Source organism: Panthera uncia, chromosome D1 (genome assembly GCF_023721935.1).
Source record: "Panthera uncia isolate 11264 chromosome D1, Puncia_PCG_1.0, whole genome shotgun sequence".
In the NCBI taxonomy this organism is placed as follows: domain Eukaryota; kingdom Metazoa; phylum Chordata; class Mammalia; order Carnivora; family Felidae; genus Panthera; species Panthera uncia.
In genome coordinates, this window is record NC_064808.1 from 58,564,812 (window position 1) to 58,708,167 (window position 143,356).

The following is a 143,356-nucleotide window of genomic DNA, read 5'->3' on the forward strand; positions in this document are numbered from 1 at the left end:
TATTTGCATTTCTGTCTTGTAAACTACCTCCATTTTATTTGCCTGCATTCGCCACAGTCTGCTACGTTCACAAATAGCTTGTGGAAGCAGCATTTGCAAAAATTAAGAAAAAGATAGGAGTGTTCAACCTGGGTGAGCATCGTCTAGAACAGCAACAACAAGCTGAAGACATCTAGATGATTCATGAATCCAGCAGAAGCAGAGAACCAGAACTGACCATAAGAAAACAAACCCTCCGGGAATATGCAGAAATCTTCAGGAGGACATTGACCTTTTCAGAATTCACAAAATTGAGATTTTAAGCAATCCTATTTAGTTCTTATGGAAAAGAGTATCTCCTGGGAATCTAATCTCATAAATGTAATTACTGACCAAAGAGTATAAACTTTTTTTTTCAGGTTCTTGATAAATAATGAAATGGTTCATGATAAAAAGTTCAAATATTCAGGATTTTTCCACTTAAAATTGTCAGCCATATTAAATACCAAAAGGAAAACATGGGGAAATTTTTGAAAATAAGAAAAAATGACCATTCTGAGCAATTATGTTTAAATTTAAACTCCCTGATAGTAGTAATTCCTTAAACCCTGAAAATTAACCTTGATCTTGAGGACAGATGGTCACCCTAGCAGGCAGGAAAAGGTTGAATGTCTACCCATGTCCTCCTTAGCGTTCCGTTACTGTCAGGTTGAGAAGCAGAGCCTGAAACAGAGACTCTGTGCAACTGCTATATTGAGGATGTGCTCTCAGGGGAAAGGGAGTGAGAGAAGTAGGATACAGCAGAAGAAGAATCCTAATTAAGAACGTGGCGTCAAGGGGCACCTGGGTGGCTCAGTCGGTTAAGCGTCTGTTAAGTGTCCTACTTCGGCTCAGGTCATGATCTCACGATTTGTGAGTTAGAGCCCCGCATCAGGCTCTGTGCTGACAGCTCAGAGCCTGGAGCCTGCTTCAGAGTCTGTGTCTCCCCTTCTCTCTGCCCCTCCCATGCTCATGCTCTGTCTGTTTCTCAATAATAAATAAATGTTAAAACAAACAAACAAACAAACAGAATGTGGCCTCAAATGAGGATTGACTTCACCTGATCCCACAAGGAGGCCCAGAACAGGAACTGCACCAGAATTGATTCCTCCTCTGAGGTAAGGGCTCAGTCTTCTCTATCTCTACACAAGCAAGATGGCAATTCTTTTCCAGAGCAGATCTCAAAATTAGGGTGCATCAGAATCACCTGGAGGGCTTATTAAAGCAGACTGTTGGGGGCGCCTGGGTAGCTCAGTCGGTTAAGCGTCCGACTTCGGCTCAGGTCATGATCTCATGGTCCGTGAGTTCGAGCCCCGCGTCAGGCTCTGTGCTGACAGCTCAGAGCCTGGAGCCTGTTTCAGATTCTGTGTCTCCCTCTCTCTCTGACCCTCCCCCGTTCATGCTCTGTCTCTCTCTGTCTTAAAAATAAATAAACGTTAAAAAAATTTTTTTAAATAAAAAAAAAAAAAAAAAAAAAAAAAGCAGACTGTTGGGCCAACTCTGTTTCTGATTCAGTAGGTCTGAGGTGGGGCCCAGAGAATTTGTATTTCTAAGAAGCTCCCAGGTATTGCTCATGCTGCTGGTCTAGGGACCACACTTTTGAGAATCACTGCTCTAGAGAAAACAGCTGTGAAGCTGCAGCAGTCAACACAGCATTTGGAAAAGGGAGATCTGAGTGGCGTCTACCATAGGTATGAACTTGGCATCTTCCTCGTGAAGGCACATAACAGGGCTAAAGGATTAGACCACAAGCTGAGGCTGAGTAGATTGTATTTTCAGATCATATTATCTAGGTCAGTGGTATCCTGTTATTTTCCTGTTATCATCCCACATCTCCAGCCAAAGCATTGTCGAAACATTCCAACTCACCTCAGCCTTGTTTTGGACTTGACGGGAAGCGTCTGGCAGGTAGGTGAGGCTTTAAAGAGGAAGCAGCTGCACCTCACGAGGCAAGCACAGTGGAGTCAGTTGCAGTGAGCACAAAATTCTCAGCAGGGGGATAGACAATTATTAGGGGGCAAGCCTCCTAGACCACCTTAGAAACTGTTTGATGTTTGTTTATGAAATTAAAGGAAGATGGCTTTTTAAAAACTTTTTTTAAATGTTTATTTATTTTTGAGAGAGAGAGCACCAGCAGGGGAGGGGCAAAAAGAGAGGGAGACACAGAATCTGAAGCAGGCGCCAGGCTCTGAGCTGTCAACACAGAGCCCAAAGGGGGGCTTGAAACTCATGGACTGTGAGATCATGACCTGAGCTCAAGTCCGACGCTTAGCGACCGTGCCACCGAGGCTCCCCTGGAAGCTGGCTTTTGAAGGCAACTTTCAATTGCGTAAGTCCCGCCAGGCCCATAACACACTGCCTCTGCCCCTGGCCCCTGCGGATCACCACCAGATGAAGAGGAATGTATAAAAGTAATTGAAATACTTGGCCCGTAATGTTCTCTCGGAGTAGTGTTCATAGTATACCTGGTACCCCTGGGCTGCAATGTCCATCTTCACGCAGTCCAGGAGGTCCTTGACCTGCGGGGCTGCCTTCCAAGGTCCAAACTTGACAACCGACTTCTTTTCAAACTCGAAGATGCGCAGGGCCTCTGCGCACTGGGCTGCCTCTTCTTCAGTGCGCACCACGCACACCAGCACTGTGGAGCTGCGTGCCGCCACGGCCTCGGCGCGTGCCAAGCGCACCATGAGCTCCAGGTTCTCGCTGTAGGCGGGCACCCGCAGCAGGAACTGCTTCCGAGCCACCTGCTCACCAAAAATCTGCGGCGTGTCCTCCAAGAGCTTGACCAAAGGCTTGATTTCGTAAAACTGCGCCTCACGGTACACCTCCGGGATGTGCTGTGTGGGCAGCTGCTCGCTGCGCAGGTAGTCCAGGACGGGTCCGAAATAGGTGCCGGGGCGATCGATGAAGAAGCGGCCTTCTGCATCCAGGCAGGCCTTCGTGGAGCTGGAGAACATCTCTGCCAGCTTTGAACCCGGGACTTTTCTCAGGGTGCTCACGGTGGTGGTGTACAACTCGCCTCCTACGTTAAGCTCCACGACGGGAGATACCTGAGGGCACGAGAGGCGGAGTGAAACCAACAGCGCCACCTCCAGGGAGCTCGTGGCTTATTTTCATCGACCGAATACTAAAGGATATTAGTCCAAGACGCTGCTAGGGAAGCAAGTCCCAGTGACAATGCTCACAAAGTCTGTGGCCTTTGGCAAGGCTTTTTTCCTCCCTGGGCCCATTTCCTCATTTCTAAAATGGGGATATGGAGGTGTTGTGAAGTCAGAAGTTCCCAAGGTTCCCAAGGCTCAGATCTAAGATTATAGCCTCAGAGAGGCTAAGAAACCATACATGTATTCATTGCATACAGGAAGCATTTCTTGGGTACTTACTACATGTCCACACCCCATGGTGGGCGTTGAGGATACAAATTCTTTCATTTATTTTTTATTTTAGAGAGAGAGAGTTCACGAGTGAGGGAGAGGGGCAGTGGGAGAGAAAGAGAATCCCAAGCAGGCTCCATGCTCAGCACAGAGCCCAACGCAGGGCTCATTCCCATGACCTGAGCTGAAATCAAGAGTCAACACTCAACAGACTGAGCCACCCAGGCGCTACCCAGGGAATAAAAAATCTTATTTAATGTAGGTCAGAAGTTCCTATTAGCGGTTGGCATGACTTTGATTAATTAAGGGAATTTGTTTGATAGATGTGTTTCAGAATGTGGGCCGGTGGGGGTTAAATAACAGGAATATTCTTGGTGCTGAAAAGGTCAGTAACACTGGATACAATAGGTATAAAATTGCCTCATAAACTGTAAAGTGTGGTGTCAATGGAAGTTAGGTTTAGCCGGTCAATGGAATTTTTAGAGGCCTCTTCTCAATGCCAAACCGTGAGATGAGCACTAAGGATGTGGTTAAGATGCCTCGGGATGCCCACAGGCAAGCACAGAGGGGGACATGGAAACAGACAGAGTCAGGATGCATTTAGGGAATACTAAGTGCTGCCAACAGACCTAACAAAAATACCAGATTATTATATGTGAGGTGATACACTAATTGTTATCCTTACAAACCAGCTTCCTGAATAACTCTGGTTATTTAAAATTCATTCAGGGGCGCCTGGGTGGCTCAGTCGGTTAAGCGTCTGACTTCAGCTCAGGTCACGATCTCCCGATCTCACGGTCCATGAGTTCGAGCCCCGAGTCGGGTTCTGGGCTGATGGCTCAGAGCCTGGAGCCTGCTTCCGATTCTGTGTCTCCCTCTCTCTCTGCTCCTCCCCCGTTCATGGTCTGTCTCTCTCTCTGTCTCAAAAATAAATAAACGTTAAAAAAAAATAATAATAAATAAAAAAATAAAATTCATTCACTCAGGGCACCTGGGTCGCTCAGTTGGTTAAGCCTCCAACTTCGGCTCAGGTCATGATCTCACGGTTCATGGGTTTAAGCCCCACATCGGGCTCTGTGCTCACAGCTCTGATCCTCTGTCCCCTCTCTCTGCCCCTCCCCCACTGGCGCATGCCCTCACGTGTACGCACACACATGTATGTGTGTTCTCTCTCTCAAAAATAAGTAAACATTAAAAATAATAATAAAAAAAAAATACAGGGCTCCTGGATGGCTCAGTCAGTTAAGCGTCCAACTCTTGATTTCGGCTCAGGTCATGATCTCACGGTTTGTGAGTCTGAGCCCTGAGTCTGGCTCTGCAATGATGGTGCTTGGGATTGTCTCTCTCTCCCTCTCTCTGCCCCTCCCTCATTCTCTCTCTCTCTCTCTCTCTCTCAAAATAAATAAACGTAAAAAAATAATAAAATTAAATTCACACACTTGGTCACTAAAATACGGATGTGCCAGATACCTGGTGCACAATGAGGAACAAGCAGGACAGTCTCTCCCCTCATAGTCTAGTGACTGTGCAAAGTGCTTTACATTCAATCCCTAACTCAGTCTTCACAGTGCTCCTGTGAAGAATGTATTAAATCCCCATTTTACAGATGAAGAAACTAAGAATTAAGGAGCTGAAGCAAACTGCCTAAATCAACTTGCTATTAAGTGATGATCTCAGAACTTAAACTCAGGGCCAATTTACCCCAAAGCATGTGCCCTTAGTCATTACATCAATTAGTGTTCAACCTTTAAATACCTCCACTCTTCACTCCCTTAATTACTCAGTCATTCGAAAAAGGTAGAGGGGGCCCTGGGTGGCTCAGTCTGTTGAGCAACCAAGTCTTGATTTCAGCTCTGGTTATGATCTCATGGTTCATGCGTTCGAGCCCCACATTGGGCTCTGCGTTGACGGTGCCCAGTCTGTTTGGGATTCTCTCTCTCACCCTCTCTCTGTTCCTCCCCTGCTTGTGCTGTCTCTCAAAAGAAATAAATAAACTTAAAAAAATAAAAAAGGTAGAGAGGACCTCTTACATTCAAGCCTCCTCCTGAGCAGATGAATAGGACACAGTCCCCGCCCTCGAGGAGTTCACAGAGGAGAGAGGGAAACAGACTGCTGAAATGTGCAGTGCTGAGAGGGGAGACTCAAAGGCTCTCCGCGTGGATGTGCGCTGGAGGTTGTCAGGGAAGGTTTCCTAGGCGGTGTGATGCCGCAGCCGCAGAAAAGATGGGTGCAGCGTCAGAGGGAAAGCTGCATTTCCACCCAGAGATTGTGCCACAGGTCTTTGCGGAGCCAGGAGTAGTGACAGGATTCAGGAATGTCCTTGGTTCTCATTTAGGTGTGACTTCATCCTCAACTTGTCTGTGGGCTCTACCCCTAAGATTAAAGTACTGGACTAAAGAGAGCCAGAGGCAGCCAAACTAATGGGGGAAGAACTGAGTTGCCATGGCAACAGCTCTTACCAGGGGACAGCTTTGCCGGCTGGAGTGGAGAAGGGAGACGGAGTGGATGCATTCTGACAGCAGCCAAACAATACAGCCAGGAGAAAAATAAACCCAGAACCTGTGACTTCCTCTTTCTCCCATAAACCTCAAGGCCCCTTGGCAAGGATGTTTGGTTAACCCTGAGGTGGCTCTGTGAAGCAGGCAGTTAAACGCAAAGTTGCAGACTTTAACCCTTGAATGGATCCATGTGCTTCATCATCACTCCTGTACCACTGAAAGCTCACAGGTGCTCTGGAGGTCCCCCTATGAGGTCAGAAAGATGGGTTACATAGCTGGGAAGTGAAGTCAGAGCTGCAATCAAACCCCTGTAAGTCTGACTCCAGTACAGAATGGGTGTCCTACTCCTCCAGACATCCAGTCCCACTGCTGCCAGTAATTAGCAATGTGCCTGGGGCAGCTCACTTTCTTCTGTGGGCCTAAGCCTAGTCATCTATGAAATAGGGAGGCAAAATGGACGAAGAGAACTCTAAGCCTCTCCAGCTCTGAAAGTCTAATGAGTCCAATCACTTCAAGTGTTGTTTCTGAAGCTCATTTCCAGATGCTTCACAAAACAGCTTCCTGCCCTGATATCCCCAGCCCCGTTTGTTTACCAAATAAGACCTCGGTCTTGTTCCCGAACTTCTTAGTTCTGTCCCTTGTTTCCCTCCTTTTTTCCCCCAAAATCTCCCAGTTTCTTTGGAAATCCAAGACCTCCTACCTCATCCACAAATACTACAGTATGTTTCTAGCAGATAAAGACTTCTTTTCCGCCCCTCTTCTGGACCATCTGCCCATTTTTGTGGCCCCTCTGCCCCACCTTTTCTACCAATCACCCTGAAGGAGCATTCCCGGGTAAGAAAGCCAGTCTCAGGCTCTGTGTGCATGGGCTGGGGAAACACAGTCTTTACGAGCCCTTGCTCCAGAGCTGGCCCTCCCTAAGGGCACTGGGACGAATCAGACAGACCTAGCTTTCACCCAGTTGTAGTCTAAAGGGCCCCTACACACCTGCAAAACCCCCTGTCAAACATTCATACATTTCCTAAGGTCACCCTTAGTAGAGTCAATGGAGGGACATCTCCATTCACATGTCCCCCAAGTCCCTCAAATCTCTCCCCACTCCACAACCTTTGTCCATTGTCCCCCATCTCAATCATCTGAGCCAGAAATCCAGGTTGTAATCTAGCAGTCTGCTCCAGTCCTTAACCTCTTCCCACACAAATAATCAGTAACCAAGTCCTGGTGATTCTAAATCCTGGTCAATTCCACGGCCCTCTGCCCCCTTGATTGCCCTCCCCCAATCCAATCTCTAGCACCAGAGCAATTTTTCTGAAATGCAAATCTGATCTGGTTAATCTGCATTAAACACTTGGGTGAGGGGCACCTGGGTGACTCAATCCGTTGAACATCAGAGTCTTGATTTAACCTCAGGTCATGATCCCAGGGTCCGTGGGATCCAGCTCTGAGACAGGTTCCATGCTCAGCGTGGAGCCTGCTTGACATTCTCTCTCTCTTTCTCTCTGCCCCTCTCCTCTGCTCTTTCTTTCTAATAAAAAATTAAAAAGTAAAAAATAAATAAAACAAACCCTTGGTTAACCTTGCATTCCCTTCCAGATAAACTCTAGACTCTTTCATGAGGTTTACAAGGCCCTTTGCAGCCCTGGCAATCAGCTACCAGAACCTCTCTCCCCCACCCATCCAGAACAGGCTGGTCCCCACGGCCCCCAAGACTTCACTCATTTGCCACCCACATTCCCTTTACTTAGCCCACTCATCCTTCAAGTTAATTGCTCCAGGAATCTTTCTAGATGGGTTGTCTCCTTGTGATCCTACAGGGCCCTGTACTTCTGTCGTCATGGTAGTTAACTCTTATAATTCCATTCGTTCATCTGTATTCCCAATTAAGCTGCAAGGTTCCTAAGAGCTGACTATCCCAGATTCATCTTTATGTCACCAGTACCTGTTACAGGGCTCAGCACACCAGGATGCTCGATAAATGGCTGTTCAATTGACTGGAGCCTACCTGCTGCACTGATTTATAAGAGTGCCTGGTATTCTGATAAAAGCCAATCTTTCCCTACCTGGCATCATGCCCCGTGCTGGCTCCCCCTCTTGCTCAGTAATTCATGCAGATATTTATTGAGCACCTAGGGCGGCCCTACCACTGAGCTGGTGACTGTGTCAACCACAGTGATGTCACCATTGCCCTATGGGAAAGAGCCACAGTCTCCCCACTGCTGGATCTGCTTTGTCTTCCTACAAGTTTTCAGGATGGCACCTAGCCACCGGAGATTAGAATGTTCTGCTCCTGAAGTGCGCTGGGCCTTTTCCTGATCCCACCCCCACCCCTTCTCCTCCCCAGCAAACTCCCCTCTACCAAGCCCTAGGAGGAGGCCGGCAAGCTGGAGGACTCAGGATCCAGCCAGTGGGCAGGGGCAGGCTGGAAAGGATGGGGATGTGGTGGGTAAGGCCGCCTTTAGTTGGGTCGTCTGCTCCCAAACACGGGAGAAGGAAGGGCAAAGGAAGAGGGGTGCACTAGGACGAGCCTGGAGACCAAGAGGAGACACGCAGAAACAACTAAAAACAAAGACTGAACACAGAAGACCAACAAAAGCACCCACTCAGGAAAGAGGTCAAAGAGGAGCGGCTGGACTGAGCCGGAAGGGGACGGGGCACCTTGCGCCTAAGGAGAGCGATCAAAACCAGAACCAGCTAGAAGAGAAGAGCGCGAGCCAGAAGCAAGGGAACTCAGACCCCGACAAAGGGGCGCACGGGGGGGGGGGGGGGGGTCACTGGAAGGAACGAAAGAAGGCAGAGGCGCGGGGACAGGGGAATAAGCCGCCCTCCCACCCGCCCCTGCTGCGCACTCACCACCGGCGGGCCCGCGGGGGGCGAGGCTCGGTGGAGCCGCAGGGAGCGGGGCCCCGAGGGAAGGCTCATCTTCCCGTTCCCGCAGGCGGCTGGGCGCCCAGCCCTGCCACGTGCCAGGTACTTGTGGCTGGCTGGCGGAAGTGCACCTTTGCTCCACGCCCCCCAGGTGGGGCAAAGTGCGTGCAGGGTGTGGTTAGAGCCCGGGGTTGACTTGGGCTCCGACAGGCTTGCCGTGAGTCCCTGGTCTGGTCACTGACCCTCGGTGGGAGGGGCTTCCCAGGCAGCCAAACAGGGGAGGCGGAGGGAACTGACATTGACAGCAGGAGACTTTCTACTCCCTACAATCCTACGGTGGTGAAGGATAAACAACACCTATTTTACAAACGAGGAAAGTGGGCTCCAAGAGATGCTGGTGGCCAGTGTGGGATATTTATCCACTTCAGATCAGCTGCTAAAAGTGCAAAGCTTGACCAACGATGAAAAGAGCTAAAATAACTGTTGTGTGGGTTATTTTGCTTGTTAAAACAAACCCCTAAGGAGCCGGGGCGTAACTCCTCACTCCTGAAGTATGGTCTGTGCATGCATAGTGACTTTCTTCCAAAGAGGATAGTGTGCAAAGGAAAAAAAGAGAAAACTGATAAACCCTATTTCAGCCAGGTAATCAAGGTCAACATCAAGACTCATATTTTGATGACAGTAAGTACCCTTGATGTGATGTGATGGAAATAGCACTTTATCTCTGTGATCGTCTGCTCAACCCCATAATCCCAATCTAATCATGAAACAAAACAAAACAAAACATCAAACAAATTCCAGGGCACCTGGGTAGCTCAGTCGGTTAAGCAACCGACTTAGGCTCAGGTCATGATCTCACAGCTGGTGGGTTCGAGCTTCACATCAGGCTCTGCACTAACAGTGCCTGGGATGGTCTCTCTCCCTCTCTCTGCCCCGCCCTGCTTGCTCTCTCTCTCTCTCAAAATAAATAAATAAACTTAAAAAAATTCCAATAGAGGGGCATCCCATGATATACCTGACCAATAATTCTCAAAACAAGAATTGTCATTAAAAACAAGGAAAATCTGAGAAATTTTCACAACCAAGAAACATGGCAACTAAATGTAATGTAATGTGGAATTCTAGATGGGATCCTGGAAAAGAAAATAGACATTAGGTAAAAACTGAGGAAATATGAATAAGCCATTGGCTTTAGTTAATAATAGTGTATCAGTGTTGGCTCATTAACAGTAACAGGTGTACCATACAAATGAAATATGTTAAGAATAGGGGAAGGGATGCCTGGCTGGCTCAGTCTGTAGAGCATGCAACAACTCTTGATCTTGGGCCTGTAGATTTGAGCCCCATGTTGGGTGTAGAGATTACTTAAAAATAGAAGCTTAAAAAAAAAATAGAGGAAACTGAGTGTGCTTCTTCTCAGTTTCTCTGCACATCTAAAACTGTTCTAAAAAATGAAGTAAAAAAGATTGACTCAGTAACATACAACCACTATGGAAAACAGTACAGAGTTCATAATCTTTGTGTTGGTGGAAGGTCTTGCCCCAATACTGATGGCTGCTGACTGGTCAGGGTTGTGGTTGCTGAAGCCTGATGTGGCTTTGGCAATGTCTTAAAATAAAATAACAGTGAAGTTGCCATAACCATTGACCCTTCCTTTCATGAATGATTTCTCTGTAGCATGCAATGCTGTTCGATAGCATTTTACCCTCAGAACTTTTTTCAGAATTGGAGTCAATCCTCTCAAACCCTGTAGCTGTTTTAACAACTATGTTTATGTCATTTTCTACATTTGTCGTTGTCATTTCAACAATCTTCACAGCATCTTCACCAGCAGTAGATTCCACCTCGAGAAACCAACTGCATTGCTCATCCACAAGAAGTAACTCCTCATCCATTCAAGTTTTATCCTGAGATTACAGCAAGTCGGGCACACCCTCAAGCTCTACTTCTAATTCTAGTTCTTTTGTTGTTTCCACCAGATCTGCAGTTACTTTCCTCCGTGGAGGTCTTGAATCCCTCAAATTTACCTACGAGGGCTGGAATCAACTTCTTTTTTTTCCCCCAAGTTTTATTTATTTTTGAGAGAGAGAGCATGAGTTGGGGAGAGGCAGAGAGAGAGGGAGACACAGAATCCGAAGCAGGCTCCAGGCTCTGAGCTATCAGCACACAGCCCGATGCGGGGCTCGAACTCACAGACCTTGAGATCATGACCTGAGCTGAAGTCAGACACCCAACCGACTGAGCCACCCAGGCGCCCCTGGAATCAACATCTAAACTCCTGTTCATGTTGAAATTGTGACCTCTTCCTATGAATCATGAATGTTCTTCATGGCATCTAGAATGGTGAATCCTTTCCAAAAGGTTTTCAAATGACTTTGCCCAGATCCATCAGAGGAATCACTCTCTATGGCAGCTATAGCCTTATGAAATGTATTTATTTCCTTTTTTTTTTTTTGAAAAATTTTTTAAAAGATTTTTTTTTAATTTTTAAGTAATCTCTACTCCTAACCTGGGGCTTGAGAACTTAAACCCCAGGAACCCGCCTCTGCTAGCTTCAAACTTTTCTTCCGCAGCTTCCTCACCTCTCTCGGCCTTTGTAGAATTGAAGAGAGTTAGGGCCTTGCTCTGGATTAGGCTTTGGTGTGAGGGAGTGTTGTGGCTGGTTTGATTTCTATCCAGACCACCCAAACTTTCCCCACCTTGCAATAAGTCTGTTTCCTTTCATACCATTCGTGTGTTCACTGGAGTAGCACTTTTAAGTTCCTTCAAGAAATTTTTCTTGGTATACACACCTTGGCTGTTGGGTGTAAGAAACCTAGCTTTTGGCCTGTCTCAGTTTTCAACAAGCTTTCTTCACAAAACTTAATCATTTCTAGCTTTGATTTAAAGTGAGAAATGTGTGGGGCACCTGGGTGGCTCAGTTGGTAAAGCAGCTGACTTCAGCTCAGGTCATGATCTCATGGTTCGTGAGTTCGAACCCTGCATCGGGCCCTTTGCTGACAGCTCAGAGCCTGGAGCCTGCTTCAGATTCTCTCTCTCTGACCCTCCCCTGCTCACACTCTGTCTCTGTCTCTCTCTCTCAAGAATAAATAAAAAACATTAAAAATAAATAAAGTGAGAAATGTGTAATTCTTCCTTTGACTTGAACAACTAGAGGCCAGTATAGGGTTATTCACTGGCCTAATTTCAATGCTGTTGTGTCTCAGGGAATCGGGAGGCCCAAGGAGAGGGAGAGAGAGGGGGGAATGGCTGGTCAGTGGAGCAGTCAGAACACACACAACATTTATTGATTAAATGTGCCATCTTCGATGGGCATGGTTCATGACACCCCAAGACAATTACAGTAGAAACATCAAAGATCACTGATCACAGACCACTATAGCAAATATAGTCATAGTGTAAAAGTGAAATATTGCAAGAATATGACAGAGAGACACAAAGTGAGTGAATGTTGTTGGAAAAATGGCGCTGACACACTTGCTTGAGGCAGGATTGCCACAAATGTTCATTTTGTAAAAAAACAAACAAAACACGCAGTATCTGTGAAGCACAATAAAGTGAAGTGCAATAAAAAAGAGGTATGTCTGTATTTTAAGGAGAGAAAGTAGGAGACAAAGACTGGGATACTCACAGGGTAGAATGTCAGATCAGAGACTATAAAAGTGTAAATTATAAAACAATTCTCCACTCAAAGAAGAATGCTGTACCTGCTTCATTCCCTGGTTCTGGGGAGAGAAAAGTCTTCCCCGAAAAGGTCTGATTATAGGCTAAAGCTCAAATGGATCTGGGGCCCAAATATTCACTTGTTTAATGGTCAAAAGCAGCAATAACAGCTAGGAATTTAATTTAAATGGACCTGGAATGGTAAAGCCCTCGGATGCCTGACAAAGAAAATGAAAACCCATCCTGGAGGAAAGTCCACAGTCACACCAAGCTTGAAAGAACCCACACAGTCCAACAAATACACACTCACAGTCTAAAGCCTCAAACTACAGAAGTAAATAAAGAGCCATGAGCAAGAGTCAACAGATCCACAAGCACCTCAGATATTGAGGTAATTGGATATAAAATATAAAATAAGTGTTTAGTGGGCTATGAGCCACCTGAGTGGCTCAGTTGGTTGGGCATCCAACTCTGTTTCAGCTCAGGTCATGACCTCATGGTCGTGAGTTCGAGCCCAGAATCAGGCTTTACACTGGGTGTGGAGTCTGCTTGGTATCCTCTCTCTCTCTCTCTCTCTCTCTCTCTCTCTCTCTCTCTCTCACACACACACACACACACACACAATAAAAAAATAAACTTAAAAAATACAATAAATGTTTAATGGACTTAAATAAATATAAGTGTTATCTAAAAGATGAGTGAAGAGCAAAAATTTATAATCAAAGGGGCACCTCGGTGCTGTCAAGAGTTGGTTAAGCGTCTGACTCTTGATTTCACCTCAGGTCGTGATCTCACAGTTCATAAGAGTTTGAGCCCCTCATGTCATGCTCTGCATTGACAGCATGGAGACTGCTTGAGATTATCTCTCTCCCTCTCTCCCTGCCTCTCTCTTTCTCTCAAAATAAATAAACTTAAAAAAAAGACATGATCAAGGCAGATTTGGGGGTACCTGGGTGTCCCAGTTGGTTGAGCATCCGAATCTCATGATCTCGGGGTCGTGGGATGAAGCCCGTGTCAGGGGCTCTGTGCTGAGCATGGGGCCTGCTTAAGATACTCTCTCTCTCTCTCTCTCTCGCTCCCTTCCCTCTGCCCCTACTGGCTCTCTGCCTCTATTTCTAAAATAAAAATTAAAAAATTACCCAAGCAGATTTGAGAAAAGCCAAATAGAACTTCTAAAAATTAAAAATAAAATAACTGAAGTTACCAAAATTTAGTAGGGGTTGAGAAAATGCAATCAAAGGAGAAATGCTGTGATATTTCTAATCTGTCATTTTGGCAAATATTAAGAAGAATAACAATATGCCAGAGGTGGTAAGGATACAGGGACAAAGTTCCTTAAGCTTTGCTGATTGGAAAGAGGTGCCCACCATTTGACCCAATAGTCCCACTTTTGAGAACCTATCCAATAGAAATACAAAACTGCTCTGTAAGAATATGAACAAATACGTGTATCACTGTTTTGTTTGTGGTGGCAACAATTAGAAATTTAGAGGTATGGTTGAATAAACCATGATTTTTTATTTGTCAATGTCTTGGAATACTATATACCTATTAAAAAGAATGAGGCAGATCTTGGAACCGAACAGAAAACTCAGAAACAAACCCACAATTATATGATCAATTAATCTTCAACAAAGGAAGAATGAATATAAAATGGGAAAAAGAGTCTCTTTAACAAATGGCGTTGGGAAAACTGGACAGCTACATGCAAAAGAATGAAACTCAACCACATTCTTACACCATAGGCAAAAAACTCAAAATGGATGGAAGACCAATGTGAGATCTAAAACCATAAAAATCAGGGCGCCTGGGTGGCTCAGTCGGTTAAGCGGCCGACTTCGGCTCAGGTCATGATCTCACGGTCTGTGAGTTCAAGCCCCGCGTCGGGCTCTGTGCTGCCAGCTCAGAGCCTGGAGCCTGTTTCAGATTCTGTGTCTCCCTCTCTCTGACCCTCCCCTGTTCATGCTCTGTCTCTCCCTGTCTCAAAAATAAATAAAATGTTAAAAAAAATAATTAAAAAAAAATAAATAAAACCATAAAAATCCTTAAAGGGGGGGCGCCTGGATGGCTCAGTCGGTTAAGTAGTTAAGCATCTGACTTCGGCTCAGGTCATGATCTCATGGTTCATGAGTTCGAGCCCCATGTTGGGCTCTATGCTGACAGCTCAGAACCTGGAGCCTGCTTCAGATTCTGTTTCTACCTCTCTCTCTGCCCCTCCCCCATTCATGCTCTGTCTCTCTCTGTCTCTCTCAACAATAAACATTAAAAAATAAATAAATTATAATAAAAATTAAAAAAATTAAAAAGACCCCCAGAGAGTCTTCCTTCTACCATTTGAGGACACAATGAGAAGACAGCTGTCTATGAACCAGGAAGTGAGCTCTCACCAGACACCAAATCTACCAGCACCATGATCTTGTACTTCCTAACCTTCAGAACTATGAAAAAGAAATGTTTGTTGTTTAACAGCCATGAAGTTTATGGCATTTTGGGTATAACAGCCCAAATGGACTAAGTCACTGGGCATAGTATATACCTTGAACATTAGGATTCTGCAAATGGGTTCGAGCACGGGGAGGCTGCTGTGATCTCCTCAAATCTGATAAAGAACCACACAAAGAAGCCAGCCCACTGCATCTGGCTAGAGAGCCTCCCACAGGCTCTGCATAGCCCCTGTGCCCACTCACCCTTGCATGGTCCAACTTGTCCCTGCAGGCTGATCAGACGCATGAGCCGGAGCGATTCCATGGGGAAGCTGAGTTCTGAAGGGTCATTACCCCAGAAAGGAGGGTTAGACACTCAGGGAGACAGTGGGCACTTCTCACATGACCAAGCAGCCTGGGCTTTTCACTTCATTTCCTGTTTCTTCCCCAGTCCAGGCTTCCCTGAAATACAACCAGCAAGTCAATGCCTTCCTGCCTTTATTTATGCTGCTCAGAATACCTTTCCCCATAGCTCTCTGGAAAACAATTTTCAAGTCCCAACTCAAATGGACCTCATCTTCTTTTTATATCCATTAGTACATTTGACCCTCACCATTCAAAATTGGAACTAGCACTCCCTACACTTTAAGTATGAGGACCCTGAGGATCTCAGAGACGAAGCGGCTCTTTCAGATTCCTCCATCCCTGGGAGACAAGAGATCAGGGCTCTAGTTCTGGCTCTGCCATTCGTGTGTCACCTTCGGCAAGTCTCTGCTTCCCTCTGGGCCTTAATTCTCCATTATAACGTGGTGGGTGTTGGGATGTTGCCTGAGATGCTCTTTGCAATCCTGTCTTGTTTGATGCTATAGCAACAAAAGAATTCAAACAGCCCCTTGGTGTAGCCTATGACTGGATCTTGTTTCCCTTTGGCCTGATTCCAAGAGCAAGCACTGCTTCCCTGTGCCCTCCTCCCACTCATCCCTCTCTTTGTTCTTCCTGAGACAAAGCTGCCAGCCCCTCTCCTCTCCAGGCATCCGGGCTTTGAGCCAGCCAGCCAAGTGGCAGCTGGGACTCAGATGAAAGGGTCCTTAGAGGGTTGCCTGTGGCCAAGTGCCCAGCCCAGCCCAGCCCAGGTCTGGCAGCCCTGGGCCCAGCTGTCCCACAAGGCATCCTGCCACCAGTTCCACACAAGGCGCCCTTTGTGGGCCCGGCAGCAGGGGGAGACCCCTGCCAACCCATGAGGACCCTCTTCCCTTCCCTCTGCTCCACACCCACTTGAGAAATATGCAGGTCCTTAGAGAATGGTCCAGGGCTGGGCCAGGCTGGCCCGATTTTGGGCCAGGCACCTTGGAGAGCTTTGTCCTATTTAATCTTCAGAACAACACTGGTAGCAGGTAGAGCTATTCCCTTTCAGAGAGGAAGGACACAGGTACCTGAGCCCCTACTGTGTGTTGATCATGGTGCCAGGCACTGGGAAAAGAGTAGTGAACCAGAGGACAAGAGCCAGCTGCAGGGGCTCACTGTCAGCAGGACATAGACTGATAAAGAACCACACAAAGAAGTATCTGATTACGCAGGGTGATCAGTGCTCTGAGGGGAAAGACCAAAGAATCATGAGAGCATACAGATCATAGGGAGCTTATTAGGGGGGAGCAAGGGCAGTGAAGTCTTCCTGGGGTGAGGTCGGAAGGGTGAGGGGAAGGACAGTGTGTAGTGAAGGGTTCACAGGTCCCTGAGCCCCTGGGGCAGGAGGGAGGTGCTGAGTTAGAGGAGGAACTAAAAGAAGGAGGTCTGACAGGAGTAAAGAGGGGTGTCCCTTTTTAATCACCTTTGGCTAAGACAGCCTGTCAATGCAAAGGCCACATTATAAACCCCAAAGTAGTGCCTCAATGAATTAACTACATAGTCAATCAACGTGTGATCCCATCCCCCTAGGAATCCCCCCCCCCCCAGCTCTGCCTGGGGAATTTTATTTAGAAGCAAGCCTCCTTGGGATGCCTGGGTGGTTCAGTCCGTTAAGTGTCTGACTCTTGATTTTGACTCAGGTCATGATCTCATGGTCGTGAGATGATCTCATGGTTCGGATCATGAGATCGAGCCCCAAGTTGGGCTCAGCGTGGAGCTTGGATCTGTTTCGGATTCTCTCTCTCTCCTTTCTCTCTGCCCCTCTCCTGCTCTCTCTCTCTCTCTCTCTCTCTCTCTCAAAATAAATAAATAGGTAAACTTAAAAAAAAAAAAAAAGAAGCAAGTCTCCTTAACTCTGGGAGTCTCACTTTCTTCACCTCAAAAATGGGCGTTGTGATGCCCCTACAGAGTTTCCAGGAGTCAATATACAGTCAATGCCAGGCACAGGGCAGGCACAGGTGCCCACCCCTGGAGACCAGTATAGGGAGGAAGCATAGCTGGGCTTCCATTTGAAGCCCTCCCTCTGACTTACCCCAGACCCAAGCTCCTCTCTGGAGGGAGGAGGCAGCCAGAGCTTCTGGGTAGATGTTAGAATTTGCTCAGCTTGGCCTTGACTGCAGGGACACGGAGCATGGCTGGAGGCCAAGTGTGCCCATAGTTCACCAATTCATGGGCCTTTTAACCCTTGCAATGATGCCCCTTGCAAGGGGCAGGCATCGAGATACCCAGAGTGGGGGATGGTAATAAAAGGTAAACTTTGTTTGATACGCATTATCTCAGTTATCTTCATGGCAACTCTGTAAGGAAGACTAAGGGAAGACTGAAATCATCTCCATTTTCCAAGTGAGGAAATTGAAATTTAGAAAGGCTGTTTTTCTACGTTCAGATCAAATCCAGAGCCTGGCTCCAGAGCCTGTTGTGTTGATCACTCCCTGCCCTGCCATGCCAGGGCACAGAGCCAGCGCTGCCTGACTCCCAACCCCTCCGTCTTTCCTCCATAGCCTCTTTTAGAACCCATAGTGGTCTAGCCTGAATTTACCAGCAGGTCCCTGTCATACCCAAGACTTCCGTTTCCTCATTCACATAATGCAAAGTGGACAACTAGGGTTGATGATGCTTAAGATCCCCTCCAGCATTATCACTCCTGGTTCCTTCTGGTGAAAGTGATGTCAGGATGGACTCTTTAAAGGGTGTCATTTCCACTCTTAAAGTCAGCCTCTAGAGCACAGGTGTTGACACTATGTGTGTACAAAGCTGTTCTTTGCAGCATTGTTTATAAAAATTTTTTAAATGTTTTTATTTATTTTTGAGACAGAGAGAGACAGAGCATGAGCAGGGGACAGTCAGAGAGAGGGAGACACAGAATCCGAAGCAGACTCCAGGCTCTGTGCTGACAGCTCAGAGCCCAACGCAGGGCTCGAACCCACGGACTGTGAGATCATGACCTGAGCTGAAGTCAGACGCTTAACCGACTGAGCCACCCAGGCACCCCTGCAGCATTGTTTATAGAAGAAAAAGACTAGAATAGAAACATCCTAAATGTCCATCACTTGGGGACTAGTTGAATAAATTAGAATACATCCATATTCTAGATTACATGCACTACAAAAAATGATGCACACCTCTATGCAGTAATATAGAAAGGTCTTCAAAATAGTAATACAATGATAATATATTATACGTATACACACTTCTGCATTTGCACTGATAATTTCCAGAAGGACATACAGGAGACTTGACCATCATTACCTCTGGAGAGAAGAGTAGGAGTCATCCATGGGAGGAAAATTACTTTTCATTGTATATTCTTTCATACTGTCTTAATTTCTTATAATATATATGTCTGTCTTCCGTCCCCTTTCACCTTCCTTCTTTCAATCTTTCCTTCCTTCCTTTCTCCAAACATTCTCTAGGGGTATTTCTTGATTCTTTTTTAAAGAACAAGTCTTGTAGGGGCACCTGGCTGGCTCAGTTGGTGGGGGGTGTGGACTCTTGATATTAGGGCTGTGAGTTTGAGCCCCAGGTTGGATGTAGAGATTACTTAAATAAATAAAATAAAACTTAAAAAACAAAACAAAACAGAAACAAGTCCTATAGAGGACAGATCATGTGATCTGGGTTTAAGTCCTGGTCTTGACATCACTTACATGGTCTTGTGCAATAATGCCCTTCTTCTCACTGGGACTCAGTTTTGCTACCTGTAAAATAAGGTCCCTGGGCTAGGCAATCTTCAGGTCCCTTCAATGCAGAGGTAGGACTGAAGGGCCCTGAGTGATCCACATTCCCCCAACTGGCCATAGTGAAGCATATAATACCAATCCCTGTCACCTGAGTTTATGGAAGGCAAGCACTCAGACATAAACTGTAGTGGAGACGTGTAACATTTCCACCTGGCTTCTACTCACCATCCTTTCTTGCAAAGGACTGGTTGTCCTCTGGGGACCAAACCCTCCTTTCCTGCCACCATATTGCCACTACACGTATCTTGAGAATGAAGTTGACATATGAAGGAAAGTAGAATTGAGAGATAACAAACTTGTTTCTAGCTATCATTTGAGCACTGATCAAACTATTCCTACGGCCCTATCCCTAGAATATCCAATTAGGTACCAAAGGTATTCCCTTTTAACTTAGGCCATTTTACATCGGATATATCTGTCACTTATATTCTAAAGATATATCTATCACTTATATCCACATATATATCCAGTGGATATGGACCCTGTGCTTTATCTTTGCCATTTGTTTCTACAGATCTATTTCACCCTTCCTCCGCTCTCTACCCTGGAGGCCGATCTTCAGGGGTTACATCTACACAGCCTCCCTGCCTCTGGCTTTCATCTTTGCTTGTCCCATGAGGGGCCTAGCAGGATATCAGAGGATAAGGGGAGGCTGAGGTCAGAGTGCTTATTCCCTCGGCTCCCTCCCTGCCCAGCTCCGATAAGTCAGCTACTCCCTTCTTCTGAAGGTCCCAGCTCCTGTCAGGTGCCAAGTCCACCCAGCTATTCTCTTGGGTTCTGGTAATTGTTCTCTCCCTCGCTCTCTGCAGGCCCTCCTCCTATTAATAGCCCTAGGGGATGCACTATTCCTTGATGCTGCCATGCCTTTTTATAAAGAGTGTCATTATTAAACTCTCCACAAATATGTAGCTTGAGTGAGCCTGGGTGTGTCCTGCCTGTAGGTGTTCTTGACTCTGTGTGTGTGTGTGTGTGTGTGTGTGCGTGTGTGTGCATTGTCTCTGCTATCACTTGACAATTAATCACCACCCGGGACAGGAAGGGAACTGACTTCACTGGGTATCCACCATGTGCCAGGCGCCATGCAGGGCACTTTCTATACACGATTGGGTCTCATCCTCACAATTCTGTGAGCTAGGCATTTTTAGCTACACTTGACTGAAGATAAAACAGAGACACTGATTGGTAAGGGGACTCTACCTAAAGTCTCACCAAGAATCTTCTCCATAGCACGCTGTGCTTTCCCTTCATGGTGTGTATTTGCTTGCTTGTTTATTTCATGTCTGTCCCACTCGTTGGATTCTAAGCTCCACGGGGGCGGCCAGTTTCCATATCTGTTTTGTTCACCACTCTCTGCCCAGTGCCTGGCACAGTTGTCTGCTACACACTAGGTCTCAAATGAATCTGTGCTAAATGACAAAGCGGCAAAGGAAAGGAACCTTTATTAAGTACCTGGCCCATGCAATTATGGGTGATCTCATTTTCTCTTCACAGCAATCTTAGGAGGTACATGTTGTCCCATTTTGCCGATGAGGAAACCTAGGTCAGAGAGGGAATGTGACTTTTCTAAAGTCACATGGCCTAGAGCAGGCTTCGAACACAGGTCTCCCTGATGTTACAGCGGTGCTTGTTCCATGGTGCCTCTCTGGGCCCTACTCAGCTACTCACAGTGCGAAAAGAGGAGGAAAAATTGATCAGTGGAACTCATGTGAATCATTCCTGGACAAACAGAAACTTCAGGGAGCAAATAGTGTCTATTTTGGCCACTCCTCTGGGACTGGCCATTCCCTGACCCTGTTGGGCACACACCCTGCCAGCCCAGCCGGGAATGATCATCTTCCCTGTTTGCCCTCATGCTTTCAGCCCAGCCCTGTCTGATCTGTGAGCCTCTACAAACACCCTGTTCTTTGCCTTTCTCTGCAGGGCTGCCTATGGCTACAAACCTGCTTACCAAGTTCTGAGGGCCGGTCCAAGACACCAAGTGTGTGGTGTGTCTGAGATCTGCACATAGGCCAGTTCGCTAGCTGGTGTGAACAAAGCAGGGGGCTCTCCTGCTGAGTCCTCAGGACCACACATCAGCCCAGACTGGAGGAGGATCTTTTCCTTCCTTTTTTCTTTGCTCTCAGACCCTGCTCACTTCCCTCTTGAAAATCATTGCCACCCTGGGGTGCCTGGGTGGCTCAGTTAAGCCTCCAATTCTTCATGTCAGCTCAGGTTGTAATCTTGTGGTTGTGATCTTGCTGTTGTGATCTTGAAGTTGTGAGATCAAGCCCCACATTGGGCTCTGTGCTGAGCGTGGATCCTGCTTGGGATTCTCTCTCGCTGCCCCTCTCCCCCACTTGCTTGTGCACTCTCTCTCTCTCTCTCAATAAATAAATATTTAAAAAATAATAAAATAAAAAAGAATCATTGCCACCCAAAGGTAGGGGAGCTTCTGAGATGCTGAGTAATGTTTTTGTTTTGTTTTGTTTTGTTTTGCGCTAGAAATGGTTACACTGGTTCAGTTGGTTAAGCGTCTGACTCTTGATTTCGGCTCAGGTCATGATCTCACGGTTCGTGAGTTTGAGCCCCATGTCAGGCTCTGCACTGACAGCAAGGAGCCTGCTTGGAATTCTCTCTCTCCCTCTCTCTTGTCCCTCTCCCTCCCCCATGCACGCTCTCTCTCTTTCTCTCTTTCAAAAATAAATAAATAAACAAAAATAATTTTAAAAAAATCATTGCTACCCACTCCTGCCCCAGGGTTCCCCAATACTCCCTTGATACTCCCCTAACACACCCAGAGACCCTTCTCATCTAAGAGTTTCTGACAGAAGCCTGAGAAGCAGAGACAGGGTAGAACAAAGTGAGCAGCAACATGGGCAGTGCCCCAAGTCTTGAGACCTCCTGAGTCCTCAGGTCCCTGCTCCTGGTGGGCAGCAACCACCACCCCTGCCCCTGCCCTGACATCTCTTGAAGCCCTGAAGACCTCTCCCTGGTGCAGTCTGAGCGAGAGCTTGGATATCCTCCCTACTCCTCCCCAGAACCCCCCATTTTAGGGCATGCTAGCAGTCTCTAGCCCAGATACAAGTGGGGGCTAGTTGACTACTGCCTTCTGTAGAAGAGCACCTCCCATGGCCTCTGCCCAGGACCTCTGTCTGCTCATCCTCCTTCGGTCCCTAGAGAGGAACAATCTGCATCCCATCCAGCTCCCCACTCACTGGTTGCCTGCTCTAGTGTGTACCCCCCGGCTGACGGACTCCTTCCCATGCAGCCCCAGGACACCTGAACCCAAGGGAAGGGGGGGGGCTGTGCAAACCTCGTGGGGAGTGGTAGCAGAAGACTTCCGGCAGCCGAACCCAGCAGGAGTGTCAGACAGGGCTTCCGGTGGCAAGTAACAGGGGAATTTCAGTGTTCACTGAGGCCAAGGACCGGGAGCTCAGGGGGTCCTGGCGGCATGAACCTAAGATTTCACTGCAGAAGTGATGGCTTCTGCCTCTAGGTTCATAGGCAGGCCCCTGGGTATACCAGGAGCAGGTAGACTACAAATGCAATCACTTGGCCTTCTTTAGTGAGAGCAGGGACTAGGAACCTTCCCTCCCACCCCCACAAGACTTTAATGGGAATTTCCCTTGGGGAAATTTCCCATGGGGCTAACAGGGAAGGGGTGGGGTCTGGACTTGAGATTGTCAAAAAAATAACTACGTCTTAGCACAGGTTGAACTGAATGGAATTTTGAGAAGCGTCTGAGTCAGGGCAGAGGTTTGCCACCCTCATTACACACATATCCACTAATAAAATTTGAATCATACCTTGCAAAGATTGATTTAAACATGAATGCACTTAGGGGCACCTGGGTGGCTCAGTCGGCTAAGCGTCCGACTTCGGCTCAGGTCATGATCTCACAGTTCGTGGGTTCACAGTTCAAGCCTGGTGTCGGGCTTGGTGCTGACAGGTCAGAGTCTGGAGCCCACTTCGGATTCTGTGTCCCCTCTCTCTCTGCCCCTGTCCTGCTCATGCTCTGTCTTCTCTCTCTAAATAAATATTTAAAAAAACTTAAACATGAATGCACTTCATTTTTTTTCATCTAGTATCATGAGGATATCCCCCAATTCGTTAAGGGCTGTGCAGTACCCTTTGTAATGACCTTGTAATGACTACACAGCTCTGTGTTGTATGAATGTATCACAAATCTGTTAAGTCACAATTCATTTCTTTCTTCTGTCTTTTTTCTCCTTTACTATAAATAGCACTGCAACGAGCATCCTTTACATCTAAGACACTGTGCAAGGGACGTGCACTTTTTTGAGGATCTTACTCCTTGTTGCCAAATGGCTTAGAAGTCTGTGCCCCCCATCCAGGCACATGCGGGGTGGCTGCGTCTGAGTATGTTTTTGCCCCAAGTTCAGAGTCGACTGAAAACTGGAGCTGGTTTACAGGCAGGGCCTGAGACTCAAAGCCAGGTCACTTCCCTCACCAGTGTCGACCTGGGATCTGAAGCAGGAGGATTTATTTTTTCTGGACTGATTCGAAACACCAGCTAAGGAACTCACCCACCTCCTGCTCCTCATTCTCTTTTCTTTTTCCTGTGTTCTCTTTATTTTCCCTTCTTCTTCATTTTCTCTTTCCTTTTGTTTTCTCCTTCTCCCTCCACTTCTCCTTTCTATGTCTCCCCTCTGACTCTGGTCTTCTTTCTCTCTGCCTCTTTTCTCTCTACTTTCTCTGCCTCTCTACTCTTTTCCTTCACCTTTTCATTTTCCTCAGACAGACTCAGCCTTGTTTCGGTCTCTTTTCTGTTTCTCTCCGTGGCTCTCTGTCCTCCACCCACCACTCCTGCCGTGAGTCATAATTTCCCCCAGGGAGATAAGGCAGGCTTTTCCTTGATAGGCCTTGATTTGAATGAGCTGTGAGTTTGCCTCCCACAAAGGGCAGAGCTAACCGATCACGGAATTGGGAGCCACCTGGTAAACGAGAGTGACTCAGGGCTTCCAGGTTGGGAGATGCACAATCCATCAATCCAGCTTCCCTTAGAGGCTTTGTCATCGTGGGGGCCAGCACACTGTGCCTCATGACTCACCAGGGCAGCCTTGGCAAGGTAGGGGCACTGGAGTTTAGGATGTTGCTCCTGGAAGGAAACCCCCTCTCTTTGGGCAGGCTCAGGGTTGGATGCTGGAGACCCAGGAATGCAGCAGATTCAGGCCCCACAGCTATGTGTGCCATTCAGGTTGCGGGGCCCTAATTCAGCTTTATTAGACCAGAATATCTGGGGATGGGAGTTAAGAACTTTCAGGTTCAAGATAATTTTGATGCAAAGAGTGGTAAGTATTTGTTAGACCTTTAAACACACATACCTTGGGGTGCCTGGGTGGTTCAGTCAGTTAAGTGTCTGACTTTGGCCGAGGTCATGATCTCACAGTTCATGAGTTTGAGCCCCGCTTCGGGTTCTGTGCTGACAGCTCAGAGCCTGGAGCTGCTTCAGATTCTTTGTTTCCTTCTCGGTCTGCCCCTCTCCCATTCGTGCTCTGTCTCTCTCAAAAATAAATAAACGTGAAAAAAAATTAAAAAAATAAACATGCATACCTTATGTTCCAGCAGCTCACTCCTGGGACTTTCTTCGAACAAAATATTCCCACATGTATTATGCGTGGGGATTTTTTTGCAGCATGGTTTGTATTATCAAAAAATTGGGAACACCTTGAACGTCCATTAGTAGAGAACGGTTAAATAAATGATGATGTCTCCTACTGTGGAATAATATTCAGCCATTAGAAAAGAATGCAGCATTCACAGAGACAGAAAGGAGATTAGAGGTTAGCAGGGGTCATGGTGGCAGAAGACAGTGAGTTATTGCTTAATGGGTACAGAGTTTCTGTTTGAAGTGTTGAAAAGTTTTGGGAATTGATAGTGGTTGATGGTTGCACAATACTGCGAATGTAATTGATGCGCCAAATTGCATACTTAAACATGGTTAGGGGCGCCTGTATGTGTCAGTCAGTTAATCGTCCAACTGGGGACTCCAGCTCACGTCATGATCTCACGGTTTGTGAGATCAAGCCCCGCATCAGGCTCTGCACTGGCAGCAGAGGCTGCTAGGGATTCTCTCTCTCCGTCTCTCTCTCTGCCCTTCTCCCCACTTCAAAATAAATAAATAAATTTTTAAAATGGTTAAAATGGCAAGTTTTATGTTGTATATATAAAAACACACACAATAAGAAGAAAAGAGAATGAGATAAAATCATACGCACTAACATGGAAAGATACCCATGATAGACTGTTACGTGAAAATGGAAATTGCAGACCAAGAAGTACAGTAAGAAGGATTCAATTGTGTGTATGTGTATGTGTGCGTGTGCACATGCCCACATGCCAGGAAAAGACAGTAAGGAATCCTACCACCCTCTTAAAAGTGGTTGTCAGTGGAGGTTAGGATTGGCAGGACAGGCAGGAGAAAGGAGACTCTTTGTCTTTTCTATGATATCAAAAGGAAGTGGTGAGATTATGGGTAATTTTGACTTTTTGGAAGCTATTTTTCATATAAAAATGTAAGTACACTCTGGGCATCACTCTGGGTGGCTCAGTCGCTTGAGCGTTGGACTCTTGATTTCTACTCAGGTCAAGATCTTATGGTTGGTGAGATCTAGCCCCATGTTGCTTGGGATTCTCCCTTGCCCTCTTTCACTGCCCCTTTTCCACTTGAACACACACATGCACTTTCTCTCTCTCTCTCAAAATAAATAAATGAACTTTAAAAAATGTAAACATACTTAACAAAACAAATATCATCTTTGCCTTCAAAGAGCTCAGAATCGAGTGAGGAGATAGGTATAGATTGAGATAATTACAACAAAACAGTATTTGTGACAAGACCAGTGGAAACATGATGGAGGGCATCACAGTCAGGGAAGCCTTCCTGGAGGAGGTGACATTTTGACTCTGGTCTTCAAAAACCACAGGAGTCAGCTAAGTGGAGAAGTGGAGCTAAAACTCCTCTAGTGGAAGGAAAGGCAAAGGTATGAGAGAAAGCATAAGGTTAGGGAAGTATCCGTAAAGCCTAGGAATTGAAATGCAGCATGCCTCCAGCAACAGCTGGAGGGTGAAGATTTTATGCAGGGGACTGACCATCAGATTTGTGTTTTGGGTAGATCTTCTGATGAGGTCTTTTCTGGGCTGTGATTAGAGACACAGCTCTATGGTAAATTCTGGAAATTAATAAGATGTAAACAGAGGCTTTCCCAGTCACCTCAGAATTTCAGGGGAGGCCCCAAAGGCTGAAACATTGGCAGAGTTGCTGATGCTAAACCGAGAGGCTGGACCACATATGCAGTACTCCGAAGGACGGAGGAACCCACGTCCTCACCTACTCCTGGCCACAGTAAGCAAGCTAAATCCCCCAGGACCGTGGGAAGACATGCTGTTTGGAGAATTGTCAGACCCTGCCTGCCCTCCAACCCACTGCTCACCAAAGAGCGGAAGAAGCTGTCCTCCCTTCCCCTCAAACTAGGAGACAGAGGCTTCAGGAGAACTATTTGAGGAATCTTGGAGGGGGAGATTCTGGGATCTGGAATCTGGTGAGAGCTGGCAAGTGGGGGGGCTCTTGGCAAGGGGCTGCACTTCAGCTGTGTTTCCTGCAACACCTGCAGACCCCACAGAAAGGAGCAGAATGTAGGCCTTATGGAAAAGGACCCCGCGGAAGAGGAGTTTCATTTAGGGGTAAGGGGAACCCAGCAGAATGAGAATGGAGGTGTAAGTAGGGATGCCGAAGCGAGGGGTTGTAATCAGCCTGAAGGAGGAGGCATCCGCTTTTCTTAGGGGTGTTGCTGTTAAACGGGGCGTGGGGTGGGTCTCCAAGGAGCCCATCAAAGTGCTCCTAAGAAAAAGTGTCAGCATATGGAATCTGCCACGCGCCAGTGACTTCCCAGGCTGTGCCTTCTCCTCCCCCACCCGGCCCTGACTAGCCAGAAGCAGCCTGGGGAGGAGCAGGAGTAGCTAACTGCGCGAGGCCGCCCAGCCCCCCCAAGCCACCAGGTGTCCCAGCCAGAGGTAGCCGGAACCGGGAGAGTTTTGCTGTAACTCAGGCCTGCACTTAAGACTACCCAGCAATAAACGAGAGACTCAGAAAAGCTAGGGGACTTAGCCGAGATTTCATCCGGGAACAGTGAAGCAAGAGGCCACAGAATCCGTTCGAAAGGGCAGTGGCAGGGGAAAAAAGAAATCGCTTTCGTGCTTTCACCTGCTGAGTCAAGCTCCTTTAATAAATAACTCCAAAACCTTAATGACGCCTATCTTGTGAGTGGGATCCTGGAACGCTGAGAAGATTTTCCTCCCACTCTCCCCCCTGTCGGCCAACACTTTTCTATTAAGACGAGGCGGACAATTATCGCCTGGAAACTCGCGTGTGTTTCCGCTGGCGACAAGTCCCGGCTGGCTGGCAGGCGGTCAGGATCCCTGCTGCGAAGCTGAGGTCCTCGCCTGCCCCGCAGCGCCCCCTGCTGGCGGGAGCCGCAGCGGCCGGCGCCCCGCCCAGCCTCTTCGGAGCCAGCATTCTTTGCATCAAGGCACAAGTCGGTAGAGGGAGGGGTCAGAGGACAGGCGTACACTCGCAGCGAGGATGAGGGCCTATCCGATAGAGGAGTGGGCTATCTGGTCAGAAAAGTCAGCCGCGGTAGGGGGAGCCCGGGCAAAAGGGGCGAGGCGGGAAGAGGAGGAGCAAGGCTTTGGAAGTTACGGCGGAGTTTAGGAGGGTGCGGGCGTGTCTTGAGGAATCATCGGTATTTTTGCTATTTTGAGTGTCTGGGCTTTTACTCAAGCTGGTACTTCTGCCTGAAAGACATTTCCCACTTTTCCTTTTTTTTTTTTTTTTTTTTTGGTTTTTGTTTTTAAGAACTTAATGAATTCAAATATATTAGAGAATGAATATGAAAATATTCGTGTACCCATGACTCAGCCTGAGAAATAAGACCTAATAAACATGAAGTACGCTTTCACCACCCCCACACGGCTCCTTAAATTCCTGTTTTCATTCCCATGTAAGTTTTTATTTACTGTTTATGTACGTATTCGTAAATAAAATATAGATGCAGCAAATCAGAAAAATTGGAATAGATATATCCTACTATATAGAATACATATGATATGTATGTATACTTAAATATATTCTATATATTCTTGGGTGGCTCAAGAGGTTGAGAGTCCAACTGTTGATTTCAGCTCAGGTCATGATCCCAGAGTCATAGGATCAAGCCCCAAGTCAGGCTCTGCGCTGAACTTGGAGCCTGTGATTCTCTCTCTCTTTCTCTCTCTCTCCCTCTCTCTCTCTCTCTCTCTCTCTCTCTCTCTGCGCCTGGGTGGCTCGGTCGGTTGAGCCTCGACTTCAGCTCAGGTCATGATCTCACTGTTCGTGAGTTCGAGCCCCGCGTTGGGCTCAGTGCTGACAACTCAGAGCCTGGAGCCTGCTTTGGATTCTGCGTCTCCCTCTCTCTCTACCCCTCCCCTGCTCATGCTCTGTCTCTCTCTGTCTCTCAAAAATGAATAAACCTTTAAAAAAAAATTTAAGATTGCTAATCAGTGGGCCTTGAGATAGGAAGATTATCCTGGATTATCCAGCTAGGCATAATGTGATGACAGCAGTTCTTGTAACTGGAAGAGGGGAAAACAGAGAGATGGCAGTCTGAGAATGCTTTGCTGGCTCTGGAGATGAAGGAAGGGGCCACGAACCCGGAAATGCAGGCAGCCCCTAGAATATGGAGAAGGCAAGAGAATAGATTCTCCCCCAGAGCCTCCAAAAAGAACACAGCCTGTTGACACCTTGATTTTAGGCCAGTGAGACCCATTTTGGACTTATGACTTCTGGGACTGTGGGATAGTAGGTTTGTGTTGCTTTAAGCCACTCAGTTTGTGGTGATTTGTGACAGCGGCCATAGAAAGCTAACACAAGGAATTACTGAAGGTATTTGAGTTAGAGAGGGGCTGGTATTTTGTGTACAGCAGGAAGATTGTACAGGGAAGAATCATGGAGAAGCCAGAGCAGGAATCACCATGGATCATAGGCTGGAAAGAGAAGGAGGCCCCAGGAGATGACTGGGGGTGGATTAAGGGCTGGGAGGTCTGAGAACCCTGAAAGAAGTGTGTTCATGGGCTGAGTTTTGTGTATGAGCTTATGGCCCTTGGTCAGCGTCTCCTCCTTTTCCAGCCAAGCCTCCTCCCAGCTCCTGTCCAGGGTGGGCAGGGGGTCCTTAGTCACCTCCTAGACTCTGGCCTGGGTCCCAGCCTGTGGGTCAGCTCTGAGGGCAGAGCGAAAGGTCCCCCCAGCAAGGGTGACTCATGGAGATCCTCTGTCAGAAACTGGCCATCTTGGAAGGAGGCAGCTGAGCCAAGGCCCCACCACTGCTGAGCTCTCTGGAGTCCGGGTGCTGCTGTTGGTAGGCTCTCCGCTGAGTGCCTCCCCTGGGGGGAGCTCAGTAAAAGTGTGTTGAAAGAAAAAAATGGAAAAAAGAGTGAGGAAATACCTGGGAAGCACACCCAAGTAGACAGATCCCCACAGTTTTCATTCATGCATCCTTTCAGTCAACAAACTAAGGAAACTTTCTTAAGCTCCTGGGGTCCTGGGGTCACAAGGAAGAGTTAGACCAGTTTCTTGCCCTCAGGGGCTCCCAGGTAGAAGAGAGACAGACAGGATTTCTGTTTGAGTGACTAGTCTTATCTAGTCACAGAATTAAAAGATTTTTTTTTAATGTTTATTTATTTTTGAGAGAGAGAGAGAGACAGACTGTGAGCAAGGGAGGGAGGGCAGAGAGAGAGAAAGAGACACAAAATCCAAAACAGGCTTCGGGCTGTGCGCTGACACAGGGCTTGAACTTACAAAGTGTGTGATCACAACCCAGCTGAAGTCAGATGCTTAACCAACTGAGCCACCCAGGTGCCCCTGGTCACAGAATTTTTAAATATAGCCCTATTGTAAGTGATACATATGGCCTTTCAGGGGAGTGAACAATACGTGATTAGAAATACAAGGTGAAGCCTCAGTTTTCTCATCAATAAAGGAGAGGTTGGGTGCATGATAGTTATCCTATGTCCAACTCTGACAATCCAGATTTTGAATCACTGGGGAGCACTTCTGCCTCTGCCTCTTACTCGGGGAGCCCAGAAGCCCTAGGCTGACCCCAAGCTGGTTGCATCAGCTAGAGGAAGGAGTAGGTCTTCCCAGAACTGAGGGAGGAGTGTGACAGGGGGGAAGTTGGGAGTGGAGGCTGGATGGGAAGACCTGCCAGTTTCCCGGGTCTACTCCGGGCAGCCATTCACAAGGAACATTTTTAACAGTGGAGTTTGTGATGGGTTCCTTGAACTGCAGACATGCCTGTATTCCCGAGTAACAGAAAAGGCCCGGGCCTCTTGGGGTGACCTGAGGACTCCAGAGAAGGGACCCTACTGTTCCCTCAAATAGCTCTTTTTTAGCCGGTCATTTGACTCTTGATGCCTTAAAACCCTTCATTCAAAAGATAGTGGTTTTGGTTTTTGTTTGTTTGTTTTTTTTTTTTGGTTGTTTGTTTTTGTTTTTTGCTTGAAAGAGTCTCTACTTAGCTCAGCTCCTCAGTTTTTCAGTTGGTAAACTGAGGCCCAGAGGGGTGGAGTGGCTTGCTTAAGGTTACCCAGTGAGTTAGTTGTGTCTTTAAGGAGAATATATTATGGTCAGTCACACTGACTGTTCCCTCTGCCTGGGAGATAGATCCTCCAGAAGCTGAGAATATTCAGGTCCCAGCATAGATATTTCTTCTTCCTCAGGGTAATAACCATGTTTGGAGTGAATGCTTGACTCCCTGGCCACACACATCCCTGGGGGATCTTGCTGAAATGCAGTTTCTCACCCAATAGGTCCTGGGGCGGCCCTGAGAATCTGCATTTCTGATGAACTCCCTTCCCTGGTGGTTAGATGCTGCTGGTCTGCAGACCACACTTGTACTAAGTAGCAAGGCTCTAGCTCATTATTTTAGTTATTTTATCTCTAGTACATGTCACAATGTAGTATTATATTTATCTGTGCATATGTTCTTTGTGGCTTTCTCCCCACTAGATATAAAGTGCCTGAGTGAGTGCTGTGTCTGCTTTGTGCCTTGCTATATCCCCAGGCCCAGCACAGTGCGAGCAGAATAAGCTCTCAATATATGAGGTCCCCTGGGTGACAGAGGGAGCCAGGTTCTGGAAAGCAGGAACCAACTGCTTTCTCCTGCCTCCCTGTGGCACCCCAGAGAATAGGAGCACACCAGAGGGGTTCAAGTACTGGGAGTAGGGGCGTATAAAAGTTCTTGACTTTTGACCCCATGTGTTCCCCCATAGGTCAGGACTGAAGTAACAGTGTAAAGAAAAGCAGCCTGAGGCCCATAGATATCAGATGATGATGATGATGATGATGAGCGTATAAAAGTCATTTTGGGGGTACCTGGGCGGCTTAGTCAGTTAAGCGTCCAACTCTTGGTTTTGGCTCAGGTCATGATCTCACAGTTCATGGGTTCGAGCTCCACGTCAGGCTCTGCGCTCAGTGCAGAGCCTGCTTGGAATTCTCTCTCTCTCTCTCTCTCTCTCTCTCTCTCTCTCTTTCTGCCCTTCCCCTTTGAGCGTGTTCTCTCTCAAAATAAATAAACTTACAAAAAAGAGTCATTTTTAAAACTAGAAAACTTGGGGGTGCCTGACTGGCTCAGTCAGAGGAGCATGCGACTCTTGGTCTCGGGGTCATGAGTTCAAGCCACACGTTGGGGGCAGAAATTACTCAATAAATAAATAAACTTTAAAAAACCATCAACCTAAGAAAAGTTGTCGCAACCATAGTCTGAGTCCATTCTGTAGCTGCGTGGGCTGAAGTCCAGCCAGGGTTACTTGGACACTGGCAGTCCCAGAGCACAACCTCATCATCTTACCCCTTGTACCACATTCACATGGTGTTCCTGGCCTGGCCCTTGGGGGCCTTGACCTGACCATCTGGGGCCATATTGGTTTATCCAACTTGGGGCATTCAGATACCTTGAGGATGAGGCCACTGTCAGCTTTGCAGAGGCCATGCCAGTGAAGTGCCTCACTCAGCCTCAGTTTCCCCACCTGAGAGCGGGGGAAGGCAGGGGGAGAAAGGAAGACTGAGGAAACTCAGTGACACTTGAGATCTAGTCCAGCTTCTGCTACCTTTGTCCTCTCCATGGCCAGGACCTCCTTACCTGCAGTGGCCCAGCTGGAACAGATAATCTCCCAGCCCTGGGATGTGGCGTCTTGAGAGCAAGGACACCTGAGTCCAGTGGACCTGGCTGAATCAGAACCACCTCTCCTGCCCTACTAAATCCCCTGAAAAGAGCCCACGTCCCTTCTTTCCTGTCTTCCTCCTTTCCCCTCCTCACTCCTAGAACTTGTCTGAGTTCAGCCTATCCCCTCAGATCCCGTCTCTCTGTCGTCTAATCGGAGACGCTGGGCAGCCGCTAATTCAGCAACATTTCATCCAGGGCCTTCCATCTGCCAGGCAGACCTGGAGGCAGCCTCAGTTTGTAGCCTGCTGGCTGGACACAGGCCGTGTCCTCCTTCCCAGGGCTCCTCGTATGGTCTGCACTTACTCACGTGGCCCTTTTATTCTCCTAATTACCAATTTTTTCACTTTCTCCCTTTTTCACTGACACCCATTTGCTCACTCACACACGTGGCACTCACTTGGTCCCTCTGGGCCAGGTCCAGGAACACATCTGGGAACAGACTGGCCCAAGATGGGATTGGGACACAAACGGCAGAGGAAGAATGACACAGAAGGGCACGGGGGCCCTGTGCTCAGGTGGACTCCCTCAAAGTCTGAGCTGGAGAGGCTCTAACAAAGATCGGCCTCCTCGTTGAATAGATGGGAGGAGGCCCTGGGAGGCCTTGGTCGGCCCCAGGCCACTTGCAGGGCACTTCTGGCCTGCCCACCATGCCAGGGTCAGCTCCCCCAGCCCTGTCCACATCATGTTTTCCAGGGCTAGGTTCAAAACACAAGAACTAAGGCAGGGTAATGCCCTTAGGGACCTGGACATGGGTTCAGAAGAAGTTACACAATTAGGGCTGAAAGGGCCTTCCCTTCAGAGACCTCCCATCCCTTCATTTTACAACCGTGGACCCCAGAGTTCAGGGTGCCTGCTTGCAAGTGGGCCTGGCAGCAGCCCCAAACCCGAACTACAGTGTCCAGGCTCGTGGTCTTTGGCTGTACCCACTGCTCAGCCATCTTGGATGTTCGATTACAAAGGAAGCCCATTTTTCTGAGGAGAAAACATTTAAAGAATGGTTTTCCCAACGAAGGTAAAAAAAACAAACAAACAACTTTTAGGGCTGGAAATGAGTTAATCAAATATTTACTTAAGTACCCTGTTAAAATTAAATTCTTTCACTTACTCTATTAATTTAGAAAACTTGCTTTTTTCTACTCATAGTGTAGGAAACAGTTTTATGCAAATTCTTTACCCCTCTGACTGGTGGAGGTAATTTTGGGCCCATGTGTCTTGCTAAGAGTTTAGTTTGCAGTAAAGTAGGGGGAGAGCAACCTGGACAATGAAGACTGTCAGAACAGGAGTATGTCACGTCCCTCCTTCCCTGAGGAGCAATTCTGGAAAAGAGTCTCAATGTTAGCACCAGCAGCAGCTGCGGATGCTCAGGCTCCCTCACCGGCCAGAGTCCTCACGACTGCCTCCTGCCAAGCCAGGGACGCTGTTTTTCAAGGCGACTGGACATTATGACCAAAGGCACTAGAATGTATCAAGAAGTGAACCTTTTATTTATTTATTTAATTTTACATTTATTTATTTATCTTTGAGAGAGAGCGTGCGCGCGCGCGCACACACACACACACACACACACACATACACACACACACACAAGCAGGGGGAGGCATAGAGAGAGAGAGAGAGAGAGAGAGAGAGAGAGAGGGAGACACAGAATCCAAAGCAGGTTCCAGGCTCTGAGCTGTCAGCACAGAGCCTGATGTGGAGCTCAAACTCACAAACTGTGAGATCATGACCTGAGCAAAAGTTAGACGCTTAACTGACTGAGCCATCCAGGCGCCCCGCAAGAAGTGAATCTAATGGTCATTAATCAGCTAGTATCTACCGAACATTTGCAGCACTGGGCCCTGGGACAGGTGCACAGTGAATGGAAATGTATGTAGCAAGTCCTAGAATGAGGGAATAAAAGAGGGGTTGGGAGGACAGAAGGAGGAAAACAGAAATGCCAGGAGGCAGTGCAAATTTATTGAGGTCGCGATATACCAGATATTTCGTAAATATCATCTGTAATCTCCATGGTGGGAGTTATTACTCATCTCAACTCCTCCTTGCTTAAGGACTAATAATGTGTATTCTTAGGCTGGTTACTTTACCCCCCTAGGCCTCAATTTCCTCAACTCCTGCCACATGTCATTGCTGGGAGGATTGAGTTCTGTTCTAAGCACTTTGCTTAGAAAAGCAAGCCCTCAATCAATGTCATCATGATTACACCATAGGAGGAAGCTGAGGCTCAGAAAGGAGCGGTGACTAGTCCGGGGCCACATAGCCATGGGGAGGAAGAGCTAGCTTATGTTCTCTGTTCCACTCCACAATCTGTGATACAGGAAAGGTTAAAGTGGAAGCTTTGCCCTTCACAGCAAGCCTGTGGCCTGGACTTGGCTGTCCTCTCTGCCCTGGAGAAGCAAGGCCACCTGTCTAATGCAGGATGACCCCAGGTTACCTGTGGCTATGTGCATGGCCAGCCCAGGAAGGGCACTTGGAGAGAGGGCCGACCTTGGTTTTCCTCTGAGGGCTGGAGAGCTGCGCCAAGCCTCATCTTGTCAGGTTTGAGCCCTTGGACAAGTACCTCCTCCTTTCAGCTGTTTCCTTGTCTGAAAAGAGGGCTGCCAGTGTTTTTCTGCCCCATAGGGATACAGTGGGGATTGAGAAAGTTAAAGACTGGGAAATGGTGTTTCACACAACCCTGTTGTGCTAACAGAAGCATAGTTAAGGTAGGCAACTTTGGGGTGGGATGGGGTGAATATTACAATTTAATTTAATGGGAGGGGCTAAAGGCAGGTAGAATTCATTTAGAAATAAAGATGAACTTTCTTGTATCTCTGGCCATAGGAGTGGTAGGGAATGGGCGAGTGGAGTCAAGAGAGTGAGTCAAGTGAATGCAGAGGGGACTCCCGCCCTGAGGTAGGGCTGAGAGTGGCTTAGGTGAGACAAGATCCCCTCCCTATGCTCTCCTCCTCTCTCCCCATTGCTGGGGCAGAAGCACCTAGCAGATCTTTCCACCCAAGGTGGTGTTGTGAGCAGGTGCCTGAACCAGAACTTGGAAGGACTTGTTCTCCACTTGACTCTGACACTTACTTGTTGCACAACTTTGAGCCACTCTCTGGGTCTCAGTTTTCCTAATTATCTCATAAATAATAGAGCAAATGCAGTGTGTCAACTGTGATAACGTGGTTTTGCAAAAGATTACTGTCTTCTAAGACTGCTGGTCAAAGGACTAGGTCGGTGGTGAAGAGGAAGCATCGTAACTGCTGGAATTGTAGGTTACAGTTGACAGTGACCTGCATTCATCTAGTATCTGCACAGATAATGCACCTGGGAACTGTGCTTTGTGGTTTACAGAGCATTTTCAATGGCTTTATCTTATTTAATCATCACAACACCTGAAATTTACAGATCAGGATACGGATGCATTTAACATGTACAACTTATGCAACCTCACACATAGGTCTAGAGCTCTGACTGGAGGTGGGAGTGAAGTGGTCCTGGGCTGCCATCCCAGCTCCAATGGGGCCATGGGCAAGTTACTTTAACTTAGTGCAGAACTTGATGTGAAGTAGGTTTTCAATAAGTGTTAGCCAGCAAACAACCAGAAAACGCAGCTGGGAAGTTGCAGAACTGGGCTTCTGGCTCCTATGTCAGTGCTCTTTGCCCCATAATGAGCTGTTTCATTTCATGACCCTCCTCCCTAGTTCATTTAGCAGCTGAGGCACCCCAGGCTAAAGAAGTGAACTTGTACATTAAGAGGCAGGCAGTGAAGGGGCGCCTGGGTGGCTCAGTCGGTTAAGCGTCCAGCTTCAGCTCAGGTCATGATCTCACGGTTCGTGGGTTTGAGCCTCATGTTGGGCTTTGTGCTGACAGCTCAGAGCCTGGAGCCTGCTTCAGATTCTGTGTCTCCTTTTCTCTCTGCCCCTCCCCTGCCCACTCTCTGTCTTTCTCTGTCTCTCAAAAATAAATAAACGTTAAGAAAAATTAAAAAAAAAAAAAAAAAAAAAGGAGGCAGTCAGTGAAGAGGCAGCTTGGTCTCAGATAACCCGAAAGAACTCATGACTGCCCTGGGGTCAAGCACACTGGTTGCCAAAGAGAAAAGCTTCCCTCTAACAAGCCAGTTGCGCTGGTGAAGGAGGAGGCGGGTGCTTGCTGAGGCGGTCACAGAGTGCTGAAATGACAGACAGAGGGCTGGCAGGTCTGTCTCTGGGCAGATGGATCGCCTGATATAGATGTTGGTGCCCAAGCCCTGGGATTGGCCTAAAACAGGTTTGTGTTGACCCACTGGCGGGCTTTGGCATCCTGTCAAACTGCTGTCACCTCCGGACATAAAAATGGTCTCGACGTAGTGCTGGGGCAGTCTGCTGGACTCGGCATGGAAGCAGCAGCCATCATGCGGGTGCAAACCAAGCACTACCCCAAGAACTGCCTGCTGACTGTCATGGACCGGTACTCGGCCGTGGTGCGTAACATGGAGCAGGTGGTGATGATCCCCAGCCTCCTGCGGGACATGCAGTTTAATGTGCACGGGCACCGGGCCCAGGATGGGGCCCCTGATCTCTACAACTACTTCACCATGCTCAAGGCCATCCGCGTGGATGTGGACCACGGGCTGCTGCCCCGAGAGGAGTGGAGGTCCAAGGTGGCAGATGGCAGGGCCAGTGAGGCTGAGAATGAAGCTGCAAAGACAGAGAAGGATGAGGAGGAGAGGATCTTGGGGCAGCTGGACCTGGAAGCCCAGTTCCACCTGCACTTTTCCAGCCTTCATCACATCCTCACCCACCTTACCCTGAAAGCTGAGGAGGTGACGAGGACATACCAGGAGATAATGGGACAGGCCAAGTAGGCCTCGGACTCTAGGGAAGGTAATGGTGGCTCATTGGTGGGTGTCAGAGTCCACTGAGGGATATTCCAGGGGAGGTGAGCTGGAGCAGTGCACAGCCCAGTGGGAGAGGGAGAGCCTGGGTCTCAGACAGGTACCCTCACCGCAGGGTATTGAGACCAGGACCTGGGAGGGCTCAAGGCCAGGCCTGTCTTACTCTCTGGACCCAGAACTGGTAAGTAATGGCCACGAACGGCATGGTGATAATAAGAAAGGTGGCCTGTGAATGCATACCTTATGTGCACATATATGTGTTTGTGCATGGGTGCATTTACTAGCAAGTGTGTGAATGCTTGGGTCAACAGCTCCGGTTCAAGTTCTGACTCTACCACTAAGGCCTTGGTTTCACTGGCTCACTTCCCCGGGTTGCTGTTTCTTCACTGAATCATAACAGTATTAGTAAAAACAACTACTGGCACTTCAATAGTTTTCTAATTTAAAAATCACTTGCATATGGGGCACCTGGCTGGCTCAGTGGGTTGAGCCTCTGACTCTTGATTTTGGCTCAGGTCGTGATCCCAGGGTCATGGGACCGAGCCCCATGTAGGGCTCCGCGGTGAGCGTGGAGCCTGCTTAGGATTCTCTCTCTCCCTCGCCCAGCCCCTCCCCCCAGTGGCACTCTCTCCCTCGTTCTCTCTCTCAAATTAAAAAAAAAAAAATCACTTGCATATCAATTTTCTAATGGAACTATCATTCCCTTTTACAGATGAAAAACTGGGGGCCTGAGAAGTAAAAAGAGTCCCAGGTTATTCAGGAAATGAATGCACCCTGGCTTAACTCAAATCCAGTTCCCTTTCTCTGTGCTAGTGGATTGCCCTAGAACCTTAGAACCCTGCAGCCTGGGCTGGAGAGAAACCCCCTCTATGTGTGTCAACTATACTTTAATTAAAAAAAAAAACAAAAAACGGGGCGCCTAGGTGGCTCAGTTGGTTAAGCCTCCAACTTTGGCTCCAACTCTCATGGTTCGTGGGTTCAAGCCCCGTGTCGGGCTCTGTGCTGACAGCTGAGAGCCTGGAGCCTGCTTCAGATTCTGTGTGTGTGTGTCTCTCTCTCTCTGCCCCTTCCCTGCTCTCACTCTGTCCCTCTCTGTCTCAAAAATAAATAAACATTAAAAAAAAAAAAACTAGAACAAAAATCCAATTTGTTAGTGTCAACTTTAGCAACAAAATAGAAAAGAAACTGCACCCAACTCCTTCAAAGACGACAGCAGCCATTCTGCACCGTTTGAGCACACCGTAACCTGATGTTCATGGAGGCTATCTGGTACAGCAGAAGTTAAAAAATCTGGGCTCTGGTCTTGGGTCTACCACTGACTCTGTACGACCCCAGACAACTTTACCTGTCTGCATTGCAGTTTCCTTGTGAGTGAAACGCGGAGGTGAAACTAGCTGTTACCGCAGCTCTGACACCCCAACTCTTACACTGCTAACTGCATTGCCAGATTTCCCTACAGCAATGAGCTGCTGCGTTGTTTTTCCTACCTAAATAGCCATGTTGTATGAATTTATACTGACTTGGTTTTTTAAATTTCGGCTCTCCACAGATCCCTTTAAGTGGCAGAGGGCAGACTCTGATGAGGACACGGAACAGTTCACTGGCTCTGACGCAGACCAGAAAGGCCTGGACCTGCCGCTGGAAGCAAACAAAGGCGACTTGGCTCTCTGGGATGCTTCTCTCACTCTGAGCACCAGCTTGTGGACTTGGCACCAGGTCACCTTTAGGATGCCTGCTGTTATTCACAGCTCCCCTCACCGTCTTAGCAGCTTGGGGTGGTGGCCAGTGCTTCATGAGGGGCTAGGTATTACCTGGCCAGTGTGGTATGCCAGAAAGGACGTAGGTTTTAGCACCCGGCCCAACTGAAATTCACATCCTTTCTCTGGGCAGTCATTTACCATGTGATCTTGGACATTATTCAACTCACCGGAGCCTAAATTTCCTCATCTATAAAATGGGATAGTATTACCTCACGAGATTGTTATGGAAATTAAAGAAGATGATGAATCAAAAGCACCTGGCATGTGAGTGCTATTATTATAGGTTGACTTTCTCCCACCCTTACCATGTATTTGCTCTAGCCCTTGCTTTTTACCCTCCAGAACTAAGGCATAGCAAAGTCCCTTGGGATGAATGGTTCACACTCATGTACCCGCCAACCACAAGCGAACTATAAACGTATTTATTGCAGTAGCAGTAAACAACCCAAAACTTTGTACTTATATATATCTTCATTAGTTTTAAAAAAATTTGTTTCATATTTGAGAGAGAAGAGAGCGAGTAGGGGAGGGGCAGAGAGACAGAGACAGAATCCAAAGCAGGTTCCAGGCTCTGAGCTGTCAGCAGAGCCCGATGTGGGGCTTGAGCTCACGAGCAGTGAGATCATGACCTGAGCCACCCAGGGGCCCCTATCTTCATTAGGTTCTAAAGTAATTTCTCAGACATAATTTCATTTTTAACAAGTGAGACCCAAGAGAATAGATGGAACTCATCTGATTTTGTCCAGAAACCACGTGCGTATACTCATTCTAATTTGATATAATGTATTGAGAAATAATTTTATTAATCTCCCCAAACTAATCTGATCATAAAATCTGAGCTTGCAAACAAACACATTTTGGGTAAACATTTGGATTTGGGAAGTGTTAAAGGGTAAATTTGTTCCAGTTAGGTGGGGTTTTTACCTTTAATCACACCAAGCTCTGCTGTAGACAGTGTTAGCTGCTGAGCCCATTTTCTCCTGGGTGATCCCTGGATCATAACCAAAGACCCTTTTGCAGTATCAGTTTTCTAACAGTTCTTCTGGTCTTGAGTCTCCTCCTAAACCACCCTTTATGTTGATTGTTGCAGAGAGCTCAGAAATACAAACCTGACTGCTATTCCACTAAAAAGCCTTTAGTGACTTCCCACCACCTATAGAATCAAGCCCAAATTATTCTGCAAATTCAGAAAACCCTCCATAATCTGGGTTACTTTATTTTGCTTTTACCAGCACTGGGAACAGGTAAGCTTTTTCTGTAATCGGCCATATATTAAATAGTTCAGCTTTTGCAGGCCATAACATCTGTCACAACTACTCAACTCTGTCAGTATGGCATGGAAACAACCATAGACAGGCAAACAAGCATGGCTATATTCCAATAAACCATTCTGGCAGCGGACAACATTTGGCCCACAGGCTGGTTTGCTAACTCAACTCAACTTCATTTTATTTTTTATTTATTTTGAGAGAGAAAGAGAGAATCTTAAGCAGGCCCCAAAATCAAAAGTCAGGAATGCTTGACTGAACCACCCAGGTGCCCCTAAACTCCATTTTATTTTATTAAAAAAATTTTTTTTAATGTTTATTTATTTTTGAGAGAGAGAGAGAGAGAGAGAGAGAGAGAGAAAGCAGGGGAAGGGGAAGGAGAGAGGGAGACACAGAATCTGAAGCAGGTTCCAGGCTCTGAACTGTCAGCACAGAGCCTGAAGCAGGGCTTGAACCCACAAACTGTGAGAACATGACATGAGCTGAAGTTGGAGGCTTAATCGACCGAGCCACCCAGGCCCCCCACCTAAACTCCACTGTAAATCTGCCAGATGTCTTCTTAAAATTGGGTGAATGGGGGCGCCTGGGTGGCTCAGTCGGCTAAGCGTCCGACTTTGGCTCAGGTCACGATCTCGCGGTCTGTGGGTTCGAGCCCCGCGTCGGGCTCTGTGCTGACAGCCTGGAGCCTGTTTCGGATTCTGTCTCCCTCTCTCTGACCCTCCCCCGTTCATGCTCTGTCTCTCTCTGTCTCAAAAATAAATAAACATTAAAAAAAAAAAATTAAAAAAAAAAATTGGGTGAATGGAAACGGACCATTCTCCAATGAATTATTTTCCTTATGACAAAAAGGAGTCAAGAGTGTTCATGATGACCATTTTAATCACAAAGTGTTAACATACAGATGAACATAAACTTCAGGTATCATGGAAACATGTTTCACAAAATTCAGACATAACTGGTATCAGTGAAACCAAAGTAAGCATTTTGGAGACTTCAGCGCACTGGATGGAATTCTTCAAGAAAGTCACCGTAAGTTTTCTTATCTATAAAAAGGAAAGATCACAAAAAAAATTATTTTATATGTTTATTTATTTTTGAGAGAGACAGAACACAAGTCGTGGAGGGTCAGAGAGAGAGGGAGACACAGAATCTGAGCACGTTCTGGGCTTAGAGCTGTCAGTACAGAGCCCAAATGTAGGGCTCAAACCCAGGAACCGTGAGATCATGACCTGAGCTGAAGTCAGATGCTAAACCAATTAAGCCACTCAGAAGCCCCTTAAGTTATGTTTTAAAAATCGTATTTCCTAAAGAAAAATTAACAGTTAATATTCTCGTAGACAGAAACTCCTCTAAGAATTTTCTTAGGTTCTTGTCCTCAACCATAGCTTGGCAATCCCTGAGACACTGTTTCACTGGATGAAGGGTAACTTTGGAAGACTCTGGTGACATCCAGATGGCTGCCCAGAGGGACAAAGCGCTGCCAGGGGGCCCTGGCTGACGGGGTAATGGAAGGAATAAACAGGGAGGAGCACAGGTCAGCTGCAGGACCAGGAGTCGAGGTGGTCAAGCTTTCCATGTCCCTGCTGTCAGTGCAAGAGGCTCTCAGCACATCTGCCACTGATATGCTGCTCAGAGACAGAATGAGTCTGTAAGGCTACACAGGCTCCCACTGACAGAGGGAGCTAGTATAAACAGGAGGCAATGAGCCACAGGCCTGGGACCGAGGACTGCTCTGCCACTGGGTCTGTTAGGAATCACTATTTCCAAGATTCCAATGCTAACATGCATTTGCCTACTCCCCATCCCTGATACATCCATTATTCATGGCTTTGTACTCTAGCCTTTGAATTCTTCATTGGTAAAGAAAGCTATACCTTTTTGATCCACCATGAACATCACATATGTGACTAAAGGCTATGGGAATATTAAATAGAGTAATAAAATTTTAGAGCTAAATAGGACATTAGAGACCACCCTTTAGTATAATGAAATTTAGATGCTTAATATTACATTTTTGTGAATATGTAAATATTTAAATATCTCTTTAAAATCTATGTAAGTTCAAAGTTTTTCTACATTCGTTCATTCATTCCTTCACATATATGTACATCTGTATTATGTACATGTATTAAAATACAAACAAGACAACAGTTATATTACAATCATATTCATAGTTGAAGAGTGGTAAGTAGAGTGTACTGAGGAAATTCCTGTCTGTAGCTGGGCCAAGACTTCTCTGAGATGATGAATCTTAGGTTGGAATTTGCTAGGTGGACAGGTAAAAATGGAGGAAGAGGACGATCAAGAAGGTACAGAGTCGAGCATTACCCAGGATATAGGGCAGATTTAGGACACAGAATTTCACAAGGCAGGAGACGAGTGACAGGAGATGAGACAGGTTTTTGTGTAGATCAGATCAGCTATTATTTATTGCTTACTAGTATAGGCTTTGTACTAGAGGGCTGAGGAAAAAAGATGAAGCTACAGTCTAGTGAGGGAGACAGACATGTACATGTTATGTGGTGGATAAAAGGTATGGGCAAAGTCTTTCTAGCAGGCAATTAGCTCAGCCTGGGGAAATAAGCCCTCCTAAACAGTCTGGATTTTGTCCGATAGGCAATAGATACCTACTGTAAGCAATGCCTATTATTATGCATAGCCACATTTATCCAGAGACATGATCTTCAGTAAGACTGAAGGCAGAGGTGTGCTGGAGGCAAGTGCAAGAGTTCAAGCAAGAGATTATAAGGGTGTGAACTGGGGTAGTGGCAGTGGGAGAGAGATGGGAGTTTAGGATTGAGAAATAGGAAGTAGAATGGTAAGACTTGAGGACTAATGAGAGGTCACAGAAAGACTGGAAGACACTTCCCAGGCTTCTGGCTGGAGTAGCCAGGTGGACAACAGTGCCACTCACCGATGCAGAACACAGAACAGAAGTCTGCAGAGGCAGAGGGGACATAAAATCTGTTTGCTGTCTGAGGGACATAGAGGTACTCGGCTAGGAACTGGATATACAAATTCAAGAGAATCCTAATACATAGGCAATGATGTGAGAGTCAACAGAATACTGAATGTACCTGAAGCCACAGGCATGTATAAGATTAACCAGGGCAAATGATACAGGGTAAGAAAGAGGTTCACTATAGGTAACTTGAAATACCCTTCTCTTTTTTTGTTTATGTTTATTTATTTAATTTTGAGAGAGAGAGAGAGACAGAGTGTGAGCAGGTGAAGGGCAGAGAGAGACAGAAACACACAATCCAAAGCAGGCTCCAGGCTTTGAGCTGTCAGCACAGAGCCCAATGCAGGGCTTGAACCCATGAACCGTGGGATCATAAAGTTGGATGCTTAACCAACTGAGCCACCCCAGGCGCCCCTGAAATACCTTTTTCAAAAAATAATAAATCAAATAAATAAATGAAATACCTTTTTCAGGAAAATCCTCTGGATGTGATTTTACATATGCAAACATATCATGGTCCTTCACAGCATACATATAGTCTTGACGTTTTAAAAGATAATATCCAATAAAGACAAAAGAAGTAACATATAGAAGCTGGCGATGTAAACCTGAAATTCAAACAATAAATTCCAAAGAAAGCAAAAATCCATCAATGTATATTTAAAATCACAGCTGTGCAGTTCAGATATGTAATTTATTGTTATTTCTTCCACCATTCTTTAAAAAAAAAAGGTTTTTCTACATGGCTCTTTTGCAAAAACAGCCTTGACCCTGACATCAATTATGAAAACCAACATTAAATCTACAAACATAACTATGAATAGAATCCATGTTTATTTATTCATTCATTTATTTACTTATGCAAAACGAACTCAAGATTTTTAAAATTTAGGTTTTATAAATTTCTTTATGGGAAAAGGTGGATTAAGTACAAAATCCTGAAGATCTAAACTAACTTGTATTCCAGGACCTGTTCAGGATGCGATGTGACAGAGATGAAGTCCTTTATAAATGCTCAGAAAGCAGTTTGGTTTGTCTCCATACACCAATTTGTATCTGCATATTTACTGGTTACCAAAGCAGCCAGCTACACTATCAATTCTCTTCTTACCTTCTAAATTTTGTACCATGTGTATGAGTACCTATTCGAAAACTAGATTTAAAAAATCATCCTATTATAATGCGACTGGGGAGGATCAAATCATGTGATCTAGGGAACGCCAAAATTTAAAGTCTGAATGGGAGATCCAAAGGGCTGAACTTTATATACAGAAACATCTTTTAAAAAAGGCTAACCACAGGTTTGATTTTCTAGCTATGCCCCAGAATTCTATCCCCAGCCCTCTTCTTCTTATCCCATATATATTGCTTTGAAGAATACGTTTATTCCTATAGTTTTATTTACCATCCATGTTCTAGTGACCTGCAAGTATGTCCGACTCAGATACCCAAGGTGAATAACAGATACATCCAAATGTTTGATACGTGTGTTCACCTGCGTATCCCCAAACGAACTTCCTTCCTTCCTAATCACCTTTTGTAAGACCAATCACCCAGGAAATCAAGTCCTGGGTGATCACAGTACTCATCCCTTTTTTTTAATGCTCTTTCCCCACATTCTGTCACTGAGTCCTGCCAATTCTACCTTGTAAGTATTTCCTTGCCTCACTTCAGGGAACTCAAGCTCCCTTTCATCTCATTTTCTACTCTGCACTTATCCCAGTCTGTACCCTGTCACTAGAGGAATTTTAACTAAAATACAAACCTAGCTTGTCAGCCCTTTCTCCTTCAATTATACCCAATAGGAGACCAAACTCCTAGATGACCTCCCAGGTCTTTCATGAGCTGACTTTTCCATCTTTATCTAACATTCCCTGATATGCACACTGTGTTCCAGCAATACTGAACTACTTCTATTTTTATTTTTAATTAATTTTTAGAGAGAGAGAGCAGGGGAGGGGCAGAGAGAGAATCCCAAGCAAGTTCTTTGCTATCAGTGCAGAGCCCAACGTGGACTTGAACTCCCCAACCATGAGATCGTGACCGGAGCAGAAATCAAGGGTCAGACACTTAACTGACTGAGCCATTATACTGATGGGCACCCCATTATACTGAACTACTTTTTTTTTTTTTTTTAATTTCTCTTTGAGAGACAGAGACAGACAGAGTGCAAGCAGGGAGGGGTAGAGAGAGCGGGAGACACAGAATCCAAAGCAGGCTCCAGGCTCTGAACTGTCAGCACAGAGTATGAAGCAGGGCTTGAACCCACAAACTGTGAGAACAGGACCTGAGCTAAAGTAGGACATTTAACCGATTGAGACACCCAGGCGCCCAATACTGAACTGCTTTTAATTCCTCATACCACCCACTGGTTATTTCTCTGCCCAGACAACCTCTGCCCCCATCCTTCAAGATTCAATTCAGACATCACTTCTAAGAAGTCATCCCAGAATTTTCCTTAACAGGGTTAAAACAGGGTGAACTCCTCTCTATTAGCATGTTAACTGCTATATAGATTATTTCCCTCTACTACCACACAAAGTCAATGTTTAATTCATTTTTGTGTACCAGCACGTAGACAGCACTTAATATTTAATAAATGGATAAAAGGTCTTGGGCAAGTCAATTTACTACCTCTAAAACAAAGATGATACCTATCCTATCGTTCTCGTGGCAGTATTATATAAACCAAAAGAAAATGCGTGTAAAAATATTTTGGAAAAATGTGTAAAACAATAAAAATTCAAAAGAGTACTACAATCTGGGACTGGACAGGGTTCAGGCTCTTTTGCATTCTCCCTGACCCCAAACAGCCATCACTCCCCCTAATGGGCCACCTGCAATACAGCAAACAAAGTGTGCTGAGTTCTTCTTCTGTATGCCACTGGACGACACAGACACAAAGACCTAGACTCTCTATGCTTATGTATATCCCTCATAGAAAAAGATTCCCTGAATGTTTCAGATGGTGATGTTAGTGTCCCAGCCCTCAAGGGCATGGTTTGGCCCCTTCCCAAGTCCTCCTTTCCTTAACCTCTTCTCTCCCTCTCAGTGGTGGCCTCCCTCCCACCACATGCACAACCCCTCCACAATCGTTTTCCCTTTATTAAGTGAATTAAAAAAATTTTTTTAGGTTTATTTATTTTTCAGAGAGAGAGAGAGAGAGAGAGAGAGAGAGCGAGCATGGGTGGGGGAGTGGCAGAGAGAGGGAGACACAGAATCTGAAGCAGGCTCCAGGCTCTGAGCTGTCAGCACAGAGCCCAATGCGGGGCTCGAGCTCACGGACCTCGAGATCATGACCTGAGCCGAAGTCAGAAGCTCAACCGGCTGAGCCACCCAGGCTCCCCAAGTGAATTTAAACTTGGAAGCCATGGTGTTCTTTGCAGAATACCATTAACTACTGATATATTATACTAGAAATCAATAAATATACTTAATTTTGTGGGTGACACTTAGATACCAACTGACTATAAATTTAGAGCAGGTATGTGGTAACTACTATCAGTAGTTTAGAACTTGCGATGGGAGAAAAGCTCAAGAAAAAAATTCTATTTAATATTTTCTGCTAACTTGAAAAAGATCTGCACAATTTGATTTCATTTACAGAATATTCCAATGCTACCCACAGAATGCCAGATACTTTCCACGGCTATAGTTTGAAAATCCACCATATCTTTCTCCTTCCCCACTCCTCTGTCACAGCTGTTACCCAACATGCATAAACTTACACCATTTGGCCTTTTAAATGGATATGCTTGTCTGATTTGTGAGTCTTTCGAGGCCTGGGACCATGTTTTAGACTTCCTTGTAATCGACATATATTTATTTATTCAATACTTACTGAATACTGCTATATGACCGTCATTAAACTAGACAAACATAATGTGCTTCAGTAAATGCTGCTGAGAACCATTTCAATAAAGTTCTCAAGACCGAGGAAACCCTGGGGAACTCAGGAACTCTCACCCCTAGCCCCTAGGTTAAGGGCTTTATACATCATCTCATCTAGTTCTCACAGCCACACAGAGGTAGATATTATCTCTATTTCATATGTAAGGAAACTAAAGCTCAAAGAGATAAGTAACTTCCCCAGAATTGAATGGCTAGTAGAATGGAGTGGTGTCAAACCCAAAATCATGTGCTCTTGACCACTATGTTCTTCCTCTGGAATAGTATCTCTCCAATCTGTACCTCCTCTGTGCTCCCAAAGTGCTCTCTGCTCACCTACTTCTATGAAAACACATTATCTGTCATGCTTAGACCCATAATGGACTGTTCACTTGTCTGACTCGACTAGGAGCTCTTCAAGGGCAGGGACGGTATTCCTCACCCCATATACCTGGTATGTAACCCTTCCTGGCACAAAGAAAGAACTTAGTAAATGCTGAACAAACAAATATATGGTAAACTGTTTGCATAACAACAGCTAAGGAATAGAAACTTTGTCTAGTACCTTCTGTAAGCCAGGCATTTTATCTCTAGAATCTCACTTAATTCCCACAACAAATATGCAAAGATTAATTACTCTCATTTTAATTTTTTTTTTTTCAACGTTTATTTATTTTTGGGACAGAGAGAGACAGAGCATGAACGGGGGAGGGGCAGAGAGAGAGGGAGACACAGAATCGGAAACAGGCTCCAGGCTCCAAGCCATCAGCCCAGAGCCTGACGCGGGGCTCGAACTCACGGACCGTGAGATCGTGACCTGGCTGAAGTCGGACGTTTAACCGACTGCGCCACCCAGGCGCCCCTACTCTCATTTTACAGATGAAGAAATTTTGCCTCTGAATGGCCCGACCAAGTAACTTGTCCAAGCTAACACAGATAGGAAAGAGAGGAGCAAGGCCATTGAGTTGCAAAGTGCAGCTATGACATGCTGGGGCAAATGTGGAGTGGTGATGAAAAGGGAGAAAACCTCATCTCCCCAAAGGCAGAAGTAGACAAAGCCCACTCCTTTGGATGGAGGAGGGTCATGTCTAAGGGAGATGGGATTTCAATACTATTTGAGCACTAGAAACGCTAAGATTTGGTGAGCTGAAAGCTGGACTTCAGGCACGACATACAGCTGCAAGGTGGCCAAAAGAGGAACAAGTGAAGTGATTCCTGGTCGCCTGAACCACTGTATTAGCTTTCTTCTTAACTGAGTTCCCCGGCTCCAATCAGTGCTTTGCACTGACAAAGGTGACCTTCTTTTTAAAATACAAGGCCTGGTGCCCCTGGGAGGCTCAGTCAGATAAGCATCTGACTCTTGATTTCGGCTCAGGTCATGTTCTCCAGGGTTCCTGATTTCAAGCCCCATGTGAGGCTCTATGCTGACAGCAAAGGACCCGCTTGGTATTCTCTCTATGCTCCCTGTGCCCCTCCCCACTCATGTGTGCTCTCTCTCTCTCAAAATAAATAAACATTTAAAAGAAAAAAACAAAACAAAACACAAGGCCTGGGGGACCTGGCTGGCTCAGTTTGTAGAGCATCTGACTCTTGATGTCACAGTCATGAGTTCAAGGCCCACATTGGGCATGGAGCCTGCTTACCACATCTCTCCACTCCCCATCCGCCAATAGCTCTCAAAAGCTAAAAAGGTTCCTGTCTGCCTAGAGTATAATGTGCCCTGATCTACCTAAATCTCCTTTTTACCCTCATTATCCTATTCTATACACTCAATCATCAAACTGTTCCCCATTCAGAGGCCCTTACTTCCATTTACTTCCACTAGCTTCTCAAAGGCCTGAAAAACTCTCCTAGAATTTGATAAATCACAGCTAAGTTCAAAGACACCTCTTCCAGGGGCGCCTGGGTGGCTCAGTCGGTTAAACAACTGACTTCGGCTCGAGTCATGATCTCACAGTTCTCACAGTTCGTGGGTTTGAGCCCCACGTCAGGCTCTGTGCTGACAGCTTAGAGCCTGGAGCCTGCTTCAAATTCTGTGTCTCCCTCTCTCTCTGTTCTTCCCTTGCTCATGCTCTGTTTCTCTCTCTCCTTCAAAAATAAATAAAAACATTTAAAAAAAGACACCTCTTCCAAAGCTTCCCTCCTCTTTTCCCTTTGGAAATCCACTGCCCTTTGCCCAGCTACTGTGTCAGCCATTATCTGACAGGCGGCCACTGACATGCTACTAGAAAATACAGCCCATTGGTTTTATCCTCTCCTACTCAAAGGGGGTCTCTAGACTAGCATCATCAACGGTATCTGGGAGTTTGTAAACATCACACTTCTCTCCAGACCTGATAAATCAGAATCCACATTTTAAAAAGATCCCCAGGTTACCAGTATGTACATTAAGTTTGAGAAGCACTACTTTCAAATACAGACTTGAGGTCTAAAAACAGGCTACTCAGGAGCGCCTGGGTGGCTCAGTGGGTTAAGTGTCCGGCTTCGGCTCAGGTCATGATCTCCCCGTTCCTGGGTTCGAGCCCCCATAGCAGGCTCTGTGCCGACACCTCGGAACCTGGAGCCTGCTTTAGATTCTGTGTCTCCCTCTCTCTCTGCCTTCCCCCCTGCTGTCTCTCTCTCTCTCTCTCAAAAATAAATAAACATTAAAAAAAAATTAAAAACAGGCTACTTAACAACCATATGACCTTGGGCAAGTTGCGTTAGCCCCTCTAAAGCTCAATTTCCTCATTGCGGATAATACCTTTCCGTAAAGTATTTTGAGAATTAAATGCTATAATGCACGTAGCGTCAGTAGTGCATGGCACAAAGTGTACGCTCACTCTTGCACACACCAAGGCGCGAACTGAGAGAGGACCTGGCAGTTCAATCCTGGGTTCTTCACAGACTCACTGTGGGGCCTTGGGTTTCATGGTCCTCAATTGTTAAGTGCCAAATAACACTTTGGCCCTATCGGGTTCTGAAGAGCTCCCGGGACACGGATGCCCCAGGGAGGCGAGGCGGGGCCTGTTAGGTGAAAGGCCCGGGAAAGCGAAAGGACCTTGGGCAGCCTATGGAGGAACCAACCCACAGCCCTGAGACCCCCTCTCCTCCCAGCCGGTCCCGCCCGCGCAGCCCTCACCGGCAGTCACCACCGGCCTTCGCCGGATCGCGTTATCAATCAGGCCGGAGCAGTAGCCCAAGAAACCCATGTAGACGAGTCTCGGGTCGGTCAGCTTGGGCGGTGGGAGGCTCCGGGCCTCATCCGGCAGGAACTGTAAGGGCACTCGGCCCGGCCGTCCGCTCATCATGGTGATGCCGTTCCCACTGGAGGCCTAGCCTCGGACCGCCAACTACAAAGAAAACCACCAGGACCACCGTCTCGGCCCAAGCCGCGAGCTTTCTCCTCCGAGAGCCCAGCTGAAGGGCATGGCGCAGGGCGGTACAGCGTCCATACGCTTCCCCGTGCGCGCTGCTGCAGGGACCCCGCACACGAAGTTCCGGGTTATCAAATGGCCGGTGCTGCTTGGCCTCCCGCCGGCGCTGATGCTGGCGGGTGGGGTTTCCTGGGCTTGGTACCGCGGGGTCCAGGGTACACCAAATGAGCAGAGCTCAGAGACTAGTAGATACTGCTTTTTTTTTTTTTTTTCTCTCGAAGCCCCCCGCCCGAATTGCCTCTCTTTCCCTCTCCCCTGAATGGTCCTTCAGGCCGAATTGATCTTTGTATCCAACACCCACAAGTAGGTTTGACGGATCGTTCTAAGAAACGTAATTAATCAAAATCATAAAAGCTAGTTTCATTTGCTGGATTTCCCGTTGTTCACAGGCACACCTTCCAAAGCCTAAAATTAAGATCCAGCCAGCAACAAAGAATTCAGAGAACAACAGGATTGGATCATTTAGCCAAACTCTTGAAAGTCAGCTTGGGTGGCAGCACCCTAAAAATTTTCACCTCTGAGTCTTTACGTCCTTGCACGTAGCTCAAGGAAAAGGTGTTCCCTACAGGTTTGAAGAATGAAAGAAGGAATTTATAACATTCTGCCAAGTAATTGCCAAGTCTCTGCTTCCCTACCTCCAGTAATGGGGAGCTTCTACTTTTGAACAGCTCTCTTTCGAAAACCCTTCCTGATTTGAGTGACAATGTCTTCTTTTCGTGTTCATTCATTAGTGAGGTCAACATTTTACCTAGATAAATGCTGATTAAACCAGAGATTAATGCAAAGGTATACGTATCAAAGGTATTGAGCTCCAAAGTGGAAGAATTAAATATCAGTTAAGAATGATTAAATAGGGGCGCCTGGGTGGCGCAGTCGGTTAAGCGTCCGACTTCAGCCAGGTCACGATCTCGCGGTCCGTGAGTTCGAGCCCCGCGTCGGGCTCTGGGGCTGACGGCTCGGAGCCTGGAGCCTGCTTCGGATTCTGTGTCTCCCTCTCTCTCTGCCCCTCCCCCGTTCATGCTCTGTCTCTCTCTGTCCCAAAAAATAAATAAAAAACGTTGAAAAAAAATTAAAAAAAAAAAGAATGATTAAATAAAGGATGGACCTTTTGTGTCTCATAAAAAGCACTCCCAGATCTATAATATTTCAAGTTAGGATTTCCCTAGGTAATGTATATTGGGAGTTGCCTGGAAAGCAGCAAATGTTTCAAAGTTTCACACTCTTTGATCCAGTAATTACAGAGCTGGAAATCAGTCCTATGGAAATAGAATGACATATAATAAAGCTGTTTTACAATTTTTAAAAAAACCTCAGTGTTTATTTTTAAAACTACATCAAAAGAAGGGAAACCACTTAAAATTTCCCATAGTAAGATTGTGTAAATTTTGAATACTAAATGAACTCTTAGGCAAACACTTAAAAATATTTAAATGATATTTACACATTCTTCTCCCCCACATTTTTCTAAGTCCAATCTGGGACAAGATAACAAATACCCATATTCTACCACTCAGAATTCACAACCATTAATGTTTTGTCATATTTACTTTTAACCTTTTTTTTAAAGGAAATAAAACACTATAAATAAAGCTTAAGTCCCCTCTCTCTTCTTCCCCAGAGAACCACTGTCATGAGTTTAGTATATATACTTCCAATTCACTTTTTATATTTTTACATATATTTAGTATCATGTTATGTGTGTTTGTTATGTTTTTTTACCCAAATAGTATAATTCATTGTTCCTCTTTTCTCTCACTTTTATCATGGCATGCAATGATTCATTCCTTTTTTTTTTTTTTGAAAGTTTACTAATTTATGTTGAGAGAGAGTGCATAAACGAGCAGGGGAGGGGCAGAGAAACAGGGAGAGAGAGAATCCCAAGCAGGCTCCACGCTGTTAGCTCAGAGCCGGACATGGGGCTTAATCTCACCAACTGGGAGAACATGACCTGAGCTGAAATCAAGAGTGGAACGCTTAACCAACTGAGCTACCCAGGCACCCCTGATTCATTCATTTTGACTACTGTGTAATATTCCATCATATAAATATGTCACATTTAATTTATCCATTACCCTTTTGATGGATATTTAGATTGTTTTCAATTCCTTGAACATCTATACTCTAAGCCTATACTCTAGTGTCCAGAGAAACTTGAATACATGTACTAGGATTAGGAGATGTACAAGAATATATGCAGGAGTAGAAGCACCTGAGTGATTCCGTCGATAAGTGTCTGACTTCGGCTCAGGTCATGATCTCATGGTTCATGGGTTCAAGCCCCACGTAGGACAGCCCAGAGCCCAGAGCCTGAAACCTGCTTCAGATTCTGTTTCTCCCTCTTTCTCTGCCCCTCCCCCACTCACGCTCTGTCTCTCTCTGTCTCTCAAAAATGAATAAACGTTAAAAAAAGAAAAAGAATATTCACAGGAGCAATAGCCATTTATAATTCTCCCAAACTGGAAACATCCTAAATGTCTGTTAAGAACAGAATAGAAGGGGCTCCTTGGGTGGCTCAGTTGGTTAAGTGTCCAACCTCAGCTCAGGTCATGATCTAAAAATTTGTGAGTTCTAGCCCTGCATTGGGCTCTCAGCTGTCAACACATAGCCCACTTCAGATCCTCAGTCCCCCTCTCTCTACCCCTCCCCTGCTTGCACTCTCTCTCACAAATAAAAACATTAAACAAACAAACAAACAAAAAGAAAAGAAGGGGCACCTGGGTGGCTCAGTCGGTTAGGAAACTGACTCTTCATTTTGGCTCAGGTCATGATCCCAGGGTTGTGGGATCGAGCCCCAAGTAGGGCTCCATGCTAAGTTTGGGGCCTGCTTGAGATTCTCTCTCTCTCTCTCTCTCTCTCTCTCTCTCTCTGTGTGTGCTCCTCTCGCTCCTCTCCCCTGCTTTTGCTCTTTCTCTATATAATAATAAGAAGAATAAGAAGAAGAAACAGAAAATAAATTGTGGTATTTTCATAGGAAGGTGTATCTATGCATTGGTATGATGAATCTCAAAAAAGAGAGTCATGTTAAAAAAGGGAATAGGCATAAGGGAATAAGAGATAAGTTACAGGAGAATATTTAATTCCATTTATATAAAGTTCAGTGTTAGGCAAAAATATATTGTTTAGAGATACACATGTTGGTAAATTTGGAAAGAAAAGCAAGAGAAGGATTAACATAAATATTCAGGATTATTATCTCTGGGGAAGGAGAAGCACACATAAGGCCTTTATGGTATTAATAATATTCTATTTCTAAGGTGTGGTGGGTACATGAGTGTACATTTTATTATTTTTGGCTTTACATGTGCATTACACACTTTTGGGTTTATGATATATTTAATGTAATAATAAATTTATATTGCTACATTAAAATTTTAACTTTTTTATTATGGTAAAAAATACATAGCATTAAATTTACCATCTTAACCATTTTTAAGCATACAGCTCATTAGTATTAAGTATATTCACATCGTCATGCAACATATCTCTAGAACTCCTTCATCCTGCAAAACTGAAACTCTACACCCATTAAACACTAATTCCACGTCCCTCTTCCCCCCAGCTTTGGCAGCCACCTCTCTACTTTTCTGTTTCTATGATTCTGACTTCTGTAGATACTTCATATGTATGGAATTATATAACATTTGTCCTTTTGTGACTGGCTTATTTCACTTACCATAATGTCTTTGAGATGAAATCATATTGCTGCATGTGACAGGATTTTCTTCCTTTTGAGGCTGCATAATATTCCATCACAAAAAGTAGACACTACATTTTCTTTATCCATTCATCTGTCGATGGACATTTGTGTAGCTTCCACCTTTTACCTATTGTGAATAATACTGCAATGAAAATAAGTTTGCAAATATCCCAAGGTCCTGCTTTGAGTTCTTTTAGCTATATCCCAGAAGTGGGATTGCTGAATCATATGGTAATTCTATTTTTTATTTTTTTGAGGAACCTCTCTACTGTTTTCCATAAGTCTGCACCATTTTATTATGTTCCCACAGTGCCTAAGGATTCCAAGTTCTCCACGTTCTTACCTACACTTGCTGTTTTCTGTTCTTTTGATAGGGACCATCCTGTTGAATGTGAGCTGTTATCTCACTGTGGTTCTGATTTGCATTTCTCTTATGATTAGTGATGTTGAGCTTCTTTTCAGACACCAACTTATTGGCCATGTCTATATCTTCTTTGGAGAATTGTCTGTTCAAGTCCTTTGGTCATTTAAAATTCAGGTTATTTGGTTCTTTTTGTTGTTGGGTTGTGGAAGTTCCTTATACATTCTAGCTATTAATCCCTTACCAGATATAGATTTGCAAATATTTTCTCCCATTCCAGAGGTTGCCTTTTCACTATGCTGATTATTTCCTTTGAGATGCAGAAATTTTTTGTTTAAGTTTTTTTCATTCTTTTTAAAATTTTTTTCCTCATACATTTTATTTTATTTTATTTTATTTTTCAATATATGAAGTTTATTGTCAAACTGGTTTCCATACAACACCCAGTGCTCATCCCAAAAGGTGCCCTCCTCAATACCCATCCCCCACCCTCCCCTCTCTCCCACCCCCATCAACCCTCAGTTTGTTCTCAGTTTTTAAGGGTCTCTTATGCTTTGGCTCTCTTCCACTCTAACCTCTTTTTTTTTTTTTTTTTCCTTCTCCTCCCCCTTGGGTTTCTGTTAAGTTTCTCAGGATCCACATAAGAGTGAAAACATATGGTATCTGTTTTTCTCTGTATGGCTTATTTCACTTAGCATCGCACTCTCCAGTTCCATCCATGTTGCTACAAAGGGCCATATTTCATTCTTTCTCATTGCCACATAGTACTCCATTGTGTATATAAACCACAATTTCTTTATCCATTCATCAGTTGATGGACATTTAGGCTCTTTCCATAATTTGGCTATTGTTGAGAGTGCTGCTATAAACATTGGGGTACAAGTGCCCCTATGCATCAGTACTCCTGTGTCCCTTGGGTAAATTCCTAGCAGTGCTATTGCTGGGTCATAGGGTAGGTCTATTTTTAATTTTTTGAGGAACCTCCACACTGTTTTCCAGAGTGGCTGCACCAATTTGCATTGCCACCAACAGTGCAAGAGGGTTCCCGTTTCTCCACATCCTCTCCAGCATCTATAGTCTCCTGATTTGTTCATTTTGGCCACTCTGACTGGCATGAGGTGATATCTGAGTGTGGTTTTGATTTGTATTTCCCTGATGAGGAGCGACGTTGAGCATCTTTTCATGTGCCTGTTGGCCATCCGGATGTCTTCTTTAGAGAAGTGTCTATTCATGTTTTCTGCCCATTTCTTCACTGGGTTATTTGTTTTTCGGGTGTGGAGTTTGGTGAGCTCTTTATAAATTTTGGATACTAGGCCGTTGTCCGATATGTCATTTGCAAAGATCTTTTCCCATTCCATTGGTTGCCTTTTAGTTTTGTTGGTTTTTTCCTTTGCTGTGCAGAAGCTTTTTATCTTCATAAGGTCCCGGTAGTTCATTTTTGCTTTTAATTCCCTTGCGTTTGGGGATGTATCAAGTAAGAAATTGCTACGGCTGAGGTCAGAGAGGTCTTTTCCTGCTTTCTCCTCTAGGGTTTTGATGGTTTCCTGTCTCACATTCAGGTCCTTTATCCATTTTGAGTTTATTTTTGTGAATGGTGTGAGAAAGTGGTCTAGTTTCAATTTTCATTCTTTTTTAAAATGTTTATTTATTTTTGAGAGAAAGACTGCAGGAGGGGCAGAGAGAGAGGGAGACACAGAATCCCAAGCAGGCTCCAGGCTCCAAGCTGTCAACACAGAGCCTGATGCAGAGCTTGATCTCACGAACTGTGAGATCATGACCTGAGCCAAAGTCGGATGCTTAACCGACTGAGCCACCCAGGCACCCCTGTTTGTTTTATGATTTTTAAGCAATCTCTACCCTCAGTGTGGGGCTGGAACTTACAAACCTGAGATCGAGAGTCACGCACTTGGGGCACCCGGGTGATTCAGCTGGTTAAGCGTTTGAGTTTGAGCCCCACATCGTGCTCTGCTCTGACAGTGCAGAGTCTGCTTGGGATTCTCTTCTCCCTCTCTCTCTGTTCCTCCCCCACTTTTTCTCACTCTTCTCTCAAAATAAATAAATAAGCTTTAAAAAAAGATCGTTTTGCAATGTGGGGTCAACAATGCATTTTTTCCTTTTTTTAAATATATGCTTTAAAAAGAAACACATCTCATTTTAATGTAAATATACATGATGATTAGAAAGGTTATGAGAAGTCTTTCATAGATTTATTGGTCATCTGGGTCTTTTCTTCAGCAAATTGCTGGGTTTTATCCTTGGTCCATTTTGTTCCTTTGAATTGTCTTTTATTTATTGATTGATTTGTAGAATTCTTTACATATTCTTTTTTTTTCTTTAATTTTTTTTTCAACATTTTTTATTTATTTTTGGGACAGAGAGAGACAGAGCATGAACGGGGGAGGGGCAGAGAGAGAGGGAGACACAGAATCGGAAACAGGCTCCAGGCTCCGAGCCATCAGCCCAGAGCCTGAAGCGGGGCTCGAACTCAGGACCGCGAGATCGTGACCTGGCTGAAGTCGGACGCTTAACCGACTGCGCCACCCAGGCGCCCCTACATATTCTTTTTTTTTTAACATTTATTCATTTTTGAGAGACGGAGGGAGGCAGAGCATGAGTGGGGGAGGGGCAGAGAGAGAGGGAGACACAGAATCCGAAGCAGGCTCCAGGCTCTGAGCTGTCAGCACAGAGCCCTACATGGGGCTTGAATTCACAAACCATGAGATCATGACCTGAGCTGAAGTCAGACGCCTAACCAACTGAGTCACCCAGGCGCCCCGAATTCTTTACATATTCTGATGCTAATCCCTTGTTATATAGGTAGCAGATATCTTTTCCAAATCTTTTGTTTGCCTTTGAGCATTATTTATGGAGGATATTTTTTAAGTAATACAGAAGTGAAAGAATTGATTTAGTCAAATATATCAATCTTTTTTGTATGGTCTATGTTTTTCATATTGTTTAAAAATCTTTATTCCATGGTGCACCTGGGTGGGTCAGTGGGTTAAGTATCTAACTCTTGATTTTGGCTTAGGTCATGATCATTTGTGAGTTCAAGCCCTGCATCCGGCTCTGCACTGAGTGTGGAACCTGCTTGGGATCCTCTCTCTCCCTCTTTTTCTGCCCCTCTCACCCCCCAAATAAATAAACATTAAAAAAAAAAGAAATCTTTATTCTGTGATCATAAAGATATGACCCTATATATTTTTCCCAGGTTTTAATTTCTTATGTGTAAGTCTTTAATCAATTTGGATTTTATTTTCGTGTTGGGTATGTGGAATGTTACACATGAGAACTGGCCCAACACCATTTATTAAGTAGTTCATCATACTCACCCACCAATAATCAACTCCAACTCTATTATGCATCATGCTATCAGAAATGCTATAGTCTATTTATTTGTTTTTTAAAATTAAAAATCTCCAGCTTTGTTATGACATTATTGTGATATAACATAAATTAAAGGTATAAAATGTGATGATTTGATAGACATGTATATTGTGAAATGATTACCACAAAAGGGTTGGTTAACAGTCATAGTCTATTTCTGAACTTTATTTTATTCTACAGATTTCTTTGCTAATTACTGTACCTTTGTCACACTAATAGCTACAACTTTGTTTATTATTTACTTATTTATATTTAAATTTTAGTTAACATACAATGCAATATTGTTTCAGAGTAGAATTCAGTGATTCATCACTTACATACAACCCTCAGTGCTCATCACAACAAGTGTCCTCCTTAGTACCCATCATTCATCTAGCCCATCTCCCACCCACTTCCCTTTGTCAACCCAAGTTTGTTCTCTATCATTAAGAGTCTCTTGTGGTTTGTTTCCTTCTCTTCTCTACCTCCCTCCCATATGTTCATCTGTTTTGTTTCTTAAATTCCACGTATGGGTAAAATCAAATGGTATTTGTCTTTCTCTGATTGACTCATTTCATTTCACATAATACATTCTAGCTCCATCCACGTTGTTGCAAATGGCAAGATTTCATTCCTTTTGATGGCTGAGTAATATTCCATTGTATATATACCATATTGTCTTTATTCATTCATCAGCTGATGGACATTGGGCTCTCGACATAGTTTAATTATGGTTGATAATGCTGCTATAAACATTGGGGTGCATGTGCCCCTTCGAATCTATATTGTTGTATCCTTTGGATAAATACCTGATAGTGCGATTGCTGGGTCATTAATAACTACAACTTTGTAATATTCTTTTATTTCTGGTGGGGCATGTTACCCACATATTTTTTCAAAAGCTAGCTCACAGTAAATGTTAGTGGTTATTATTACTATTTGTACACTTCTATTTGTCCTCATTTTTAAAATCAACTTGTCAAATTCCCTGGAAAATCTCACTGGGGGTACTGATTAGAACTGTAATGAATTTATAAACTAATGTGAGGAGAATTGATATATTTAAAATGCTGAGCCTTCTCATGCATGGACATTGTGTATATGTCTCCATTTATTCAAATTTTCTTTTTTCAACGTTTTTTTTTTTTTTTTTAATTTATTTTTGGGACAGAGAGAGACAGAGCATGAACGGGGGAGGGGCAGAGAGAGAGGGAAACACAGAATCGGAAACAGGCTCCAGGCTCCGAGCCATCAGCCCAGAGCCTGACGCGGGGCTCGAACTCACGGACCACGAGATCGTGACCTGGCTGAAGTCGGACGCTTAACCGACTGCGCCACCCAGGCGCCCCTCAAATTTTCTTTTTATATCCCTCATTAAAACATTATAATTTTCTCCATAAAACTATTACACATTTTTGTTAGCTTGTCTCTAGGTATGTATAGTTTCTGTTACCATTGGGAATGATAGCTTATATTCGATTACTTTTTCTAAACGTTGATTAAGATGTCATTCTTATGTCTAGCATTTTGCTAAATGCTTACTAGTTCTAATAGCTTTCCACTTGATTTTGTTGGTTTCCTTGGCAACCCCTGCCTGTTGCCATTGTCAAACTTCGATTTTGCCAATCTACTGGTAGAAATGTTATTTCGTTATTGTTTTGCCATTCCTTGATTATTAGTAAAGTTGAATCTCTTTTCATATTTATTGAAAACGAATATTTTGACCATTCAAAATATTGACCATTCCAGTTTCCTCTTCTGTGAATTAGTTGATTGTTTATCTTTTATTCACTTTTCTTTTGGATTGGATTGTCTTTTTTACTGGCTGATTTGTAGTAATTCCACAGATACTCTCAACACTAATGCAATTTACTGTTTTTATGTAGGGACATTTATCCATTTTCTTTCTTTGTGATTGTGCTTTGTGTGTTTTGTCTAAGAAAACTTGGTCACCCATGACAATGTCCTTCTGCTCTCACGTTCAGTTAAATTACCCTAACGAGAATACCAGTGACCTCCATATTATCACACTCATTGATTTTACTCAACATCTCAGCAGCATTAGACACAGTTGTCCTCTTCATACTCTCAATAACACTCTCTTCCTTTAGCTTCCAGGACACCATGCACTCCTAATTTTTCTCTTGCTTCACTGGTTTCATTTTCTCGGTTTCCATCCTCTATTTCTTCTCAGCTTGCAAAGGTTAGATTTCCTCAAGACTTGTCCTGGGTCCTCTTGTCTTTACTATCTCTTCTCTTTCCTTGGGTGACATATCTACTTCCTTAGCCTTAATTATCATGTATATATTGATGATTCTAGCATTTTTTTTACTCTAGCCCAAACTCTCTTCTGAGCTCAAATGATACATCTATTCTCCTACTTGAAATCTCTGCCAGGATATCTTACAAACATCTCAAATTAAGTATGTCGAAAAATAAAAGTCTTCTTCACATTGAAAAAAAGTTTTAAAAATCTTCAAGTATAAGGAACAATATAATAAATACTCATATACTCACCATCGTAACATTTTGTTGTATTTACTTCAGATTTATGGTTTCCTGATGTATATACACAGATGCACACATTTGTATATATTCTCCTTCAAAGATATGTAAATAATACAGTACGAAGCTAAAATTCCTCTTGGCCTCAACCTTAAGTCCCAGTCTTTTTCCTTCCTTCCTAGAGGCAACCATGATCCTAAATTCCATATGTATATTAGTATCCATATTAATGTTAATAAATGAATTCATAAATAATATAAAACAATTTTTGTGTGTGGTTTTAAAGGTCTACACATTCTGTATATATTATCTCTGTATAGATATTATATAAGTCCAAGTAAAAGAGTTTCAGAATATATGAATTTTCAATTTTACTAGATATCACCAAGTTCCTGTATGAAAAGACTGATCCAACTTCCATTTCCATCCACAATATGTGTGAAAGTAGCAATGTTTTCTATTGTGACACTAATTTTTGCCAATCTGATGGTGAAAAACGGGAGCTCAATGTTGTTTTAATTTGCATTTCCCTATTATCCAATGAAAATAGTTATTTCCCATTTGAGTTTCCTTCTGTTTCGTTGCTTGTTCATATACTTTGCTTATTTTCTTTAGAGTTGTCTTTCTTTTTTATTAAGATTTTATTTTTAAGCACTCTCTGCATCCAACATGGGGCTTGAACTCACAACCTGAGATCAAGAGCCACAGTCTCCACCAACTGAGCCAGCCAGGCACCCCTAGGATTGTCTTCTTTTTTTTTTTAAGTTTATTTGTTTATTTTTGAGAGACAGAATGGGAGGGAGAGAGAGAGAGAGAGAGAGAGAGAGAGAGAGAGAGAGAAAGAGAGAATAAGCGGGGGGAGGGGCAGAGGGCGAGAGAATCTCAAGCAGACTCCATGCTGTCAGTATAGAGCCTGATGCAGGGCTCGATTTCACGAACCGTGAGATCATGACCTGAGCTGAAACGAAGAGTGGGACATTTAATGGACTGAGTCACCCAGATGTCCCCTGGAGTTGTCTTTTTAAAAATGATTTATAGAAACTTCTTGTGTGAGGTAATATGAATCCTTTCCTATATATGTTATAAAATACTCTTCCTTAATCTGTTGTCTGTCTTGTAACTTTGTTTATAAGGCTAGAAGTCACAGAAGTTAAAATTCTGATGTAGTAGGGGTGCCTGGGTGGCTCAGTCGATTAAGCATCCAAATTCAGCTTGGGTCATGATCTCGCAGTTTGTGAGTTCGAGCCCTGCATCTGACTCTGTGCTGACAGCTCAGACCCTGGAGCCTGCTTTGGATTCTGTGTGTGTGTGTCTCTCTCTGCGGGCCCCACCCTGCCCCCCGCCTTGCTCACACTCTGACTCTCTTAAAAATTAATAAACTTAAAAAAACTTTTTTAAATAAAAAAATTTCTGATGTAGTAAAATTTGTCAATCTAATCTTTTTCTTTTTTTAATAATCTTTTTCCTCAAAATTTTTTAAAATGTTTATTTTTTTGAGAGAGAGAGAGAGACAGAGTGCAAGCAGGGGAGGAGCAGAGAGAGGGAGACACAGAATCCAAAGCAGGCTACAGGCTCCAAGCTGTCAGCATGGAGCCCGATGTGGGGCTCAAACTCACTGAGATCATGACCTGAGCCGAAGTCGGACGCTTCACTGACTGAGCCACCCAGGTGCCCCTAATATTCGACCAATTTTTAAATGCACATAGCTTTCAACACAGAAACCACTTCTAGAAATTTAATCCTATAACATGTGCAATCCTAGCGCATGTGCAGAGTAAAGTATACTGGAAACAAAGGTCCATTGAGAGGAAACTTGTTAAATAAATTATGGTCCATCTATACAATGGATAACTTAATGGACAGACTTGAAAATGGCTCCCAATTATCTCTGCCTCTTGGTACTCAAGCCCAGTGTAATCCCCTCCTCTTTAGTGTAGGTAGGACATGTGGACTTCCTTCTAATATACAGAATGGGGCAAAGGTGGCAAGAGGTCACTTCCATGATTACATCACATAACATACATCTGTCTTGCTAGCAGACTCTCTCCCTTGCTGACTTTGATGAAGTCTGCTGCTCTGTTGTGAGTTACCTTATGGGGAGGCTTACACCGCAAGGAACTGAGGGTAGCCTCTACCCAACAGTCAGCAAGAAACTGAGGTCATCAGTTCTACAACCCACAAAGAACTGCATTCTGCCAGGACTGTGTGAGCATGAAAACAGATCTGTCCCCAGTCAAACCCTGAGATGAGAACATAGCTCCAAGGTGTCACTGGAGCCTGTGAGAGACCCCAAAGCAGAGAACCAGATAAGCTTGGGCCTGGATTCCTGACCTACAATTTTGAGATAAGAGATGTGCTTTTTCAGCCACAGAGTTTGTTACACAGCAATAGATAACAGATACAGATATTATGCAGCTGTTAAAAAAGCATGATGGAAAAAAAAAAAAAGCATGATGGAATTTTATATATACCTATAATGGAATGAACTCCAAAATACATTAAGGAAGAAAAAGCAAGGTCATAACAGTGTGTGGAATGGTATCGTTTGTGTGTTTATAAACATACAGATATGTCTGGTGTCTCTGGAATGATATAAGATATTGATGGCAATCGTTGCCCTGTTGGTAGGGGAACTGGGTGGCTGGGGACTTTTTGAATTTTGCTCCATGTACATGAAAATCAATTCAGAAATTTTTAAACCCTTTTGTTCTCATTGTACTCAAAATAAAATTTAATTTCTTTACAATGGCGTAAAAGACCCTGCATGACTTGGGCCTTGCCTACTTCTCCAACTTCAGCTCATGCCACTCTTTCTGGCTTTCAGGACTCTCCAGTCACTAGAATATAAACTCCTTGAAGGCAGAAATATGTCTCTGTTTACCTTTTGATCTCTAGCACGTAGCATAGTACAAAATACTCAGTAGGAATTCAGTGAATATGTTTTTTGTAATTTTTTAAAGTTTATTTTTATTTTGAGAGACAGAGAGAGAGCGAGAGAGAGAGAACACAAGAATTCACATGCATGGGGGAGAAGCAGAGAGAGAGGGAGAGAGAATCCCAAGCAGGCTCCTCACTGTCCACCTAGAGCCCAACGCAGGACTCAGTCTCACCAATTGTGAGATCATGATCTGAGCCGAAATTAAGAGTTGAACACTTAACTGACTAAGCCACCCAGGTGCTTCTGTGAATTTTTTTTTTTAAAGGAATAATAAATGAATTTGATTTCCAAAGTTTTAGGAAGGGTAAAAGAGGTAATGACTAGAAGAGTGCTTGGCACTCAACAAAAGAGGACACAATATGGGATTTTCCTTTTGTGTATCACTTGAAAGGCTGTCATAAATGGGAATAGGGCCTCATTATGTACTCCTCCAGAGACTAACTAGTAAGTGTCATAGGAAGAAAAATATTAATTCAGCATTAAATGCCCTAAGGAATATGGGAGGGGCTGTTTTATGAAGTGGTGAACACTTCCACACTGACCATTTATTGTCAAGAAAACTGTTAAAAATGTGCCGAGTAATCATCTGAGAGCCTTTCTAGGATTCTAGAGTTCTGTGATTCTGTACATAGGTATATTTCAGGTCCTGTCCTTTTCATAGGAAATAGGCATATTGTTTTTTGTTTTAAATATTTTTTATAGTTTATTTATTCTGAGAGAGTGAGCATGAGTGGGGGAGGGGCAGAGAGAGAGGGAGAGAGAGAGAATCCCAAGCAGGCTCCACACTGTCAGAATGGAGCCTAATGTGGGGCTCAAACTCACGAACCATGAGATCATGACCTGAGCCAAAGTCAAGACACTTAACTGACTGAGCCACCCAGGTGCCCCTATTGTTTTTATTTCTGACTCCTGGGACCAAAACAGAAAAATTGGTACATTTATCGATCTTTCTATTAAACGGGCATGCTGAATATGGGACTTCATTGTGAGATAGTAACGGCTGTACTGACTCAAGTTTTTGAGGTTTATAGGTTTGCTCTAATCTCAGCTGCCATCAGCACAGTAGTCTGTTTCTTTGGAGCACCAGAAATGAGGTAGAGGGGTCAAAAGATTTGCTTTTTACCACAATCATGACGGAAATGTAATTTCATCAAACTACTCAAGAGTAGTTTTTCAAAGGCCATATTTTATTGGAATGCTTTCCTGCTCCATTAGCTGCATAACAGCCACATAGACTGTATGTAGGGGGCAGTTCGCTGACACTGAAGTGCTTCCTTCAGAAAGAGTAGCTTCAGGTGGAGGTGATTAACAAGGACACCATAGCAGTTTCAGGCTGGAAAGGCAGTGCATCTTCCCGGTAGCTCCCTGCTGGTTCTGGCTCTACCCCCCTGCTTGGGTAAAGATACTGGGAGCAACAGTACCAAGTCCCTCCCATCTTTCTTTTCTTTTATCTTCTTAAAGCTTGGCACACTGCATATAAATTAAACAGCAGGTAAAAAAGGAGTTATTTATATACCCTATTTAAATTTTGACGGCAACCTTAGCTTGTTCTTGACTTTACTTACTTCTAGATTTCAAAACATTTTGAACAGCACTTTGGTTTACTTAGGAACTGCTGAAACCTAGAAATTTGTTATTGAAAGCCAGCCACATCTTGCAAAGTTTAAATATATGAATACGAAGTATGGTACTTGGGAGAATTCTGGGCCATAGGCAGGAGTGTGGGTTCGAGTCTGTGTGGCACCAACAAGATATTCCTGTCTCTGGAGCAGTTTCCCTCCTGGTAACGTAAGAGGTTGCTTTATTTTATTTTTTAAATGTTTATTTCTTTTGAGAGAGCACAAGCAGGGGAAGGAGCAGAGAGGAGAGAGAGAAAATCCCAAGCTGGCTCTGCGCTGTCAGTGAGGACACTGCCATGGGGCTCAATCAATCCCATGAACCGGGAGACCATGACCTGAGCCAAAATCAAGAGTTGGAGGCTCCACCAACTGAGCTACCAGGTGCCCCTTGAGGTTGAATTGATTTAAAGAAACTGTATTTGGACTTTGAACTCTTTGTCAAACAAAAATTTATGCAAAGCCCAATATATGAAATAGATTAAAGCATATTTGCTTTGGTGGAAGATGGGACAGGGCCCAGAGCCTCTGAGGCAACTCCCAGGAACATCCCATGCTCTTCGGAACATTCTGGAAATCTCTGCACCACATAGGCTCTTCCAGTTCTGCCATCACAGAACAATCTACAAAGTACGATTAAATTTGGCCTTGTTGATATGCATCCAAATTCAACTTCTAATTTCTTTCTTTTTTTTTTTTTTTTTTTTTGCTTGCACATCAATTGGCCAAGATGTGAACTACACTTAATCTCTTGCATTAATGCTGGTATTAGTAAACACTTAGATTTATGGCCTGTGCGGTGTGCTTCATTCATTCAACTGTGCCAAAAACTGGGGCTATTAAGACAAGTGTGGTCTCTGCTCTCAAACTGCTAGTACCTCCTGGGGAAAGAAGATAAACGAATTAATATTAGATGTAGACTCCCCAGCATGGGAGCTCACACATGGTGAGGGTACTCAGTTCTGGGGCATGGGGAGAGAAGGTTGAGGCAGAGGAAAGGATTCATAAAAATATCAAGTGATATTTATTGCACATTCATGTGTCAGGCAGCATTCTAAATTTTTTGTAATCATTTTAGAGACAAGGAGATTGAGGCAAAGGATGGCTACATAACCTGGCTGCAGATAAAAAAATGATGGAGGCAGGATTTAAGATCAGGCTGTGTGACTCTGGGGCTCCTATTCTTAATCACTACACCGTACTACCTGCATATTCATACATAGGGTAGCAGTTAAGTTTAATTTTGATGAAGTACGTACAATCACATGACAGGGTAGGAAAGTCAGCCGAGAGACAGGAAGCAGAATGGATGAAAGGGAGCAGAGGCACAAAGCAGCATGGCACACTGGCAATTTGCAGTTGTTAGGACAGCTGGAACACAAAGTGTGAAGGGGACTGTGGTGAGGAAAATAGGCTGGAGGGGCTATGCTTCTCTCCCCCTTTGGCAAAATCTCCATCTTTATCTCTGCAATGGACTCAAAAGATGTCTCCAGAAAGTTGAGTGGATTCAAGGGATGGGATAGCTGGATTAGCATCGCAGGATGCCATTGACTTGGACTCTGATCTTCTTAGAGGATAAGGGGTAAATAAAATGTGTGAAAGGTCCTGGTGTTGGCTGGATAAACGCTGGCTGAATTTGTGCAGCAGATATTCGGCAAACTGGGGTCGTGGATAAAAAGTGTGTGTGAAGGACTCTTCTAGAAGGGAGAGGACATGGCCAGGCTGCAAAAACCACTTAAGTTTGTTCATATGACGAAAGTTTAAGAAGTGGCAGCCTTATCAAAACTGCAGAGCTTGCTGTTAGAATAAATGAACTGTACAAGATGTCCTTAACTCAACGCAAGCGTTGATATGCTGACAGGCCAAACCAGTTCATTAAGTATTCACCCCCTGGCTTTGTGAGTATTGTTATTGTATAATTTCAAAAAAAAAAAAAAAAAGAAAGAAAGAAAGAAAACCAACAACAAAAACCACCTCTTGGAACAAGGTGTATAGAATGGGGACAGAACATCACCTGCTTGTGTGCACACGCCAGTAGGAAAATATAGGAGCGGATAATGATCCAGAACATTCTTGTTCAGAAATACAAAACAGCATTTTATTTCTATTTCCCTTAGCACATGATTCTAATTATGCTTTATAGCCTGACAATGGTCATCACAGGCTACAAATAATCATGTTGTTGGTAGACTCCCTGCTTGCTGTGAGCAAGCACAGCAGTCTGAATCATCTCAGATGACTTGAACAGGGCAAGGCGAGATTTGTTTCAAATGTGCTTCATTGCTTAGGGAGGATAAGTGGCTTCTCACCATGGTGACAATCACGTCGCTAGGCTGGGCAAGGCCAAGTTTAGAAGAATGGTCTTCCAAACAGAACTACTGAAATGAATGGTTCATGCCACCAGCAACTTTCTTCAAGTTCTGATTAATTTCCCATGAAATAATTGCTTGGAAGACATCCAAGCAGTTCCTTTATTCATTGTTTCTTTGTCTTGCTGGAAGGAGGGTCAGACAACACTGAAACATACAGTTTGAACCAAGCATATGTGATGCCGGCTGCACAATACACTGAGGTCAGTAACAAAGGGATAAAGGGGTACTTCAGCTTCCAGGAGGTGAAAGGGAATACAAATTCACAGAAGACTTCCAGAGGCCCCAAGCCAAGGAGGTAGAAAGTTTCCAACCAATTAAAAAGAGGTTTTTCTTTTCTGAAGACAAAAGGAGAGAAAAGTCTCATTTTAAACAAGTTATCCTGGTTTAGCAAACATCTCTCAGCTGAAGCTTCCCACCTGCACCGTCCTGATGTGAATGATAGCCAAAGCCATTGTCAAAAGAGGTCATTCAATTTCACATTTAGAAAAAATGGAGAATGATATACCGCTGCACTAGCTCAACAATCCAGATTTACCCAATCGTCATCTACCCATGCTGTCGCCTCAGTGAAGCTGCTGAGAGAACCAGCTCTGCATCTGGGGGAGGAAAGGGAGCTGGATGCTGTGACGCTGATGTAAAAAAATGCTACATAATAGGTAATTGATGGTTTTCAAGACGCTTTTGTTTTGGTAAAATAACATACAACTTGCTATTGAACCATTTTTAAGTATGCCATTCAGTCCCAGTAAGTGTATTGATAGTGTTCTGCTACCAACATCACTATCCACTTTCAAAACATTTTCATCACCCCAACAGAATCTCTGGAAACATCAAGCAATAATCACTCCCCATTCCTCCTCCCGAACCTCTACTCTGTAACCTCTAATTTACTTTTTGTCTCTATGAATTTGCCTGTTCTACAGCATTTATATAGTATTTGTCCTTCTGTGTCTGGCTTAGTTCACTTAGCCCATGTTTTCAAGGTTCATCCATGTTGTAGCACACATCAGAACTTCCTTCCTCTTTCTGAGTGATCAGTACTCCACTGTATGTATACAGCACCTTTTGTTTGGCCATTCATTTGCTGATGGACACTTGGGCTGTTCCCACCTTTTGGCACAGTGAATAAAGCTGCAATGGACACTGTGTACAAGTATCTGTTTGAGTTCCTCTTTTCAGTTCTTTTGGGTATATACTAACAGTGGAATTGCTGGGTCATATGGTGAGAACTGAGTTGTAATATAATTGAGTATATGAGGCTTATGGACATAATCAGATATGAATCATAAAGGAGCTTTAAAAAAATTATATGGATAACATTATATTAAGTTGAGAAGAGAAAAAATTCTACCCATAATTCTATAACAAGAATTTTTACATATATTTATTTAAAAATATTTTTTGAAGTAGGGGCGCCTGGATGGCTCAGTGGGTTGAGCGTCTGACTTTGGCTCAGGTAGTGATCTCACAGCTCATGGGTTTAAGCCCCACGTCAGGCTCTGTGCTGACAGCTCAGGCCCTGAAGTCTGCTTCGGTTTCTGTGTCTCCCTCCCTCTCTCTCTCTCTCTCTCTCTCTCTCTCTGCGCCCCTCCCCCGCTGGCACTCCCCCTCTCTCTCTCTCTCTCTCAAAAATAAACATTAAAAAAATTTTTTAAAAATATTTTTTGAAGTTTATTTATTTATTTTGAGAGACAGAGAGAGCAAGCAGGGGAGGGGCAGAGAGAGAGGGAGATAGAGAATCCCAGGCAGATTCCGCATGTCAGTGTGGAGCCCAATGTGGGGCTCAAATCCCTGAACCATGAGATCATTACCTGAGCCAAAACCAAGAGTCAGACGCTTAACTGACTGAGCCACTCAGGCGCCCCTACACATATATTAGCTTTATGCATCTATATTTATGTGGCTTTACTCACAATGCATATTTTACATTCTAATATTAAGTTTTCATATAAGGTTTTAATTTAAGTTAGGTAGTCCCTCCTCAAACAGTCCTTCAGTTAAAGACATGAACTATGTTGTCATGTCAGAGTGATGTGATTATGGGTAATTCGTCCCTAAAAAAATTCTGGCAGCTTTTTGGGCTCAGGTCATGATCTCATGGTTTGTAAGTTCGAACCCCGCATTGGGGTCTCAGCTGTTAGTGTGGAGCCTGCTTCACATCCTCTGTCCTCCTCTCTCTCTGTGCCTCCCCTGCTCGTGCACTCTCTCTCTCAAAAATAAACATTGAAAAAAAATATTTTTTAAAGGCTTAACGGACCATTTAGGAATAAACATTTCACAACAGCAAACATAATTTTAAATGTACTCTTTTGGATTACCTGAATAGAGTCTTCAGTGAGGAAATACTATAGGTGGTAAATAGTAACATGAGTAAGATTTTAGTGGGAAGTTCTGTTAAAAGAAAAAAAAAATACAGATGATAATTCAGTTGATCAGAGAAAGATATATGATACTCAAGGCAATATAATAAGCACACTGGCACAGCTATATAGTGTTAGCAATGCTTTTTGAGCTTAATGATGCATCTTTGTGACATCTAAAGATACTGAGGATTAGAAACAAATTAGAGGTTTTATTTAAGAGCATGGAGGAGCTCTCTCCTTCCAAGAGATTTTAAGATCATTTAAATGAGATATATTGATCTCTAGGCCCTGATGAAAAAGGCATGGCAATCAAATCTCTCTCTCTAAAATAAAAAGCTGTTTACCTGGTGCAGTGAAGAGCAGAGGGAAGAGGGAATAATGTCCCGTTGTGGTCAGAATCAGAAAAATTGAAGCATCTCCTGCTTTTCCCACAGAAAGAAGGCTAAAAATAAAAATTCTTATAATAATTCCTTAAAACAACAACTGAAACTTACACTTGCAGCAGACAGCTTGAATAAACGGCATCTATTATTTCTAGCACTGGCTTATGCATAAGCTAACGTACTGATCTTTGCTACAAGTCCAATGTAATTGAGAATATTAATTTCGTGGGAAAATTTAAGCAACTGATGGAAGAATGTACCACACTGAATTGGGGAGTATTGAAAAAGAGTCTTGCTTCCCTGAGTAACTGCCTTCCTCACAGAAAGGGACATGGTGGGACTAGGAGCTGTCTAGTCCCAGGGAGCAGGGAGTCCCTAGTAGCCAGGGAGACAGGACTTGGGAGTTTAATTTCCAGACCTGGAGCTCTCCTCTTGGGCAGTGCCCCATGCCTGATGGTGCTTAGTATGACTTCTAATTAAAGACATTAGAAGTTTTGTTCTATTTCTTAATTTGGAAACTCTACGTTGCTGAATGAATCCAGACAAGCCATATACTGACGTGACAAATTTGCTTAAGCTTCCTTCAGAGCTTAATGATTTCTCTCAAGATTTAAGAAAAATCTCAAGGAAAAAAAAGGCTAATTCTAATATCATCTATCTATCGGGATTTAATTATATGCAAAATGGACACTACTGCATTTAATTTTTTTTTAATTTTTAATTTTTTAGCATGGTACAGTGAAAAGATCATAGGAACCAGCATCATAACATTCAGGTTTAAGTCCTAACTGTGCTACTTGCTAGCTGTGTGGCTTTGGATAAGTCATTTAGACTCTCTGAGCCCAGTTTCTGTAGATGTTAAGACGGGATGATATCCATTTATCCTAATTACCTTAAAGGTTGCTGTGAGGCTCAAAAGAAAAAAAAATGCAAAAAGAAAAAAACCCAACCAAACCCCTCTTCTCCCCACCAAAAACCACCTCAACAAGAGTTCTGCAAAATGTGAAGTTCTGTACAAATATTAAATTTTACTCCATAATGGACTCAATCATTACTCTAACAACACTAAATAAGAAACCATGAAATCTTATTTTCGCCAATGAGGTGACGCCAAAGCCTATGCTTTTCTATACCATGCTGCCATTCAATATCCAGATCTAACACCTTGTATCATGGTTCTTAATTGCTGTAGTACCCTTAACAAAAAACAGCAGTAACTGTGTGTGCATATTCCCAGGCCCAGCGATCCCAAGTTAAGCATCCCTGTCCTGTCCTAGTATAAATCTATTCCTTTGCCTAGTATAAATCTATAAATCTTTGCCTTTGCCTATCCCACTGAACATGTCAAATGGAAAACAACAGGCTCATTACGAAATCTGCCAGAAATGCCGGCTGACTGAGTTATGTGCTTACCTCATTGGGAGAACTGCAAGGAGTATGGCTTTTTCATGGACGTGCCACCCAAATAGGAAGGAGCTCAAGGCACAAAGAATCAGACATCGCAGAAAGCCTCTGGGCCCTTGGGGTTTAAACCAAAGACAGAAAATAGAGGGCTAGAAACAACAGGCAAAGATAAAACTTCAGTATCACTCAAAATAGGCTTTACAGAAACATTGTTCAGGCGAATACAATTTATATCATCTCTGCAAACCAGTACATCTTAGACTATTCTCCCTTACACTGGGTTAATTCATCACCATGTGAACACTCCACCAGAAGTTATAAAAAACTACACAGGGGGCACCTGGATGGCTCAGTCAGTTAAATGTCTGACTCCTGATTTCAGCTCAGGTCATGATCTCATGGTTGTGAAATCAAGCCCTGAGTCGGGCTGTGTGCTCACAGCACAGAGACTACTTGGGATTCTCTCTCTCCCTCTGACCCTCCCTGACTCATGCACACTCCCTCTCAAAAACAAAACAAAACAAAACAAAACAACAACAACAAAAACTAAAAACCTACTCAGAAAAGAAGGCTTTGGAAATACATATTTAACTCATTAATAATTCTGTTCAGGGCACCTGGGTGGTTCAGTCAGTTGAATGTCTGACTCTTTACTTTGGCTCTGGTCATGATCTTGCAGTTTCATGACTCTGAGCCCTGTGTTGGGGGGGCTCTGTGCATGGGGCCTATTTAGGATTCTCTGTCTCCTTCTCTCTCTGTCCCTCCCCTGCTCACGGTCTCTCTCAAATAAATAAATAAACTTAAAAAAAATTAATTCTGTTCATCAGAATTAATAATGAATGACTGATATCAGGTCAAACTACAAAAGTTCAAAAACATTTTGAGGCTAATAATAAATTAGATTTTACCATATTAATAAATACATACCTAGCTGTGTGGGCTGGATTGTAATTTATAATAAAACTAGGGGCTTCCATACGCAGCTTACGAGGCTGACGTTTTAGAAAGTTTTAGGCAGTTAGAACATGGGAACAAGTAGGCCAGCAGAACTTAATTACCCATCAGCACTGCCACTTAATTACGCGGGGTCAGGTATCTTAATAGGTTTGGTCTTTTAGAAACCAAAATTAAAGCTGAGTATAATTAAAGTAGAATTGAGTTATTTATACTGAATGCCATTAAAATCATATCATGAAATTGAGAGCACCATGATCACAAACAAAAACAGCTATGAATGAAGTCTCTAACACCATCTGAGTCATGTTAGTTTCAATGTTTGACACTCAAAGAGCCACTGTTGACTCTCTTAACTCATTGTCGTTATCAAGACAAAATATCCACGCCCAGGCAACTTTGGATTTTTGACCAGTTAGCCACGGATGAAAACAACAACAGAAACCTGGATGTTCCCACTACACACATTTTCCTTCTCCACAGTGCAGTCCTTGGCCCTTCCTCTCTGGGCTTTTCTTTTTTTCCCATCAGATCATGAACAAATGATCTAACAGCCACAGCAAGGATCTCTCTCTCAGAGGTCTTACTAGTAATCTTTCCTTAAGGTGCTCAAAATTATTCTAAGAATTGCTCTGAAATACCTCAGTCTGCAGCAGGATGACAGCTATGGTATTTGTCCTATAGTTGGAAAAACCTGAAAGATGAAATTAACCAGCCACACAAAAGAAAAGCAGAGAAAACTCAAGAAACGAGTACTGTGGGTGAATTCTTACCAACATGGCAATCAGAGTGCAGATGAGGGTGGCCAAGGGAGTCACTGAGGGAAGGACTGTGTGTTGGAACTGCTGAACCAAACCACTTGTCATTGAGGCCTTGGGAATTTTGTTGGGATCAAGAAGTTTCAATTCCAAACCTAGAGAATAAGTAGATATTTTGTTTTATTTTTATCAATATTTGGTCAACCAACTCCTCGAGAAAAAAAAAATCTACTAAATCTTATTGTTACTTCAAGGTCGAGCTGTATTAAAACTCAACTCTGTACTATTATTCTACCTAAAATGCCTCTGGTCTTGAGATCATATGATGCAAAGCAGCTTTTTGCACTGGAACAGGGAATTCGTGCAGACGGTATGAATATCAATCTGCTCTCTCTCACCTCTAAAATGAAGCAGGCTTCTAAAATGCAAGTCTGACCATGTCACATCCCAGCTTGGAATCCTTCATTGCCTATAAAGTCCATATTCCCAAGCACGGCATAAACTGTCTTCCATGATCTAGCCCCTTCCTCTCCAATCTCATATCCTCCGCTTGATTAAATGTGGCTTGGCCACAATGAATTGACATAGCACTCTCCACACTTGTCCCCTTAGCTTAGAATGGCCTAATCACTTCTCTAAGTTAACTCCTAATTCACTCCCTCATCTGAGAAATCTTTTAAATAAAAAAGTAGAGCTGATTTTCTTGTGGGCTAGGTACACACATATGGACTCTGTACATGTCTCTATCTAGTGTTCACCCTACTGCCCTGTATCTGTTTATGCACTCATTTCCTCCACTGTATTGGATTTCTTAAAAGCAGAAATGATGATTAATCCATTTTTATCCCCAGCACATACGTGTTCAAGGAATAATTAGATGACCAAGTCTGAGGATGATGATGCAAATCCCATCCCAAACTAGCTAATAGGACAGCCAAGGACAGTCTGAGCACGACCTTGTAGTAGACAAGGTCTACTGAAAATCAGTGAAATGTGGGGAGGTGTACACTACCAAATTATTTTGTATTCATTAACCTCTTTCCTTTTCCCTTCAGTCTGATGATTCTCTCTTAAAGCTACCGCCACTGACCAAGACATCTTTTTTTAAATATATTAAATATAATTTGTTGTCAATTGGTTTCCATACAACACCCAATGCTCATCCCAACAGGTGCCCTCCTCAATGCCCATCATCCACTTTCCTCTCTCCCCCACTCCCCATCAACCCTCAGTTTGTTCCCAGGATTTAAGAGTCTGTTATGGTTTGCCTCCTTCCCTCTCTGTAACTTCCCCCCCCTTTCCCTCCCCCATGGACTTCCGTTAAGTTTCTTAGGATCCACATGAGTGAAAACATATATCTGTCTTTCTCTGCCTGACTTATTTCACTTAGCATAATACTCTCCAGTTCCATCCACGTTGCTACAAATGGCCAGATTTCATTCTTTCTCATTGCCAAGTAGTATTCCATTGTATTTATTAACCACATCTTCTTTATCCATTCGTCAGTTGATGGACATTTAGGCTCTTTCCATAATTTGGCTATTGTTGAGAGTGCTGCTATAAACACTGGGGTACAAGTACCCCTATGCATCAGCACTCCTGTATCCCTTGGGTAAATTCCTAGCAGTGCTATTGCTGGGTCATAGGGTAGATCTATTTTTAATTTTTTGAGGAACCGCCACATTGTTGTCCAGAGCGGCTGCACCAGTTTGCATTCCCACCAACGGTGCAAGAGGGTTCCCGTTTCTCCACATTCTTGCCAGCATCTATAGTCTCCTGATTTGTTCATTTTAGCCACTCTGACTGGCGTGAGGTGGTATCTCAGTGTGGTTTTGATTTGTATTTCCCTGATGAGGGGTGACGTTGAGCATCTTTTCATGTGCGTGTTGGCCATCTGGATGTCTTCTTTAGAAAAGTGTCTATTCATGACCAAGACATCTTTGAAGAGGCAGATATATAAGATAATGTACAGCCTAGTTTCCTCACTCGGACAAGGAAAGTGGCCCTTATACCTCATACCTGGTTATTTAAGGTTTTTGAATATAAATGTTAAGACATTCCTTGTAAGAGTCCTTGAACATCAAGGCTGGATTCACAGTGGGTGAGGGATAATACCAAATTATGATTTCCTTTAAGTATGCACCAAAACAGTGACAGCAGCTACTTGTGCCAAGAGCTTTGTAGCCATTACTTTCAGACCCCTGAGGCACAGAGAGATGTATAACTTGTCCAAAGTCACACAAGTGATAGGTGGTAGAATTAAACTCAGATCTGTCTGGCTACAATGCCTCTGCTACTAACAACCTAGCATTTTTTTATTATTGCATGTTTCTTACAACATAGTGCATTGGTACAGTTACTTACATTATCCTCTTATTGTACTCACTAGAAGAATCAAGTGACTTGAAGAATGCCACAGAGCCACTCATTTATGCAGGTGGGCCTCCAACCAAGTCATCAGACTCTAGATCAGGAATTGGCAAATTCTACCTTGAGGGCCAAATCCCCAGCCTGTGACTAATTTTTGCATAGCCCGAAGCTAGGAAGAGTTTTTATATTTTTCAAGGTGGTAAAACAAACGAACAAAAACACCTTATGTGGTCTGCCAAGCCTAAACTATTTACTATCTGGCCCTTTTTTTTTTTCAGACAAAGCTTACTGATCCTTTGGGATCAGGAGGATCTCTTGATCCTCCCCATTTCCCATTAAGCTAGGCTATATTCACAAACTACTGTGAGTTATTCTAGAGTGAATTATTTTCAGTAGAACCATCTTAAGATATACATTATTATTATTATTATTTTATCACAACCCAAACTTAAAAGCCTAGCCTAGGTTTCCCATTTCTTCTCATCTCATGCATGACTATCATTTTCCTTACTGATAGAACACCTAGAGTCACAGCTTATACGGTCTTCTTTCCTTCTGCACACATTTAAGTTTAAAAGCAGAGTTAACTGCTGAATAACATTTTACTCAAGGCAAAAATTACCTTTTAAAAATGTCTAAATATTGTATTTTTTTTTCCAAAGCAAAGGATCAACCTCATTGCCACAAATGGTTTTTATAAGGAACACAGCCTGTCTACTACACTGAAACCTTAGTCCCTAGAACTGCTCCCCTGTTTATTCTGAAAGCTGAAACACAAGGCTGGAGAACAAACAGTTCAGCCACATTCAAAACACAAAGCAGGATTTTCCATTTCTCAGTATGACTTGTCCAAATCCATCGTCTAAGTAAGAAGGCTGGCTACTATACCTATGATGGAGAGCACTTTGTCCAAAGCATTGTACAAAGCCCAGAAGTTTGGAGCCCAATATGCATGGCAGAGGCCCCTCTTGAAAGGGAAGAGTCGGGACAAGACTTGAGGCAGTTGGTTCTGTAGAAAAGAGATTAAACAGTGACCGATCTTTTCCAAATGCAAAAAGAGAACTAAAGAACCATCTGTGACATAGCGTGTAGAAAGTTCTAGTCCTTGTTCCCTCAAGTAGTTGTGTGATCCTGAGCAGTTCACAGAACCTCCTCTTGTCTAACCTACTCATCTGTTGAGTGGGACAAGATATGCTGAATACCAGTCCAGTACTGCTATGAGATAATTATAATAAGGGAAGAATTTACGAGCTGCAAAGGAGGAGACCCCAGGGTGAGGGAAAAAGGGGAAAACGAAAAATATTCATCGAACATCTATAATATTCTAGGCACTTTGAATGTTGTCAGTGAATGACTATGCAACACCATTAGTATTGATTTTGGAGTTACAAATAAATTATCACAAGTAAGCAAATGAGCAAATAAGGAAATCTGCGAACAATAATCATCAATTCTGTGTGTAAGTGTGTGTGTCTATGTGTGTGAAAGACATATAGTTAAACATGTAAATACACAGATACATATTTGAATGTGAACCAAAATGTCTGAAAGACCACATTCTGTCTTTGGGGAGTCATACTGGGGAAGAATCAGAAAAAAGTAGATTTGCTTCTTTTATACATTCTTTATTATTTTTTTCTAAACAACAGCAGCAACAACAAAAAACATGTATTACTTAATTTAAAAAATAAAAGACTTACCAAGGCTAGGAAGGGACCCAATGAAAGAGCAGAAACTAAAAAAACAATCAGTCCTAGAGAAATAACACGGACAAAGCTGAAACTGTTCCATCGGATGGATCCATCTACAGAAAAGGAACATTACCGTTACCAGGAGCATGGAAAACCATAACTTATACAATGTGCTAAAACCAGAAGTATCCCCTGATAGCACACCAGCCTTCATGATGTGACAAGAGCACAGAAAAGTCAAAATGGTCAAGGGTTTATAGGATCAATAAACGAGAGACATCTGCTGTGCCTCATAAAATCCTCTCACGAAGCAAGCTACCAAATCAAGGAAAAAGAAAATAAAGGTTTTGTTATTGTCACTAAAACTTGCCTGGTTTATTTGCAGTGAAACAGTAAGACCGTAGCAGGTATACACCATAAGCCGGGGCGACATAGAGGTAGATGTGCTTGAAGTGTAGAAGAACAGCAAAGAGAAATGCTCCTTCCATATGCCTTTTCTAGGAGATTTAAAAGGGAAATATCACTTTAAAATTCAGGGTAAAATAAATGTAGTAATGTAGTATCCTGGTTGGATCCTGGAACAGAAAAATAACATTAGTGGAAAAACTGGTGAAATCTGAGTGCAGCACCAATGTTGATTTTTTAGTCTTTTTTTGTTTTTTAAGTTTTAATTTTAAGTCCAGTTAGTTAACCATACAGTGTTATGCTGGTTTTAGGTGTACAATAGTGTTTTTTAGTCTTGTTGAAAGAATGGACTATGAAAGTGTCATAGTTATGTAAGATGGTGACATGAGGGGAAAATGGGTGAGGGGCACAGGGACTCTCTGTACTATCTTTGTTAACTTTTCTATAAACCTAGGACTATTTTTAAAAAATTAAGTTTATTAAAAAATAAAAAAACCCTGGAGACTGGTTGCATAACAATGTGAATATACTTAAAACAATACTAGACTGTACACTAAAAAAATGGTTGATAGTTAATTTTATGTGTATTTCAACACAATTTAAAAAATACATATTTTAAAATCTATGTTCTGACATGCTTAATGAATGAAATCATCTGGGATATGTTTCAAAATAATCTTGTGTGTGTTTGTGTGTAGATCACTGTGCTATTTTTATTGTCTCTACTTTTGTATATGATTTAAATTTGCTATAATAAAAAGGTTTTAAATTTCAGGCAAATATTCTACATGCAATATAAGGAGAAAACAGGCAAGTGATTCTAGTTAGTTTTTATATTGAGCCTAGTTCATTACTGCAACAAATATTTATTTAATACGAAGCTTGATGCTAAGGTACAGGACACATTATCATAAAAACACACCCCAATGCTCCTTAAAGATCTGAAGCCCAGAGAATTCAATCACTCTCATCCCCTGGACCTGGGGATGAGAGTACGAAAGAATACATATGATGTTATGCTACCAAAGAGCCACCTAAATCTGGTGTTATAGATCAGGTAACATATAGTACTATCAGGCTGAAGACACCGGGTACAGTACTTGATCCTAACAAACTACCTACAAGAATTAAAGGTATTCTGATTTAAAACAAATAAACAACAACAACAAAAAATCCCCAAGTTGACTATAACTAAATAAATCTGAATTCTACCTACCTCACAGGAATTTGGGGATCAAATGAGATAATGTTCCTGTGGTTCAGCAAGGAAGCTGCCAAAGGGGCCATGAAAGGCCAGGTTCCTTCTCTCACTGTCTCATCAGGGTGTGCTCTAGAATAGATGAGTGAGGAATGATAAAGAAAAATAATGGGTTGTTTCCAGATCTCTGATCACCACTTTTTCAACTTAAGATTCAGAGAAGGTCTAGCTAGACTTTATTTAACAATCATTCACTGAATGCCAATTATGCTCTAAGTGCTACAAGGCTTTTTATGGTTAAAAGACAAAAACTTATCCAGACATTTATAGTGGACAAAGAATTTTAAAGCAGATTATCAAATTTGATCTTTCCAAAGTCCCTGTGAGGTAGGGGGCCCCCATTTTACAAATAAGAATGTAATAAGAGGTACATTTCATTTTATGGATGCAAAAACTGTGGCTGAGGGGGTTAAATGACTTACTTTCGGTTAATGGTTCCCAAACCTGACTGTGAATCAAAATTCCCTATAAATTCCTAAATGCCAGTGCTAAGGATTCTTATCCAGCATACAGAGAGGTGACCCCAAAATATGAACTTCTGATTTCTTCCTCTATAAAGAGGAGGAAAATAATGACAATAATTTCATAGAATAGTTGTGAGGTTTACTCAATAAGATATTATATATAATGTACCTAACCCAAAGAAGCCAATGCATTTGTGTGAGCCCTGTCTGAGTCATACAGTTCATTAGGGTCAGTCAGGATTTCAACTCAAATCTTCTGATTCCAAATCCCATACTTTCCATTACACTATGCTATATACTTCTGACGATGAAACCCCACCATCAGTTATTATATTGTAAAAACTGGAGACTTCATTCCTAGGTAAATGATTCCAGCCAAATACAGCAACACAAGTTTATTTCAGGCCTGCCACCCTCTAACAAGTTTCTAGAGTCTATGCGTAAAAGGAAGAAAATTATTGTCAAAAGAGAAGATGGGATTTATGAGAAATATGCAATAAAATTATCTATAGTGCTTGACAATTCAAAACAGTTCATCAAATAAGTCTACCCATCACCAACTTATTGTTGCCTTTCAAAGCTCAAAGTCAGACTTAAGGGCAAAAATCTAATCAGCCTATTTTGTATTTACCTGAAATAATCGTGCAATGGAGAGTAGCATTAATCCAAATAAAAAACCATTGTACTGGAAATGAATATCTGGACTTAGATTAAGGAAAGACAACAGAGGATACCAAATTTAAGTTGAATTGTGCCAGCAGATTGAATATAAAAATGCAAATGCTTTCCTAATAGGTAAACTAAAGACAAAAATATTCCTCCAGTTTGAACTTCTCATAAATGTGTTTTCTATAAACAGAGTCAAACCTTAGACAAACTCTAATTAAAATGTATATAGTGCCTGGGAATGCAAGCTGGTGCAGCCACTCTGGAAAACAGTATGGAGGTTCCTCAAAAAACTAAAAATAGAATTACCCTACGACCCAGCAATTGCACTACTAGGCATCTATCCACAGGATACAGGTGTGCTGTTTTGAAGGGACACATGCACCCCCATGTTTATAGCAGCACTATCAACAATAGCCAAAGTATGGAAAGAGCCCAAATGTCCATCGATGGATGAATGCATAAAGAAGACGTGGTATATATATACAATGGAGTGTTACTCTTTTCAAAAAGAATGAAATCTTGCTATTTGCAACTACGTGGATAGAACTGGAGGGTATTATGTTAAATGAAATTAGTCAGAGAAAGACAAAAATCGTATGACTTCACTCATATGAGGACTTTAAGAGACAAAGCAGATAAACATAAGGAAAGGGAAGCAAAATAATATAAAAACAGGGAGGGGAACAAAACAGAAGAGACTCATAAATATGGAGAACAAACTGAGGGTTACGGGAGGGGTTGTGGGAGGGGGGATGGGCTAAATGGGTAAGGGGCACTAAGGAATCTACTCCTGAAATCATTGTTGCACTATAAGCTACCTAATTTGGATGTAAATTTTAAAAAATAAAAAATAAAATAAAATAAATGTATATAGTGCCAAGGATTATATAGGGGATAAAAAAAATTATGTTTAAGAAGAAAACCAGGAAACTTTCCCATGTTTTTTCTATCTTAAAGACCTAGCAGCTACAGGACAGGGAGTTTTCTGGTTTTGTTTTTTGAATTAGGGATGAGAAAGGAAGGGACCTAACAGCTACTGAAGGCCACTGGCATGCAGCACCCCCTCGTTTATAGTATATATACACAATCTTAGTAAGCCTCACGACGAACTTGTGAGGACATCAGAGCTCAGAGCCATTAATCTACACACGGCCTAAAGCTACTGCAATGCCATAGCTAAGAGCTGAGTCCACGTCAGACTTGAACCAAAGTGTGGGTGTTTTCCTCACACATGGCTACCTTTATGAAAACTGTAAAATATTAGGCTCCTGTCGTTAAGATTTTAGTTTCATTCGTATCTTCTGGATTTAAGAACTTTGCCTGTTAATATGTGGTAATCTAAGGTGGTAGGTAGAAGAGCATGAAAGTCTGCCTGGTCCCATATGTAACACTGAGACAGGCCCTTTCCTAGAAAAGGTATTTAGAATAATGTGTTCTAAAACTATGTAAGATATATGTATCTGATGAATCTAAAGACAGTTAACAAATCCCAGTATATTGCTTTACTGATGGTTTAACTGGTTCTTGAATATCACCACTAGCTTTTCAGAAAAAAAGTGCTCTAAAAATCAGTGTCTGCTGCTAGGAATTTACCCAAGGGATACAGGAGTACTGATGCATAGGGGCACTTGTACCCCAATGTTTATAGCAGCACTCTCAACAACAGCCAAATTATGGAAAGAGCCTAAATGTCCATCAACTGATGAATGGATAAAGAAATTGTGGTTTATATACACAATGGAATACTACGTGGCAATGAGAAAGAATGAAATATGGCCTTTTGTAGCAATGTGGATGGAACTGGAGAGTGTGATGCTAAGTGAAATAAGCCATACAGAGAAAGACAGATACCATATGGTTTCACTCTTATGTGGATCCTGAGAAACTTAACAGAAACCCATGGGGGAGGGGAAGGAAAAAAAAAAAAAAAGAGGTTAGAGTGGGAGAGAGCCAAAGCATAAGAGACTGTTAAAAACTGAGAATAAACTGATGGTTGATGGGGGGTGGGAGGGAGGGGAGGGTGGGTGATGGGTATTAAGGAGGGCACCTTTTGGGATGAGCACTGGGTGTTGTATGGAAACCAATCTGACAATAAATTTCATATATTGAAAAAAATTAAAAAAAAATAAATAAAATTACTTTCCAAGTGAAAAAAATAAATAAATAAAAATCAGTGTCTGGTACAGTTGGGAGAACCCATAGAAACCATAGTTTTGGGAACCCATGGACCCACCCCACACCCATTTTCAAAAGCAGCTCACATTTCAGAATTACCACTGAAGAAATAATTAATCTCATACTTAGTATATATCAGAGTAAGTAAGGGAATAGTGCAGAAAATGTCAAGGATACGGTCCACGATTAGCAACCCGAAGTTCCACAGCAGTAACACTGATAGAATAAACTTTGGCTTCTCTGTAAGTTCTTTACCTGCTTTTTTCCCATCAATGCATTTACAGCACCTACAGTGGAACACCAGGAAGGAAGCAGAAAGAGCTTTTATCTTCATTAGAACATCACCATACCACTACAGAGTACACTCTGATACACTTAGACATATTTTATTAGCTATTCCTGATAAACTGCCCATGCTGTTCTTGACTGCTTAAAAAGGTGACAGCAGAAACAAAGACCTCAGGGTCAGTTCCGTGTCTCTTTTTCAGCTCTGCTGATTTGAAACAGTCTTCATTTAGTAAAATGAAAAATAAACAAATAGCCACCATAAACTCAAAGGGAAGGATTTTGAAAGTTGAGAGGGCACACACTATTTAGTCCTGAAGTCTAAAAAATGCAGACCATACCTGAAACTAATATAACAGTGTAACATTGTATATCAACTATAATAAAAAAATGAAGACCAGAATAATATGGTACTCTAAATTATATATCATAGCAGCCAAATTAAAAATAGAGCCACGAGGAGCACCTGGATGGCTCAGTTGGGTAAGCGTCCGACTCCTGATTTTGGCTCAAGTCATGGTTTGTGGGTTCGAGCCCTGCATTGGGCTCTGCCCTGACAGCACAGAGCCTGCTTGGGATTCAATCCCTCCCTCTCTCTCTGCCGCTCCCCTACTTACTCTCTCTCTCTCAAAAATAAATAAATAAACATTTGAAAAAAAATAGAGCGGGGTGCCTCAGTGGCTCAGTTGATTAAGCTCCAACTTTGGCTCAGGTCATGATCTCACGGTTCGTGAGTTTGAGCCCCATGTTGGGCTATGTGCTGACAGCTCAGAGCTTGTTGACTGCTTCAGATTCTATGTCTCCCTATCTCTCTGACCCTCCCCCGCTCATGCTCTGTTTCTCTCTCTCAAAAGTGAACATTAAAAATAAAAATAAATATCAGACCTAACATCCCCTTAAAAAAAAAATAGAGCCACGAACTCATAGCTCCTGATTGTCCAAATAATTTTAAAAACATTTATTAAAAATGTGTATCATTTAAAGGTCAAGATCTATTATTAAATGACAATAGCAAGTGAAAAAAATTATGATCCTATTTTTATTTTATAAAAATTATATTCAGACATAGAAGAGAGAATGAAATAATATATAGCAAAATGGTGATGGTGATAGCTGTAAGTGGAGGAGTATGGGTCACTTCGACTTTGTGTACATGTGTGGTTTTCGGTTTTCCAAAATTATGACAACAATGCATAATCCCAGAAAAAGGATTTTAAAAAATATGTTTGAGTATCAGCAAATCGCAAAAACAGAAATCTAAGCCCCAAAAAAGAAATAGACAATAAAGAAGCAATTAAAGAGGGGTTAGCAAAAGGTGTTCTGCTTTTCCTCCATGGAGCCTATTTCCTCAACAGAGACAGTAACCTTACAGGGTAATTGAGAAAATTAAGTAAGTTACTGTCTATACTTTGTGCCTGGTTCTGGGAACTGGGACATAGATCTCAACAATTTATATCTTATTTAACTGCTCCTTCTACACTGTAGGTAGAAATGAATTCTATTCCCTCTTCCTTCTGCTCATATGCCTTCTCTAGGAACTTCAATTCAACCATTTTGAGTTTAAAGGAGTACATCACAACTCACCTTCCCTTCCAACTCTTGCTAGGTCATAAACAGACTGAATGTTAAGGTGTCAAGTGGGAACTACTCCTTGAGAATGAGCAGGGGTTAAAACATTGCCAAGGGACTCTTGCCTAAATGGGGCAGGGGTTCAGTGTAGAGGGCCTCACAAATAGAAATGATCCATTTGTGACAAGGGTCATGAAGGGACACAGCTGGTGGTCTGTCACATCATACCAGCAGGCTTAATAAAGTATTGGGACAGAATAGGAACCAACATTAACCGAGAACTTACTACTTACAAGTCACTGTGCAAGACATTGTATATATGTCTAGTCAACTAAAATTAATTTATAAGTAAAAGATGCAAAGCATAAAAATATAAAATATAAACATAACTTAAAATTAGTGAAGAGTCTAAGGCGCCTGGTGGCTCAGTCGGTTAAGGGTCAGACTTCGGCTCAGGTCATGATCTCATAGCTCATGTACTGAGAGTTCAGAGCCTGGAGTCTGCTTCAGATTCTGTCTCCTCTCTCTCTGCCCCTCCCCCCTGCCTGTGCTCTGTTTCTCTAAAATGAATAAATGTTACAAAAATTTTTTTTTAAGTTAGTGAAGAGTCTTCATGAAGGAAAGAGTCCAGAAACAACAACTAAAAGCACTCAGTAAGGTTTCCTGAGTTTACTAGAATGGGCACTCCATTGGTGGTCAGCACAATGAGTATGTGTACATGAGTGCGTGTGCTGTATGTATGTGTGTGTATCCTAAAGAATAGGGTAGGTCACAGAAGCCTCTGGGGGCCGGTTACAAGAAAGGAAAGAAAAGCATATGGAGCCATTCTGAGCAGGAGAAATGGTCATGGAACTCTACGTGAGACTACTCCTCAGAACACTCACAATCTCTTGTTCTGCCTCTGCCTTGTAATCCCACCTCATTCCCCATTGTCTTCCACAAGATATAGCTAGCCTACCTACTGTAATTACTCACTGTACAGTTTAAAACACAGTAACAGAGTTCAGAACTATTCTAGAATTTGCTATCACGTGAGCTTTGTTTCTCTCAAATGAGGAACCAGTTAATACTACTTAATATTGTATTATGTCCTCAACACCTTCCACACAAAATGACATTCTCAGACTTACTCGTGGACAGCATACACAAAGAGTGCATCTGTAAAGATGACAGAAAATCTCTGGAAAAGTAAGGTTCTCGAGCTGGAATAGTTCAGATTATGGAGATTCAGCATCTCTTGATCAAAATATTTGGCAACATGTGACAGGGCATACTCAAACCACGCAAAAAAAGGCGGATAATCCAAGGTCCATTCTGAAGTTGCCTGTAAAAATAAAAAAATAGAACATATCCTAAATAACTGAATAAACAAAGTTGGTGTAAAGACTGAAAATCCTCACTCTCTAGTCTTTAAAAAAGCACATGAAATAAAATTGCATTCAAAATATGACCTAGGGGTGCCTGGCTGGCTCAGTTGGAAGAGTGTGCGACTCTTGATTTTGGGATTGTGAGTTCAAGTCCCACAATGAGTACAGAGATTAAAAAAAAAAACAAAACAACTTTAAAGAAATGATTAAATTATTGAGTAATTTCTATGTAAGACTGAGCAGACCACCAAAACCTGGTTCCTAAGTTATTTAATAATGGTCTTCAATTTTCCTTAAATAGAATTAACTATATTTCAAAGAAAATTAATGAAACTTGCAATAATAACCTTGGTTCTGACATGGTGCTACTCATGTAAATATAAAAAGGGAGCTATGGTATAACAAATGATTCACTAGCTTGGGTTCAAGTTCTGTCTCAGAGACTCAACTTCTCTATTCGTAAAATGAGGTAGTGTGAGGGTTAATTGATATAATACATATGAAACACAGTTATGAATGACAAAAGGTAACACAAATGCTATTTATCTTTTGTTCTTATAGGTTATCAGATACTGAGATTAAGAGAGCAAAAGTCACTCTTTGCCATTTCTGTATTCTGAACCTTTAGTAAGTGCCTGATATATTAAGTATGAAAAAATCATCAGTTAAATAAATAAGCAATCACTAATGAGTAAATGAAAATACAGATCATATGAAATAGAGAGTATATGAAATATATAACTTCAGGATATTATGTTTTGTTAGATTACTCTAGGTCTCCATTTCCTCACCCAAACAACAGGGATGCACCTACCTCATTACTGCATTAAATTTTACATATGCATTTCAAATACTATTTACATAGTATTGAACCAGAAACAAAGTGTCCGTAAATATTATTTATCATTTAAAAAATTATTGCTATCACCATAGGATGTCCCTAAAACTAAACTCAGACCTTGCACCTCTAAGAGCTCAGATGGTAATAATAATCTCCCTACTCTGTATTTGTTGCTCTTTTCAATGGGAAATTCCTCTCCTTCTGGAATTGCACTGAAGGTTCACTGGGTACTAACTGGGTGCTCATAGGGACTACTATTTAGGGTCGCTCTGTGGTATAAAATGAGGTGAGAGAGACTCTGACAAACTACTTGTTAGCTCTTTGTTCATGGTAAGGCTAAATGACAACTTTGGGTCCAGATAAGAAGTAGCTTGTTTCCTCCCCCTGCAGGTACCAACATGTAGAAAGCCTCAGATCTGAGGCAAACCCAGAGGTTGTATGTCTTAAGCACTCAGGCTATGAACCCACCCACTAAATTCTCTATGAAAAGTTCCTTCCCTAATCCCAAGTTTCCAATGGGGAGTGTAAACAAGATGAGCTATTAAATTGGAGAAAGAAAAGTTAGAAATTCTATTTTTTAATTTCATCCTGTTTAATGTCTACTTTTAATAGTATGTTAATAAGGCAGTACTTTTATAATTTATAAATAAACTCACATGGAGTAGTAAATGATCAAAATGTTTTCTTGCGGGGTATCTGGGTGGCTCAGTAGGTTAAGCGTCCAGCTCTTGATTTCAGCTCAGGTCATGATCTCACGGTTTGTGAGTTGGAGACCTGCATCGGGCTCTGCATAGTGCAGAAGCTACTTGGGATTCTCTCTCTCTCCCTCTCCCTCTGCCCCTCCCTGTATGTGCTCGGTCTCTCAAAATAAATAAACTTAAAAAATTTTTTTTTAATGTTTTCTTGCTAGGGTATAGATATTTAAGAAACAAATTTAGAAATCACTGCTCCATATAATTCCAGGAAAGTCAACATCAACTTAAACTTTAACATATGCAGTTCCCAGCTACAGTTTCTATGTCAGAGTTCACTCTACCCTGAAATAGCCATTTACTCTACAGAAGTGTAAAAGGTTTTGTCCTACTTTACCTTATTTGGAACATTTATTACTTTAAATAAAATGGGGACTAGGAAAAGCATTGAAAAAAACTGGGAGGGACAGGTGCTGCCTGGGAGATGGCCATTTTTCCAAAATAAAATGTCCCTGTCGTTTCTTTGCTATTCCCAATTCCATACCACTCAGAGGCTCTCTACATGCTGCTCCTATTCCCCACACAAAGACTTTCCAAATCTAGCTGAGAAGGTTCTCTGGACCTCAAGGATTTCCATCTGGGCCACTTTCTTACCTCAACAGTTTTTGGGAAGCCAGTTAGGCTATTAGCTATCATTTCCTCCCAAGTAAACAGTTCCATCACTTAACTAATATTTGGCAGAAGTGGAACTAAAATCTGAGGCTTCTGACTCCAAATCCATTAGCTCAGTAAGCTAGTACAACAGAGCTGTAGAGAGCAAGATGGAGTCACTCATGTCAAGCAGTGACTCATGTCAAGTAGTGTGGTAAGCAGCCAAGGGCGTTGCAACTAAGACCATCTATCATGAAACCAGAACATGCTGACAACTCCCAGAACTGATAACCAGCAGAACCAGAAGAAGCCTGCAAAGACCCACTGACCCTTTCACTGTATTCAACCTCTGGAGAGTCTGACAGTTTGCTGCAAAAGTCCTCCCTTTTTAAAGGAGCTTAATCAGTCTTGGGTCTTTGCAGGCTTCTTCTGGTTCTGCTGGTTATCAGTTCTAGGAGTTGTCAGCCTGTGCTGGTTTCATGATATCTGGTCTTAGGTGCAACGCCCTTGGCTGCTTACCACACCGCTTAATATGAGCAACTCTATCTTGCTCTCAAGAAGAGCTATTTCTTCAGATATAGAAACATCTAACCTCACAGCACCTGGGTGGCTCAGTTGGTTAATCATCTGACTCTTGATTTCAACTCCGGTCATGATCTTAGGGTCTGAGAGTTTGAGACCCATGTTGGGCTCTTCACTGATGGCACTGGAGCCTGCTTGGGATTCTCTTTCCTTCTCTCTGCCCCTCTCCCACTCACGTGTGTGCATGCGCATGCTCTCTATCTCTCAAAATAAACCAATAAACTTTAAAGAAAAAAAAAAGAAATATCCAACTTCTTCATATGAAGATTCAAAACAACTGTGTTCATTCCACAAGTATTTACTGTGGGTCTCTTTGGTGTCTTTCCCAACCAGTCGACCAATCAATTTAAGCTGAAGCCAGAGCAGAAAGGTAGGTTTGAAGTCACAGTTAGGTAGTCCACTGCTCACATGTTCACTCTCCTTACCATGTCAGAGAGACCCTTCCAGACCTGACCTCATGTGCCTCTCCAGCCTTATCCCCTACTGTGAGGTTCTTGTCTCATATAGTCAAGCCTTGCCCACAACTGAGTTTTGCTCCTTATTGGCTCTTGTGGTTATTTTTGAGCAGAGCAGGAAGAACAAAGAAGTATACCATTACAAGAATACTTTTTTTTTCCTTTAGTAAGCTCTATGTCCAATGTGGGGCTTGAACTCACAACCCTGAAATCAAGAGCTGCATGCTCTACTGACTGAGCCAGCCAGGTACCACAAGAGTATCTTTTATATAAGACTCTTTTATCTAAAATAAATTGATAAAGAAGACAGCTTTGGCCTAAATAGTGTTCTAGGAATCCTAAGTTAACAGACAATGGTGAAGGTTATAGGAACACATGAAAGAACATCCAGAAAGAGTTAGAGAATTGAAATTCTGTACCACAAAGAGAACCCTAGAGTACCAGCTGTTTAAAGGGTGTACAGATGAGGAAAAGTTAACAAAGGAGACAAGGAAGGAATGGTCAGAGAGAAAGAGAAGACAGGGGGCTGCCTTCTTATTTACAGTCTAAGGGTCATGATATGAATAATGCTAATTCTTAATAACTCTTAATGTTTACTGAGCACTTCTGTTCCAAGCACTGTGCTAAGGATTATAAGCATCATATTCATTTCACTCTAATACTTATTATCATTTAATAGTTAGGGATGTTGAGGCTTTGAGAGGTCAAGCAGTTTGCCCACAGTCACTCAGCATGGGTGTTAGCTGGCAGAACTGAAAGTCATGGAGAGGTGGTCTGGAATCACAGCCCCAAACTTTTGACTGCTAGGCCACACAAAATGTCTTCTAATGGATATGTATACATGCAAACTGACCTATCTTATACTAAAGCAATTACTTAAAGATCCTTAGCATTCCTATCAAATACTTATAATGTTATTATGTGAGAAGAACTCGGTCCCTTAGGTCAATTGTTCTTAAGCTTTTTTGGTACAAAGGACTATTCTGATCTGACAACAAACAAACAAACAAACCCCAAAAGCAACAATGAATTAAGAGAAAACTTTGCAGATTGTCTTAAAAAAACCTCCCTGCAGCAGAGTGCTATTTTTGATCAAGACACTTCTGAAATATCATATGCAACTTAGTAATTCATACCAGAAATAAAAATACATAGTTTTCAAAAATAATAGAAGAGAATGGTTTGTATATTATCAGAAACCTATATGTCACATTTGATTATTTCTTTTTTCATAAATAGTGGGGATTAGCAGGATCTTAGAAATAATTAATTCCTAATCTTTATGTGCCAGATGAGAAACTAAGGCTCAGAGAAATGAAATATATTTTCTATGCTGTGACAGAGCCAGGCCTGGAATCTAATTATTCCTCTTTCCCAGTCCCAAATTCTTTCAAAAGGGGTGCGGCGAATATTATACTTTCTAATTTATTGTTTGGGAAACTCATTTTGAAGTACAGGGATTCCCTAATAGTGCCAGAGGACAGAACTGAGGAAAAAGTACAATTTTTATAAAGATTAATTAGAGCTATAATCACATGGAAAACTTCTGATATCAGTAAGACTTATATGATTTCACACATCACTGTAAAAGACAATCCACCAAAAAAGTGAAAATTTAACTTACCTCATAATACCACTGTGATACTGGCAAACTGTGAGTGATAGCAAGCCAGTTTCGGTGTACTTCAAAATCTGTGGAATGGCTATTCAAAGTAATCAGATGAGTAAAATGAGATTTTGTTACATTTATCAATTTCACATTTCTAAAATTATGCTTTTAAATGGACTAACACTCCTATACAGCCACAGTTCATGATCCTCTAAAAACACAAACAGGCATTACATAATCCTGAGACACCTCACTTATCTGAAGCCAGACCTCCTTCTGGAAAAGTTGGGGATCTACAAGTAAGTGAAAAGGTTCTTGGAGTTATCTAAAGGGCTGGGCAAAATCCCATACTCTTTCTTAAGGGAGGTCCTCTGGCTATTGCTCAGAGGTCACTTACTCTTGTTCACAAAGAATTCTAACAATATTCATATCTGGAAAATGCTTCACACACCAGCTAGAACTTCAAGGATGAGTAGGAGTTCATCAGATGGAGAAGGTGAGAAAAGGCCCCTGCCCTGCCTTTCCCATGTCTCCTAATTCCTCACTATGTGTAAATATAGTCAAGAATCTCTCCTGCAGGGAAAGAAACATTTTCTCTTCTACCCTTCTAAGTTCTGTAGCTGGTCTAAGAATTAAACTGACATAAGACAAATTTAACAGGAGAAAAAAAAAAGCCAATTTTAATAATATATGTATATATGGGAGCCCGAAAAGAGATGAGAAAGACATGAGGCTTAAACGGTGGCCAAATGATTAAGGCTCATATACCACCCTGAACTAAGGACAGGGATAGGAGCCTGGGGCTTCAAATGGGGAGAAGGAATTCAAGTGAGAAGATGTTTGGTGCACAAAGGTCACCCTGCCAGCAGATAAGTCTCTCAGGTGGAAAAGTGATCTCTGGTAACAGCTCTCTTTCTGGTACAGGCCCCCTTTCTCACATAAATTTTCCTTATAAAAAGGAAAAACTTACAAATCTTATTAAAAGGGTAACTTCTACTGTTTTCAGAGCTTCTCCTGTATCTGCAGTTTCTCCAAATAATCAGCCCCAAATAATCCTTATGGCAAAGAGACATATTTTGGGGTGGCATATTCTGTGCCTTTCTCCCCTCTTTAGAATAATTTTCTTTTCCCATTTGTCTACTGCAGTATTCCCCTTCCACGTCTTGAACAGCACCTGATATACAGATGGGCTCAACACATTCCTGTGGAGTTAACCACTCATCATCAAAGTCAACGAGTTCCACAGCAAAACCCGATTAACACTTTGCAATGTTTTATACAACCTTTCCAGTGTCAGCTATCTCCTGAGTTTCCTAGCCAACTTTCATGGCTTTCCATTCCAATATTCATCAGGTAAACGCTGATGATCCCCTATGTTCAGTTCTTGGTCCTCTTTTTATGCAACTTATTCTACTCTGGACAATCTTATTCATTCTTATTGCTTCCATTATTAACGGTATAATGATGACTTCCAAACCACAGTACAAGCTTGATCTCTCTCCTGAGTTCTAGAGATAGGTATCTCCAAATTCCTGCTGACAATGTCCCCTTAATTTCCTATGGATTCCTCAAAATCACAATTCAAAACTGATCTAGTATTTTAATTTCTAAGTATATTCAGTAGTCAACAGAAATACATTTACATATGTTTATCAAAAGACATGTACTGGGCGTGGTCTTCAGGCCTCCAATTACATGTCAATTCCTGAGACTTTCCTTGACACCCAATCTAAGTAAGTCTCCCTAGTTAGTCCCCTTATAAAATCCCATTCTTTCCCCTTATAACACTTTTTTTTAAATGGATTCATCTGTTTAATATAGATATATAACACTGTGTCAATACTAGGCACCATAAAACGTTAACACAATTACTGTCATAAACCTGGAAAGAACCTTTAAGGATTCAAAGTGGCTTTGTTTAGTTACCATTTGCATATAGTGCAGAGAAAGGTCTTCATGTTATTAGCAGTATGTACACAAGAGGTCCAAATTATGAGACAGATAAAAAAGTTGTGTTCTTTAAACATTGTTAAACTAATTTTGTAGTAACAGCCAGGTTTATCTTTCTTTCACTAACCATGTTCCCTGTTCAGCACATCATAACAAGAGCATAATGAAGTGAATGACGAAATAAAAGAATTTTGATACACTTGCACACAATACATTCTATTTATATGATTAAACATTTGATCATACAGTACTTTCCTACAGGATTGCTGGCTAATTTTCTTCATAACACTTAATACAAGTGTAGTTGTGTAATTACATATTTACTTTAATTTGTTGCTGGAACTGTTATCCTACTAAACTATACCCTTTATAGGATTAGTGATCATATCCATTTTGTCCTCCCCTGTAGTACCTAGCCCAGTACATGGTATACAAAAAGCAGTTAACAGTTTGTTCACTATATTTACATTTATCCTGTAATACCGTAATGCTGTAGTCCTTCCCTCTCACATCCCAGGGTTTTGCAGTTGAGAAGCAGAACATTAACTACAACTATATATGCTCTTAATCCTGGACTAAGAGCAGTATTGAAAGTAACAACCCTGAAGTAACTAAAGCAAGAAACATTACTTTATATACACAGATCTACAGTTAAAAAAAAAAAAGAATTCCCTTTCACTCCGATTTGAAAGGAATTTCTTCATTTTAGAAACATTTTTTTTCCAATTTGCTTTTAAAATGGAGATATGTTTCTTATTTATTTTCAGTTGCACAGAAAGTTCAACCGACCAACTCCTTTTTCTAAGTCCCTGTAAGTCATTTTGCTAAACCTACACACATTTCATTGCTTATATAATTACATAGACACATCAGTATAAATGCACACTCTATCCATACAGTTCTTCCATACCCAGCAGGATATCACCAAGAACTTGAACCAAATGATACCAGTAAACCAAAACCTAAACTGGGAAGGGGTGGGGAGACCTGGAAGGAAGGGAGAAAAGGAATGAAAGGATAAATGATGGGATAAGAGTTAGGAAGGATGAACAGATGGTGGAAGCTAATATTGAGTACCCACAGTATACATATTACTTGGTGGATACTTCCTAACTGGTTTCCATGCTTTCAGCCTTGCCCCTCTATTTTTCAAATAGCAATCTAATCCTGTGTGATCTGGCCACTGTCCACCTCATCCTGTGCCATTCTCTTCCTCCCATCATGCTCTTCAGCAACAAGGGTCACTTACTGTTCCCAGAATGCTCTTGAGTTTTTTTTCCTACCACAGGGCATTTACACTTATTCTCTCCTATGCTTGAACTGATTTTTACATGGCTTATTCTCTTTCATCCTTCAAATTTTAACTCAAACATCACCTCCTAAAAGAGGGGTAAAGCCTTGACCTGTAGTCAATTTCTTTTATACATCCTATCACAATCTGAAACATTCGTTTTTGTCTGCCCCCACTAATCTATCGAGGGCAAGAATCGGAAATGTCTTTCTCACCACTGGATCTCTAGTGCCTAGCCCAGCAGACAACTGTTAAATACAGCTGAACGAATGGTGGAGCTGAGTGTTCTTAATCTGCATATTAAGGATGAAGACCCAAGGCTTAAAAACATTTAACTCAGTCAGCGCCAAGCCTGAACCTAGCCATCCAGGGCTATGATCTAGTTCTCAGGTCAAGTAACAATCAATCGGCGGAGCGGGAAGCTTAGCAAAAGCATAGCGGAGCCTACAGGAGCGTTCAAGTTCCCTTTCCTCCTCCCACCCACGGGCATCCTCGCTTCTCTCTCCCGCTTTGACCAACCGTGGTGCGGGTCCCTTACTATGTGGGGATGAGAAGGCATTTGAGGAGAGTCACCCCGAGCGCCAAAGCCGAAAACCAATTGCCACCACCCATCGCAATTCCGAGAGCGGCCATTACTGTAGCGCCCGGCGCTTTCAACCAACTGGATCCACATCCGGGCTCCCGCGCATGCGGGAAAGGCCGTCTGAGGCGGCGCCTAGGCCGCTGCGCGCATGCGCTCAGCCAGTCCGGCCGTGGGACTCAAGTGCTGTGTCATTTAAACCTCCCGCTAACTGTCCTTTCACCGCCCCGTCTCACTCCAGGGCTTGGCAGGGCGTGACAGTGTCTGCGCGGATTTCTTACGGCGACAAGTTAAGTTGGCGACAAGTTAAGTTTCGTTAGCTGCTTCATACTTATCTTTAAATAGTTGCTGGGTGTCTGCTCTGGCGTTTCCTGCATTTTGCCTGGCAAAACCCGGCGTTGGGGCACCTAGGCGAGAGAGGACTGTATCTTCTTGCACCGGAGACGTAGTGGAGGAGACAGCATTGTAACCCGAGAGTTGCTGTAGTCGAAAGCACCTGAGAATCCTGGAGGTGCCTAATGCAGGCACCTGAACAGAAGTGTCAGCTCCAGGTAGAGAATGGTGTGAGCAAAGATGCAGAGGTGTAAAACGTCTGTGCTTCTAGAACTCGGAGTTAGGTTCTTGGTGCGCCACCTGCCAGAGTGGAACCCATTCTGGACGCAGGCTAGAGTCTAGTGCTTGTCACACAAAGTATAAATAACTTGGGAATCTTGTGAAGATTCTGATTCAGTAGGACTAACAGACTCCTAGATCGTGCCAGTGCTGCTGGTGCATGGGCTATAAGGGCCAAGGCATGAGGAATGGAGTTAGTCTTACTACATCATGTACTGTCTGATCTTGGACACATGACTAATCTCTCTAAACCTCAGTTTCCTGTTCTGTAAATAGATAAAAATGGTGTCTACCTCATAAAATGGCTGAGAGTATTGAATGAGTGCACGTAAATAGGTCTGTATGGTGCCAGGACAGAATAAAGGCTCAATAAATAATGTTTCAGAGAAGTTAAGTATCTTGCTGAAACATGCACAGCATGTAGGTGACAGTGTCACTCTCCTCATAGGAGCTTATGCCCTCCTACATCTTCAAATGCTACACACTTGAATATGACACTCAGATGTAGACCTCATGCCTAGCCCTCTTCTTTCACCTCCAGACCCTTATATGCAAGTGCCTAACTGACCTCTCTTAGATCTTTTAAAGGCAACTTGCATTAGTTTCCTATTCTTGCTGTAACAAATTACCACAAACTTAAAGCATAAGCTTAAAACAGCACAAATTTATTCTCTTACAGTTCTCGAGGTCAGAAGTCTAAAATCAATCTCGACAGGCTTGTGACACCTTAAAGTTAAGGTGTCATTGATTCCTTCTGGAGGCTCTGAGGGGAGAATCTATTTTCTTTTAGTTTTTGAAGTTGTCTGAATTCCTTGGCCCCTTCCTCACATCTGTAACCTCTTCCTTCTATTGTCACATCTAGTGTTCTTCTGGGCTCAAATCTCCCTGTGCTTCCCTCTTGTGAGGACACATGTGATTACATCTAGGGCCCACCTGGATAATACAAAATAATCTCCCTTTCTCAAAATTTAATTTAATCATTTCTGCAGAGTGCCTTTTGCCATAGGCAGTAATATTCACAGGTTCCAGGGATTCAGTTTACCATATACCTTCAAGCTCAATATTCCCAAAACTGAACTCACTATGTTGCAATATTATCTAATCAGAATGATATCAACCATCCAGTTGTTCACTCCCCCACCCTGTACTTGCAAACTCACTGTGAATTGACTAACTCAACATGCATTCCCAATCCTCTTCTACCTTTTCCATTTTTTTCTAAAGAGGATAGAAAAGCCAAACAGTTGAACTTCCAGCTTCCCTGGCAGCTAAAAGTGGCCTGATTACACAGTTAGGTCTGCTGGAGGAGGAGGGTGGTTTGAGAAAGGTTTTCCTTTCCTGATAAAAGAGACTGTTGTCTTGAATTTTGCCCCCTTTTCCAATTCTTCCTGCCTTGGATTTGATCATGAAGCATGGAGCTGGATTTAGCTGGAAAAAGAGCTTCATGTTGGCCCTGGCATCACTGAACTCCTATTCAAATCCCCCTTACTTCTGGAATTCTTACTGTCTTTTTCTTGTCTCAGGAAACTTCTTATCTGAGGAAACATGCACACACATACATGTACACACACACTCTCATGTGTTCAAGCCACTGTTGGTCAGATTGTCTGTTCATTCCACGAAAGTATTCCTAACTGCTATTGCCGAGTCCTGTCTTTTGAGCTTCATATCTCTCACATGTATCCCCTCCTCTGAAACCTTCTTCACTCTACCTCACTGGTCTGCTCTCAGGCTCTGGCACATGCACGTTCTCTCCTGTCATCGTGCCTTTATGCATTCTTTTTCTTCATCTGGAATATTCTTCCTTCTCCCTATTACAAAACAAAATTCGGGGTGCCTGGGTGATTCAGTCAGTTAAGCAACCGACTTCAACTCAGGTCATGATCTTGCGGTTGTGAGTTCGAGCCCCGCATCAGGCTCTGTGCTGTGCTGACAGCTCAGAGCCTGGAGCCTGCTTCGGACTCTGTCTTTCTCTCTCTCTGTCCCTCCCCTGCTCACACTCTGTCTCTCTCTCTCTCTCAAAAATAAATAAACATTAAAAAACTTAAAAAAACCCACAAAATTCAACTCAGTAAATTTTATTTGTTTTAGTGTTTATTTATTTTGGAGACAGAGAGAGAGAGAGAGTGTGCGTGTGTGTGAGAGAGAGAGAGAGCGAGCGAGCAGGGGAGGGGCAGAGAGAGAGGAAGACAGAGGATCTGAAGTAGGCGCCACACTGACAGCACAGAGCCCAATGTGGGGCTTGAACCTGAGAACTATGAGATCATGACCTGAGCTGAAGTTGAATGCTTAACTGAGCCACCCAGGTGCCCCTCAACTCAGTAAACTTTCAAGATCTTATACAGTGATTCATGAATCAAGCAGCATCCACTCTAGAAGATTGAGGAGAGCTCTGAAGAGCTGTACAAAATGAAAGACTTTCAGAGGCAGATGCAGGAACAAGAGGTTGTACTAGGCAAAAAAGCAGGTTGGCTATTGCTAGGTTACTTTCCTTTAGGGGATAGCAGGGGTCTAGCAGGCAGATTACCTAACTAGTGCTGATTAGGCAATTCCTGATTTACTAGTTTCAGATTCTATTTGTGGGAGAGCTGACACTAATAAGTCCTGGTTTTGCAGTGTGGGGCTTCACATAAGTGACTCCATTTTGGGCCTGCTGTATCATTTTTAACATCCTTTTAGGCTACTTAACTATCAATTCATTAGCTCTCAGATCAAGCACCACTTCCCCCTGGGAAGTCTTCCCTGGCCTTGTCCTTCCCTGGCCCGTCCAGTGCAATTGCATTTATTTGCATGATTACGTAATTCTCCTACTAGTGGGAATGCAAACTGGTGCAGCCACTCTGGAAAACAGTATGGAGGTTCCTCAAAAAACTAAAAATAGAACTAACCTACCACCCAGCAATTGCACTACTAGGCATTTATCCAAGGGATACAGGTATGCTGTTTCAAAGGGGCACATGCACCCCCATGTTTATAGCAGCACTATCAACAATAGCCTAAGTCTGGAAAGAGCCCAAATGTCCATGTCCATCAATGGATGAATGGATAAAGAAGATGTGGTATATATATATACACATACATACATACACACACACAATGGAGTATTACTTGGCAATCAAAAAGAATGAAATCTTGCCATTTGCAACTATGTGGATGGAACTGGAGGGTATTATGCTCAGTGAAATTAGTCAGAGAAAGACAAAAATCATATGACTTTATGAGGACTTTAAGAGACAAAACAGATGAACATAAGGGAAGGGAAACAAAAATAATATAAAAACAGGGAGGGGGACAAAATAGAAGAGACTCATAAATATGGAGAACAAACTGAGGGTTGCTGGAGGGGTTGTGGGAGGGGGGATGGGCCAAATGGGTAAGGGGCACTAAGGAATCTACTCCTAAAATCATTGTTGCACTATATACTAAATAATTTGGATGTGAATTAAAAAATTAAATTAAATTAAAAAAAATTCTCCTATTAGGAGTTCACTCCATAGGGGCAAGGAGCTTGTCTGTTTTTACTCACCATAGTAGCAGCAGCAGCTGGCACAACCTATGGACTTAGTATTTATTTGTTGAATGGTATGAGTATCTGAGACAGGATTCTAGCTTCAGTCTCTCCTACCCCTGAGTCCTTCCTTTTTTTATGGTGCACCACCCAGAATGAATAGATCTGGGACTTAGAGAGAAATTGCTGAAAAGGGCCAATCTCTGTTTCTAAGCGTCTTCCAGCTTGAAAACCTGAGCAGGTAGAACAATACATAACTTGGTGAAGAAGGTTTTGATAAACCACATGATCTGGCCTCTCCTTTCTGAAGAGTTAATTCATTCTGCTCTCAGTTCTGGGTGCATTGCTGGTGTCTGAAAGTTCTCCCGACCACTGTAACAAGCTTCTCTCTCAGAGGATGCTCAGATTTTTGATTATCCCACAAACTGTATAGCAGCTCTGTGGATTCTGAATGCCTAGAGACTTATTTTTATTTTTAAAAATATTTTATTTATTTTCATCATAAGTGTACTCTTTTTTTAAAATGTTCTTTTAAGTTTTTTTTATTTTAGAAAGAGAGAGCATACAAGCGGGGGAGAGGGGCAGAGGGAGATAGAGCATCTTAAAAATGTTCCATGCTCAGTGCAGAGCCCAATGCAGGACTCGATCTCATGGCCCTGGGATCATGACCTTAGCTGAATCAAGAGTGGGACACCCAACCAATGGAGCCATCCAGGCATGCTGGTAAGTGTACTCTTTATTCCCCACCACCAAACCCATCTCCCCTGGTAACCATAAGTTTGTTCTCTATAGTTAAGAGTTTAAGAGTCTGTTTCTTGGTTTCTCTCTCTCTCTTTATCCCTTTGCTCATTTGTTTCTCTTTCTTTCTTTCTTTCTTTCTTTCTTTCTTTCTTTCTTTCTTTCTTTCGAGAGAGCCAGTGAGCAGGGGAGAGGAGGGGCATAAAGGGACACAGGGGATCTGAAGCAGGCTCTGCACTGACAGCAGAGAGACCAATGTGGGGCTTGAACCCACGAACCATGAGATCATGACCTGAGCCGAAGTCTATTGCTTAACTGACTGAGCCACCGAGGCACCCCTGCTCATTTGTTTCTTAAATTCTACATATGAGTGAGAGCATATGGTATTTGTTTTTCTCTATTTTGCTCAGAATTATATTCCCTAGCTCTAGCCATGTTGTTGCAAATGGCAAAATTTCATTCTTTTTTATGGCTGAATAACATTCCATTTTATATATACCACATCTTCTCTATTTATCTATCAATGGACACTTGGGCTGCTTCCATAGTTTGGCTATTGTACATAATGCTGCAATAAACATAGGGGTGCATGTATCCCTTTGAATTAGTGTTTTTGTATTTTTTTTGGGTAAATACTGGTAGTGTGATTGCTGGATTGTAGGATAGTTCTATTTTTAACTTTTTAAGGAACCTCCATACTGTTTTCCATAGTAGGTGCACTAGTTTACATCCCACCAACTGTGCATGAGGGTTCCTTTTGCTCCACATCCTGGTCAACACTTATTGTTTATTGGGCTGTTGATTTTAGCCATTCTGACAGGTGTGAAGAAGTGATATCTCATTGTAATTTTGATTTGCGTTTCCCTGATGATGAGTGGTATTGAGCATCTCTTCATGTGTCTGCTGGCCATCTGGATGTCTTCTTTGGAGAAATGTCTTTTCATGTCTATTGTTCATTTTTTAAATTGGGTTATTTGTTTTTTGGGTATTGAGTTGTATCAGTTCTTTTTTTTTATTTTTAAATTTTTTTTTAACGTTTATTTTTGAGACAGAGAGAGACAGAGCATGAACGGGGGAGGGGCAGAGAGAGAGGGAGACACAGAATCGGAAGCAGGCTCCAGGCTCTGAGCCATCAGCCCAGAGCCCGACGCGGGACTCCAAATCACGGACCGTGAGATCGTGACCTGAGCTGAAGTCTGACGCTTAACCAACTGAGCCACCCAGGCGCCCCGAGTTGTATCAGTTCTTTATATATCTTGGATACTAACCCTTTATTGGATATGTCGTTTGCAAATATCTTCTCCCATTCTTTAGGTTGCCTTTTAGTTTTGTTGATCCTTTATTCTGCAGAAGCTTTTTATCTTGATGTAGTCAATAGTTTAGTTTTGCTTTTATTTCCCTTGCCTCAGGAGACACATCTAGAAAAATGTTGTGATAGCTGATGTTAGATTGCTGCCTATGCTCTCTTGAAGGTTTTTTATAGTTTCAGATTTTATGGTCTCACATTAGGTCTTTAATCCATTTTCAGTTTATTTTTGTGTATGATGAAGAAAGTGATCCATTTTCCTTTGTTTGCTTGTGGCTGCCCAGTTTTCCCAGCACCTTTTGTTGAAGAGACTCTTTTTGCCATTGTATATTCATTCCTCCTTTGTTGAAGATTAATTGACCATATGATTATGGGGTTATTTCTGGGTTTCCTATTCTATTGATCTATGTGTCTATTTTTATGCCAGTTCCATACTATTTTAATTACTCCTGCTGTGTAATATAACTTGAAATCTGTAATTGTGATTCCTCCAGTTTTGTTTTTCTTTCTTGAGATTGGTTTGGCTACTTCAGGTCTTTTGTGGTTCCATACAAATTTTATGATTGTTCTAGCTCTGTGCAAAATGCTGTTGGTAGTTTGATAGAGATTGCATTAAATCTGTAGATTGCTCTGGGTAGTATAGACACTTTAATAATACCTGTTCTTCCAACATGAGCATGAAATGTCTGTCTATTTTTTTGCGTCATGTTGAATTTCTTTCATCAGTGTTTTTTAGTTTTCAGAGTCCTGGTCTTTCATCTCTTTAGTAAGTTTATTCCTAGATGTTCTATTGTTTTTGGTGCTGTCAATAAATGGGATTCTTTTCTTATAATAATAGTGTTAGGAATGCAACAGATTTCTGTACATTGATTTTGTATCCTGTGACTTTAATAAATTCATTTATCAGTTCTAGTAGTTTTTTGGTGGAATTTTTAGGGTTTTCTATATATAGCATCATGTCATCTGCAAACAGTGAGAGTTTTACTTCTTCCTTACCAGTTTGGATGCCCTTTTATTTCTTTATGTTGTCTAATTGCTGTGGCTATGACTTCCAGTGCTATGTTAAATAAAAGTGGTGGAAGTGGGGGCACCTGGGTGGCTCAATTGGTTGTGCATCTGATTCTTTATTTCGGCTTAGATCATGATGTCACAGTAGTGGGATCAAGTCCCCTGTTGGGCTCTGTGCTGATCACAGGACCTGCTTGGGATTCTTTTTCTTTCTCTCTGCCTCCTCCCTCCCTCTCAAAATAAATAGATAAACTTTAAAAATGTGAAAAAAGTGGTGAAAGTGGACACCCTTGTTGTGTTCCTACCTTAGAGGGGAAAAACCCTCAGTTTTCCACCATTGAATATGATGTTGGCTGTAGGTTTTTCATATGAGGTCTTTATTATGTTGAGATATGCTCCCTCTAGACCTACTTTGCAGGGGGGCGGTTTATCATGAATGGATACACTTTGAAATGCTATTTCTGCATCCATTGAAATGGTCATATGGTTTTTATCCTTTCTCTTATTGATGTGACATATCACATTGATTGTTTTGCAAATATGAAACTAACCTTACATTCTGGGAATAAATCCCATTTGAACATGGTGTTTGATTTTTTTAATATATTGTTAGATTCAATTTGCTAATATTTTGTTGAGGATTTTTCATCTATATTCATTAGAATTATTGGTATGCAGTTCTCTTTTTTTGTGGTGTCTTTATCTGGCTTTGGTATCGGGGTGATACTGGCCTCATAGAATGAATTTGGAAGTTTTCCTTCATCTTGTATTGTTTTGAATAGTTTAAGAAGAATGGGTATTAATTCCCCTTTTTTTTTGGTATTAAGTCTTCTTTAAATGTTTGGTAGAATCCACCTGTGAAGCTCTCTAGTCCTGGGCTTTTGTTTTTTGGGAGTTTTTTTTTTTTTTTTTATTACTGATTCAATTTCATTCCTGGTCATTGGTCTGTTCAATTTTCTATTTCTTCCTGCTTTGGTTTTGGTAGACGATATATTTCTATGAGTTTATTCAGTTCTTCTAAGTTGTCCAATTTGTTGGCATATAGGTTTTCATAATATCTTGTTATAATTACTTGTATTTCTGTGATGTTGATTGTTATTTCTCCTCTTTCATTAGTAATTTTGTTTATTTGGGTCCTATCTCTCTCTTTAAAATGAGTCTTGCTAGTAGGGTGCCTGGATGGCTCAGTCGGTTAAGTGTCCGACTTTGGCTCAGGTCATGATCTCACGGTTTGTGGTTCGAGCCCCTCGTCCAGCTCTGTGCTGACAGCTCCGAGCCTGGAGCCTGCTTCCAATTCTTTGTCTCCCCCTCTCTCTGGCCCTCCCCTGCTCATGCTCTGTCTCACTCTCTCTTTCAAAAATAAGTAAACATTAAAAAAAATTAAAAGAAAAAATAAAATAAAATGAGTCTTGCTAGAGGTTTATCAATTTTGTTGATCGATTAAAAGAATTAGCTCCTTGTTTCATTGATCTGTTCAATTGTGTGGTTTTTTTGTTTGTTTGTATGTCATCTATTTCTGATCTGATTTTTATTATTTCTTTCCATTTGCTGGTTTGGGTTTTGTTTGTTCTCTTTCTAGCTCCTTTAGGTATAAGTTTAGGTTGTTTATTTGAGATTGAGCCCCACATGGGGCTTGGTGCTGGGTATGGAGTCTGCTTGGGATTCTCTCTCTCTGCCCCTCCCCTGCTCGCTGCATGCTCTTTCTCTTTCTCTCTCTCTCTCTTTTTTTTTTTTTTAATTTTTAATGTTTATTTATTTTTGAGACAGAGAGAGACAGAGCATGAACGGGGGAGGGTCAGAGAGAGGGAGACACAGAATCCGAAACAGGCTCCAGGCTCTGAGCTGTCAGCACAGAGCCCGACGCGGGGCTCGAACTCACGGACCGTGAGATCATGACCTGAGCCGAAGTTGGCCGCCCAACCGACTGAGTCACCCAGGCGCCCCTCTCTCTCTCTCTTTCAAAATAAATAAACTTATGGCCAACTAATCTTTGACAAAGCAGGAAAGAATATTCAATGGAATAAAGACAGTCTCTTCAGCAAGTGGTGCTAGGAAAACTGGACAGCAACATGCAGAAAAATGAACCTGGACCACTTTCTTACACCATACACAAAAATAAACTCCAAATGGATGAAAGACCTAAATGTAAGACAGGAAGCCATCAGAATCCTCGAGGAGAAAGCAGGTAAAAACCTCTTTGATCTTGGCCACAGCAACTTCTTACTCAACACATCTCCAGAGGCAAGGGAAACAAAAGTAAAAATGACCTATTGGGACCTCATCAAGATAAAAAACTTCTGCACAGTGAAGGAAACAGTCAGCAAAACTAAAAGGCAACCGATGGAATGGGAGAAGATATTTGCAAACGATATCCGATAAAGGGTTAGTATCCAAAATCTATAAAGCACTTATCAAACTCAACACCCAAAAAACAAATAAGCCAGTGAAGAAATGGGCAAAAGACATGAATAGACACTTCATCCACATCATCCAGATGGCCAACCAACACATGAGAAAATGTTCCACATCACTCATCATCAGGGAAATACAAATCAAAACCACAATGAGATACCACCTCACACCTGTCAGAATGGCTAACATTAACAACTCAGGCAACAGCAGATGGTGAGGATGCAGAGAAAGAGGAACTCCTTTGCACTGCTGGTGGGACTGCAAACTGGTGCAGCCACTCTGGAAAATAGTATGGAGGTTCCTCAAAGAATTAAAAATAGAACTACCCTATGACCCAGTAATTGCAGTACCAGGTATTTATCCAAGGGATACAGGTATGCTATTTCGAAGGGCCACATGCACCCCAATGTTTACAGCAGCACTATCAACAATAGCCAAAGTATGGAAAGAGCCCAAATGTCCATCAACGGATGAATGGATAAAGATGTGGTACACACACACACACACACACACACACACACACACACTGGAGGATTACTTGGCAATCAAAAAGAATGAAATCTTGCCATTCGCAACTATGTGGATGAAACTGGAGGGTATTAATGCTAAGTGAAATTAGTCAGAGAAAGACAAATATCATATGACTTCACTCATATGAGAACTTTAAGAGACAGGACAGATGAACACAAGGGAAGGGAAGCAAAAACAATATAAAAACAGGGAAGGGGACAAAACGTAAGAGACTCTTAAATATGGAGAATAGAGGGTTACTGGAGGGGTTGTGGGAGGGAGGATGGGCTAAATGGGTAAGGGGCATTAAGGAATCTACTCCTGTAATCATTGTTGCACTATATGCTAACTAACTTGGATGTAAATTAAAAAAATTAAATTTAAAAAAAAAATAAATAAATAAATGAAATGAAATAAAAATTTGAAATGAATCCCAGCAGTAATAGCAGTAAGAATGTGAGGGCAATAAAATATTTGTGAAAGTAAAAATAAATAAATAAATAAATAAATAAATAAACTTTAAAAATATTTAAAGTTTATTTTATCTGATATAAGTATTGGTGCCCCAGCTTTCTTTGAGCATCCATTTGTATGATAAATGTTTCTTCACATCCTCACTTTTAATCTGCAGGTGTCTTTTGGTCTGAAATGAGTCTCTTGTATGCAGCATATAAATGCATCTTGTTTTTTTAATCCACCCTGTCACCCTAATGTTTTTTTATTGGAGCATTTAGTCCATTTACCTTCAAAGTAATTATTGATAGATATGTGTTTATTGCCATTTTGTTACTTGTTTTGTGGTTGTTTCTATAGATTTTCTCTGATCCTTTCTTCCCTTGCTCTCTTTCATGGTTTGTTGGCTTTCTTTAGTGGCATATTTGGATTTCTTTCTCTTTATTATTTGCATATCTATTACTGGTTTTTGATTTGTGGTTACCATGAGATTTGTATGTAACATCTTGTGGATATGGCCATCTATGTTAGGTTGATGGTCGCTTACGTTTAAACCCATTCTTTTCTCCTTTCTTTCCCATGTTTAGGTATGTGGTGTTATATTTTATATCATTTTAGTGTATGAATCCCTTGACTGATTTTTACAGAAATACTTTTTACTGCTTTTGTGTTTTTCACTTTTCATACCCTCCTCTTGTCTTAGCCAAAAGGCCGAGAAGCGATTCACTTTTCATACTCTCTTTTCATGTTCTTTCCTTTCCACTCAAAAAGTCCTCTTTAACATTTCTTGTAGGGCTGGTTTAGTGGTCATCAACTCCTTCAGTTTTGTTTGTCTGAGAAACTCTTTATTTCTCCTTCTATTCTGAATGATAGCCTTGTTGAACAGAGTATTTTTGGCTGCAGATTTTTCTCTTTTAGCACTTTTACTATATCATGTCACTGCCTTGACCTACAAAATGCAGATGTTTGTTATTAAACTTGATGGAGTCCCTGAGTTCCATCGGACTATTCTCTATTTGCATAATTTCCTTTTCTCTCCTTTGCTGAGCTTGATTACTTTCCATTACTCTGTCTTCCAGGTCAATTTGTTCCTCTGCTTCATAACCTGCTATTTTTCCCATCAACTATATTTTTAATTTCATTTATTGTCTTCTTGAGCTCTGATTCTTTTTTATTTCTGTATTAAGGGTCTCACTGATGTCCCTCCCCCCTCTTTTCTCAAGTCCAGTGAGTATCTTTATGAACATTTCTTTAAGTTCTCTATTAGGCATATTATATCTATCTCGCTTAGGTCTCTTACTGTGGTTTGGTCCTGTTCTTTAATTTGGCACGCATTTCTCTGTCTCCCCATTTTGTCTGAGTTTCTGTGTCTGTTTCAGTGTGTTAGGAAAGTCAGCTACTTCTCTTGCTGTTAAAGATAACAGCCTTATGAAGAAGAGGTCCTGTAGTGCCCTGCAATGCAGTGTCCCCTGTACCCTAGCACCTGACACTTCAGGGACTGTTTCCTCTGTGTTTTGCATGCAATCTGCTGTTAAGTCTTAGTCTCTTTTTCTTTCACTCCAGTTGTCTGCAGAGGCTCTCTTTGCCTATTGTGGGCAGCAAAGTGTGCAGTGGTCTGCTTGCAAAAGGAGATGTGTTCCTGCTGCCGCCAGAACTGAGGTCCTGCAAAACGCGTGGGTCAGGAGATGTGGTGTTGGCAGGATTTACACTGGTCTTCTGGGGGAGAGGCCCACAGCACCAAGACTTAGGCTAGCTTGCCTGAGAAAGGCAGATCCTGTGAAGTGTGGGGGTTGGGGGGGCAGGGTTTAGTAAGGAGTGTGGGCACCTCTCCTCTGGTTCCTGCAGGTGGCAGTTTATGCTGGGGGATGGGGGTGGGGTGGGGAATGGCACCTGCCAGCTCCTTTGTTTCTGGAGGGGTTTCCCAGTGACCCCTGTCCCTCTGGGCTGTGCTTTGAGATGAGCAAATCACTCTCCTTCCCATCTGCCCCTGGCATTTTTCAAACTGCTGGTTCTGTATCCTATCTGCTGTTTGTAGTGCTGTCTCTTTAAGGGAGGGGACTCTGCTTTCTAATGCCTTCTGGGCTCTCCCAGAGCTGATTTTTAAAATTCCAGGCTTTGAGTCATACTGGTTTTAAGAATTCATGAAATTCAGTCCCCTCTCATTTTCAAAGGCAAATATTACTGAGATTCTTCCTTCCTGTTCTTGGGCTCTGAGGTGTGAGAAGTGTGAGGCTCCCTCCCCACTGCTGATAGCCATAGTCTTTTCACTCCCAGATTTCGTCTTTGCCCTTCCTACCTTTTTCATTGTGGCCTCTTACCTGCCTTTAGTTGTGGAGTTTGTTCTTCCAGGCTTTTGTTCATTTTCTGGGTTATTTACGCTGATAAGGGTGTTACCTAGTTGTATCTGTAGGTTGAGGTGAGCTTAAGGCCCTCCTTCTCTACCATCTTCCCAACTGACCTCTTGTTTTTGTTTTTAATTCTTATATTTTTTGGAACTCAAAACAAAGATGATGATTAATTTAATAAATTATATATTTTTATGCCTCAGGATGATTGTACATGTCACTTGAAGGCTATAATTAAAATCAGAAAGAAAGAATCAAATTCCAAGCATTGCATTTAGATATTGTATTAGTTCTCTATTGATACATAACCAATTACCTCAAAACTTGACGGCTTAACACAAGAAACATTTATTATCTCATTGCTTATGTGGTCAGGAATTCAAGAGTGGCTCTGTTGGGTGGTTCTGGCTTAGGGTCTTTCATGAGGTTGTAGTCGGGATGCAATTAGAGGCTGAGGTCAACTGAAGACTTGACTGGAGCTGGAGGATACACTTCCACGGTCAGCAGGCCTTAGTTCCTCCCCACATGGACTTTTCCTTAGGCTGTGTGAATGTCCTCAGGACACGGCAACTAGCTGCTTCTAGAGCGAGTGATCCACGAACCAGTAAGGAGCGAGTCACAATGCCTTTTTTTTTTTTTTAATTTTTTTTTTAACGTTTATTTATTTTTGAGACAGAGAGAGATAGAGCATGAACAGGGGAGGGGCAGAGAGAGAGGGAGACACAGAATCGGAAGCAGGCTCCAGGCTCTGAGCCATCAGCCCAGAGCCCGACGCAGGGCTCGAACTCACGGACTCACAGACCGTGAGATCGTGACCTGAGCTGAAGTCGGACGCTTAACCGACTGAGCCACCCAGGCACCCCATTGCCTTTTGTAACCCAGTCTCTGAAGCTCTACATTGTCACTTCTGCTTTATTCTATTTGTTAGAAGCTATCTACTAAATCCAGCCCACACTCTAGCAGAGGGCAGTTAGACTCCACCTCTTGAAGGAAGGAATATCAAAGAATTTATTGACCTGTTTTAAAACTACCATAGATGGCTCAGCCACGTTCTCATGATATTGGGAAAATGATTATATCTAGATGAAAAAAACAACAACAACCCAGACTCTTGTAGGAGGGCCCTTCATTTACATGTCTAGTTTGTCCTCCTTATCAAAAGTTGTCCCCCTCATGTACGTTTCTGCCGAAAATGTGCAGGCTGTATGCTAGGCTATGCATTTCAAGGGTGAATCAGAACAAGAGTTGCTTTGCCTAAGGACTAATGTATGCTGGCATCATGCTGAGCAATTCTGTTCTTTTTATCTTCACTACCATCCTTTGAGATAAGTACTATGATTATCTCCACTTTGCAGATGAGGAAACTGAGGCTCAGGGCAGTTAAATAACTTGCCCAAGAACACTCAATAAGTTGAGGAGGTAGGATTTGCATTCAGGACTGTCTAATTATTCTGCCACCTGAATGTTTCCGGCCTTCCTGGAGCTCAAGATCTTCCAAAGCACATAACACATGGTCAGTTGCTGGTAGAGTGTGATGATTGCAGCAATTAGAGGTATGTGCAAGGCATAAAGGTACACAAAAGAGAGAATAACCAAATCACAGGCCTGGTGCTGCACCACCTCCAGAGTCATCTTCTACAGTGTGGGTCTTCCTATCTACAGGTAAAAGTTGAAGCTGTCATTCAGGCCTTCCTGTGGTGGCCCATGCTGGCTTCTTCAGCTTCACTTCATCCCACGTCCTCCACTAAACCTATCCTAGCCACATGGAACTTCTCTGGACGCACTGCGCTCTTCATACATCTGTATCTCTGCATGGGTCATTCCGCTTTCCAAAATGCCCTCTTCTTCCAGTGTGACAAGTTCCCACAACTCCTTCATGACCCATCTCAAATAGTCTGAAATTTTTCTAAAACACTTTAGGCAGGCTTCTTTTACAGAATTTACTGGTAGCTGTTGTAATTGTAACCCTAAAGGCAGCTAGGGCCTCCGAGATTCTTAAAATCTAGGTAAAATTGACTTTGCCTAACCATTTCCTCCTAATTTGACAGCTTTGTGGAAGCTGAAGCCCTCCCTCATCCTTCTGTAGATTCTCAGACTTACATTTTCACATCCCCTTTTCTCCTGGACTTCCTACTTCCTCACCTGCGGCCTGTATTTTCACCTTGTAATCCAGATGGGAAATTTTGCTCCTTCAGTGGTTTCCAGGCAAAATTTGCTCACACAACAGTACTTATGAATGCAGAGGGCTTTCCTGAAGAGCTTGGGGTAACACAGAAAATCTTTTAAAGTCCCTGGGAGTCACCTTGGCCCTCTTCAGTCCTCTTTGGCTACTTGGCCACAGGGTGTTTCCTCCTCTTCCCTTTCCTTGGGCAGTACCAGTCCCCCAATTTCTCTGATCTTCCCTTACTCTCAGAAGCAACAAAGGGCTTCCAGAGCCTTTCTCATGCAGAGAAGTTCTAGGGCACTTTCTCCTCAGGGACTCTCCTTCTACCCAAGAGCTTCACAAAGTGTTTTCCCAAACAAAGCCAAGTCCTTTCCAAAGAGGAATTCTGGAGCTAGCAGCGAAGATAATTATTTCCCCATTCCTTTACCTAACTGTATGTTTATGAGTGTTTTACCCATGAGTCTGAGTCAGGTCTTATTTCATTCATTTTGGTTAGCCCAGCTCCCTGCACAGGGGCCTTAGTAACAGTTATTGAGTAAATGAATTTGACAACTGATAAGAATAATTGACTGAAAAAAAACAACAAAAGAACGAAGGGGTTGATGTTAATTTGATCTGGTGGTTCCCAGGGATCTTTACAATGAAAAAAGAAAGAGGCTGATCCAGGGTCTAAACTGTAAATGTAGTTCCAGTGTTGCCTCTAACTTCCTGTGTATCCCTGGACAGGTGTCTTTTCCTCTCTGCACCTTGGCTGTAAGATGAGAAGGTGACTTCTAATTATTCCTTTGTGTTCCACCAACCACACTTCATTCTAATCCCCACCTGATATCTGAAGCTTCACACTGGGAACCTGGCTAGGCTGCTGGGTAGCTTATTATTAAAACCCACCTGTCTGGCTAAGAAGTGCTTTCAAGTCATCAAGGCGGAGGGACTGGGGGGGTGGGTGGGGAACTGGGAAAAGTTTTCAATTAGTGATAAGCTCTTCTTGGATAAACCTCATTGGCTGCGATACTTGCTACTGCACACAAAGTGATTTCAAAGCAGAAGGCCAACCTAGTATTGTTCTAGCCCATGGCTCTTATTCAGCGATGCCAGGTTTCTCCACCTGCACATTCCTCACCCTCCTCTAATGCCCTAGCAAGCTGATGTTGAAGGAGGTGCTTTTTATCCCTCACCAGCTTTACGTATTAAATCCCATCAGTCCTTTCCTATTTATTCCCAGCCCTCAAGCAGGTGTGTGTGTGTGTGTGTGTGCATGTGCACACACCCACTTCCTTAACCAGGTTTATTGTCTCTGGAATTTCCTGAAACTTTCTGTAAGATTTCTGAAGGAATTAAGGACCCCATGTCGTGTTCTTGGTAAGGCTTTTGTCATCACTGCTTCTCCATTGTTTGGGGCCTTACAACTTGAGCTACCTGTCATGAGTCCTCAGAGGCAAGAGTTTGTGAGAGCTAAATGATCAGTTTTCATTTATTTCTAGTTCACTGATGTCACTAAGCCACTGTGCCAGCAACTTATATTTTTGAGTGCTGAAGGGTATCCAGTGGGTTTTTTTCTATAATGTATCTTGCTGCTGCCAGGATGCCTATTTCTGTCATCTTTGCTTTAGGGGCTTGGGGGTAACTTAAAAGAAGACAAAAAAGGTATAACCCATAGAACCTTAGAATTTTGGATGGTGTCCAGCCCCATGTGAACTAGGACATAATTAATGACAATTATTCAATTATTAGCATGCATTTATCTATGCCAAACATCAAGCTAAATGCAATACAAAGACATCTCATTTATGTAAACATTATGAGGACAGCATTGGACAGGTTAAGAAACTTGCTCAGGTGGGGTGCCTGGCTGGCTCAGTCGGTAGAGCCTCTTAACTGAGCTTTAACAGAAAATTCCACAGAGGCACCTGATGGCTCAGTCAGTAGAGCATTCAGCTTTGGCTCAGGTCATGATCTCACGGTTCGTGGGTTCAAGCCCCATGTTGAACCCCATGACTGGCTTTGTGCTGACAGCACGGAGCCTGCTTCAGATTCTCTATCTCCCTCTCCCTCTCTGCCCCTCCCCTGCATGTGCTCTCTCTCTCTCTCTCTCTCAAAAATAAATAAACATTAAAAAAGAAAGAAAATCTTAAAAAAAAAAAGAAAATTCCACAATTCTGGTAACAGTTTTTCTAGCTGATGAAGTATACAGTATGATCAGTGGATCTCTATAGTCAGTACCTCCTTTGCTAAAAGTGGGTCCCTTGCTCTGAGTCAATGTTGTGTGGGCTCAGGAATTTTGGAAGCTTTCAGATGGTAGTTCGAGTATAGGCAATGAAGGCAAAATCATATCCAGGGTGGGCATAATTTCACTGCTCTTTCCAGGACTGAAGAGGTTCAATGTAATTAACTTGCCACAAAGAGGCTGACTGGTTTCCTTAAGGATTGGTGTTATGCTGAGAACTCAGTATTGGTCATTGCTACTGGCTTTTTTTTTTAATGAAATGTTTTATTTTGAAATAACTAGGTGCGCTTGCAATTGTTAGAGGCAATACAGACCCATATTCTCTTCTGCCCAGTTTCCTGCAGTGCTAGAGTCACAACCTGGATCAATTGGCCTTCCCCCGCCCCCAACCACCCCCCCCCCCCCCCGCCACTTACTTACTTTCTTAATTTATTTATTTAAGCAGAATCATATCAAATACATTTTATTGACTGGAGTTCTTTTTTAAAATTTTTTTCATCTCTTTTCTTCTAAGTTTTTATCAAATTCCATTTAGGTAACATACGTGTAATATTGGTTTCTGGTGTAGGATTTAGTGATTCATCACTTACATATAACACCCAGTTCTCATCACAACAAGTGCCCTCCTTAATCCCCATCACCTATTTAACCAATCCCCCCAACCACCTTCCCTCTGGTAACCATCAGTTTATTCTCTACAGTTAAGAGTCTGTTTTCTGGTTTCTCTCTCTTTTTTCCCCTATGTTCATTGTGTCATTTCTCAGATTCCACATATGAGTAAAATCATATGGTATTTGTCTTTCTCTGACTGACTTATTTCACTTAGCATAATACTCTCTAGCTCTATCCATAATAAGTGTACTCTTTAATCCCCATCTTCTGTTTCCCCCATCCCCGTTTCCCCTCTGGTAACCATTAGTTTGTTCTCTATAGTTAAGAATCTGTTTCTTGGTTTGCCTCTCTCTTTGTATTTTTCCTTTGCTTATTTGTTTTCTTTCTTAAATTCCACATATGAATGAGATCATATGGTGTTTGTCTTTCTCTGACAGATTTATTTTACTTGGCATTATACTTCCAGCTCCATCCATCTCATTGCAAATGACAAGATTTCATTTTTTATGGCTGAATAATATTCTATTGTAAATATATATACCACATCTTTTAAAAAATTTTTAATGTTTTATTTATTTTTGAGAGAGAGAGAGAAAGAATGAGTGGGAGAGGGGCAGAGAGAGAGGGAGACACAGAATCCACGAAGCAGGCTCTAGGCTCTGAGCTGTCAGCACAGAGCCCCTCAGTGCCTGATGTGGAGCTCGAACCCATGAACCACAAGATCATGACCTGAGCCTAAGCCAGATGCTTAATTGACTGAGCCACCCAGGCATCTCTATACCACATCTTCTTTATCCATTCATCTATGAATGGACACTTGGGCTGCTTCCATAGTTTGGCTATTGTAAATAATGCTGCAATAAACATAGGGGTGTGTGTATTCCTTTGAATTAGTGTTTTTGTATTTTTTGGGTAAATACTGGTAGTGTGATTGCTGGATTGTAGGGTAGTTCTATTTTTAACTTTTTGAGGAACCTCCGTATTGTTTTCCATAGTCGGTGCACTAGTTTACATTCCCACCAACAGTGCATGAGGGTCCCTGTTGCTCCACATCCTGGTCAACACTTATTGTTTCTTATGTTGTTGGCTTTAGCCATTCTAGCAGGTGTGAGGTGACGTCTCATTATAGTTTTGATTTGCATTTCCCTGATGGTAAGTGATGATGAATATCTTTTCATGTGTCTGCTGGCCATCTGTATGTCTTCTTTGGAGAAATGTCTGTTCATGTCTTCTGCCCATTTTTTAATTGGGTTATTTGTTTTTTGGGTATTGAGTTGGATCAGTTCTTTTTTTTAATTAAATTAAATTAATTTGTTTTTAGGTTTTTATTTTAATTCCAGTTAGTCAACATATAGTGTTATATGTTTCAGGTGTACAGTATGTTACAGTGTTTCAGGTGTACAATAAATGATTCAACAATTCCATATGTCATCCTGTGCTCATCATAACAAGTGCACTCCTTAATCCCCGTCACCTGTTTACCCATTCCCCTCTTCTCTGGTAACCACCAGTTTGTTCTCTATAGTTAAGAGTCTGTTTCTTGGTTCATCTCTCTCTCTTTTTTTTCCTATGCTTGTTTTGTTTCTTAAATTACACATATGGGTGAAATTATATGGTATTTGTCTTTCTCTGACTGACTTATTTCATTTAACATAATACTCACTAGCTTCATCCATGTCATTGCAAAAGGCAAGATTTCATTATTTTTTAATGGCTGGATAACATTCCATTGTATATATATACATCACATCTTCTTTATTTATCAATTGATGGACACTTGGGCTGCTTCCATAGTTTGGCTATTGCCAGGGGTATAGCTTAGGGGCAGAGTCTTTGACTGCATAGTTTGGCTATTGCCTAAATAATGCTCCAATAAACACAGGGCTGCATGTATCCCTTTGAATTAGTGTTTTTGTATTTTTTGGGTAAACACTAGTAGTGTGATTGCTGGATCATAGGGTAGTTCTGTTTTTAACTTTTTGAGGAAACTCCATACAGTTTTCCACAGTGGCTGCCCCAGTTTGCATTCCCACCAACAGTGCAGGAGTATTGCGTTTTCTCCATATCCTCGCCAGCACTTATTGTTTCTTGTGTTCTTGATTTTAGCCATTCTGACACGTATGAGGTGATATCTCATTGTAGTTTTGATTTGCATTTCCCTGATGGTAAGTGATGATGAATATCTTTTCATGTGTCTGCTGGCCATCTGGATGTCTTCTTCGGAGAAATGTCTGTTTATGTGTTCTGCCCATTTTTTAATTGAGTTATTTGTTTTTTGGGCATTGAGTTGTATAAGTTCTTTTAAAAATTTTTTTTTAATGTTTATTTATTTTTGACACAGAGAGAGACAGAGTGTGAGCGGGGCAGGGGCAGAGAGAGAGAGGGAGACACAGAATCTGAAGCAGGTTCCAGGCTCTGAGCTGTCAGCACAGAGCCTGACATGGGGCTCGAACCCACGAACTGCGAGATCATGACTTGAGCCAAAGTCGGACTCTCAACTGACTGAACCACCCAGGCGCCCCTGTATAAGTTCCTTTTTTTAAAAAAAAGTTTTTATTTATTTTGAGAGAAAGATTGTGAGCAGGGGAGGGGCAGAGCGAGCAGGAGAGAAAAATCCCAAGCAGGGTGTATCCTGTCAGCACAGAACCAGATGCAAGGCCCAATCCCACAAGCATGAGATCAAATCAAGAGTTGGACGCTTAGCCAACTGAGCTACTCACATGCGCTAAGTTGCATAAGTTCTTTATATATCTTCGATACTAACCCTTTATTGGATATGTCATTTGCAAAGATCTCCCATTCTGTAGGTTGGTTGCCTTTTAGTTTTGATTGTTTCCTTCTCTGTGTAGAAGTTTTTAATTTTGTTGTAGTCCCAGTAGTTTATTCTTGCTTTTATATCCTTTGTCTCAAGGAGACATACCTAGAAAAATGTTGCTATAGCCAATGTCAGAAAGATTACTGCTTGAGCTCTCTTCAAGGATTTTTATGGTTGCAGGTCTCACATTTAGGTCTTTAATCCATTTTGAGTTTATTTTTGTGTATGGTGAAGAAAGTAGTCCAGTTTCCTTCTTTTGCATGTGGCTGTCCAGTTTTCCCAACACCATTTGTTGAAGAGACTCCTTTTGCCATTGTATATTCATTCTCCTTTGTCGAAGATTAATTGACCATATAACTGTGGGGTTATTTCTGGGTTTCCTATTGTATTCGATTGATCTGTGTGTCTATTTTTAGGCCAGTTCTGTACTGTTTTAATTACTACTGCTTTGTGATGTAACTTGAAATCTGGAATTGTGACTCCTCCAGTTTTGTTTTGTTTTGTTTTTTTCTCAAGATTTCTTTGGCTATTTGAGGTCTTTTGTGGTTCCATACAAGTTTTTGGACTGTTAGTTCTGTGAAAAATGCTGTTGGTATTTTGATAGGAATTGCATTAAATCTGTAGATTGTTCTGGGTAGTATAGACACTTTAATAGTATTCATTCTTCCAATCCATGAAGATGGAATGTCTTTCAATTTCTTTGCATTATCTTGAATTTCTTTTATTGGTGTTTTACAGTTTCAGAGTCCTGGTCTTTCACCTCTTTAGTAAGTTTATTTCTAGATGTTTTATTGTTTTTGATGCAATTATAAATGGGATTGTTTTCTTATAACAATAGTGTATAGGAATGCAACAGATTTCTGTACACTGATTTTATATCCTGTGATTTTTTAATGAATTCATTTATCAGTTCTAGCAGTTTTTTAGTGGAGTCTTTAGGGCTTTCTTTCTTTTTTTAAGTTTATTTATTTATTTTTGAGAGAGAGAGAGCACAAGTAGGGGAGGGGCAGAGAGAGGGAGTCACAGAATCCAAAGCAGACTCCAGGCTCTGAGCTGTCAGCGCAGAGCCCAACTTGGGGCTCGAACCCATGAACCATGAGATCATGACCTGAACCAAAGTTGTATGCTAACCGACTGAGCCACCCAGGCACCCCAAAGGCTTTCTATATATAGTATCATGTCTGGTTTTTGCTACTGATTTTTTAGACATTTAGCAAAAACCATAACTATATCAGCTTTAGCAAGAGGGAGTCCATCCTGTTGAGCCCATCCTGTTTGCCATTGTAACCACTCAACAAATGGGCCCATTATGCTAGCACTGAGGTAGCTGAGGAGAGAGGCTGACTGACAACCATAGGCAGGATCATCCTCTCTTCTGGTTTTTGAGCACCTTCTCTATGGTAGATGCTCACTTGTTGGGATACAGAGACATACATACTGATTCCCACAGGTCTACCCACCTTTTTCTTGCCCAGATTTCCTTAGTGCAATCTTCCAATATTGTTTCACTCAAGTCTCTAACCATCAGGAGAACATGTAGAAATGTACCTCAGGCCACTTTTCTGTCTTCTCAAAGTGGTTAATCAAGAGTATTGATTGTAGCTCTGTCCATTGGGAGGATTTTCTCTTAATCACTAACTCTTATAGTCACCCCTGAGCCATGAAGCAGCTGTCCATTTTTGACGAGTACCAACAAATAGCACCAACCCATCTCTGAAGTAGGTTTGAGCTTTTTCCTTCTCTGTCAGTATATTATGTGGGCTGATCTCCTTCCCCATAAGATCCATAGTGTGAGGTAAGGAAGAGAGGTTAGTGGGTTGAAGTCAAGGTCTCAGCAGGACTATGCTCCTTCTGGCGGCTTAAGGGGAGAATCTATTCCCTGCCTCTTCCAGCTTCTGGTGCCTACTAGCATTTTTTGGATTGGGGATGCATTACTTCAGTCTCTGCCTTTATGGTCACTTTGCATCTTTTCTCTCTGCATGTCAAATCTGCTTCTGCTTTCCTCTCATAAGGATATGTGTGATTGCATTTAGGGCCCACGTGAATAATCTAGAATAATCTCTCCCAACTCAGGATTCAAACTTACGTCTGCAAACTCCTTTTTTGCCATGTAAAGTAGCATTCACAAGTTCCAGGGGTTAAGACATAGATATCTTTGGGGAGTCCATTATTCAGCCTACCAAACATGATATCCCATGGTCAAGCAACTACTCTCTACTAGGACCTTGTAGCAATCTGTTTTTAAATGAATGGTTCTCTGCCACAGAAGGCATAGTCTTACCCCAAAAACTCTAAGCCTGTAACTCTCCTTATGGAGTTATAAAAAAATTTTTTTTTTAAAATGTTTATTTGTTTTTGAGAGAGAGACACACACACACACACAGAGTGTGAGCAGGGGAGGTGCAGAGAGAGAGGGAGACACAGAATCCAAAGCAGGCTCCAGGTTCTAAGCTGCTAGCACAGAGTCGGATGCGGGCCTTAAACCCATGGACCATGAGATCATGACCTGAGCTGAAGTCAGACGCTTAACCAACTGAGCCACCCAGGCACTCCTCCTTATAGAGTTTTTAAAAGGTGCTGTACAGCACCCTTATGCCCCATAGATCTTCTGGGTCATATGCCCGAGTGTCAAGGTAACTTACACTACAGACTGAATCTGCTACAGAACCCTCCCTTGCTCTCAGCTCAAACAGAACTGGCAGACTTCCAAGTCAGCAGATAAATGGATCAGAGCAGCATTTGTAGCCCAAGATATGCCACCTCCAAAATCTACCAAGCACCATGGCTCTTTCTCAGTGATAAGAATGCTAGTGAAAAAACTCATCCTTTACCTTAGATGGGATATTCTACATACCCTAGGCCATTGAACCACTAAAAACTTTTCTAATATGGCAAGCCCCTGAATCTTCATGGGGGATTTATCCCCCAATCTCTGGAATACTTAGTCTCATTGGGGCATCTAAGGTACCTTTCTTGTCCCATCTACCAGGACCACTAGTAGGGGACTATTCTAGGGGACTATTGTGGATGTTTTATGGAATGAGAAGATGATCAAGGGGTCTATAGGCTACTCTGTGACAGAGCAAGAGAGTTGACATAGACTTGGGGCAACACAGTGAATGTGGACTTCTATCCTTTTTTAAAGTTTGTTTGTTTGTTGATGTAATCTCTACGCCCAACATGGGGCTCAAACCCATGACCCTGAGATCAAGAGTCATGTTCTTCCAACTGAACCCATCAGGAGCCCCAGATAAACTGGTTTTGATCCTCTTTAGCAATAGGTATTGAGAAGAACATGTTTGTCAGATCAATAGTGACCTTTCAAGGGCTAGGGGATACATTACGGTTAGAATACCACATTCATCATGGCAGCTACGATTAAGGTTACAAATTGTAGGTTTATGATAGTTCACCATCATCTGTCAGGACCTATTTGGTTTTTGCAGAGGCCAGAGAGGTGACATGAATAGGGATATAATGGGATGAATAGTCTCGTATCTTCTAAGCCTTTATGATGATACTAATCTCTGCAATTCCTGCTAAATGCAGTGTTGTTTCTCATTTACCCTCTTGGCTGGATGCAGCAGTGGGCTGGTTGGGTAATATCAAGGGCTTCCAGTTGGCCCTTTCTACTGTAAAGGCTCTCACTCCTCAGGTTAAAAAATTAATGCAAAGATTCTTATATCTGCTAAATATATCTCTACTAATCTGCACTCTCAAAAATTGGGGGATTAACTACAGGGTAGGTCTATGAATGTATTTCACCATTGTGAAATGGGCTAGGGCTAGAAGTCCTTTTATTACTTGACTTCCATATTCCTCACTCTAACCAGAAGCTCCTAGTGGTTGGGGCTCCTGGTATAATCAGTGTCTGCTTACACTCCATATCCAATAGCTCTGAGATGTCTTTTCTCCCCTATCCAACCTTGTGTTCCATCCCCCTAAGTCTAATATCTTCAAGATCCATCTCCACACATGTTCCCTTGCTTCCTCCCAGCATGCATCAGCCAGGGCCTGAAATACCTTTGGTATAGAACTCATCTCCTCTTAGGACAGAGATCCTTCTTTTCCAGCCCAGGCCAATACCCAATTCTGGTTATTAGCCTGGTAGCTGAGAGGGTGATGAGTCAGATACAGAATAGAGCAAGTGTCATCTTATCACGTACCTGCCTTTGTTCAGCTTTTGTAATATCTCCAGACGAGGAGAGACTGCTTTCTTTTGGCAAGAGGGAATGGGTTGCTTCTGCTGGAACAGAGAATTAAGGAGAATCTGAAAGTTTCAGGTTCTAAGGTTTCTCTGCTAAAATGTCCCTATCTGTATTAGTGTTCTGTTCTTTTTCTACTGGGACTCGGGCATCCACACAGGAGATCATAGAGGTTGTGCATGCAATCTCCTTTGCAGTTCTGCCACCAGTGCCATTCTGAGGAGGGCCCTCAAAAAATAAAAAGTGGAGGGGCTCCTGGGTGGCTCAGTCGGTTAAGCGTCTGACTCTTGATTTCTGCTCAGGTCATGATCTCATGGTTTGTGAATTTGAGCCCCATGTCAGGCTCTGTGCTGACAGCAGTGAGCCTGCTTGGGATTCTCTTTCTCCCTCTCTCTCTGCCCCTCCCCCGCTTGCTTGTTTGCTCTCTCTCTCTCTCAAAATAAATAAATAAACTTAAAAAAATTAAAAATAAAAGTAAAATGTAGAGCCTTGTTTTAAAAAGTATTCATTTATTAGTTTCTGGTTATAAAAATCCTACATGTTCATTGTAAAAAATTTAAAAGTACAGAAACATGGAAAAAATTATCACCTATAATTATACTACCCAGAGGCAACTGGCATATTTAATTCCAACCTTTTTTGTTTTTGTTTTTGTTTTAGAGAGAGAGAGTGGGGGAGAGGGGCAGAGGGAAAAAAAGACAGGGAGGGAGAGAGAGAGAGAGAGAGGGAGAGAGAAGCATGCACACAAGCAGGCAGGGGCAGAGAGAGAGAGAGAGAGAGAGAGAGAGCAGGAGACACAGCAGGCTCCAGGCTCCTAGCTGTCAGCACAGAGCCCAATGTGGGGCTCAAACTCAAGAACCATGAGAGATCATGACCTGAGCCAAAGTCTGATGCTCAACGGACTGTGACACCCAGGTACTGGCCTCTCCATCTTTTTTTTTTTTTTTCAACGTTTTTTATTTATTTTTGGGACAGAGAGAGACAGAGCATGAACGGGGGAGGGGCAGAGAGAGAGGGAGACACAGAATCGGAAACAGAATCGGAAACAGAATCGGAAACAGGCTCCAGGCTCCGAGCCATCAGCCCAGAGCCTGACGCGGGGCTCGAACTCACGGACCGCGAGATCGTGACCTGGCTGAAGTCAGACGCTTAACCGACTGTGCCACCCAGGCACCCCTCTCCATCTTTTTTTAATGCATGTTTTAACCTAGCTGAGATTATACTATAAATGCAATTTTATCTGTTCACTTAAAATATTCATTTAACATGAGAAAAATTTCCAATGCTATTAAAATCCTAAGTTTTAGTAGCTGAATTTGCAGAAGTAGATACAGCCAAACTTACTTAACTGTTCTATTATTGGGTACTTAAGTCGTTGCCAAATTTTGCTGTACGGGGAGGGGTGAGGGTTTGGAGGCATACATAGTTGAGTTCCAGTCTGCTTACTAGCTGTGTAGCCCTGGGTAGATTACTTAATTTCAAATTCATCATCTGAAAATGGTGATGGGTTCCTTAGGTGGCTCAGTTGGTTAAGTGTCTGACTCTTGATTTTGGCTCAGGTCATGATCTAACGATCATGGGATTGAGCACTACATTGGGCTCCGCACTGGGCATGGAGCCTGCTTGAGATTCTCTTTCTCCCTCTCCCTCTATCCCCCACTCCCCATTCACTCTCGTGTGCACACACACACACTCTCTCTCTCCCCCCCAATAATAAAAAATTAAAAAATAAAAATAGGGATGACAGTTCCTATCTCCTAAGGTTTTTGTGAGGATTGAGTGATAAGTGTAAACACCAAAAGCAGTTCTTGGCACATAGCAGGTGTTTAATAAATGACACTGTGATGGGACATCTTTCTGCAGGAACATTGGTCCCCATTTTGGATGATTTTATTGAATTCTGAGGTTTTTTTTTTTACTCCCCCAAATTGCCCTCTGCTGTATAGCATACTGATTAAAAAGACTTGCTGGGGCGGGGTGGGTGGCTGTCTGGCTGGCTCAGTCAGTAGAGCATGCAACTCTTGATCCTGGGATTGTGAGTTCAAGTCCCATGTTGGGTGTATAGAATAAAATATTTTTTTTAGGGGTGCGTGGGTGGCTCAGTTGGTTAAGTGTCCAACTTTGGCTCAGGTCATGATCTCCTGGTCTGTGGGTTCAAGCCCTGCATTGGACTCTGTGCTGACAGCCTGGACCCTGCTCAGATTCTATGTCTCCCTCTCTCTGCCCCTCCCCTGCTTGCACGCAGACTCTCTCTCTCTCTCAAAAAATATATGTAAAAATTTTTTAAAAATGAAATCTTTTTTTAAACATTTTTTCTCATTTTATTTATTTTAGAGAGAGCAGGTGTAAGCAGGGGAGAGGGGCAGAGGGAGAAAGAGAGAATCTTCAGTAGGCTCCACACTCAGCACAGAGCCTGACACAGGGCTCAATCCCATGGCCCTGGGATCATGGCCTGAGGTTGAAATCAAGAGCCAGATACTTAATTGACTGAGCCACCCAGGTGCTCCCAAAATAAAATCTTCAAAGAAAAAAAAGAAGAAAAACTTAGGAATCAGGCTCTAGGGTTTCCAGTCTTGGTTTTACCAGTCACTAAGCTGTTAAACTTCACACATAAGTGGTTAACTTCTCTATAGCTCGGTTTCTTTATTTATATAAGATGAGCAAGATGATGGTACATATCTCATGGTATTGTCTTGAGAACTGAATTACTATATAGAAAATACTTAGAATTGCCTCGCACATGGTAAGCATTTTGTATCTGCGATTACTATTATCATCATCATTATTTATTGGTCAATGCCATCAGTCAGAATTTCTCACTGGCTGACTTTTTCCTCAGATTTCCCACTCCATTGCACAGTTCCTTAACTCCCTTCTTCCTCTTCTCTGTTCTCCCTGACCCAAAATCCAATTCTTATTTTATGTTATCTCTGTTTAGATTTTTCCTTCCAAACCATACCTGAGGGGCTCAAATTTTCTGGGAAATGTCATAATAGAAACATTCACCTAGCACTTACTCTGTGCCAAGCACTGTGCTACATGCTTTATGTGGATCAAGTCACTTAATTCTCACCACAGTCTTATGAGGTAGATATAACTATTATGCCCACTTTATAGATGGAAGACATTGCAGTTTTGGAAATATGTAACAACTTACCAAAGGCCATACTCTAGGAATTGGGGGAGTCAGGAATTGAACCCAGGTTTGTGGGATTCCATATCCTATGCTCTAACCATTGGAAGATGGTATTGCACAGTGGTTGAGATTGTACACTTCAGTGTCAGACTGTGTTGAAATTCTGGATTTGTTACTGTCACTTATTACTGTCATACCTACCTAAGTGGCTCTTGAAAGGAATTGCCATTCAATTTAGATAGAAGCAAATGTGATCCAGTTGTGTTTTTCTATAGTGTTTTCTCCAATACCCAGCATGGAACCTGCTGCAGAACAGAGATGCCTTATAAACATATGCTCAAACAAATGCATTCAATACACTATTATAGGCACTGTATGGGTTATGAATGTGATTGATTTATTGTCCTTGCCTTCAAGGAATTTACAGACTAGGAGAAACTAGACAGGTGCTTAAATCATCATGATATCAGAAAAAATGTGCCAATGCTTCTATATAAAAACAAAACTATCTACAAAAACAAACAAGAGGGAGAGGGTAATTCATTTTGTGGCATCCACGAAGGCCTCCTGGAGAAGTTATTGTTTGAGATGGTCTTAAACAAAGGTAATCTTTTTTAGAAGGAGGGTGGGAAGGAATAGTATTCTAGGTAAAAAGAATAGCAAGAAAAAGGCATAGAGTAAGGAGGGTTTGAAGTATGTTCAAGGAGTGGCAAGTGACTGAATAAAGCCTGAGCATAGTTTTGGGGTATGAGAAAGAGTTGAGTAAGGGCAAGGTGATGTCCAATCTTGGATGTCACTGAAGTGGACATTTTGGACTGCTCAGCATTCATTCATCTACTTCCAGTAACAACCCCTGATTTTCATTTGGGGATCTACTCTACCTTATTCTCAGTCCAATATGGTTGGGTAGGGCAGACCCCATCCATACACATGGTGCAGATCCAGGCCAACTGATGCATAGTACATCACTGCTAACAGTGACACATGTCCACATCAGACCAAAAGAGCCCCCCAAACTCAATGTTTCCTATACCTTATACTTTTAATTTGGGAGGAATGGGTTCCCTTTTTCCATAGGATTGGACCTAAGAGTGTGCAGGCTGCGGCAACAGCAACCATCTTGCCGCTATGAAGGGACAGCTGATCAAGAAAGAGATTACAAATTAAAAAAGTAAAGCAAAGCTAAGCACTTGAGAGAAACCAGTCCTGGTAAAACCAGCACTTCTTAACTTCTCCAGTATGTAAAGCATACTATCCTGCCTTAAGTTTTCTCAAGCCAGTTCAAGTTGCATCTCTGTCACTTGCAATCAAAAGGGCTTTGACACAGTCATGCTAGGAATTTTTATTTTATCGTGTAGGTGATGGACTCAATGAAAGGATTCACATGGGCTGGTCACATGAACCCATTTGTGTTGTGTCAAGCTTGCTCTGGCATCTGGTGGGGAGACAGATACTCTGAAGACAGATGGATATAGATTTAAACCCCATCTGTGTCATTTATTTGCCCTGTGATCTCAGGAAGTGTATCAGTCAGGGTTCTATCAGAGAAACAGAGCCTGTATCTCTCTCTATATACATATATTCTCTACAGCCGAATATATGTATATCTGTAGAGAGAGGGAGAGGAGGAGATAGGGAGGGAGGGAGAGATTGACTTATTGCAAGAAATTGCCTTTTGGGATTATGGTTGTTGGCAAGTCTGGAATCCGTAGGGCAGGCCAGCAGGCTGGAAATTCTCAAGGAGGAGGAGCCAAAGCAACAGTCCAGAGGTGAATTTCCTCCTCCTGCAGGAAACCTCAGTTTTCCTCTTAAGGCCTTTTTAACTGACTGGATGGGGCCTATCCAGATTTTGAGGATAGTCTCCATTATCTAAAAGTCAACTGATTATAAGTAGTAACCACATCTACAAAATAACTTTACATCAGTCCTTAGATTTGATTTCATTTTTTAAAGTGTATTTATTTATTTTGAGAGAGAGAGAGAGCGAGCATGTGAGCAGAAAACAGAAAAGGAGAGAGAGAATCCCAAGCAGGCTCTGCACTGGCAGCACAGGGCCCAACATAGGGCTCGCACTCTCGAACTGTGAGTCCATGACCTGAGCCGAAATCAAGAGTGGCATTCAACTGACTGAACCACCAAGTCACCCCTGATTTGATTTCATTAAAAAAATTTTTTTTAATGTTTTTATTTATTTTATTTAATGTTTTATGAGACAGAGAAAGACAGAGCATGAGCAGGAGAGGGGCAGAGAGGGAGGGAGACACAGAATCTGAAGCAGGCTCCAGGCTCTGAGCTGTCAGCACAGAGCCCGATGCGGGGCTTGAACTCACGGACTGTGAGATCATGACCTGAACTGAAGTCAGACGCCCAACCAACTGAGCCACCCAGGCGCCCATTGATTTCATTTTTAATTAAGTAATTGAGTACTATAGTATAACCATATCAGCACATAAACTAACCATCACGGGAATTTACTTACTTTCTGAGTTTCCTCAGCTATAAAATTGAAATACTGAGCATTACTTACCCTATACGTGAAAATATACAAAAAGCAGAACTTTACATAAAGCAAGGCATTGCACTTGATGCAGGAGCAGCTCAGTTTATGGGAATAAGTGAGGAAGACAGCAACAGGTTAGAAAAGCAGGAGTTGGTTTGGTTTGGATAAGAATATATGTTTCCTATCCTACTGCCTTTTAAAAAAAGTATTTATTTTGAGAGAAGGAGAGTGAGAGAGACAGTGTGTGCAAGGGGAGGGGAAGAGAGAGAGGGAGAGAGAGACAATCCCAAACAGGCTCTGCACTGCCAGCACAAAGCTGGACGTAGGGCTTGATCTACGAACCATGGCATCTTGACCTACCTAAATCAAAAGTCAGCCACGGGGTTCCTGGGTAGCTCAGTCAGTTAAGCCTCTGGCTCTTGGTTTCAGCTGGGGTCATAATCCCACCGTTGGTAGGATCCAGCCCCTGTGCTGGGCTCTGTGTTGACAGCATGAAGCCTGCTTAGGATTTTCTCTCTCCCTGTCTCTATGCCCCTCCTGTGTTCCCTGTGTCTCTCAAAATAAATTAATAAGCTTTAAAAAAAAAAAAAAAGAAAAAAGAGCTGGAAGCTTAACCAACTGAACCACCCAGGTGGCCCCTGGATGCTTTTTAAGTAAAAGTAATATAAGTACGTGGGAAACAGGTCAAACCAGCTCAACTTGGTAGTTAGTTTCCCTCCTACTCCAGATGGTCAGGCCTTTTACTCAGAAGTAATCAATGTTGATAGTTTCCTAATGTTTTTCCTGGATTTTGTTCTATATGTGCACACACACACACACACACACACACACACCTTTTTTCACACACAGTTCCCCTCCCCCCACCAAGATTCTTGCTGTTTTAATTTTATAGTATATTTTGGAGGATGTTCCATTTCTTCACATACAAATGTATTTCTTTTAAAAAATGGCCGCAGAGTGTTCCATTGTGTGGTTAAACAATTATTTATTTATTTAATAAGTCCCTAGCTGATGGCCATTTAGATTCCTAACGTTTTTGTTATAAATAATCCAAGAGAAAACATCTTTGTACATATGCTTTTGCGTAATGTACAACAATGTCTGTAAGATAAATTTTTAGAACTGCAAGTGCTGCATTAAAAGGTTTGCACATTTGAAATATCAATAAATGGTACCAACCAAGGGCGCCTGGGTGGCTCAGTCTGTTGAGTGTCCGACTTCGGCTCAGGTCATGATCTCATGGTTTGTTAGTTCAAGCCCTGTGTCGGGGGCCTCTCTGATGTCAGCTCGGAGGCCGCTTGGGATCCTCTGTTCCCCTCCCCCTCTTGTGTACACACACAACACTCTTTCTCTCTCAAAAATAAATAAACATAAAAAAATGGTACCAACTAGTCCTTCAAAGAAATCACATTAGTTTATATCCCACCAATAATATATGAGGGTCCTTGCTTCCCTACCCCTTTATGAACATGACCATCCTGGATTTAAACCCACTTTTTTTCTTTTAAAGTAGCAAAATACATATTTAAAAGAACAGCCATCATAACGATCATCCCTTTTCTGGGAAAGAGTTGCAGTTTTATTTGGGTTTTAGCTTTCTGATAGCAGAGCTCAGCCTGTGTTCACCACTCTGAAGGGTTGGGACAGATGACAGAATAATTCCAGATCATCAGGCAAAAGGGCAAGCCAGACCCCAGGCCTGTGCCTTGCCTGATGATAGAAATGCAAACAAGCCCGGTTCTATTATAGAACACAAGGCCATTGTCGGGAAACCACAAATTGCTGACTTGCTCCTGCAAACAATCGATATTCAGAAGCTGAGTCCAGGAATTCTAAAGCTGCACCCTGCATAAAGAGCTGAGGGGAGGTGGAGAGGAACGAGGACACTCTTTTAGAAGGGAAACCAGCAACAGAGAGCCACCAAGAAGGCCCTGTGTCCCCTTCAGTGCTCCCTCTAATGATCCCAGAATCAGAGGCTGCCAAAGCTGGAGTGGATTGGAATTTATCCCATCTTCACAGAGGGTGCACATGGAGGTAGAGAACCAGGGCAGTTTCAAGAAGTAAGTGTGCATTTTCAGTGAAAGAGTGCACTACAGTGGTTAGTAGGTACACCTGCGCTGAAATCCTGACTCAGTCACTTACCAGCTCTATGACCTTGGGCACAGCACTTCATCTCTCTCAGCCTCAGTTTCCTCATCTATAGAATGGACATAATAACCCTTATCTCATGAGGTCCTTGTGAGGATTTGATTGAATGATTATGTTTGTAAATAACAGCATGGTTCCTGGCTCTTTATGAGGGCCTAACAGATTGTTATTATTATTGTAATTAAAAATAGCAAGAGGAGCTTAGTGGATGAAGTAAGGAAAGCTTCCTGGAGGAGAGGCCATTTGAATTAGATCTTAAAGAATTAGGAAGATTTGGCACACTGGAATGAATAAAGAGAATGAATGAAGTTCATGTGTATGTCTCTCTTACAGCTTCTCGGGCCTGACCAGGAGACATGCAGAGGCCTTACTGGTAGGCTAGCATAGAGAGGAGGGCAGAGTACAGAAGGGAAAATTCCACTGTGGAACATGTTAGTCCCCGCTTGAATGGGACCTAAGGTAGCACTGGCATGTGGGGTCCAAATTAGAGCCTGGGGCTGGGCACAGTTGTCCAAGTCTCTGCAGTGGAAATGTTTTACCTCATTAAGAGCCCCTTTTGAGATGACTTGACCCCTGGGGTCTTGGGGATACTATGTATTGTACTGGGCTCATGGTACTTAATGATATCATAGGAACAACCTCTGGGGTTTCCACTGAGCTCAGTGAGGTATATTTTGATCAAACTGTCTGTGTCTCAAATGCTTCATCTTCCATGACAACATGACACAGTCTTCTTCCAGTGTCCAACTGCCAACCTTTCATTGCCATGACAACTCACATCTCACGATAGGCACATTGTAAGGAACATGGAGGCCAAGCTTGCTAATATTTCCCCTGCCCCAGCCCCTTTGAAGCCCCTTTGCACTTTGTCCCATGAACCGTTGGCATCTTATGCCCCTTCCTGTGAAGTTCACGAACACTGAAAATTTCCAGATGGAACCGAACTGGGCTGTACCACACATTATGGGAAGAGGGGGGTCTCCCTTTATCAGATGAACACCATGATTACATAAATCCTGAATGTAAGCTAGGGGACAGACGAGGATCAGTCTGAGGTTCCCAGTTATCTGCCTATTTAATATGTGGGAAAATGTAGGCAACAGAGGCTATAACTACCTAATGCTAAATTTACCAGGAGAGCTTGGACTTCTTAGGCAATACTTTAGCAAGCCATGTCAAAGAGCGGTTCCCCAATTCATACTGAAAATACCTCACCTGCAATGCCTATATCATAGCAGGTGGCAAAGAAACATCTTTGTTCCAGGGAACTTTTCCTTATGAAGCAGAGTTTCAACCTATCACTAGAGAGAATGGTCCAGTGGCCAGAGTATAGACAGAAGGACTGACAGAGCTAGAAGTTTTCTGGATCCAGGGAAGGAAGCTGGGGTTCAGACAAAGCCTTGGCCCCTGGCAGGAGAACAGAGCCAACCCAGGGGTAAGGGGGAATGCTGGACCTCAGAGCTCCTCGGAGGCTCACTGGACCAGGCTTGGGGCAGCAAGACCAACTTTCAGAAGGGGGTTCTTGACACACAGCTTGGCTTGGTGTACTGAAACAATCCTCTACAATCTTATATAAGAGTTTGTCTTATAGGATAAGATGGAAGTATTTGTTTTGACTATGTTTACTTACATGTGAAAAGAAACCATGGGCTGATAAGGTTGACATTTCTTTCTCTAATAGGATTGTAGAGGTCATCAGTCCTGGGCTGATAGAACACTCTGTGATTTCAGTGGCCCAGGTTCCTTCTCTATTGTGGCTTCACCATCCTCAGCATATGGCCTTCATGTCATGGTCCATGATGGCTACTCCTGCCACATGTCTGCTATTCCAGTCAGCATAAGGAAGGAAGGGACAAAGAGGGGTACATTCCCTTAATTTAGGGACATGCCTCAGAAGTAACCTACACCACTTCTCATGTCCTGTTGGCCAGATTTTAGTCATATGGCCATACCTACCTGCAAGGGAGGCTGGGAAACATGGTCTTTCTTTTGGGTGGATAAGTGCCTGGCAAAAATTCATGAGTTCTTACAGAAAGAAGTAGGGAAAAACAGATACTGAGGGACAACTAGCAGCCTCTGCTATAGTCAGTTTATCATCTTTTTTCCTAAGGAACTGCATACCTTGAAGTCATAGGGTATGGGCATATCCTTGTGGGAGGACAGGTCTCTTCTTTGAGGGAATTATGATCCTTTGTGAGAGACAATTGTGAAAGAACAATTAAGTACAAGAGAAAAAATTGGTGTGAAAGATATGCCTGAGACAGGCAAGTGAAAGACCAGCTGTCTGTCTGGGTCTCTTTCCGGGGATTGGGACTTGGAGCAGTCTACATAGGCCATATAGGACCTTTGATTGCCTCTGATGTACATACAGAATGAAGCCTCTCGTACAGTGTTCCAAGCTGAAGAGTAGACCTGACCAGAAGGCAATCTAACTCTTGTAGTCCTTACTATTTATTTCAGTTTTGCCATCCCCTGAGCCCTAGGGCAAGTCTTAACTGCCCATGTGTGGGCATAGCCATGCCACATGGAACTATAAGAGAGGGTATCTGTCCACGTTTGAATGCAGGCTCCATCAGGGCAGGCCCCTTTTCTGTTATGTAAAGGTTGCATGATGGTGAAAGGCATGAGCTTTCATGGATTGCTTCTACTACATTTAACCTCTGCTGCTTCCCTCCTTTGACACCCTCTAGCAGCCCTTCTCTGTGGCAATGACTTTGATGCAGAGTATGTCTCTGGCTTAGCACCATATTCCCAGTGCCAGATGCGTAGGAAACACCCAGTGATTGAATTGAACAAACCTATCATACAGAATCCTTCATAGTCTGGTTCCAGGGTACATTTTAGTCTATTCCTTTAGCCTAGGGTCTAGCTAGTCTCTAGCCTCAACTGTCTGCATAGAATAATAGCAGTATTGATAATTATTGTGCATTGCTGGGGCACCTGAGTGGCTCAGTTGGTTAAGTGTCCGACTTCGGCTCAGGTCATGATTTTGCAGTCCATGAGTTCGAGCCCCGCATCGGGCTCTGTGCTGACAGCTTGGAGCCTGGAGCCTGCTTCGGATTCTGTGTCTCCTTCTCTCTCTGCCCCTCCCCCATGTGCTCTTTCTTTCTATCTCTCTCTCAAAAGTAGATTAACATTAAAAAAAAGAATTAAGATTCTTGTGGATTGAGCGTGTAACAGGCGCTAGGTGTTGTTCTAAGTGTCTATGTGCATTGACTCCTCTGATCCTTACAGAACTCGATCACGAGTAGAATTATTCTTCCCAGTTGTCTGATTAGGAAATTAGGCTCAGGGAGGTGAAACACTTTGCTGAAGGTCACATAGCCAGCAAGTGGTAGAGCCAGGACTTGAAGTCAGGTAGTGTGCCTAGACCCTCAACCATTCCTATCCCCCACCTGCCTCCCCATCTAGTGCCTCTGTTTCAGAAGTGGCCTTGCTCTTTCTGGTCACTGAGCCTGGGCTCTGCTGGAGTGCCTTTCCCCAATTTCTGGCTCTAGCAAACTCTACCTGCCCTTTAAAGTCCAGCCCAGATATTGTTTCTCTAACCTCACCTGTGTCTCCAGTCAGGGAGGGAGGCCGCCCCTCTTTCCTCTTTGTTCCCTTTACTATTTGCTCCCGGCCCTGCACTGGAAGCTCTCCTGAAACAGTGACCCCCAAATCACGCCTTGGTATCCCCAGCTCTCAGCATGGTGCCTATATGTGGAAGGTCCTTTGTTTGTGTTTGTTGAATGAGTAGCTGACTCCACTATTTCACATACAAGGAAACAAGTCCAAAGAGGCTGAGGGACTTGTCTGCATCACAAAACAAGTGAGAGAAAAAGGCCAGACCCCAGGACTCCTGACTCCCAGCCCTGCTCTCTCTAATACACAACCACCTTGTCTGTGCATGAAAAGTTTGGAAAAGCCTTCTTCCTGCATGCTTGAGCCTTTCTTAATTCTGTCTTACATCTCACCCCAAAGAGGACCTCTTTGAGAGTGCTGGTGGGAGAGTGAGTTTTGGCAAGTCTTGTCTGGGAGTCATGAGGAAACAGAGAAAAACAGACAAACAATCCTGGGTTGTATTTTGCTGACCCAGTCCTCAAAAACAGCAGAACAAAACACTCAAAACTCAAGCTGGGGCCTCTGGCCAGCAGGGCACCAGATCAACTTGGATGGAATTCACTAAATGGATCTTCCTCCCTTTTCTTAAAATGGTGGGGCCTGTAGAGAGGAAATGTTTTCTAGTTTGTTTGGATTTTCTTTAAGGCAAAGCAAAAAATATTGAAAATTTCACAAGGCCCTAGAATCTTCCAAATGTAAACAAGCTCTGCTCTAGCTCACTGCCCCATCCTGCCCCATCTCACTGCCAAATTTGAGTCTACTATATCCCTGGATGTGAAGCTCTCCCCACCCTCTCTAGTCAGAAAAGGCTGGAGAAAGAACTGATCACCATTAATAATAGTTGGAAAAATCAGAGAAATTGTTAAGTAAACATTAAAATTCTTTTATTAACTTTCAACTCCAGTCTTTTGTATAAATATGGTAACATGACAGTGGTGAGAGCACAGGCTTTTGAAATAGCAGATCAGGGTAGCAATCCTGGTTCTACCCATTCTCAGCTGTGTGACTTTGAGTAGGTTAGTCACCCTCTCTGAGCCTCAGTTTTGTTATCTGTAAAACTGGTTAAAGTACCAATTGCCTAGGTTGTTGTGAGAACTGAATGAGATAATGTAAGTACAATGCCCAGCATTGTGCCTGGTACCTAATGAATGCTTAATCAATATTAGCTATTATTATTATTTGCACATGATGTCCTTTTTGGCTAAATACCCTTCCTTGTCTGCCTAAGAAGCTTCTACTCACCCTCTAATACCCATCACAAGGATGTCTCCCTTGGTGAATCATCCTCTGTTTCCTCTCCAGTATGGTCCCTGGTTCTCTCAGTTCCCCCTTCAGCCCCTCGTCTTTGCCTTTCTAACAGAGCAGGAATCTCACTGGAGGGAAATCATTTGTTTCCCTGCCTGTCTTCCCCAATGGGTAATGTCAGCCAGGAGAACAGGCTCAGGTCTGGGCCCCCAGGCCTTAGGAAATGGCATCTCCATTCTTAGATTAGAAACATGAGGAGGTTGGGGACAGGGGAGGCTTGCAGGGCTGGGGACTGCACAACTCCAAGGTGCAGTAGTCATGCTGTATTCTATTCTTCTGTGTGAATAGGGCCCCTGGAGTCATATGACGTGGTGGCTCTGGGCCTCTGCATCAGACAGACTTGGTCTCAAATCTTAGCTCTGCCATTTTCTGGCTTCATTCCCTTAGGCCATTTAATCAATGTGGGTCTCACTGTCTTCACTTGTAAATGGGTGTTATGCTAGTGACCTCTCAGATTGTTGTTAAGATTAAATGAGATCGTATAGGTAACACTCCCAATGGTGCCTGGCCGGTGGTAGTTGTTACCTGGCCCTGGGTTTTTAATGACAGGATACATGCCAGAGTTGAGCATCAGACTGTGTTTGCATTATGGTGTGATTCCAAGGCCGTGTGAAGAGGCTCTGGAAGATAAGAACCCTGGGAACAAGGATGTGTGTGTGTGTGTGTGTGTGTGTGTGTGTGTGTGTGTGTGTGTTTTCTGTTCTCAACCCCACCATTGTGGTCCATCTTTTCTTCTCTGCCCCGAGCCCATCCCAGTGTTACTGACCACACTCAGCTGGAGGAATCCCAGACAGAGGGGCTGCTGGGAGCCCACCCGGGCTGGACAGGCTGCCAGTGGGGCTGAGAAGCAGCAGCAGCCTTGGGGAGTGGCACTGCTCTGGGCCGGAGCCATGGTGGAGGTGGTGGTTCAGAGCGTGGGTGGTGGGGCCAACTGCCTACAAATCTCCCTTTGGCCTCTTCCTGGCTGTTTTACTTCTCTGTGCCTCAGCTCCCTCACTGCACTAGTCAGCCAGGGCGGCTCTGAAAAACAACCACAGACCGGGTGGCTAAAACAAAAGAAATATATTTCCTCAGTTCTGGAGGTCAGAAGTCCAAAATCAAGGTGTTGGCAAGGGTTGTCTTCTTCTGAGGCCAACCGCCCCTTGGCTTGCAGGTGGCTTCTCCTTGTGTCTTCACTAGGTTTTCCTTCCTGTCTGTGTCCAAATTTCTTATTTTATTTATTTTTTCATTTATTTGAGAGGGGCAGAGAAGAGGGAGAGAGAAGCTTAAGCAGGCTCCATGCCCAGTGCAGAGTCTAACACAGGGGCTCGATATCATGACCATGAGATTATGACCTGAGCCGAAATCAAGAGTTGGACACTTAACCAACTGGGCCACCGAGGCACTCCCAAATTTCTGCTTCTTATAAAGACACCAGTCATACTGGATTAGGGTCCAACCTAATGACCTCATTTAACTTAATTTCCTCTTTAGGCCCTTGGCTATTGAACTAAATGTCATTTAATTAAGTGGCCAGGTTGAGGGGAGAACCCAGTCTGAATCCTCCTTCAGGATTATTTCTACTCAACTGTGAGGCCAAGAACAGAACTGGGTTTCCAAGTGCCAGGACTCTGGTCCAGGCCTTTCCACCAGCGTTCTAGGTGACCTTGGGCAAATCCCTTCCCTGTCCTGGCCTGAAAGCGTCCTTGGCAAAATGCATCAAGGTGAAGTTCAGCTCTACCAGCTAGCAGACTCTTCTAGCCAGCGCTGGATAGACTCTTTAAAGACTCTCTAATACAGTTACATTGTTAGGTGTTGGGGGTTACAACTTCAACATATGAATTTTGGGGGAGACAATTGATCCCATAATACTCACCTATAAAACAGAGACAGTAAATTGTTCCTACCTCACATGGCTCTGGTGAGGATTAAAAATATTCATGACAGTAAAGTACTTAGAATGTTGCTGGCTCATAAGTGTTAGCCCTTATTGTTGTCAGTCGGATTTCTTGGCATCAAATGAGGGCCTATGCTGGGCACTGGGGAGGGAGGTGGGGAGGGGCAGGTCCAGCCCACAGGAAGCTGACCCAGGCTTGTCACACTGACCAGCTTTGTGGCCCAGTCCATTTTCCCCATTGGAAAGTGCCAGGGGCAGAACTCAGAGGGAAGTGAGCCTCCAAATAGCCCAGGGGAAGGAACAGCATACAGATCTGCAGTGACACGGGTAAGGCAATGAAGTTCACTTATTCATTCAACAAACATGAACCGAGAATCTCCCCTTGGAGGCAGTGTGCTCAAGGCCGAGGCTACAGAAGTGTAAGAGGTAGTCCTTGCATTAGGACAGTTCTGTCCAGTGTGGAGAGCAAGGAGTACAGAGAGGAAGCAAAGAAGAGGTAATCAGGCACATTCCACACATTTTCCCACTTAGTCCTTATAATCGCTCCATCAGGTAGGTAATGCAGGTATTTTTATCCCCACTTGCTAGATGAAGTCATTGAGACAGAAAGCTCAGATGCTTGCCAATGTCACACAGCAGAGCCAAGGTTTAGACTGGTCTGCTTGACTGAAGGCCAGTTCTCTTTCCTCTTTGCCTTTCATGGTCAGTTATGTTTCCTTCTAGCACAACACTCTTAGATTATACGCCAAAAAATAGACAATGGATGTCATGTTCTAATAGTCCTCTCAGCAGCCCTTCTCTCTGCTCAGGAATGATGATGGGTGCTCATCTTGTCTAACATGCCTCCTCTTCTAAGGAGGAAGGGGAGTGAGCCTCACCCTCACAAAAGCTTTCTGACTTTACTCAGGGGAGTGCCAGTGGTGTGACATGTGGTTTTAGCCCCAGCAACACTTGCTAGAGTCCATCATTTCCCACTGGAAATGCAAAAATTCCAGGACTGCTCCATCACCGAGTATCCGTTAACAGGACTAAAGGCTGGGAGAAGACATGCAGGGCCAGTCCCTGAAGCCTTATCAAGGGACTTCTGGTCTCTGCTCACATAGTTCCATAGAACATTTTTCTATCCAGCGCTGGCTAGAAGAGTCTGCTAGCTGGTAGAGCTGAACTTCACCTTGATGCATTTTGCCAAGGACGCTTTCAGGCCAGGACAGGGAAGGGATTTGCCCAAGGTCACCTAGAACGCTGGTGGAAAGGCCTGGACCAGAGTCCTGGCACTTGGAAACCCAGTTCTGTTCTTGGCCTCACAGTTGAGTAGAAATAATCCTGAAGGAGGATTCAGACCGGGTTCTCTCCTCAACTTGGCCACTTAATGTAAATTAAATGACATTTAGTTCAATAGCCAAGGGCCTAATATGTGCCAGGCATGTACTTACATGCAGTGTGGCCACAGGAAAGTAATTTTCTCTCTCTGCACTTCAGTTTCCTTATCTCTGAAAAAAGCCCCTCCTATGCTCCTTCTCTCAGAGCTGCTGTTGTGGGGATTAAATGAGAAAAAGGAAGCAAAGTGCTTTGTAAACTGTAAAGTGATGTGTACCTTGAGGAGTTGTTGCTAAGCCTGGACATCCCATTTGAGATCCCACTTATGTGGTCTGCCTGGAGTAGACTTCCACCTGAGCACTGCCCACAATACTGGAATCTGTTTACATGTTCCAGTGGAGAAATGTTTGGGTTCAGCTTTGATTTCCCAGAGTCGAGCTCTGGGGTTAGAATGTGGCAGGTACTTCACAGAATAAATGAATAAACAGAACATGTGATGATCCAATTCTCAGGTCCATGGAGATGCCAACCAGAAGGACACTGGAAAACCAGAGGAGGAGGGGCTCAGTGGGAGGGCAGTGGAGGGTGAGAATGGTGTCCGCATAGACAGGAGGGTTTGGGTCACTGGAGAGGAGAGGGTGGGACACTCCAAGCAGTGGGAGTGGCTTGGGCAAAGGTCAGCAGATGAAAATCCATGTGGATTATGTAGGGGACACTGAGAAAGTGGGCGAGTAAGATCGCGGTAAAAGATGAGGACAGAAAGTGATGATGAGGACGATAATAATAATGGTAATAGTAATAGGTAATATAAGTATGGCACTTACTATACTCCAGGCACTGCTCAAAAAGCTATGGATGTATTCCTCATCAAACTCTTGCAACAACTCTATGAGGTGGGTATTATTACCTCTACTTTACAGACAAGGAAATGGAGAGGTTAAAAGTAACTTGCCTGCCTGAGGTTACATATCCATTATGTGGCAAAGCCAGGATTTGATTTCAGGCAGTCTCACTCCAGAATCTATGCTCTTTAATGTAGGTTGAAGTCTGTCTGTAAAAGGTTATGAATTTTGGGATTTTTCTTATACTATAGGAAAAGTTTGAGCAAGAGTTTGGAGCAAGAAGGAGTTTGAGCAAGAGAGGACATCATGATAGCAGAGGTCCTGAGCACCTTATGTGTGCTGGGCACTGGTGATACAAAGAGCAAGACAGAGCTTCTGACCTCATAGGCACTCAGTTCTTGTGTCGGAGCAGGCTCACTCTGGCTCTCCAGAGCCCATTGTGTGCCTCTTTTTCCTGATGATCAGTGATACCACTTCAGTAACTTGATATCCACTACAATGAGAGTGTTTGCACCATTGAAACTGGCCAATGCTACAAATCAGGGCTTTTCTCTGAGAGCTGGTTGTTACATATTTAGCAACACAACTGCTGACTGTGAATAGCTGCAATATGATGGTAAAAGTCCTCACCAGATATAGGGTGGTACAAAGAGGGGGTAGGACTAACCCTGCTTGGGGAGCCAAGGAGGCAAGGCTTATGCAGAGTGTTGAAGGATGGGCAGATGTTTGTTATGAAGACAGAGCAATAAAGCACAACTCAGGCACAGGTGAGGAGAGGCATGGCATACACATTCTAGAGTTCTATGAAAGGACAGTATAGATGTGAAGGAGCTTGGGAACCTATAAGGTTCATAAACCTACAAGGTTCATAAACACAAAAGGGTGTTTATGAAGCAAATCCAGTATCCGATTTATAAGTGAGATAATTGGGGTCATGTCACAACCCATTAACCTTTGTCTTTAGCTGGCAGGATCTCTAGAGGATTTCCAATGTGACTCAATTGGGCCTTTACCCAAAACCTCAGTAAGAGGGAACCTAGGCTTAGGGGAGAGACTTGGCATGAGAATGGACTAGAACACTCTAGGGCTGCCAGCGAAATGAGAAATGTTGACAAAAGCTTTGAGATGCCTTGTATATTGGGGTTGGAGGGCCAGGGAAGTTGGCGGGAAATAAGACCAGGCTAAGTGAGGGTCAGACACGTCTGGCTGGCCATGCACTTCCGGCCCAGAAATCAAAGCCAGACAGTGGCGCCACAGAGCTTGTTTTGTTATCTTTTGTGTCGAGCGGGGTTCTGGGTGCTGTGGGTTGCTCAGTGAACCTCTGGCTTACATAGGCCTTTTCTCCCCCTCGGTCCCTATGCCCCAGACCGGGGTGAACATGGCATCAGACTGTCTCCATGGTTTTCTGCTTGGTGCCACGCTGTCCTGAAGGTTCTAAAGGAGACTGAGGTCACTGGGCTCATGGAGCTGCCAGAGCCAGGACCCCACAGGACCTGGAAAAAAGCCTGGCCCCTCCCTTTGATGGGCTGGTTATCAGGTTGTTTTGCTCTGCAAGAGGATCATGGGGCCTCATTTCCCTGCCAACCACCCCCATCAGCCCAAGGCCATCCCTGCCCCCCCTCCCCCCACGTACAGACTCACGTGGTCAGTGAAGAGACCACAGGAAAGGGATGGGCTGGCTGTGTAGATACATGAGCTGAGAAATCTAAGGCTGACCTTGACCAAGCCTCCAATCACAGTAGCATGTTTTAAGAATGATTTGTAAAAGAAAGCTGGACACTTGGGGTGAACAAAGGGGCAGTTACAAAAGTGCTATGTTTTAGGCCACACATCTGTTTACAAAGCAGAGTGACCGCAATCCTGGCCTGAGGCTGTGTTGGGCACATATGGGGGAGGGAGGGGAACCATGGCCACCTCTGTACAGGGAGCTCCAGCCTCGAGGCAGAACAGAGAGTCACAAGGCTTGGCCTTCATAAAAGGGTAAAGGGCTTTAGATGGTTTTGAGGGTGTGAGGTCATAGGAAGGTCACAGGAAGCAGTGCTTGAGATGGCCTTCAAGCATGCAGGGGCCCTATTTGGTGGCTGGCCTCAGGACGTGGTAACACCAAAATGCCTTAGGATTCCCCCCAGCTCCCTTTCTGACTGTCCCTCTTCTTGCTTGGGACCACACCAAGGATAGGAATGGAAAGCTGACAAGTTCACGCGTGCCTGGCATTGCCCTTCAGTTGAGACAAAGCTCTTGGCTGTGCAAAAGACTAAACTGCCTGGTTGAGATCATGGATCACCATCGGGCAGCGAAGGGCTCACAAGATGCACATCCTTGCCTCCCTGTGCACGCTCGCACTGACTCACTCGTCCTCTGGCATGGTGCTGCCTCTACCACTCCATGTGCTTTCTTAGTTTTGCTAAGCAATGGCTGCCCGCACCTGAGAGGCATGCACAGCGAATGTGCTGAATGCACCACCTGTCACTCCCCTTGTGCTGGAGTCACGTGTGAGGGCTCACCCTTTCCACTTGGCTCCCTGCTGTCTGCTCGTGCTGTTTCCTGCACCCATGGTACCCTGCTTAGCTGTCACAACCCAACTTACCCTTAGAGGCCTGGCTTGTTCGTCCCTTAAGCCGTTTGTGAGACCGGAACTTGCTTTCAAGTTCCCACAGCACATTTTGTGGTCCTCTAAGCCTTTTCCAGATTGAACTTATTTGTGGCTGTTTCCATCCTCGGGGCCCACACACCAAATGCTCCAGGTGGGCTTGCTAAATTGTCCTCTCGAGGTGCTCCCTGCACGGCAGTCCACCAGTATGACTTCCTGAAAGAGCAAGTATCTACTGAGTTCCTATGTGCCAGGCCTAGCTAGGAATTTTCACGGCCACCAGCTCACTTAAGTCACATAACACCAGGAGGTGAGGTTGTTATCCCATGAGGAAACATATCAGTGGCCCTGTGACTGGTCCAAGGTTCCATAACAAGCGATGGAGCCAGAATTCAAATTCAGGTCAGCCTGACTCCAAGGCCAGGGTATTTTTCACCCCCTTATAAATAAGCAGATGCAAAATAGTAACACTGATGATCATTTATACTGTATTCTCACGTACATTATTTCATTTGATCCTCACAACAGCCCTGTGAGGTAGGTAGGGTTATGTATTACTGTTATGCCCATTTCACAGATGAAGAAATGGAGGTGGCTCAGTGAGGTGGGCGACTTGCGCAGTCACACAGCACATTAGTGGCTTCACAAGTCCTTTACTTTCTCTAACGTCAAGCCGTTTGAATTAAGAAGCACCAAGAAGATGGAGAAAGATACTTTTTATGGAGAAGGAAAAGGGCAGTGGTGATAAACTGTTTTATTGTGGTCACAGCTTCTGCTGTGTCTGTTCTAACCTGGGTTCTCCTGAGTGACCTTCCCAAGTACTATTGGCCTGGTGACCTGGGACAGCTGTCAAGAGACTCCTGGGTCCCACTGTAGGGGGAAAAGGCCTTTATTACCTAACGGATGCAGCCTTGCCCACAGCCCAGCATACAAGCTCCTTGTTCCCAGGGTGTAATTATAGGAAGTCCCTTCCTCAGCCCATCTCCTGTGGGTGCCTGTGTCACTAGGCTTCCCTGGTTTTGTCCAAGAGCCCCTACCCAATGGGGAAGATTCCCAAGGCCAAACTTAGGGATGAATCATAATGTGCAGTTTTGAGGTCTGCACTATTCATCACCCCTTGGAAAGTGGTGGCTTGGGGTGTCTTGCTCTGGACCTTATCCCAGGGAGGTCCACGGGTTATGACCAGAAACTGTACCACAGCAGAAGGCCACTTCTTTCCGAGCAATGTCACAGCGCCTGGACGCTTACTCTGAGAGCAGTGTTATGGTAACTCCAGGGCTCCTTGGTGCAATCCGCCCTGCCATATCCTGGCCTCCTTCCTCTGGCAACACTTTCTTGGGGCAACAAATCTTTATCCTCCAATAGGAGGTGGTCAAAAGCTATGCGGAGCCACAGACAGTGAGGAGGCGGATGAAATGGGTGTCACAAAACAAAGTGATCACAAAATGGGGCTGACTTACAAGGGATGGGAAGGGGGTTAACCTTGGTTCTGGACAAATCCCAGGGGGAATCCTAATTTGAGTAATAATATTTTCAGAATAAGGGTCTGGCTTTTTAAGGTGACTATTGTGAAAGAGTAAACAAACATACCTCTGAGTGAGAAAGAAGGTCTAGATCCAAGACTAGAAAATGGGCGTGGAAGAACAGATTTTGGTTCAATGTAAGGAAGGGCTTTCTAACAGCACTGGCCAACCACGGCAGGGGCTGCCTTGGGGTTGATGAGCTTCCCGTTGCTGGAAATATGCAAGGAGGGATGTGATCACTTGAAGGTGCTGGGGAGAGGTGCTTAGCCCCAAATGGGCTGGGGTGTGCTGGGGGCCAGGAAGGGCTAAGCGACCACTAAATTATTTTCCAACCCTGAGAGTCCATAATATTATTTAAAATGACCTCTTTCAATGATACTTCAAATTCTTGGGGAAAGGATTACAGAAGTCATGTAACAGTCCACGTTATGAAACGCCTTCTGTTGCACTGGCTCCAGGTACTTTAAAATCTTCGCAGGGACAGCAGCTCACCTGTGAAGTGAAAAACCCCCACATGTCTACATTTGGCCCAGTCCAGAGGGATATCCCCATCTTCTGAACCCTGCCTGGATGCTCACTCCTCTAGGCCATGTCACAGCTCAAATCTCTCCCCACCACAGTGGGGGCCCAAAACGCAGCTCTGAAATCATACTGCATTTCCACGCCAGCCAAACATGGTTGTCCCTGGGCAAACAAGTCCAAGGTCCCGGCTGCATCCTAGGGACAGAGGAGCAGGTAGAGTGGGGATCTCTGGTTACTTTAGGTCCTGGGAAACTGAAGGAAGCCTCTTGTTTTCATCCCTTTCCCTCCACCAGGGGCTCCTTTCATAGATGGCTAAGTGAGGCACTGCCTAGTGGTACAGAGAGAGCTGGAGCCTGTGGAAAATTCGCCATTCCTTTGTAGCCAGAAAGCCCTCCTGTGGCCTCCTTTAGGACACACTGGCAGGCACTTCACTTATGACAAACTGCCCATCTGTAGCTCAAAGTGGCAAGGAAAAAGGTAGCTCCGTTGAGAGGACACACGGATTCCTATAGGTAGACTGCATTGTGGGGGGAATCAAGTCCTGCTATGCGGTTAATACAGATTAGTAAAGCGCCCTGCCTCACACCACTGGTGAGACACTCTCCAGGACCTTGGCTGACACGCAGCTTCTTGGAAGCCCCCTCCTTCAGTGTTCCTGGGGTCCTTTTACCTGTACCGTATTAATCGAATAATCTTATTGTTCATAAAATCCACAGCGTGTGGGTGAGAAGAATCGATGCAGAAGCCATCACTCAGAGCAATTTTCAGCACCTCCTCCACGAAGACCTGGAAGCTGTTGATTTGCTTGTTGGCTGGCACCACCCAGAGCCTCTTGAGGTTCTGCTTGGTGTACTCCTCCTCTGGCAGGCCCTCCACATTGGCCACCCAGTCCAGAGTCAGGTGGTTGGGATCCTGCAAGTGGCTCGTGATGGAGGAGAGATTACCGTTGGAGCAATAGAAGAGCTTGGAGCCAAGGAGCTTGAGGAAGAGGCAAGAGGTACTGAAGATGTTGGCGTTGAAGACCTCCATACTGGAGGAAGAGAGGCTATAGATCTGAGGTGCCTCCCGCACGGTGAAGTGGACTGTCTGCACACGCTGGTTCAGGGTGATATTGAGCATGGCATTCTTCTCAGCCTTGGAGAGCTCCACCTCCTTCTCCTGCAGTGCCTCAATCAGGGGCTGCACCTGGTAGAAGTCGGCCTCCCTTCGGAGCAGGCCCATCTCCTGGAAGTCCTCAGGCAAGTCCAAGTGGGAGGTCCGCAGGAAGTTGAGGATGTAGCGGAACACTTTGCCATCACGGTCAATGAAGCAGTTGCCCTGGCTGTCCCTCTTGGTGGGCATCTTTCCACTGAACATGGCACCCAGCATGGAGTCGGGGAAGCTGGTCAAGGTTGCCAGTGAAGTCGTATAGAGCTTCCCCCCAACGTTCAGTGTGATGGGGTCAGACATGGCAGGAGGCTGGGGTGCTGGAAAGTAGTCCTAGAGAGGGAGAGAAGTGAGAAATTACCCAACCATATCTGGTGTCTTAGTCTGTTGAGGCTGGTATAAAAGAATACCATAGATCAGGTGGCTTAAGCATTTATCTCTCACAGTTCTAGAGGCTGGAAAGTCCAAGATCAAGGTGTAGGCAGATTTGGTGTCTGGCAAGGGCTGTCTTCTCACTGGGTCCTCATGTAACAGAAGGGGCAAGAGAGCTCTTTTTAGAGTCTCTTTTATAAAGGCACTAATCCTGTTCATGAGGGCTCTTTTCTCATAGCCTAATCACCTCCTAAAGGTGCTATGTCCATCACACTGGAGATTAGGATTTCAATATAGGGACCTGGGGGACACAAGCATTCAGACCATAACATCAATGTATGTACAGTTCTCAACTCCTTATTGTAGATCAAGCCTATAGTCCTAGAGGTTGAAATGAGTTAATACCTGATGAGATAATTGCCACATTATCTAAGCGTATTAGGTTCACTAGGGAGTTAAAAAAAGAAAAAAGAAAAAATGAAAAAACAAAGCCTGGGTCCTGCCCTCCAGAGATTATTGTAATTGGTCTTTAATACCCTAGCATTGGTATTTTTTAAAAGCACCCTTGGTGATTCTAAATGTTCAGTTAAGACACAGAACCACTGCTCTAAGGAAGGAAAGAAAATGTGCTTGGACTAAATGCTCTGTTACCTGCCCTTACACACATTTGTTTACATACTGGTGATACATCTTTTGACTTAGACAATATCACCATCCATCCCAATTGTGCAGATGAGGAACACGGTCAGGATTCATCCCCATGCTCAGAGAGGTGAAGGGCCATGCCAAGTTTCAAACCCAGGTTCCTTTATGTGAGACAGAAAAATACGTAAATGCTCACTAGTCAAACACTGGTACCTTCTAAGTACCTAGCCAATGCTCTGAGATTTAGGTCTCCCAGCCCAGCACTCCCTTCTGCTGTACCAATGATGCCTTCTTATTATTAGTCTATCTCAAGGATTTTACAATGAATAGCTATGATTAGTGCCATTTCCATCTCTGTCCCAGGCTTACAATGGGCCACTCAGCCCTCTGGACTCTGACACCCCTTCTTGGACTCTCATCCTCCTGTAACAATTAGCCTTGCAATGAAGATGTTCTTGACTCCTGGTGGCCTGCCCTTTCCCATCATGATGGCACCCCAGCTACCTCTGAAGAATTTGAGTTTCAGTGCAAACGTGGGACTCTGCACGGAGCACCCTTTACCCATTCTCTACCCGCTTCCCTCCTTAACAAGCCCTTCTCCCCACTACCTTGCAGCCTCCAGTGTCTAAGGCTGGTGAGTCTCCTTCAACCTGAAGTCTTGGAGTCTAACTTCTCTTTAAGGTTCTAGAAAGGAAGGGATGTACCCTCAGCTTCCAACATACTTTCCCAAGATCCCACCTGCGGAACAGATTAAGCAACCCTTCCCTGATGCTGGGTGTGAGGGCCACAAAGAAGAATTGGACCCAGTGCCGCCCTCAAAAAGAAAAGGCTGGCAGGGAGACCAAGACAAGAGGCAGTGAGGGTGCAGTGACAAGGGAGATGGACCAAGAGCTAAGGGAGTAGGTCAGGAATGAAT

General features: G+C 43.2%; 5 protein-coding genes and 1 long non-coding RNA gene across 13 annotated transcripts in view; 2 read left to right on the forward strand and 4 right to left on the reverse strand.

The window, feature by feature from the left end:
* The window catches only part of KCTD14 (potassium channel tetramerization domain containing 14), an 11,199-nt gene extending 2,321 nt beyond the window's left edge, over positions 1–8,878 (reverse strand). The window contains exons 1-2 of one of the 3 annotated variants that reach the window (XM_049619871.1): positions 8,738–8,878; positions 2,484–3,068 (exon numbers count right to left, since the gene is read on the reverse strand). In XM_049619871.1, coding sequence (XP_049475828.1) covers positions 2,484–3,068; positions 8,738–8,806 — 654 coding nt within the window. In that variant the 5' untranslated portion in view covers positions 8,807–8,878. Of the gene's footprint in view, positions 1–2,256; positions 3,069–5,848; positions 6,114–8,737 lie in introns of those variants that run through there. The other 2 variants (XM_049619860.1, XM_049619868.1) reach the window with 2 other exon arrangements.
* A 27,512-nt stretch (positions 8,879–36,390) lies between these two features.
* Positions 36,391–39,574, forward strand: THRSP (thyroid hormone responsive). Its single transcript, XM_049619900.1, has 2 exons — positions 36,391–37,080; positions 38,641–39,574. The coding sequence occupies exon 1, from the start codon at positions 36,591–36,593 to the stop codon at positions 37,059–37,061; it is 471 nt and encodes a 156-aa protein (XP_049475857.1). The 5' UTR covers positions 36,391–36,590; the 3' UTR covers positions 37,062–37,080; positions 38,641–39,574.
* Positions 39,575–40,978: 1,404 nt separating this feature from the next.
* On the reverse strand, positions 40,979–50,387 carry NDUFC2 (NADH:ubiquinone oxidoreductase subunit C2). Its single transcript, XM_049619933.1, has 3 exons — positions 50,091–50,387; positions 43,546–43,689; positions 40,979–41,162 (listed from the first exon to the last, which is right to left on the reverse strand). Exons 1-3 carry the CDS (start codon positions 50,257–50,259, stop codon positions 41,113–41,115), a joined length of 363 nt encoding a protein of 120 aa, XP_049475890.1. The 5' UTR covers positions 50,260–50,387; the 3' UTR covers positions 40,979–41,112.
* Positions 50,388–54,037: 3,650 nt separating this feature from the next.
* On the reverse strand, positions 54,038–94,099 carry ALG8 (ALG8 alpha-1,3-glucosyltransferase). Of its 5 annotated transcripts, none has more exons than XM_049619800.1 (13): positions 93,965–94,098; positions 90,201–90,279; positions 85,119–85,312; positions 82,312–82,421; positions 79,922–79,989; positions 77,534–77,660; positions 77,173–77,276; positions 76,361–76,481; positions 73,118–73,257; positions 71,400–71,539; positions 69,948–70,045; positions 69,559–69,631; positions 54,038–54,209 (listed from the first exon to the last, which is right to left on the reverse strand). In XM_049619800.1, exons 1-13 carry the CDS (start codon positions 94,057–94,059, stop codon positions 54,206–54,208), a joined length of 1,353 nt encoding a protein of 450 aa, XP_049475757.1. In that variant the 5' UTR covers positions 94,060–94,098; the 3' UTR covers positions 54,038–54,205. The 5 variants fall into 5 exon arrangements, 4 of the variants coding, with proteins under 4 accessions (XP_049475757.1, XP_049475747.1, XP_049475737.1 ...); XM_049619790.1 differs by lacking the exon at positions 54,038–54,209 and adding an exon at positions 64,208–64,722 and having other exon boundaries at positions 93,965–94,099; XM_049619780.1 differs by lacking the exon at positions 54,038–54,209 and adding an exon at positions 66,939–67,575 and having other exon boundaries at positions 93,965–94,099.
* Positions 94,100–98,681: 4,582 nt separating this feature from the next.
* On the forward strand, positions 98,682–103,360 carry LOC125914566 (uncharacterized). Its single transcript, XR_007455339.1, has 2 exons — positions 98,682–98,849; positions 102,946–103,360. It is a non-coding gene; the product is annotated as an uncharacterized LOC125914566 (long non-coding RNA).
* Positions 103,361–138,654: 35,294 nt separating this feature from the next.
* Positions 138,655–143,356, reverse strand: part of KCTD21 (potassium channel tetramerization domain containing 21) — a 15,573-nt gene continuing 10,871 nt past the window's right edge. For both annotated transcript variants that reach the window (XM_049619892.1, XM_049619882.1), the window contains exon 2: positions 138,655–141,756. In XM_049619892.1, the coding sequence (XP_049475849.1) occupies positions 140,944–141,726 (783 nt within the window). In that variant the 5' untranslated portion in view covers positions 141,727–141,756 and the 3' untranslated portion in view covers positions 138,655–140,943. The remainder of the gene's footprint in view (positions 141,757–143,356) is intronic.

Coding starts and splice junctions, on each gene's coding strand:
- NDUFC2 (XM_049619933.1), bottom strand. CDS start 50,259: ATGATGAGCGGACGGCCGGGCCGAGTGCCCTTACAGTTCCTGCCGGAT. Junction 43,690..50,090: donor AAGGCCGGTGGTGACTGCCG/GTGAGGGCTGCG, acceptor TTTGAATTTCAG/GTTTACATCGCCAGCTTCTA. Junction 41,163..43,545: donor AGAGGATTTTCCTGAAAAAG/GTATTTCATTTA, acceptor TCCTTTTTATAG/ATAAGAAAACTTACGGTGAC.
- THRSP (XM_049619900.1), top strand. CDS start 36,591: ATGGAAGCAGCAGCCATCATGCGGGTGCAAACCAAGCACTACCCCAAG.
- ALG8 (XM_049619780.1), bottom strand. CDS start 94,059: ATGGCCGCTCTCGGAATTGCGATGGGTGGTGGCAATTGGTTTTCGGCT. Junction 79,990..82,311: donor CGGGTTGCTAATCGTGGACC/GTATCCTTGACA, acceptor ATCTAAGTCCAG/ATATTCATTTCCAGTACAAT. Junction 76,482..77,172: donor TGGGTCCCTTCCTAGCCTTG/GTAAGTCTTTTA, acceptor TCTTTTCTACAG/AACCAACTGCCTCAAGTCTT.